This window comes from Platichthys flesus, chromosome 21 (assembly GCF_949316205.1).
Source record: "Platichthys flesus chromosome 21, fPlaFle2.1, whole genome shotgun sequence".
Taxonomy (NCBI): domain Eukaryota; kingdom Metazoa; phylum Chordata; class Actinopteri; order Pleuronectiformes; family Pleuronectidae; genus Platichthys; species Platichthys flesus.
In genome coordinates this window covers 15,397,410-15,507,683 of record NC_084965.1, presented here as the reverse complement: position 1 = coordinate 15,507,683, position 110,274 = coordinate 15,397,410, and the positions used below count along the sequence as shown (strand labels likewise).

The following is a 110,274-nucleotide window of genomic DNA, read 5'->3' as shown; positions in this document are numbered from 1 at the left end:
CTCGCTTTATCTCAAGCAATGTTAGTGTCGAACACGGGAAGAAGACACAGATAACGCAGAGAAACATCCATCCATCCATCCTAGTCCTTCACTGTGGAGGTGGTAATGGATGGCAGCACATGACCTCCCTGAAACAAATATGTGCTACTGTCTGCTGCTTGATGGGATGAATGTCAATATTTGAGCGTGGCACCGCTGCCTGCTGGGAAGCCGAGCCCAGGCATCCAACACCTTAAGTGAATTTTGGGAGCCACTCCGGGCCCCAGGAACATGAAGCCAAGGTTTGAACTGTGGGGAAACAGAACCATGCAACACACACACACACTGTTGTTACACTATCTGTTCACAGCCCCAGGAGGGCACGAGGCAACAGCACGGGTTGAGGTAGGGGGAGTTGGTCTTTCATTACAAGCCTGCTCTGGGCATGATGTTTGTGAAAACTGGCGTAAAGAGAGAAAAGGGAGAAGATAGCTCTGCAGCGTTTAGTCAAGCTGCAGCTCAGCAGGGTAATAATGTGAGCCATATTGCAACTGGAGGTGGTGAGGTGTAGACAAAATAGCCTCCCCCGGTACTGTAGCTACCATTACACCCCACTAGCCTCACACACAAACACAGTCAAAATCAATGCATGCAGGACGGCATTGAAAGAATGCTCACATGCATGCACAGCTGGTTAGCAAGTCTACTGCATCTGAAGGTATCAGTTTCCTCATTCTGAAACAAACAATAAAAACAGTGCTTCTCTGGATCCCATGAACAGCACTGGCCTAAAAAAAACAAAATGTAGTAAGAACAGATTTAGTGGTGAGGTAAGGTGAGTTGAGCCCAGAATCTGTTTTTTTTTCTACCAAATGAAAAATCTATATACATTAACAAACTAAAAAAGTGCTACATATGTCAACCACACTTTACCTTGAGAGGCAGCTGGTTACTCACAAGCGAGAATCCATCTTTCCAGACTCCAGAGGTTATTTGCTGATGGCCGGACAACAATGCTTTAAATCAATCAGCGTCCTGGCAGCTGGCAGCCACAGACATATCTTAGGTGTGACAAGAAGTGAACGTTTGCCAACAACAATGACGTCTCCTATAGAGGTTATCAGATAGGATCAGTTATATCAGAACTGGAGAGTATTAATTCATTTAAAGAAAAGCAGAGAATGGAGGTTTTTCTCATGTGAAAACATGTTTTCACTCTTCTTCACTGGCTTCGCCAACCGTAGTAGATGTTGATAGTCAGATAGTTCCTGTGATCGCTTGCCAAATATCGGCATTTGATTGAAAGGCACTTTACCAAACCGTTTCCAATGACGTCTCCCCTGACGTTCCTGTGTAACAAACCATCTGGCATGTCAACTTTACACTTGCCACACTCAGTTCTCAAAAGACACGCTACAACAAGAGAACAACTGTAGTAGGTTAAAGGGATTGTTCACCCAAAAATGAAAATTCACTCCACATCTACTCACCACTATGTCAGTTGAGGGGTTGGTGACGTGTTTGAGTCCACAAAACAGTGTTGCAGCCAAATCCAATACACTTGAAGTAAATGGTGACCGATTCTTCAAGCGTAAAAACGTTTCTGTGGTGTCATCCAAGCGCCGACATTCAAATTTGACTCGAAACAAGATAATTTACACCATGTTTTTAACCTAATTGTCCACTCTTATCCAGAGCTGCCTCCGCCCATGGATCACAGTGAACATTTAGTTTAAGTTTAAGTTGTATATTTTCCATTCATCTATCAGGCCATATTTGAGGTTCATTTATGATTGAACAATTTGTATTTTGCTCTCAAGGCCTTCCCTGACATATCACTACATAAAGACCAACTTCCTAATTTCTTGATCCGTGAGTAGCTTTGAAATCTGGAGATCAAACATCGTCTTCTCGCATGTCATAAGACCGACAGAAGTACCTGTGGGTGAACCCCACTAAATGACTCCTGCGAGCTATGTGGTTACAAAACACTTGTCACGCCTCTGTTATTCCTCATAATCTGATTGAAAGGAAATCCTGCAACAAAGTGGATAGAGGATATGCACAGGCTGAATTAAAAGAACCTAATGTACATGTGAAGTGTCTTGTGTCTGTGTGACCTGGGTACGATTTCCTTGGAGAGTGCTTTATTTGACTTTTGCTTGCTAGTGGGAGGGTGGGAGAGGTAGAGGTTGGCTTTGTGTTTTCAAATTCAATTGTCCAATATACAATCAGAGAGTCTGAGTTTCCTGGGGTTTGCAGTAATAAACCTTAACTTGGGTTACATCCAAGGCACTAAGGACTGAAAATGGTCAGGAAAGAAAACAGTGATGGGGAGCTGTAACTAGGTTGACGCCTCAAGCAACAAGACCCCACAAGACATGAGGAAAAGGCCAAAAAGCTAAACCCATGAACTCTATCCCTAAACTCTGCACGGCTCAGGTCTGACCTGGTGGAAAAAAACAGCTTCCATGGCCTCGCAGACCTCCTTGTCTCTTCAAAGACAGTGAAACGGGGAGTCTTTTAGTCTTGGTGGTTTACAACAAATTCTCTGGTACGACCCCAAAAATCCAGATCAGCTTGGCAAAGAAAAATAAGCAGTGCAATTACAACATAGAGGCCAGATTATTTATACAAAATAATGAATTTGTTTCTATACATGCCAATCATCTCACCCAAAAGGGAGTTTATTAACATGGATTTTTTTTCACCAGGAACAAAGCTCTGCAGTAGAAGCATGTGTCTATTCCATGAAAATGTTTGACGCATGTGGAAAGCTTACACCCGACCCTTGTTGATACAAAGTGATTAGTTTATTATAGAAGCCGATGGCCTGAGTACATGCGTATTTGCTTCCATGTTGTAGCGGTAGCATGAGTAAGATCCGGACTGTTGTCCTGATACACCGGATGACGACACGGTCACAGAATCGGTGTGTGGCCAGAGGTATGCCACACGGGACAGGAGCACCACGGACAAGGGGAATTATGGGTTGTGGAATGATGAATGAAATTACTCATCCCTCTATTTTGTTTCTACAAGGCAGCTGTGCCCCTGCTGCCTGCCTGTCCTGAGCCTGTTTGCTTATTTCCCCAGTAACCTGAGGCCGGGATGAAAGCAACCCCCACAGCGAGAGGAGTTTCTCTCCAAGGATGAGGCGTCCCCTTCTCCTGCTTTCTTTAGGGCCTGTGCACAGGGTGCCGTGTTTTTGAAAATAACACGTGTGGGTTACAATACAATCATTTAGGTTTAAATTAGATTGACAGAGTATCAAATATGATGAAACTCAATTACAGCCCTGTTATAGCTGAATTGACTTACATGGATCCAATGCCAGAGGTTCACACCAAACAAGTGCAGAGGTTTTCCTGTCCGTTCTTATTAAGTTACGGGAGGCCCCGTGTGATTGATGGGTACACATACAGGCGTGCTGCTTCTGAGGATGTGGGTAAGCCTCTGTGTTGACAGAACCCATGGCATTTTCCTGATGGGACTTCTTCCTTAAAATGGTTTTACTCTGACCATTCATGTAGTCACATAAGCTGAAATATTAAATATATTATTTCTATTAGGCCATATTGGTAGTTTATTTGCTCTCAAGGCCTTCCCTGACATATCAGCTCTTAAATACCTCCTCCCTAATTTCTTGATCTGTGAGTTGCTTTGAGTATCCAGAGATCAAATACTTGTTAAGACCACACAAGATTCAAGATTTGATATTGGGCGCTGTATCTGAGAAAGTAGAGGGAGTCGTCCATCGGTGGGTTAGTACTCATGTCAAGACACTGAGCTACACATTTACCCAGGTGTACCATTGGTTTCTGTGTGTGTAGGTGAAGAGCTATATTCAAAGCACAAGCGCTGTATGAGTGTGTGTGGATGAGACCTGTAGGAGCTTTGGGTGGTCAATAAGAAGGAGGTCGACTGGCTTTTCTCCTACCCAGAGGACACTGAGACCTACAGCAGGTCACACAGCTCAAAACAGATCAGGGCGCTGAAACGGGACGCTCCTGTTGCTTGATGAAATGTCAAAGGGTCTAAATGTAAACGGGTGCCACAATGTAAACACAAGGTCTCACATAATCAAAGTGTTTCCACCTGCAGTGACAGAGCCATCAGTTCTGGGCATGCCGGTCATTACCTCACGGTCCTCTGGTGCGCAGAGGGTAACCTAAGAGACCAGAGCTCGACTTTGGCTGATTCTAGAAAGGAAAGTGCAGGAGCAAAGGGGTATTTTCCTCTGCCTCAACTTTGAACGTAAACAGTCAAACAGTCCGCAGACCTACAGGTGCCTTCGAGTCTCTTTGTCGAGAACAAGGAAAGTTGTCTGAAGAAAACAAATGGACTGTTCTTGTTTATGAAATGATTTAAACCCAAAACGTTAAGGCCCTGAACTCTTGTTGCACCTGGCCGCCCTACAACGAAACAAAGCCGACCTTATGGCGAACATATTAGTTCCTCAAAACAATAGAGTTCATCTTGTGGCAAGGGATGATCTTTCCAATCATCCTCTCACTCTTCCTCACTCTTAAAAGTCACTATGGCAAAACAATTACCTGATAGCAAACCGGGAATGACCCTGACAAAGTGAGTGACGTCTTGGAACCCAACACCTTATGAAACGGTGCCCGACGTCTCGTAACATTTTTACACATGACAGCATGACTGCTCTCATGAGGGGCTCATCTGAGTGCTAATCCATACAGCCCGCCGCCACGGCAGGCGGAGGAAGAGCAGGGAGACAAGACTGTGTTAATGAGAGCCAGATCCGCTCTGTTAGCTTAGCGCCTGGCTGCATGCTCGCAGCAGACAGCAGGGCAGAAAGCAGTCCATCAAACCCTCCCTGCAGGGCTGCTCTCAGACTTCTGGGGCAACAAGGTGAGCAGGACAAGATGGTTCTGGGGGTCTGGCATGTTACTAAGTCTGGATGTGCCAAAGAAAGTAAGGCTCTCCACCTCCACAACGGCCTCACTTCCTTGAAGTCTTTTCGAGTTGCTGTGCAGCAATGAAAGCCTATGGCCCAGAAAGCACGGGTCAGCGAAGCACACCGAGCTGGTGATCTTTGACTTTTCAACATGGGGTTTGAGCTTCACATCTGGGCAGCTATTGAATTGATTATCATTGCATCTGGTGATGTTTATAATGTCCCCCAAATTGCAATGATATTGCAATCACTTTCAATCACATTTACATTGTCATCATCTGTGCTGTGGGTTTATTGATAATCAGCAAACTGTCGGTATATCTGAACATGGCAAATGTTGTACCTGCAAAACATTATCATCATTGTAGGCATGGCAGCATCCAGATATAAGTACCTATTTGCTTTACGCTAAAAAAATGCATTAATTGATGTACAAAATTCATCTGAAACTATTTTGCAAAACATTCCAATGGATCATCTTACTTGATTAAATTACATTTCCAATGTAATGTTATAAGCTTTGTTGAGTTTTCAGTGGTGAGGTATTACTATACAGGGATAAAGGAAAGGCTTCTATACACAGCACTACTTATCATGATGTGACAATGAAAGGAATGTGGAGTAACCAACTCTAGAAGTTATTCTCAAAAAATATATAAACTGTCAGCTCAGCCCCTAGGCTATCTGATGTTTTTCCAGTGAAGGCACGAGGAAACAGCAGCGCTACAGCTCAGCACACGGTTGGACCACATGAAGGCATTATTATGCTGTATGCCTCCAATGTTGTTTGACTGAGACATATTTCCAGACGGCTGCCTGGACTGTGGCAACAGATGAGGGATATGCTACAAGGGGAGTCCTCGCTCCGGCTGCCAGGCCCGACCCTTTCATAATCGCCCAGGAATTATGCACATCTCAGTTAAAGCGCTGGTAGTGTGAGTTATGGCTGTGGTGGTGTTTCCTGAGAAGTCTGCCAAAAAGATGATTTAGATAGATCACACGTCTGGGGACTGGTGGTTCCTCGGACACTGTTTAAACACAAGTCTTTATTCTGAGGACAGAGGAATGTGAAGGGCGTTGAGTGAAGAACCCATCACCTAACAGTGACATTTCCAACATGGCAACGGAGTTATTGGTTTTTCTGTTGTGAAAATGTGGACATTAAAGCAATTAATAGAAAAGAGGAATCCCTCATTGTTAGTCAAAGAACCCATTCAAGTTGTACACATCTCTGGCTTCACAGCAAAACCTAGAGTCTGCAATAGCACAAATGTTGAATTAAAAAAGACTTTTATTTTTTTTAATACACAGGGCGGTTTGTAGTGAAATTTGCATACATTCAGCTTTAGAATTCATACAGGAATTATCCCACCAAATTCCAAAAATACACAAAATTTAAAACTTTACATATTTAAACATGTTTCTGAACACAAAAAAGACAGCGATAGCAGTTTAATAGGTAAAAGCTAACTTCAGTTTTTTCCTATTTTATTGTACCATTAAATCTAAATGGTAACCCTGTATGCAAAGTTATATTTTCAGCTAAATATAAGTTAAGGTATTTGTAGCAAACAGCATTTGAAGGTCATACACTGGACAAACAAACGTAAAAAGAATGGCACACAGAATTTCCCATGCAATTAAAAACATTTAAAAAATAAGTTCCAATGTGTGATAAGACACATTCTCCATGTCTTTTTCACCATCCCTGTTGCACCATTAAACTCTCTGAACTATATTTCCCAGCCTGTATACCAGCACTCAAATACCACAAACATAATCAGAGGTCAGGGGTACAGTACATTTATAACTGCTGCTCAGATACAAACACAGAGATAGGAGTACTGTGAAATCCATTAGCAATGTGGAGCGCATGGCTCTTTCTTTGATTTTCCAACTTCTGTGGAAACACCCCCATGACTCACTGCCCTGTTTAATATTGAACACTTTTCCTTTGTCTCTGTACAGTCAAAGGAATCCATATCAAAGACTGCTGCAATGCCAGTGATATTACAGATATTATCTGTCTGAGTGAGGGGGTGCCAGTCGGTCACACTCCATTAAAGCAACTCATTACAAAAAAGCTGTGCAATTTTAAGTGGTTCCCTGGTACTCTGCACCCAGTGGAGCGCTCGCTGTTGCCAATCTATTTGATTTACGCACTCTTCAAAACAGACCGATGGTTTTGAAGTGCAAGTCAATAAAAGCAGAGAAACGTCATTCCCAACACTTGGTAACTCTATTATATTCTGAAGAAATGAGGCAGTTGTGTGGACAACAGAGACAGCTGATCCATGCTTTCAACTGAGAGTGGTGAGAAATAATACAAGATCGGTTGGCTTGATAAGTTTCACTATACGAAGCATTAAGTTCACAGAGTCTGTGCTGGGAGGGGGTTGGGATCAAGCACAGGACAGAGCAGGGGAAAGACAAACACTGGAGAAAAGTCAGGTCAGTCCTGCACTTATACAGATGTGCTTGCTAAGGCAAGATGCTCTGAGAACAAAAAGCATGCTGAGAAGAGAAAGGACCTAGGTCAAATATGTTTTTCTTCTATTCTCATAATGCTATTCCAGACATTTTATCTTTTCTCTGACAAACATTGGTTTACACGTTTGGAGCCGAATGTCCAAAGCAGAATGAGAACCTGAAAAGTATTTGTAATTTTGACCGAGGTCCTTAAACTGCACAAAATTGTAACACAAAGAATAAAACAGAGGAGGGTCAACTCACTCAATTCCGTTGAGGAAGGCTGAGCTGCATATTGCATTTTTAGCGCAGCATTGTTATTATAAAGTGTGCAAAAAGTAGTGTCTGTGTGGACACAGGTAGAGTGTGTGGACGGTCGTCCCCGAGCTCAGCGGAGCAGAGACAGTCAGACCTCCACTGCCTTCATGTCAGAGCAGGGAGCTCTACTCAGGGCAGCACACAGCAGGAAGAAGAGTTTTCTTTCAAGTGTGTGTTTATGTTATTGTTCGGAGTGTTGTATTCACACGTGTATGTCTGTACATGTGTGTTTGTGTGTGTGTGAGAGAGAGAATGTGTTTGTGTTCTTTGTGTATGTGCTGTCTAGACTAGGGAGCAGTAGCCGCCGCAGGATCCTCCTCCTGCGTCCTCATCGGTGAGCTGCACTCCTCGGCCGTGGATCTCGCTCTGCCACAGGCCGGGAGTCTGGATGACCTTCTCCACCAGCTCCTCAAATGCACACTGAACACCGTCCCTGGTCTTGGCACTTGCCTCTGGAAGCACAGAGTGTCAGGAGGAGGGGGAGAAGTGGAGTGGCAGGAGCAGACAGAGAAAAAAGTAGTGAGACAAGAAAAAATAACCAGGGCGGGAAAAAGGAGAAATGGGCGTGTGGAGAATGGAAATTGTGCAGAAGGAAAGATGAGATACAGATACAACAACTATTAATGTCTGCATCTTGATGTCATCATCTGGTGGTGGAAGGAAAATGTCTCAACAATAACTGTCACCTCCAGACACTAATTTAAGTGATATAGTCAACACAAGCTCCACAGTATGATTATATCCAGACACATAATAGTTACAACCAGAGAATAAGGACATAAATCGCATTTAGAAAGTCACACACAATATATAAACAATTGCCTTTGACAGAGGAGATTGAAATCTTTCCATTTCACCACACGTTTTTAAAAAGGACATTCTTCAGTACTTACTGGAGATAAAAGTGTCATTTCAACTCTTCTACGTAGTCCTTTACTGACAAATGTGAAAGGTGAAATGCACAGGGGAAAAAACAAGAACACATGGAAGATGATATATGAATCCTGTTTTATAAATAGAACTATTCAAGCATTCCTCAGCGAGTATCGGAGTTATTTGTAAAGCTGCTTCCCCTGTGCAGCAGTCTGCTGTAACTCATGCCCAGCAGGTCTTTGCGGAGCAGGGAATCCTCCTGACTTACCTATAAAAAGCATGGAATGTTTTCGCGCAAACTTCAGCCCTTCAGCCCGGTCTAGCTCATGGTTTTCCTAAAACAAAAGAGAGGTAATGGCTTATTTGAGGTCTGCCGGGCGAAGCTGACAGCTACTGTGGTCTCCGCAGGGCAGAGAGGAAAAGTGATTTTCACGGACAAAGAACAGGACACAATAAATTCATAATGGTCTACTTAGTGGGCATTTTTATCCCCTCTGACTGGTTCTGGTGTCCTGGTAAAGCACCAGCTGACAGAAGTATCAGCCATGGTCATTTAGTTCTGTCATTTGTCAAATGGGTGTAAGCTGATGTTTTTTTAAAGAATCTTATTTCTGTAGGAAAAATCTGAAAAATAAGGAGAAACCGGATGAAAATGCATCCATCTACAGGGCAAAAAGGGTCACAGCATGGTCTGATAAAAATAAAAACTCATAAGATATGGCCTCGGCAGTCACCAGATTTCAACCCAATCAACAGCTGTGGGAGAGTTTGGACTGACACTGCTCTCCACCATCATCAAAACACTACATTTTGGAATATCTGTGGTTCTCACTGTTCTAGTCAAGTCCATAGTAAGGCTGGGCAATAAAACTAAATCAATTAATACTGTTATACAAGTTTCATCAAGTCTAATTTATCGATATAATGCTTATGCAAGGTGTTAAGTGTGTCATTTTCATTTTCTGCCCATAAAGACGAATACAAAGAGAGAACCGTTACTCAGGAGCCAAAATCAGTCTTTGGACTATTTTGGCGATAATTACAGATGTTTTTCTTTTTCTTTATATAATGTTTAACCGCATCACCCAGCCCTCGTCCAGAGAATTGTAGAATAGATGCCTGGGAAGCTGTTGAAGCTGTTCTGATGGCACGCTGTCGTCAGACCTTACGACACTTGATTGTTTTTCTTAAATTTGTCACCCGTCTGTGTGTTTGTACGACGTCAGCAAATATCAATTGTTTTCCCTTCTCATGATACAAAAGGTGCTGAAGATGAATTCAAAAGTCTTGATGATTTGCTGATATCTAATCAAAGAACCTTGTGAGACAGAGCAGGAGCACAGACACTTGATGCTCATCTATTCACAAACCCACTCACCTTATCAATCTTGTTTCCAACAAGCATTTTCACGAGGTCGTTCCTTGTACAGTACGTCTCCAGCTCGTTGAGCCAGTTATCGAGCTTGGCAAAGGTTTCTCGTCGTGTGACATCATACACTGTGAAGGAGACATGCTCAGAGTGAAGTCATTCATATACACACGTTGTACATGACAAGTTGACCACGCTCTAGGTCAGAGAGAAAGGATTTTATTTAATCTTTAAATACTTGATACAGCAACAGAACAATACGGCAGATTGGGAATGTTATGAACATCAATGTGGTGCTGTTTATCTAATGGAATTATGTAGGTGTTTACAGGGAGAATGCATCTCATTTAAAATGTTTCTTCTTGAGTTATTAAATCTAACAGTCCGTGAATTTTAAATTATGTTTTCCTGTTATTTTAACTGAAAAGTAGAGACTTTGTTAAGTTTACTCAAGTTATTTCAACTTTTGAAAAACAAGCAAAACCTGATTGAACAAAAAAAAAAAAATACAATAATAGAGTGTTAACTAAAAACAGATGGTTAATAAAACCAAAAGGGATGGAAGTTTTTACACAGCATCACATGGGGAGCTCTCACTGTCCCAGTTCTATAGCAAGGCACCTTCCGTTTCTATATATATGTCATTAGAATAGTCAGAAAACGCAGGTTGTGGAGGAAGTCTGTTTAAGAGGTTGAACTGTAGTTCCTGTGTGTGAGTATTCATGCTGTACATGCATGTCCATATGAGGAGGGTATAAACTAACTTCCAGAGAGACATGCGGGAGGGTGTGCGTGTGTATGGGTCACAGGATGGAAAGACATCACTCTTTTTACAACCAGCAGTCCGACTCTGGAGTAAAGAGGGCGACAATCCCCCTGTACACACACACACACACACACTAAGCTTACCCAAGATGACTCCCTGGGCACCACGGTAGTAACTAGGCGTCAGGGTTCGGAAGCGCTCCTGTCCTGCAGTGTCCTGCGAAACACGACCAGGTCAGCCCAACTGGACTCAGTCACCAGAAAAATAACTGGTGGCTCAAACAGAAGGGAAACCAGGGCAGACGGACACAAACAACAAGTCGGACTCTGACTCTGAGTCCCTGGCGGAGCGTGGAGGCAGACATGGTGTTACAAAGCCGCCATCTACTGGGGAATTGAGAGAATAGTCCGACCGCAGTCATGGAGGAGCTTTAAAAAGGAACCTCTGCTCTTTAACAGACAAAAGTCACATGTGTGCAGTTATTGAAGTACGTCTGTCACTTACCCATATTGCCAACTTGGCCTTGTTGCCGTCCACAGAAATGGTCTTCACTTTAAAGTCAACACCTAGACAATGAGAGGAGAGTCGATCATTCATACCTTCGTGATTACCTCATCCTGCCTCACTACCAATATGATGACTCTTACAGGTTCGGCAAATTACTGCCAAGAATATTACAATGGCGACAGACTGTGATTATCAATGATGAATTGTCAAAACACACGCACCACACTCGCTGAACTTCTGTTAACCCCGGCTTGTTCAGATTGGCATTATTCCCATCCCATGTTCTGTATTTAAATTATGGCGTGAGTTTGTATTCATATAAACCATGAGCGGATGGTGTGGTTTAATGTCCTAGAACGAAATCAATACAGGTCTGTATGAAAAAATGAAAAAAATAAAAATCCACCACCTGTGAAATGGATCAGACAGCAATGATTCAACCCATTTACATGGAAATAACAATGCTGTCCCCTTTCCCCTCAACAAGTAAATCTCTTCGATTGCCTTTGTGCAGTGTCTGGGTGTGCAGAGCGTGCAGTGTCTGGATGACAAATGGGCCAGAGTTTTAGCATCCAGTGACAGATTTACCAGGGAAATGTACACTTGTGATGGGCTTGTTTTTACATCTGGGACGGGGGGGAGAAGTTCAGCCCAGAGCCAAAGAAGGGACACAGAGACAAGGCGAGGATACACACACACACACACACACACACACACGTCTATTCACACAGTCAATCACAACAACTTGCTCCCCCCTCAGGTCCTGCAGGGTTGCTCAGATACTGTTGCCAGATGCACGTGGAGAGGAGTTTACACTAAACATTTCCCTGAACCTGGTCCAGTAGATCTGCTGCTTATGCTAATTTACTACAAATTCAGACAGGCCATTCCCAGAGAGAGAGCATACACTCAAGCATCTGTTTGTAATACCACAATACAACAAGATGCCACTACCACTACAAGTCAAGGCCGGGCTGAACCCTGCAGGCCAAGTCATTCACAGTGGACCCAGGAAAGGCCCATTGTCGTATCTTGTAAATGCAGTGACAACCTCACAACACATCCTATCATATTCAAAACAATTAGTTCTGATGTCAGCAGATGACTTCCCCTGCAGGTGAACCCAGAGGTTAATACATTTCAATTTCAATACAAGCACCATGACAGCTGCTTGTCTGTCTGCTGCTCATCTTCAGTTTCATTAACACCAAATGAGGACTGGGTGTTATGGTGTTGATATTCTGCTATGGTGTTGACAAAACTATATCTGAAGTGAGAAAAGCAACCTCATATAAAGTGCTTTTTATGATGATGAGGAAAAAACTTGAATTAAGATGGAGTCACACTGGATTAAAAGTGATTTTTTTTTAACATGAGGAGATTCTAGTCAGTGAGGAAAGGTTTAAAAAAAAGTTTTATCTGTTTGGAAAGAGTCACAGCTGGCAAAGTAACACAGAAGCCATTCATGCTGTGACCTTGAAGAAAATGTGTTTTTACTGTTTCAAACAATTGTTAGAACAAATACAGTGCTATCAGCAACTAGTTTTTCGAAAATATTTTAATATCCAAAATTATCACAATAGGATGACAAACCTTGAGTTGTTTAATGCTTTCATGAAAATAAACCCACTATAGTAGGTAGGCCTCAAACCACTGAAAAATATAGCAGGAGTCATTTGCAGAAAATTCTATCCTAACAGGCAACATTACTGTTAAGAAACCTTCATTTTACTTTATAAATGTTCAAACTTTTGACTTTGGTTTTAAATGATTTGCAATAAACACTGTGGGTGCAACAGGGTGATATCCCACGGAACGGAGCCGAGACCCCAAAGTTTATGAATTCCCACTTTGTTATGTCGATTAGAAGTGCCCATCCTACTGTTGCGCGTTGAAATAGTCATCAACCCCCCAACTAGCTCGCAGTGAATCCAGCGGCGATCCCCTGCTCAACTTTGGCTGTGTGTTTATTGCAGTTAAAGATTGTGGCTGATGACTGCCGTGCAGATGCCACCATCAAACATTATTTTTATTATTCTCTGGTGTTACTCACCTATTGTGGCCGACTGTTCTGGATCAAACATGTCATCTGTGAATCTTAAGAGGAGACTGTTGACAGGAAGAAGGAAATAAGAGCATTAAGACTATGATTATTAATCAACAAACACAACAGCTGGATGGCATTTTTCAGTAATTCTATTCAACAAAGGGTGAGCAAAGCTTTTGGTCTGTGATCATCTTTCCATTTGCCTGGCTCACCCAACATATCCTGAAGCTCCAGACTTATCTAATTCTGTATCTCTTTCTATTGATCACTTTGTCCATCATTGGCATTACACACACAAGGTTTGGATGACATCACTGCATGATTGTAGTCAGCAGGACAGGGTTCATTTCTCAGCTATGACTAATCAAGTGCAAAGGGCTTAATCACAGCACTGACGATGGGGATAAGCTCACTCTTTTCCTTTGACCCGAACATAATTTTCGTATTTTCTCCGAATGGGTCATCTGGAAGGATGCAAGGAGTGTTTAATATTTAAGTTCCATATAGCCAAAGAGCTGTGCTTGTAGACAGGGAAGTTATATATATATATATATATATATTCTGTAGAAGTCATTTGTTCAGGTAAAATGAAACATGTGTGTATTCTTTGCCAGTGAACATCTCTTTGTTGATTCGAAGATCTCTATAGATTGCAGAGAAACTATTTAAATATATGTATGTTATTCAAAAGTCAGTTCCTCTTTACAGAGCGTTGCCTTTAGGGCCTTCAGGGCCTTGCTTAAATTGCGGGACTCTAAGTAACATGCGTATAGGGAGGTCGGGCTCTGCCTTTTTGACAAAAGCATAACTGGTTCAGAGGGATTCAAACAATGAAATTTGAACCTAATCGTAGTCTAATTTAGTTAAGCAAAATCCTATTTAATAATAAAACAAAATTTCTCTCTGCCCTTGGCTGGATTGCTGCACAAGCAGGAAGCGTACAGTACAGCTGGACAGGTCTTAGTTATAGTGTTGACATAAGCTCTGTCCCCTTCACTCCAGAGCTGTCATCACAGTAAGAAAACCAGCAGCACAAGTGAATCAATTGTAAGAGAAAACTAAAAGGAAAAAGCCAAGCACATTAATACAGAAAGAACAAACTCTGTGTTGTTTTGATTGCTACCACCACTGTTATCTAAACAGCATGATTTAGAACAAACACTTGAGATAACTTACAACCTTCTGGGCTAATGCATTGCTCATCCAAAAATAAAGATTCTCCAATTTCCCTTTTTATGTCAACCCCTTGCTGAGCATGCTACAGATCTGTGATAACAGCTTGTTATGTTGAGTCTGCACTGACAGAGGATTTTCTTTACTTTTAAGATCACTTGTTAGAAGGCTTACATCAGCTCTGAGCAGCTCATCATCTATGTAGCATGCCATGGCTCTGCAAGGCATGCTGGGTGCACTCAATACCATAGTTTGCAATGTGATGGTTGATGGCGCGGGCTGCCTATCCGGATTCTTTCATGCAGTCTGGACCACAGTCATGGAGACCAGAGGACCTGAGCGAGCTCCCTGTTGGCACACTGCGCTGAATAAACTGCCAGACTGCTGTGTAGTCTGCTCTGAATAATAAGCTGATTTGTGGTGGCTAACGACCTGTGATTAGAATTTAATCGCTAAATCAACTGTGTGGTTTAAGACAGAGGGCAAGCTTTACAATGAGCAAACCCGTGTAGAGATCTGCTGTTAATAATGATGTGAGGTATTTACATCTTGAAGATGCTTCTGCTACAAATAAAGACTAATTAAATTCAGGGAAAAGCCATTAAATGATCTATAACTAAACAATGAATCTTACCATGCATCATATCTTTGGTGGCTCATATTATGCATATCTCTGTCATGTGTCTGCGAAGATGATGTCACGCACAGGACCTGAGGTTAGCTTGTAAGCTAACACACTGTTAGCCTTATGTAAGCTTCACACTACCAAACGCTGTGACCTGTTATCTATTTAAGCAAAGAGCACAGACACAGCTCAGTGTTCTACAGAGTTTTCAAACCCTGCGGAACCCCCGGAACATCGCATTGTTTTGATCTAGCTGCTAAGCTAGCCCCATCAGCTAGCTGTCGTTACCACAGAGCCACGCCATCGTTTTTCTCGGGAGATAACTTGATGTTACCTGGACTTCCCAACGCCACTTTCTCCTATAATCAGTATCTTCAGCGTCGTCACGATGTCGTCCTCCATCGTGTGTTCACGCTGAACCGTGTCACCCTCGGTAATCTGCTACGACCCGGTTTTTAACGACGTGTCTGAGTGTGTCTTGTTTACAGGTTCTCAGCAGAGATGGTTCGTCTTCGTCAAGACGCCTCACTCCAACCATTTCCGGTGAGACCTACTGGAACTTCCTGTTGACTTTATACTTTTGTTTATTGTGATTTCATAACCATAGACTGTGCATTATAAGGACATAATAAAACAGACACTATGTAGAAAGTTATATATAAGTTTTGATATTACACATGATCGTTTAAGTCAAATGTGTGTTTTGACCTGTTACATAATACCTGGGCAGTACATATAGTGACTGGCATCGCTCTTTTTAAAATGTATAATGTAAAATAGGTTTTTCAATTATGTATTTGTGTAGTTTCCTTATTATTAGCTTACTTATTCATTACATTTTCCCTATTATTTATCTATTCACCATTTATTCCTTCACTTGAGGAAAGACACTTTTAATTTAGGTGCTTTAATTGAAAACCTAATTTGAACTGTCTTCGTTTATTTTCTATGTTTAACAATTATAAGTACTGTTCTATAACATATAAGTTATAACTGTTATCAAAAACTGTTACATAATGAGTGAATACAGAATTGTGTGACTATTATTACCTGTCTTGTTAAGGTTATATTTGAAAACAAATATTAATTAAATTCCATCAAAAAACATATGGTTTTATACAATAAATATTTGTCCTCTAGTCAGGAGAATGTATCCACAAGGGGAAAAGAGAACCATAAATCATCCCATCCTAATTTGATAGAGAAATAGTGTGTATGGGGTTTGAACTGCAGGAATAAACATTCAAATTCTGCCCCAGAACAAAACTTTACAAGCAACAAGAATTCAGTTAAAACTCTGTGGGTCAGGAGGTTTGTCCCTGAAGAGAGGGTCAGAGTTTCAGTCTTTGCCTCCTCAAGTCTCCCTGTCAAAGAAACTGAACCCAAATTGTGTCCTCCAGTCGGCCTGCATAAATGTTTTGTAATACAGACCCCTACTGTTTCTTGTTATATGTGGTCGACAACCTCCTGCGTTGACATTCCAGATCCATGCCGCTGTGTGTTTCTTAATTGAGTAGACCTTTCTGTTACTCTTTCTTTTTTAAATTATATTTCTTGATATTTCATTGTTTCTAAAGAAACGTATAACTTTGTTTTGAAAAATGCGACTTCACTTTATTCTGCGTGGTGTTGTAGAAAAGCAATAAAAATGACCCTTTGCATGACGCCGAGCCCCAGGTTGCTGTGCGAGTGTTACACAATGCACTATATGAATATGTATATCAGAGGAAAACTGACTTAAAACTGACGGTTAAGTGACGACTGACCTCAACGTTCTGTTTTTCCTTTAATCTGAGCATCTCATATCAAAGGATACAACAGAACTTTGAAGTTTGTCGTTACTTAAGCGTCAGTTTTCACTCAGTTTTCGCTCGGTTCTCTTTTGACTACTTGGCTTCTTGCACCTGAACTTGTTTCTTTGGATTTGCCTTTAAGAAAACTACGATTTATCTGATCTCGGTTCTTTCACCTGAACTCGTTTCTTGCACCGGAACTTGTTTCTTTGGATTTGACTTTGGATTAACTTCCAAGCCATCTCCTCTCGTGCTGGGAGAGAAGATTACAGAAGTATGAAAAGGCTGATATATGTTCAAAGTTCCACCAGGCATCCTCCTCACTGGGTTTACTACAACTAGAGGTGGGGACGTCAAAGGAAGTGATGGACTCCTACTACAACCAGCTGGACTTTATCGCAGAGAAAGGTAAGAGGGCACCAAGGCTCTCCCTTTTGTTGAAGCACACAGTTGACTCAAGGAAATGAGCAGGCTCCACCCCCACCAAGATTTCAATAGAAACTCATGTGGGAAATATGAGCATGTTAAAGCCCTCAAAAAGCCAATTCATTTGCTTGAATAATAATAATAATAATAATAATAATAACTACAATTTCAATAGGGCCTCCCACTGTCAGTGCTCGGGCCCCAAATACTTACTCAAAAGGGCAAGTGTTCGACACTCTGATACAAACATATTTTCTATGTATTTTATTACAGAAGTATGAAAAGGCTGATATATATTTCCAAAGTTCCACCAGGCATCCTCCTCACTGGGTTTACTACATTTTTCTTTGAAAAGGATGTGGACAGCATAGCTCAACACCCAGGCCCTGAATAAAATATTTTGTTGAAAAAAAATTTGAAGATCCACTCCTCAAAATAGCACCCAAAAAATACATATACATGTCCATTTTCAGAAGACGATAACATTTTAGCTATAAAGAAAATGGCACACAGCTTTTGTACTTTATTTTAATAAATAACTCATTAACAGCACAGAGAGAGAACGTGGTATTGAAATAAAAGGCACTTTGAAAATAATATTGTGAAGGCCTGCGGGCTGTCCCTCAGAGGCATTTGGGTGTAAATCATTTCAGAGGTGATTCATGTGACATCTGAACAAATACTCAAGATTAATGCTTTCAATTTTCAGAAACATTACTAATAAAACTGACCAACACGAATGAGTTCACCAGTTCACATGACAAGCGGACAGAATACATATTTTTGGCGTTCTAGACAAGAACACAGGAGGGGACCTGAGAGTGGCTAATTACTGCAGTTAGCAAATAAAAGAATACTTCATTCGCTAATTGCAAATTGTATCATAACTTTACAAAATCCTATGATTGTTCAACGTCGCCACAATTTTATAATTTCACCAAGTGGTAAACAATCCCTTTGTGATAGTATATCAACAATACAAATAACAATAGCTGATATTGATATTCATCTTGTGTATTTAGTCTTTCTAGACAGACAACAGAACTCATTAAGAGCGAAACAAAGCTTTAAAAATTGAATGTTTCTCATCTGCAACTTAATTTACAACAATTCGCTAATGCAGAATTTATTATGATTCAATGCAATTGTCTGATCTGTGTATATATATATATTTATATGAATCATGCCTGTTGTAGTCGTTTTTTCAAATATATATATATACATACAAACACACACCCACACATTGACATAATGTGCTGCTATGGCTGACAACTTGCATATGAAACCAAGGTCTCGTCTTGAACACACAGAAACACACAGGAAGTCAGTGCACAGAGAAAGACAACAGACAGAGACTGTACGGAGCGGAGGAATTATTGTATATATACTGTTTTGCATTGTCACTGTATTGTTAAAAAAAAGCTAAATCGTCTGCCCATACCAGTCCTGTGGCAGGAAAAACACACAACCATCATATCATCCCCCTCTGCAGCTTTGCAGCTTTAAAGTATATACACATTGTTTACTGTACACCTAAAATACAAACCAATGCAGATAAAGTGTTAGTTAAAATACAGATGCAGTGGCTGAGTGGTACAGTATAAATGATAAGGTGACAAGAAGAAGTGACATAAGTTCTGCTCTGAACACAAACAAACTGAATACTGCAGATTTAAAATACTCGACAAAAGAGTTCATTGAAAACACGACGCCATCTTCATTTCCCCTCATATTTGGGGTTGACCACAGTCGTGACGGCACTTTTGTAGATGGGATTTTCACCCTGGAAATAAACATGAAAATGATCAGTTATATCATTGTACTCAAAATATAAGATAAAATTGCTCTATTAGTTCATGGCATTTTCTGTACAGTTCACCAAACCACACAGGGAAAAACACAGGGTTATCATTAAACAAACAAATTGAGCATTTTATGTTTACTAATAATTTGGCATTAATCATTTAGATCACACTCAGCACACAGTCATGCCTTTGGGGGAAAAAACATACACCAAATACTCACCTTTACAATTCTTGCCTAATGTCTTTAAATTATATCACTTATCAGGAAGGGTTTTTGTAATTGTGGCCTTATATCTTCGAACATTGAACATGTTTTGTGCACACTCATGCAGTTTTTTCCAACTATAAAGGCAACATTACTGTTCTTATTCTCAACTTTAGACGGGTGTAAAATAAAGAGAATGATAAAAAACAACACCCTGAGACTGTTTGAAAGCAAGGTTGTGCAGACAGAAACAGTCCATGCAGGGAAATCAGGTGGAAAGGAAAAGAAATACAAACTCAAAGGGCAGCAGCTTTGCGTCCATAGCTCGGATTCTGGAACTGATTGATAGGACTCTTGTAAATGGGGTTTTCTTGCTACAGGCGAAGGATGAGGACAGAATATAAAGTTGAGCGGGGAAAAAGTACAGCACGACAGGTAAAAAGAATAAAAGGAAAAATAAAGCACAACGTTGGAATGGTAGAGGCAAGAAGATGTGAATAACAGTGGAAAATAGACGAGGGTAAAATAAATAGAATATAGCATGATCTATGGAACAGTGTAGGTCTCTCAATAGAAGATTTAAATCAATTTATCCTCATTAGTTTCATCACTTCTGGTATGCTCATCCTTACACAGGTGGTATGAATTTGACTACTTATTTGCTTTAAAATGTTTAATCTTGAAAAGAAGAAATACTTTGTTTAGTTTTGTTCAGAAATATATTTGTTCTGGATCAGGTTATTGAAATGTGGATCTTTATGAACTTTTCTGCACTTCGTAATTATTATCTTTTCCAATTGGGAGCTCATGGAAAGATTACATGACAAAAGAGCTCATGTTAAGGCCCACCCCACATTTTCTCTCCTGACTGCGGATCTGTATAATGTCCTTATTATTTTGCTGATAAAACTGGATTCTTGAGTTCTGCTGAAAGGTTTTAATAGATAAAATACAATGTGTAAATAAAACATATGACCGAGTAAACCATATATGCAGGTTATGGTATATTTTGTTTGGCATTAGTAAAATATTTGTCAAATATATCCAAAAATGAATATGAAATGGTAAGTGAGGAACCTGATTGGAACATAGCTCCTCATGAATGAGCTCTGTAATAACAATCAATTCAGATGGAGATCCTACACTTTTGCAGAAAGTTTGAAATATGACTTGTTATATAATCTCTGCTCAGTGAAAAACTGTAGATAGATATACTCAAATTTTCTTATAAGAGATAAAGAATCATTGCTTCACTTAATTAAACAAGGGTCAACTCGCCCCAAATGTCTGACATCCTATGTGATCTATATTTATTTAAATTCACTAATAACAATATTTCCACCGAGGCTAAAGATGAAGAAGGGATGGCTGCTAAGTGGGGATAGAAAGGAGTTCATGGAGGGGGAAATCCCGTATGGTTGCTTCGCCCTGTTATCTTGTCAGCCACCCCTGGTCCGTCTGATTTTTAAAAAGCAGCTTCTAATTTCTCAAAATGAAAGTGAGCCGGAGCCACAGACTGCCCTGCCCATGGTAAAGAATCCAACATGCGCAGTGATCAGAAACATCTGCATCACCATGCCCACATACACTGAGGGTCTGACACAGTTCCACCACTAGGTGGAGGCACATGACAGCACACTTGATCCTGCTGACATGACGCTTTCTGTCATATTGATTTTGGCTGGAGGATGCTACAGAGGGGAGGAGGTATGGAGGGGAGGAGCTGTGGCCACTCCTCAGAAAAAATCCAGCACCGCATAACATTCCCAAAAAAGTCCAGAGGGTGTCAGACATTTTTCCCCTTTTTATTCTGAGCGTCATTCAAAAGCAACAAATTCACTCTGTTCCCGCTGCTGAGAGACGGCACAGAATGCCAGTGAGACGCTTCATAAGCATATCAACAAGTCTGTGAATCTCATCTGCTGCTAGGAACAGCATCTGATCCTCACAAGTTAATTCCCCCGACCGCCGACTGGCTTTGCAGGTTCGGCCAAACAACACCTGCTTTCCGCATTTAAATGATTCAAACAAAGACATCAGCCAAATATCAAAAATATTTATCGGGCTCATCTTTCACCGAGGAGCTTATGGTTCCAGGCACTCACCGTATCCCATTTGGCGTTCATCTTCTCCTTCTCAAACTTGGCGAACTCTCTCCTGTCATGGATGATCATCAGCAGCTTCCAGATGAGCAGCAGGGCTAGGCCAATCAGGACAATGCCGGCGACCACGCCCGCCACGATCGGGATGATGTCAGGACCGGCGGGGCAGTCTGGACAACACGGCAGACTGTTTAGGCATTTTAAATCAACAGTGCAAAAATAACGATACCATGGCAAAAGCACATCATCACACGGCCTTCTAAGAATAAACAAATGATCTATTTTTACAACCCAAGCGCCACAACCCCTGTAATTAGCTTCCTCTGTAACAGAACCCCTCCACACCCTGGTGCAGCCCAGCCCTCTGCTTACCCAGCGAGTCGACCACATGGACCTCCTTCTCGGTGTTGTTGTTGACGGCGTAGGTGTAGTAGAACCAGCAGTCGTTGGCGTCCCTCTCCTTGCAGTGCATCACGGGGTAGGAGGCGTCGTTGGGCTGGGGCAGCTTGTCCCTGTCCTTCACTTTAATCAGGTGGAAGTAGCTGCAGTCGCGCTCGCATGTGTCCTTCTTCTCACCTGTGCCGAACGCCCGGCACTGGATACACTCTCTGGAGGGAACAGACATATTACTCCTGATGGGCACTGACTGATTTAATCTGCTGTCTCACTTGTGTCTAGTTGTGTGCAATCATCAGGATTTTATACATTAATTGTACACACCCACAATCTATACAACCACATAGGCCTTTTCAGAATGGTTTACACAGTAGAGCAGGATCTCTGTGTCTTAACCCTTTGCAACAAAAGCATGATAGTCCTTGCCAATCTCCAGGCCAAGACACTTGTACGGTTAAAATGGAAATAAAAAGACTTCCTCCAACTTTGAATGTATGGATTAGAGATTTTATGCGTCATCAGAGCAATAGGAACATTTGATAAGGACTGTGACCTTCACTTTAACACTTTTTGGCAGCCAGTTCAGGTCTAGATCAGGTATTTCAGACATCATTTTGTTTTAATACACGCCCCTTCCTTCTTTCCTCCTTTCTTTCTTTTTAAGAACTCTTTCTTTCTCTCTTTCCCTTGTGTTCTTTGCGTTTCTAAAATCACATGTCATACTCAACATTGATTCAATTCTCTGACGTGTCATTTACTAATTGCTAATAGTAAAGAAGCTATTTATGTTTTTTCTTTGTTAGTATTTTGTTAAAGTTATCAAACCATGCATCAAACTGTATACATAATCAAACATACAAGTCTAATATTAATAATTAGCATATATTGCATTTAGTATATGGTATAAAGCATAAAGTGTATCATAATACAACAACTGTAAAATGTCATTGTTAAAAGCAAAGCAGTCTCCATAATGACCCAGCAGTGATACCATCATATGGATGATGTCACCACCAGAGATGAGGGGACATACTCCACAGTCCTAGTTCTGTAAAAATACATTCTAAAGTTCAGTCAAAGCTAATATAAGGCTCCAGCTGTCCAGAATTAGCCAAACCTGGCAGACATGTGTAGCTTTTATTACTGGTATTGTGTCCTTGCATCGAACCGACTGTTCATATGACTGCAGAGAAATAATCCCTCGGGGCCAGGAGGAATCAGTGTCCAGGGAAACAGTATTTTAAAATGAAAGACATAATTTTACCAATTGGGTAAATTCAGAATTCTGCAGCTTTATATTATGTGTATTTCCCCCTCCATTTTAGCTGCCCAATGAGAGGTATCACCCCCTGGCCAGTAAAGAGAGGAGGAGCAATTTGATCTAGCCATAACTTTCCCATCATATATGTACATTGACCCCTCATCCTTCCGGACTTACTTGTGTTCAGTACAGACTCCTGGACAGGTAGGGCAGGTCTCACAAGTGGGACCCTGGAATTTGGGGTCAGTGCACTTACAGGTGCCACATTCACACGTTCCCCTGCCGTTACAGATCTGCTTGTTGCTGGCCATGCATGTGCTGTTGTCCAGAGAGCAGTCACAGGCGCTGCCCGTCCACATGGCGTCACAGACACACACTCTGCAATCACAGCGACCATGCCCTAAAGAAAAGAAATTAGCATGAAAGCTTTAATTGACTTAATTTGCTCTAATTAACTCGATAAAACATCATCATAGTTCCTTTAAACAAGCCTTTACCGCTCTATGCAAAGCGTTCTCCGTTGTACTGACACACTCACCTCCACACAGTTTGTTTCCAGAGCGATCACAGTTGAAGTTGTCGCAGTCGCAGTACTGTCCGCTGTACCTCTCCTCGGGGTTTTCTCTCGTCTTGCACTCGCACGTGCCGCACACACATTCTCCGTTGTTGCTGCAGATGTCCGTGCCGTTGTCCTTACGGCAGGTCCGGTCCATGTCCTCCGTGGCCACGTCGTTACTGCTGCATTCGCACTCTCTGCCCACTCGCCCGTCACTACACCTGAGACACAGAGACAGGTCGGCACTCGAGACGGTTCATTTAACACTGAAGCAAAACAGAGATCTAAAGACTGATTATAAGTCTATTTTTCTGTTAGATGTGTCAAGTGCAAGTTGACAGACTTACTTGCAGGCTCCACACTCGTAGGTCCCGTTGTGGCAGGTTGAACTGTTCTCAATGCCGTCCTTGTGGCATTCACATTCACAGATGAAGTTCAGGGTAATCTCCACTTCCTCCGTGAAGCCCAGGGGCTTGATCTTAATGGTCTTAGGCCTGCGATCTTCTTCTTTCGGACAGCCCTTCGAAGTCACACTAATGCTGAACATGACCTGTCAACGCAGCATTAAAGGAAAAGTTTAAACCTTTTTAAGGCTGTTGCACAGTCACCTGGAACTTATTTCATGACAAATGTAAAAACCTAATTAATTAAAAAAAGAAATTAAGCAGCCAACCGTGATTTATGATTTAACTCAAGTTTAGAAATGTTAAAGGTCAGTAAAAATGTATCCCTCGTAAATTGGACTTGAATCTCTACTTTCAATGCAATAACGTAATATGCAAAACAAGCTTGACTTAGACTGAATAGTGTTCAAAGAGAACAAACTAGTACGTACAAGCTGTGTTTAACAATCCAAGTTTGTCAATATTAGTTTACGTAGCTTTCATAACTTTCCTGTTATTACAGACTTGGTAAGACTGTAGCAGCAAAAACTGGGCATATTGAATGTTGAGTTTGTTTTATCGTACTATAGACGACTGCCAGGCCAATTATTAGCTACTCATCTGAGTGATAAAAAAATTGTCATTTTCTCACCTGATCTCCGATGGAGATATTGGAGCACTTGCGTCCATTTTCGCCCTCACTGACCACACCGTTCTTACAGCGGGAAGTGTAGGCTATTGTCACTCCCTCCGGAAGTTTGCTGTTCTCCAGAATAACCTCTGACGAGAGAGACTGCCAAAACCAAAAGATAACAAAAAGGAATGTTGTTTTTTTTCACTGGAAATTCATCAGATAGATTTGTTTTGACTGCATGCATTAAACAAAGGCTTGGCTGAGTGATATATGAAACGTGTTTTGACAAAACTTCTGACTGCTCCATCTCAGTCAAAATACTCAACACTTTAATGTGGTTCATATGGATGAATTATCATTTGACCAAAGTTTTCTTTAAGTCAACAATCTCAGTGTACTTACATTATAAGCGTCTATAATAAGGTTGATTACATTGCTGGAGTTGGCAGACAGAGTGCCCACTGCAGACTTTGGTATCAGATTTTTCAGTTCCTGAGGAGAGAAGAGAAGTTTAGAGTAAAGATGTGTTAATCTTGCTCATGTTCTTGATCTCAATTAGCAACAACAAAAGATCAAGAATACTATTCTGTTCACGTTTTTATGTAAAACACAAATACTTCGTACTGGAATCCAAAAATAAACCTTTACTTACCATTTCATTCCATATTTAGATGGAATCGAACTAATTTAATCTGCCTACATGAGATTATTATACATTAGCTCTCAAGCATTGAAGCTCCTGTGTGCACACATAATAAAACGAGCTTTGATCATGCTCAGATGGAACTGGGTTGAGCTGGCCTGAAAAACAACACTGAGGCACAAGGAAATAATCAGAGATTGAATGAGTTACTGCAGTTTAACTCACAGCAGATGTAGTGCATCAACCCAGGTGGATGTTAATACGCACTGGGCATCTTCCAAAAACCACTCGAAAGGAATTAGACAGCTTAGGAGTTTGGGATGATGAATACATTATCAGAAAGAGCCTCAAAATGGGGACTAACTTGATAAACGGGCTGGAACTCCTCAGTGACTGCAAAGATGGTCTGAATGTTGTTGTCGCTCAGTTTCTGCACCAGGTGAGCAATGGAGGGATAGTCCTGGAGGAAGATGGAGGAGAAAAGTCACATTTACAACGCAGAGTCAGAAATCTTTAAAAATCTGTCACAACAGCATTTCTCTACTCACATAGTAGTGGCTCATTGTGTAAACGCCGTTCTCCAAGTGACATTTTCCATCATTTGGCAGCACGATGCCGCCCAGTTTACCATCTCCAGCAAAGTGGAAGCCAGCGTCAGTGGAGAAGACCAGGAGACGAGTCACGTTCCTCCAGCCAATCTGCTTCTAATAAACCAGGAAGAAATTAGTTATTAGTCAAAATGTGTAATGCCTCTCTAATAACTAAGCAGGTATGTGAGCAGCTCAGAATGGGACACATGAACTTTTGATTATCGCTGAATCAAAACATCCCCTTGTAAACACAGAGGAGCCATAAAATACTTCTACTTTCACTCATCATCACATAAACACATTTATTGGTGCAGTGTGCCTCCGAGCAAGTGGCATAATTGTGGGAAAATTGCATTAAATAGTGAACTTGAGCGTAATTATTTCCACAGGATCACTGAATGGCAACAGAGCTGTTGTGTTGTTGTTGTTGTTGTTGTTGTTGTTGTTGTTGTTGTTGTGGCTTACCCCACACACAGCCACTTGCATGATGGCATCGAAGCCCCCCTCTGGTGAGTCCAGGTTTCCAGAGATGTGCTGCTTGCCCACCAGGTCGTTGAACATCTTGCCGTTGTTGGTCAGGCTCAGGACGTTCTTGTAGCTGAAGGGGCTGGTGCAGTTCTGATCACCCGTGCATGGGTTCAGCAGCTTGGCCGGGGTGGTGCTGATGTATGGCATGACTGTTTTCTCCACAAAGGAACCGAAACCTTTTGGAGGACAAGATGGATACAGGATTTTAGCACTGGCTGAAAGGTAAGTTGTTTATGAAACACTTTTTATCTTATTTTTGAAATCGTTGTAACTTCTCCATAGCAAAAAAATAAAGGTGTGAGGAGGGAAAAATAACAATGTCTGGGGACCTGGCAGAAATGTAATAAACATTGCCAATCATAAAATTTGGACGGACTGGAGTTGCATTTTGCATTTTGTAGCCTGCTCTTGCTTGTAACTTTTCCAGGATTAACAACTCTAGCTTTAACAAAATGCTTGGTTTTGGGAGCTGCAGTGTAATCTGACCCGATGAATTCATAGCAAGTCAATAAAACCTCAAATGTTTACTTCTTTGGTTTGTTTGTGCAGGTCACACCAAGGTACTTCAAACAAGCAGCCCTAAATTGTATCGCTCATAAATATCAGTCCCTTATAGATAAATGTTTTCATCAAGATCTATAAATTATTTTGCGTAAGATCCTCACCTATCTGGAAGTCAGAGGTGATCTTTGACATCTCCACCATCAAACTGGTTCCCAGGTTCTTGACGTTCTCCAGATCATCCTTCATGGAGTAGGACAGGTCCATCAAATAGTACATATCGATGGGATAATCCTCGGCCCGTTTGAACTTCAAGTCAAACGTCTGGGGCTCACCTACACGAAGTTAACATAATTTAAAAACCCTGGAGCGTCTTTCTGGTAAATATCTAATAAAAGACCAATGAGGGTAAGAGCGGCTAATAGAAAATGTGTCCTCACCGGATCGGAGGGTGAGGCTAAGTTTCTGGGGCTGAATCTGAGTGATGTCCTCCGGCTTCAGCTTATCTTCTCCCTTTCTGCGATGTGTCACCGCTTTGTTTTTCAGGATCGTCTGCACGCCATGCGGGTTCTCAATCATCGCCTCATCGCAGCCCCTTTTCAACAGAGACTGCAGCTCGTCACAGCGGGTCGACACAGTCTCTCCCTGTTTCAGGAAGCCCTGAGAACGGCAGCACAGGGACAATTAAAGGGGAAATCCATCAGTTTTATCAGAGAATTTCAGTTTATCATAAAGAGTAATACTGTGTCTGTAACAGCTGTAATAATGTCTTTTGTGGCTCTAAAGGAGCCTTTTTAACTCTGAGGTCTTGACTTACACTTGGAACAAAAGTTCATCTCAAAGTAAATAATTTCAATGAAAAGACTTGCACTTACAAACTGGTGGCACTGAGCGCAAGACATAATCATTTAGCAGACAGAGAGGGTCCATTACATAGACTGTCCATATTAATCTATGGGACATGGACTAAACTAAAAAGTAAATGTTCCCTTCATGTAAATTTCTGATGAGTTTTGGTTTTAACATCATGATTGACAGCTGAGTCTGACTCTTGATTGGTTGAGCACATGTGAAGGTGACTAAATCTGCCTGAAACATCGATGACATTGCACTGTTATATTGTTCCGTAGGCTAGTTCTGAAACAATTATCCAATTTATCAATTACTCCAACCTCGTAAAATTAATTGACGGCAATTTGACCAAATATTTACTTGATTCAGCCTCTAAAATGCGAAAAGGTTTTATTTCCCCCCTCAGTTTTATAGTTAAGGAGGGAACGAACAAAAAATTGTTGGGCTGTTAGTCAGACAATATGACGTAATCTGAAGATCTCGGTTTTAGGAAATTATAATGGTGTTTCTTTATTTTTCTCTGATACTTCAAATATGATTAGCTTATTCTAAAAAAAGAAGGTAAATTAATAATTGTAAAAGCTACATAAAGCACGATTCCACACCACTTGCTCTCTATCGCTATAATCTTAATGGCGTCAGCAATACTGTAGCAAATACAGCTGACAGCTCTGATTCACGTACTGGGTCTTTACACCAGCCACATTTGGCTCCGGCCTGGATGCAGTCCCCGCAGGATTTGGCATTGGCATTGATGCACTCGTTCCCCTCTGGATGGAAAACAAAGGGAGAGAAGGCAGAGTCAGAGCGAGGCAGTCGTACATCACAGTCCCTGCAAAGTAAGCAGGCTGTTAAACCCGGTCGTGTTTACGCATCAGATCATGTGGAACGCTGTGTGGCTCAACGGTAATAGGAGACTGAGACAGAATATTCAGTCTTTTCCATTATCCTCTACACTCCGTGATGCTGGGGTGCAGCTCTACTGCTCAGGGACATCGTTTAGCTAAAGTAGCTGCTCTCACTCTCCAGGGAAGGAGCCGTCATTATGAGTAATAGGCGAAAAGACATCATTTGACAGAACAATGATGTAACAGCAATACGCAGGTTAATACTGTGTAACAAAACGAGAACTGACAGAGGAATCTTACCTTTCTGAGCATCACTGTAACAAATGACTCCTAACAATGTTGATATCAAGAGCAGCTTCAGGTCCATCTGAAAACACACACAAAGAAGAGATCATTTTAACATGCTGTGGTATGAAAACTAAAAGAGCAGCTGTCTATGTGTCCGTGTCTGTAACAATAACCGTCAGCAGAGGGCTTGGTGGCCTGAACACTTTAAATCCAAATTTCCTGGACACTAGGGTCCTCAGGAGCAAGAGAAAGGAAAGATTGTATCCGAAAATGGCTTGGTTATAATTGGAGGTCATAAATAATCCAGCAACAGGGGCTTGGCTATTCTCAGTATGCTAATTCAATTCAGACCACTTTCACATACACACACACACACACACACACACACACACACACACACACACACACACAGATCAGTCACATCAACTTGGCCCTAGCTTAGGCTGCAGGCTCCTTTTTCCCACAATCCCTTTTATTGTAAATAGCACTGACTCCCTTGAGTCCAACCCCCTCTTATGTCCTGTATATTGATCCCAGGCCTCTGCTCAGCCATATCGATGCATCTTGTCCTGCAGCTAATGCAGCACTCATGACTTACTAAGGATGAGGGGACTGAAGGACATTACTCTGAATTCAACGACTGAATTGGGAACAGTGTAGAGCCAATGCTGACAGATCTGAGACTGTACTTTCACACAGTAGTGTATATATATATTTATAATGTTTATTATAATCAACAATCTTAAGCTAACATTTGCTATTCACCACCAAACCAAAAATACAATTCAATGGTGGATTTATTTGATCATGAACCCAACAAAGGGACAAAGGAATTTTTACCTGATGATGGCATGAGAGCAAAAGTTAGGGGATTAATTAATTAAATTGTTACAATGTTAATGGAGACAAAATGTTATCTAAAACCTAAAACACCTACAAAATGTACTACTGGGTTTTGTGTGGATAAACATTTGACTCGTTTGATAAAAGAAACTAGTCAGACAGTGAACGGTGTACAATAGAAGACATATCCACATATGATATCCACCGACTACATCAGAAGCCTCAAAATATTGGCCGTTGCCCCAAGGAGCTAATCAATCAAAATCAGACAATAACCAACCAGCTTTGAGATTGTCCTAAGGGGGACATGAATGTCAGTGGCAAGATACAAGGAAACACATCCGATAGTATATAGTGATTCAAGCCATTTTCAGACATGACCTGCGGGTAAAGTCCGGGGAATTGGGTCTGGAGTTTACCGATAGTCTGTCTTTCACACATGCACTACGCAGCGGGAGGTTCTCTGCACTGATGGGGTCACAACAGCAACAAATCCATCTTCTTATTTAGGCGAGAGGTGGAGCAACCAGGTGGAGCAGGCTTTACACTAGGAGGTCAGGCGGTGGAACTCTGTAGCCTCTAACTCTGACATTTGTGTTCACACATGGACCTCCTGAGAAAACACAGATGATCTGCTGAGTTCAGTGCATTTCTGAAAGCAGTATTATAGTTTTATCATAGACCAAAGAGGCAGAGCAACCACCCATCTTGTTCAAGTGTCACTCAAAACTACAGAACAAGTTTGGTGATCAATCTCTGGGAACCCTGAATGAACCAAATCATTTGCTGAACGATTGAGTGGATTTCCAAATATTTTCCAAGAGAAACTAAAACTTTGACCTGCAGGTGCTGATAGATAAAACCCACGACCTCAACCTCATGGTGGGGCGACGTTGGGAGATCATCAAAGTCAAGCAGGTACACTATCTGGAGTTACTGAATTTCAGCAGTGGGTTGAGTTCCAATCTATTTAATTTCATTGAATAGTTCCAGAGATAGTTGAGTTGACCAAAGGCCGACCAACCGAGTCGACATGCCTGGGAAGAGGATGAGGTTACAGCTTTATCTGCAATAAATAATCATAGCTAAAGAGCTATGTTTATATTTATACTATGTCCTACAAGTGTAAATTACCACTGCTGCCTTCATTAAGTGAGCACTGAGGTGCTTGTGGGATTCTCACCACCTCTTACTGAAAAATTGAATGAGTTGCAGCTCAGACGGCTACTACACAGTAGTTCATCTCTTAATATTATAATGTTCTACGCCACGGTATAAAGCTTCTCTGTCCATCAAGGGCTCATCTAATTATCATGTGGAATGTAGAGCCAATAACCCACCTGACCATAAGCCACAGAGTGGATCTCCACAGGAGCCTATGTCAACAACACTGGATCTCAAAGCTTCAGGTTCCAATTAGAAGCAGACAGTGATAAAGTGACAAGACCTTTTCCTTCTGTTCTTACTTGTTTAGGCTGAAGGCTGTGGCTACTCATAGTGGTCACATTAAAAGACTGCGTTCCCTTACACTGGGGTAAAGGAGGCTCTGACTTTCAGTGTGCACAGTGTTGAGTGAGGCATTCCTGAGTGTGTGTGTGTGTGTGTGTGTGTGTGTGTGTGTGGCAGTGTCTGTTTATATAGACACAGAGGGGTAGACGGCCTGTCTGCAGTCACCCCCCCCCCAGATTAGATCAGCTGGCTTGAATCTCCGCTGGTCTACATGGATGCGGTGTGTCAGTGTGTGTTCGTGGTGATTTCGAGGGAGACGGATACCTCATCTAACCTTGATCTGCCTCATCACCGCTGCCTCACTGAAGCCAAAGCAACCCTAACAATAAGTCTGTCACAAAATGTTTACATGATGACCTAAAATGAAAGAGAGATATTTTGAGTTTGATGTATTCGAAGCAGGTGTAAATATTGTGAGAGAATATGATAAAGTAGAGTCGACGTATGCGAGTGATTCAAGTGAACACAGAGCCTGAAATAAAGGAATTCAGGTTCACATTCCTCTTTTAAGAAAAACCACAGAGATATTTTCCTTTTCTCTCTTGCTGAGGTTTTCGACTTCAGCACTCTTTTTCAGTTCCAAAGAATCATTCAAATGCAAACTATGTCGATAAAAGTCCAGCGAGGTGTCGGGTTAGAAAAACAACCGTGTTGCCTTTACACCATGGAGCTTAGCAGCTGCAAAGAGGAATGAGAGGAAAAAAGGTCGACGGTGAATTATGGAGCTGAGGACAGAGAGCAGGCTGAGAGAGGTCAGGACCGGGATGTTAAATTGCCTCCAAGAGCACCTTTAAATCTCAGACTAAAGCAGTCGTAAATACAATATGGAATGGTTGACACAGACAATATAACATGTGCACTTTTTCTTCTCTAGCAGTTCAGTAGAAGAAAGAATTTGGGTTTGGCCTAAATTTCCTTTCTCAAACTATAATTGTGTATTTCTTGCCTCGAGTTGTCTTTAATTTATTTTCACATGCTGGAACTTAGTGTTTACACAATTTCGCCAGAAGCTTTATTCACTTAGAGATTCATCCAGTGATTATCGTCTTCTATTTATGGAATAATTGTTTAATTATCAGTCACTCAGTGTATAACAATGCATATCTCCCTTTACCTCTGACTTTCAGTACAACTTTGCGTCCTCTCATCTGCACATGTTTTCTGATGGATGCAGATCGGGGATGTGTCAGTGCAGGCGGCAGTGACTTGGTGGAACACTATGTAGCGTGGGAATAACATCTGCTCTTGAATGAGGGCACAACCATGGAGACAGTTGTGAACTTCAGTAGAACCATGCTAAATTCCATTTCCATTCTTGGAGAGGAGGTGGAGGTAGTACAGATACCTTGGAGTCCATCTCTACTTTAATGTTCTAAGTACATGATAGTTTCAACATTGGGGAAAAAAAGGTTGCTTCAGCAGGAGCATTATTCCAATTGTTCATACTCGGTTTCTTAATCTGATATGGGTATGTTTAGGGCGTAAAATGCATTCTATTCTATTATATTTCATGTTTCAAAACAAAAATATATTATCAGTTTAAAAGGAAGCTACTACTCCTCACATGTAGTGAGTACAAAAACATGTGCGATTTAGTAAATGACTACCTTGATCAATTTTGGGAGGAAACAATTATTCAGCAACATCTTTGCTACAATGTGCTAATGATTATAGAGAGAATGTCTGTACAATAGTGCACCTAATGTTGCTTTCTATCAGATTTGATCGGCCTTATGTTGCAAGTTAAGATTTTATGAACACTTTTATGCAGTGAATTTAGACGATGCAGATGTAAGATGTTTACAGGCAGATAAACATGGTTTGAAACAGGATTTTTTATTGTCTGATAATGAAGTGGATGGTTATCTAGCCCCTTAAAAGGCCATTCATCCTGCTTTTAAAGGCTTTTGTGATTTCTCAAGTACATCTGTAAATGTATCCGTCATGACCACAACATGCGATTTGAATTATGCTGCTATAATCCACTCCGGTTTAATGTACTGCTAAAAGTGAAATAAAACGGTCCACTAAGACTTTAAACTAAAAGAAAATATATTGAATACAGTGACTAGTGGCATTGACCATGTTTTAAGTTTTTCCATTGGAGCTTAGCTGGGAAGACGAGATCTTGCAACACTCCCTGACACCAGTCTTAAACTTCACTCCCCCATAAAAAAGCCTCAACAAACCATGGTGCGCAGAAATCAAACCCACATACCATTGAGAACAAGCAAGATAAAGCCATGCAGGCACTATCTTGTATGAATGCGTGACGGCTGGAATGAATCTACGTATTACACAAGGTGAACTTTTATACACAACCTTTTGATCAAGATAAATTCCAGGCAGTTTACTGTGAACAGCAGGACAGAGCTGTGCTGCTCATTCTCTTACAGGAAAGTAGTTTATTCAGCTCCCATGCTCTTTCTATGGCTCTCTGCCAGACACCAGCATGCATGTCCACTTGTCACACACACACACAAACAGACACACACACACACCTGAAGTGTGACTGATAGCAGCCCAGTGTTTTACGGGCTTTGCGACGCTCTATCAGTTGGCAGGAGAAAGTGATGCAGGGCAGACACTGCGTCGCGTGACTAAAACGGGCCGAGCTTCTCAGGCATTCCTGAGGGGCTGACCGCTGCCTGACCAGGATAGAAACCTGCAATACTGTTACAGCACTTTGGGGAAATGTGAGCCATCATACAAGGATGCTGTATTTATACCACCCTGATTGATTCCCACATCTTTCTTCCTCCAGCTTGTTGCTATTTAGTCAGCACCAGTTTGGAATCATTGGTTTGTCCTGTGGTAATGCTGGTAGCAGCTTTCTCTCTGAAACTGTGAAAGTGACCTGCAGTCATTGAACCTCAGACCCGCTGCTGGACTCAGTCCACAGAAGCCTAAAGCTGCTGAAGCGATGCTGCACAAAGAGCTGCTCACCTGATGATTCACAGTTTGGTGGAGAATCAGTTGTTGTTGCCATTGTCATGAACGCACTGGGATTGTGATAAAAAACGTCACTTTCATTGATGAGTCCCAGTTGAAGCTGCTACAGAGCGCTGGTCGCCTGTTTATTCAAAGTTTATTAATATTGGACGTATTGTCTGTCAAATCTTAAAAATACACACTTCTCAAATAGATTTAAATAGAGCTAGTCAATAAAACACAAAATGCAAAAAAGCCAAGATTCAGATGTTTATGAATTTGCTGTCTTTAAATGATTAATTTAATTTATAAATAATTAAGTCAATGAAAAATGACAACAGCAACAGAACAAACACAGCCAAGAACTCAGATCAGCCTGCCCCTGTTGTCGATGTGAACGATACATTTACAACTTACTGGCCAACTGCATTTGCAAGTGCTTGGGATTGACTTACTTACTTCCAAGCATGAATAATGACCGGCAGAGTCAGGAGCAAGGCAGCGAGGGGAACAGCTCAACACAGCAGAGCGTACACTGCATCCGTGGAGAACCGGGGCTACATAACAGTCACAGTGCTCTTTGTGGAAGGAAAGCCTGGACTTCCCTCCCTCAGAATGAATGTTTTCTTCAGCCGCGAAAAACGAAGGAATGGAAAAGAAGGGAAAACAGGAAAGGGTGGTGCAGAGCTCCGAGGGAAAGGAGTTAACTTGTTTCCAAAAGGAAAGGATCTTACAGACTCTCCTTGCTTCTGCTGAGTTAGCCCTCTTACTTTGTCCTAATTCTCCCCCTCCATTTGAACGGTATTTATCTGGTTGTTGTAGATTTTGTAATTTCAGCCGAATATTTATGTGTTAATTTTGAAAAAGAACAGCGTCAGTATGGTTAAAGTATCTTAAAAAATTAAAGACTTAAAAAATTAGTTCATAAATATTTCTTTAAAAGTTCCAAGATGCATTCAGTCAGTCTCTGTAGCATATCTCTGGCATCCTATACTCCCATCCTCCCTCTCTCTTTCACCCATTTCCTTTCTCTCTCTTCCCTTCCCTTGTTTCCTCCCTCCCCCCCTTAAAACCACCCACACAACTGCTCAGTTAACTCCCTCCACAGCGAGCTGAGCTGAACCAGCGGCCCGTTGACTTCACATACCCTTCAAACCGCGCAGAGAGGAGAACATGTCTGGGCTCCGAGACGTACAAGCCGCCCCACAGAACAGAAGCGGAATACCAAACAGTGTCCGTCTGTGTCTCGTTCCACTGCCGCCGCCCCCCACCTCCAACCACCACCACCACCGGCCAGAGGACCCTCTCACAAGAGACAAAGGCAATGAATCAGGCTGCCCGCTGAGACCAGGACAGACAGTCTGATCTTTAAAGTGTTCCCACTCACCTCGTCCCCTCCTTCCCAAAAGAGCCACTAGAAGATAAATAATCTTAATGAGAAACATGGCGATGTGTTTCAATACAGGCAGAGAATCCAAAGTGGTTTCCAATGTGATCTCTATACAGAGGAAAAAACTAAAAGTATTTCTAAATGGGAGGGGATGAAAGCCCGAAATGAGGAGAAATTTCCTCACAGTTTCCACATTACATGAGCAGTCCAGGAGTCAAACTATTCCTCAATAGAAGATACTTTGTCCGATAGAAAAAAAGGAGAGTGGGAGTTACTTCGAACGTGTGGAAAATTGTGATCGAGCAAAAGCAGAGCCAATGATTTTCCATCACGTCTGATTTAGTTTGAGTTTCTTTGTTGTTGGCCTCAAAGAAATAAAGTGAGAAGAAGTTCAGTGGGCAGACGAATGTTACAAAATACCCTGCACACCTTAAGCACATTCTATGGACTCATGTAATATTCCCAAGGTAGCCTTAACTGGTATTTACAATCCCTTCCAACTGAAACTGGCTATGCTGCAAACACATGTCAACAAAGGCAATTACAGGATAAGAGCAAAGAGGATTTTAATAAGTGTATTTAATAAATTGAATAAGTGAATTTAAATGATAATCGATATGTTGTTTTCACTACAGCTTTTTACAACTTGCTTGCAAAACAATGATTTGAGTCGTAGTGACCTTTAACTGCTGCTTACCGCTCTTTATGCCATATCCACAAACAAAGTGAAATCTGTAACTGGATCCGCCCCTTAATTCAATGGGTTCTTCCTTGGGTCAAGCCCCACTCCTCCACAACATCTCATGGAATAAACAAGCGAACAATCAAATGAACAAACCCAAATGAAAACATCTCCTTGGCAGATGTGACATTTTACATTTTGTTGGCAGCATGTGTTTTTCAAATGTAAATAAATACCATTTTGATTACAGAAAACCAAATGGTCTTCATGTATATAATATTTTTTACATGTTAGATTAAAAGTACAACATTTTGTTTAATTTAAATTATTTGATAACGACATTGCTGCTCCCCCCGCGACCCGACCCCGGATAAGCGGATGAAAATGAGATGAGATGAGATAACGACATTGCCTCTGTGCTGTTTACAAGCAGAATGAAAATATGTACAGAAAGGCATGTAGGCGGATTCCACCACCTTCCTCAAAAAGATGAAATGAACCAGATTTAAATTCAAAAGATCTGGGCCTGAAAACGGCTGAGGAGATAGTCACAAATCTTTGTTAATCAGGCATTTGAGAGCAGTTTCAGGGATGGTTGAGTAAATCCGAAGTGAGAGCCTCTTCAGCACTCTGTAATGGTTTATTGCAACGATTCAACAGAGGTTTGTTGCTGGTCTTGAAAAATGTGCTCTGCTATTCAAACAAAACACTTAGCCACATATGTTGGCCTGACGCCTGCCAACATTCCCCTTGTGTGACAGGGGCTAAAGATATACCGTGCTTCTGAGGCAGATACTGCTTGGAAGGACAGTCCAACTTTTCCAGTCAGTGAATCAATAACACTTGGGCAGATCTGGGTTGTATTGTGTAAACCAAAACACATTCATATTGAATTGGGTTCAAATCTCACCACATCTTGTCCTGCGGAAACAGTCAGGGCAAGACCACAACATTTGGGGGAAGGCCAAGTCCGTGTCCTTATTCACGGCTCCATCTCTGTGTTGAAAATAGCTGTGCAGTTATTTCTGACTTGTCTTCCCCCACCTGGCTTCTGCAATCACTCCAAAAGGTGGACTATCAACCCCATGGAGACACACAACTAACATCCTTGGAGACAATTCACATCTCATACAACCAACTTGTGAATCATGTTAATTAATTAATTTCCCCGTGTTCCAAAGTTCTGCTGCTGTTGTACAGTTGCATTTATTAGGTAAGAAAAAGTGACCTGACAGAAACATGGTTTGTGCCACCATCTGTAAAATAAGACATTTTCAGGGCACCATCTGTTTTACCATTTATGGAGATCCTCGAAAAGCAGATCTGGAGAGGGGCAGAGTATCTGATTTTCGTCGCCAACCACCAGGCGAAAATGAAGGCTACATTTGAGGGTCTTGTGGGGTTTGCCTGACTGTGACAGTGTGAGCCCAGGGCTCAGCCGTGTGGAGCTGGGATCTGCTATACAGAAAGCCTCCCCGAACGCCCTGTGTTTGCTGAGTCAGCTTCCTTTGCTGAAACACAGGAAGCTCAACTGGATCACGCAGGAAGCCTGCATCCCTGTGGCTGGAAACGAGCCACATCTCCCTCTTGAAGCCACGCAGATAACCGAGTTGGCACTCAACCGAGTTTGGAAGGAAATGCCGGGAGAGAGGGGAGACAGAGCGAGAGGGGACCAGACTGCCTCATTACAGAGTTGAAATGCTGCTAGCTGCCAAACAGCAGCACATTGTCTTTGAGCGTGCATGATTTCTAAACCTAAGCCAGGCCCTCACTGTAATCTAAACTCTCTCAAAAACCAAACAAGACGGCAAACGGATTCAGACAACAGCCTGAGGACCTCACTGCTAATCAACAAACAACTGCCGTGTATTAATTTCTCTGGGACAATCTACAAAGATCAGAGCAGCATCTGTGTTGCAGAGGCAGCGGGAGGAATAAATCTGATACATGACAGCAGGCTGAAGTCTCCCACAAATATTTACAGCAGTGAAATGGGATGAGTGTTAGGATGGAGAGAAAAATACAAATAATTTCTCCAGATCTGAAAAGACACAGTGAAAGTTTGTTTAAACAAATGTAAACAGCTACACTAACAGCTCTAAAAGCTGGTTTATACTCACAGATCACGTCCTTGTGAGGACAACTGATGTCATGTCCAATGATGCATGCTGTTGCACGGCATCGTTCCGGCTGGTCGGACACCTCCCGACAGATTTAACATGATGCCCTAAACACACTAGCCCATTCGCATAGAGATTCTCAGATGGCTCCTGGACAACTTTGGGTAAAGTTTACTGTCGGTGAAGATGAGACGTTGTGGAGGAAACTATGATAGAAAAACTGCAACTTTGTGTGAGAACCAGGCTGAAGCGCTGCTGAAACCAGCCGGTTCCCAAACTATTCTGTTTCCTCTTCTTCTTCTTCTTCTTTGCCATTTTCTGGTAGTGGCATTACAACAGCTTAAGAGGCTGCACCTCACCAGTTCTTCCAGCGAAATACTAACTTTCTCACAATGACAAAGCTAACAGATGTGTGCTTCGAAGATCTTTACATTTATTCACCTTTAGAATGCCCCCATTTAAAAAAAACGCTGAGGTCAAGTATTTTACCTGATGGTGGCATCTGCTGAAAAACGAAGGGATCAACTACTTATTCAAATTCATCCTGAGATGAAGACGAATGACTGCAGAACACTTCATGCCAAACCATTCAATGGTTGTTGAGATATTTATGCAAGACTACGAATTTCGACCTCGCAGTAACTCTAAACGGAAAGTCAGGACAAAGCAGCCACACAACTGTACATGAGAACAGCAGCACACGTGCAAGCTGCCCAACAGAAGCTTAAAGTCACAGCGACTACTTGGAAACTCCATTAAATCCGAGACAGTTCTGCTTTCGCTGGATAGATCTGTCAATGCCCGGTCCTTTAATTGGATTTTCACTCTGCAGTAGGCCGGCTGTTGACACCTTTACAGCGCTGCTTTTAGCTGAGGCCCTAATGCTCCAGGACTGGAACATTAATGACACTCAGATGTCTTTCATTAGGCCCCAGACTTGACACTTGAACCAGAGGGCCTCCGTTTCCGCTACCACGGGAGAGTGAAAACTCTGCAGAGCTAGACATTGAGCACTGCGTGGCTACATGTATTCCCTCCTGGGAGCACCGGAGAAATATCTGTCATGTTCAATTCTCAAGACTTTCTCAGGGGCCTGTGACTGGACATCATGTTCTATAACTATGTGAGACTGACTCTGCTAAATCCAAACGAAAGACTGTGAGGAAAAAAAATTGTACTCTGGAGAACTGTTGCTGCTAAACAGCTTCCAAACAAGATGTCCCTGATCCAACTAACTTAAATACATCAGCAGATCTGAATAGTTTGACAAACTTAAAGGGGACATATTATGAAAATTCCACTTTTGTAGTGCTTCTACACGTTAATTTGGGTATCTGGCATGTCTTCCGTCCCAAAAACTCTGGAAAAAACACAACTCCCGCGATTTGATGTGTCTGGGGGTTGATCACACTTCTAACACGTGACACACGCAAAAATAAAAAATAAAACAATTATCCCTGGGTTAAAAAGCAGCGCCACACACGTAGAAGACAGTTATGGTGACGCTGGTTTCGATGTGCTTTTAACAAAATCACGTGCTCACCGCAGCAGAATTGATATGCTACTTCCTGCCTCTGCTTGGTTGCTGTTGGGAATGCGTCTGAGTGGAGAATCTCGTTGTATCTGAGAGGCAGACTGCTGAGACAGTTCAGACCCAATTTCCTGGAGTTCCACCACAGGACATGTCTGAAAACTAGTTAGGTTACTTGTAAGATGGAGTCAGATAACTCTATTACTTTACTCATAACTCAGCAGCAAACGTTACATTACTCTGCTCTTTACTTTTATTACTCAGCTGTCTGCTTCTCAAAAGTGTCTTTAAAACAAAACCCAAAGCCGAGACATGAGACACTTTAACACAAACGCAAACCTATTAACTGACCACACACAGTTCTCCAGTCCTGACCTCAGAGCTGCTGTTACAGACCATCCGACTCCAAAACAGAGATGACCATCTTGAATGTGTAGCTGAGGATGATACTTTCCCATCAATTAACCAACAACACAAGCAAGACCATCTGGGAATTACCTGAAGATGCATCTGGCCCCTGCCCAGCACCTGCACCCTCCATCAAACTCCCAGTGGTGTAGAGTCTCATAAATGTCAAAATAATGAAAGCAACTATAATGTAATTACTGAATTTCCAATTGTAATCTCTTAAGCCCCTTTTCCAATGCTCAAAAAAACCACCAACACCTACTAACGTCTGGCTTTTGTCTGCACGCTTCTAAACTCTGACTCTGCAATGTCATGCAGGACTTTATCATGCAAATTTAAATTCCGGGCACTGACATGTAAATAGCCATCAATGTTTGTGCACTTTTATGAACGCAAAAACAGTAATTAATTTTCTTCGTATAAATCCCTGGCGAGACAGCAAGGTGAGAGAGCTGGAGACGTTCCGGACATCGAACATGACTCACAGGGCAAAACAACAGAAAGACACAAACTCCTCTACAGACACTTTTAACATCGATTTATTTTCACCTTCAAATGTCTATTCTGCCCTGATATTACACATTTGGTCTGGAAACAGACTTTGTCTCATCTGTTCAGATCAGCTGTCATCGTCCTTATCCGTGAAAAGGCCTTCCTAAGAAAACATGATGTGGATGCTTTACCACTAATCTATATCCATCCTTTATGGGGCAGCAGTATATTCTAAGACTTTTGGAGTATAGTTTTAAAAGGTCAACTTTGCTGTATTGTCCACTACATTTATACCTGGGGGTTTTTCAATGCCTACATTCATAATCCGAGTGACTTTAAAAGAAGCCCTTGGAGTATGAAGTTACTGGACTACAAGGAGTTCCTGTCTGTGAACTGGTAGCATTGTGGTAACTCACTTTACACCCCTGAGACGTCAGCAGCGAACAGACGATATTCACAAAGACAGAGAACAGTGTTTGCATTGTGCTGCCCTTATGTGTCCATGTATGTATATAGGCCACTGAAGGCAGCAGGCGCATAGGGAGTGGTCAATGCAATTTATATTTTGAAAGATAGAATTACTTCATACACCACCAGCAAAGTTTTGATGTTGGATACTTTTTCTGATTAAGTGTAAAGACCATTTATTTGGTTGGATCTTTGTTGCACATAAACATTTATCTTCTCACTGGGCTCAAACATCACACTGTCACAATAGTCAACACTGTGCCAGAACTCTGAGCTTCATAAGCGTCTGCTACTGTTTACCACCACCATGTCGAGCCCCGCTTTGTCAGCAGACCTTGGCTGAGCCGAGGTCAGCTTTAAACCACCATGCCATTCCTCCCTGGTGTTTTAGAGGCTGTTTTTAGAAGCAGGAGGAGACCCTGTGTGGGGCAGAGCGAAGAGCAAAGGCAAAAGGTTTTCGGCTAAAAGCAGCAACAGAGGTCACAAACCAAAACCCGAGAGTGTGGCCCACCCCATAATCTAGATGCATAAATGTACAAACGTTCCAAAAATGAAGTTTAGAAGAATAAAAACAACAAAGGGAGTTATTGTGTTGCACAGAGCAGTCTCAGGCCACGTCCATACTACCATGTTTTCCTTAACGCATCAACTCGCATCTGGCGTCCACAGCCCTCCCGACTTTCAGAGCTGTTAAACTGGAGAAGCTTGGAAACGCTGGTGGCCCCGTTTTAATTTGAAAGCTCCGGGGCTGCGTAGACAGACACAACCGCTGAAGGGTCTCTTCAGTCACAGAGTAGCCTTCACTGGTTCAGAGGAAAACAACCGACGTTAGCCTTGACTAACAGTGTTAAATTGATTACAAGCGTTTCTGACCCTGTTACTTTTCGCCATTGCTGCTTCTCGTTTGTAGTCTTGCCCTTTCTTCAACTACCAACCAAGTGCTTCCTGTTTACAGCAGGACGCCAGTGTACGTGAGATATCCCGTGATGAATGGGTTTTCAGACGTATTAGTCTGGACGGGGTTAAGAGCAAGAAGGATGCTGTGGTTTGTGCTTGTTGGTCGGACATGTGATTAACAACCTAACACATCACAGTAACAGCTCTTCGGGGATCAGTGTGGACCTGCACTCGAATTTGCAGTGAAAGTGTGTGTGTCATTTAGTGTGTGTGTGTGTGTGTGGGGTGGGCGTAAATAGCTATAACATGCGATTATTTGTCCTGCTTAACACCTCTGAGCCAGTGATCCCCTCCTCTGGCACAAAGCATGTGTCATGGAGGGCAACCCTTCACATACATCACTTCCTTCCCACAGGACCACGGCAGCACACAGGGCACATTCATCATTTCCGCCCCAGGGGGACACCTTCACACATAAGGTGTGTGTCGCTCACTGACAAAGCAACAAAAACACACATGACGACCACCAGAAACGTCACTTGTTTGGTAGAAAGGCCTGGGTGTGGTCCAGAGAGTGTTCGTGTGTGTGCAGTGAATCGTAAATCAGGTGAGTGCCCGGCCCCCGGTAGCAGCAGCAGCTGCTCCCTGAGTGGGGGCCCCCAGGGGTCACATCCATTTAGCTGGTGGCTGCTGGCTCCTCCACGGTCTTTCAAACCTCCTCCCCCCCTCCTCGCGCATGTCCTACATTTAACCCTCATCCTCAATTAGCCTTCCTCCCCCTTCTTCCCTTCTCACTATCATTCCACCCCCCCCCCCCCCCCCTTTGACATCCATATCTCCTCGTTCCCTCCGTCCTCGCCTCCCTTCCAGCCTCCATCTCCCTGATTAAACTGATGTCAGGGCTCTGCGGCGGCGGCTGCAGTGTGGAGTCAGCTCCGTCAGCTGGATTTATTAGGGCCGTCCTCCTCCTGCTCTCCTTCAGACTGAGTGCATACGGGGGGGGGGGGCTGTGCGGCCTCTCAGTCATGCAGCAGCACAATAAGCTGCTGTGTACTTCCTGATGTCTTTGTTGTACATCTGATCCTCACACTGACGTCCTGCTCATCACGTCCCTCCACTGCTCCTTCCGTCCCTGGGACCTCCCGAACTCACCACGTCTGTCCCTCCCTCCAACAGCGTCTCATGTGAAGTGAGCAGTTTTAAATAGATCATGTGAGATCACTTGCTGAGGCCTCTGTCATATGACAAGCCACATGAAAAGAGGAGAGCAGCCTGTTGCATGATGGATGGATGATGGAGCAGATCCCTGTGTCCACAGTGCAGATGAACTGAATAATGATACTGAAATGCAACCCCCCCCCCAATACAACCACACCCTCCACTTTCATTACCACCACTTTTGAAAACAGCAATAATACACTTATAGGACTGGGCAATAAAACAATATATATAATTATATATAGATCCATCTACTATATTTCTAATTATCCCATTATAATGTCCACAATAACGTTGTTTATCAAGTATCAAGAGGTCATGTGATTATAACTTAAATTGAATTATAATATTTAGATGGAAAAAATGAAAATGTTATTTTTTGTACCATGTGTTTCAAATTTATGTACTAAATTGAAGGCTGACCTTTCCATGAATGCAGATACTTTTTGGATTTATTAGAATATCTTTCTTGAAGTTATAGTGTTTTTGTTTATATGTAATGTGTGAGGATAATTGTGTGTATAGGGGTCTTTATGATCCTGGCGATAGGGAAAAAGGGAATGAGGTTTGAACTAAGAAAAACTTCCGGCTTCTAGGGCTGGGTAATAAAACAACATCAATGATTAGTGTCTGTTATGAAGAAGAAACCACGACCTTGACTCAGGAGAACTTTGGAATTAAAAGATCTAATATCTTGACATTTCTCATGATAATTATCAATATCAAATGAGAAGGTCCACACCAACAATCACTTTGAACAGACCAGTCTCATGTGTGGCAGCCATTTCATTCCAGTATCTATTAAATCTGTTGTGAGCAGAAACATGTTAAACACCTTCCTTAAATAGTAAAAGCAGACACCCAGTGGTCTCTCTTCATTTCAACCAGAGCTGTATACATACAGTCATCACAGTGACAGGATGTGTTGAAAGTTAAAGTATTGCTGTATGGTTATTTCTGACTATTGTAGACAACCATGAATCTCAACATTCAAATTAGAAAGTGACTAACATGATCATCCACCTTAACATCACATGAACAGTTTATATGAGGTATTGCAAACATTATTATCTGTAGCCATAGCAACAACGGAGAGAATGTTAGTTACAGGATAAAAAGAGAACAATGTGTGTAATGTTTACCTTGTCAGTGTGGTTATATCCCTGGTGTCATAGAGCAGCAGCAGCACTCTCTCGCTTTCTCTCTCTCTCTCCCTCTCTCTCTCTCTCTCTCTCTCTCTCTGCCCTGTTGGCACCGGGGCCACTTGTCTCCTCCGGGAAAAGTCACCGTAGGTTTCTCCCTCTGCTCATTCCCTCCACCTCCGCCTCACAGGAGACTGCACAGTGTTTCTCCTGCAGATCAGACCTGAGAACAGCTAGAGACGGAGCCAGATCCAGCAGCAGCAGAGAGGCTCCTGGTTCCTGCTGCTCAGCCTGAGTCCGAGAGAAACTGAGGCTCTGCTCCTCCTGCTCCTCCTGCGCCGTGGACTCAGAGTCAAGATACACAGAGTGACATACAGTGTGTCCGGGGAGGACCTTCAAAATAAAACCTGGACACGTCTAGTGGCTCAAAACATGAATACATAGATGAATGATCAGATTTCACTGAGCCATGCCGGTACTATGGAGGCCCTGAAGTGCAACTCACAACCTGAAATCACAACAACACTCATTTCAATCAGAAAAGCATCTGAAAAAAGAAAGTGAGGTCGATGATCGGACAGACGCACTGTTAAACAATTATTTTATCATTGTGCTTTCTTTTATGTTGCTGTGTTAATGATTGTAGTATACAATTCCTTCAAACGTTTTAAGATAGATACCTTATTTCAGTATGAACCTATTGGATTCCACAGCCTACTAATATACCTACTTAATCTTGACTATAGATATACACGACTATGTTAAAATGATATCATATATACGGTATAGCCTAGTTTGTTACTACATCTGACTTTACAACCCTCACCTGGCAGTCAAAGCAGCTCCTCAGTCGTCCCCTCAGTAAAGTACAATGGGCCAAGTGATGATGATGATGATGAAGATGATGATTCAGGTCGTAGAGGCACAGACTTTAAAGAAAAGTATATAAGTGGCCACTGAAATAATTTCCTGTCAGACATGCTTCAATGATCACTTTTTAGCTCCTTTTATTTTGAAGGCAGATGGTTCTGTTTTCCTGTTTGATTTTGGATTAATATCTACAATTTACTGACTTTAAGTGACCCTCCTACCGGCGTCACTGCTGAAAGACACCCCCACTCCCATCACATCACCGCCTGTTGATCCACATGCTGCCAGCATCTCTATTCACTGTAACATCAATCTGACATCATCATCATCATCATCATCATCATCATCATCATCACCATCATCACCATCATCACCATGTCCAGCTCTCTTATGTATATATTCAGTACAACATGTAATGAAACAGAATATATAAATGTATAATTGTTGACTTGACAATGAAACAAACAAATTATACGTAAATATAATTTATAAGCTGTGTTTATTCCTATCGATCATTTTCAGCTCCAACACTGACTATACTTCATTTTTTTTTAACAAGTAGGTTTGATGAGAGACTTTAACTCAGAGTTGTTTTCTTCCTTTCCTCATGGGGTTCATTACATATTTTTTTCTTTTTGATACAGTCGACTTCAGTTAAAGGGATAGTTGAAATATGAAAATCCACTCATTATCTATTCACCACTATGCCTATGGAGGGGGGGAGGTTAAACACTAGGAGTTTCAGGGGTGAACAGTGTTGCAGCCAAATCCAATAGAACCGAGGTAAATGGTGACCGATTCATCAAACGTGAAAAACGATGGAAATAAACATAAAATGCCTCCATGCTGCTCCTGTGGTGTCACACAATTGTCTGTAAACCCAAAAATTAAAATTCAACTCAAATCAAGGTCATTTACACCATGTTTTAGCCTCAAGGTCCTCTGTGATCCTCCTAATAGTTACTACTGCATTATCTCAAGTACTTGTGAGTGTCACGAGGATTTGCGAGAGGTTAAGTTACTGAGGATAACAGCAGGAGAAAGAAAGTAGGAAAGTCTAAAGAAAGTAAGTAATAACTATTCATCAACTGATATAAATGCCTTAATCACAATACCTTCATTTCATTTGTTGTTTTTTCTTAGATGCCATGAAATGAATAAGAGTCAACAAGGTTTTCTAGATCAGTTTTAGTCAAAATAATCTACCCAGCCAGTTATTTATTTGCTTTAAACTCAGTGGAAAGTAATTTCTGCCTCAGCTCTGCGGACACAGTGGAAAAATGTTATAGAAAACAAACTATCTGCTCCGGAAGATCCTTGGATCCTGTTTAGTCCCCAGAGAGTGTTTAGAGGGGAATGTGTGTCTGTGTGTCCCTGTGGTCCAGCATTGAGCTCTCTGAACAGACAACACTGAACATTTCTATACAGCTAATGTCTCTGGGACAAGGTGGGTAGGCTTTTATCATTTAGGAAGAATATGGGCAAAAGCAATGTATGTCAAATAATGAAGCAGTGAATAAAGTCAATAGCACTGGCAGCATCAAGGGAGTAAGTGGCCTCCATATTGATTCTGTTTAGGGCCTCATAAAGGAGTCATGCTGGCACTGAGGACTTATTTAATCCCAGAGAATCAACAGTCATGTCAAGCAGCAATCTTATGAATCATGCTGAAGAATGAACGGAGTGGAGACCTTCCTGCAGATCCATGAATCATATCGGCGTGAACAAATATGACCAAAAAAAGACAGAGAGAGTTTTCGCCTGGTAACAGGAAGCGGCGGTGACGAGGTTCAGTGGAAGCTCAGTGGGTCCAACAGGCAGACAAACACTGACAGAACAGACGAGGAGCTCAGACTGTCTGTGCTGCAGATGTGACCGAAATAAACCTCCTCTTGCTTAATGTCTCAAATGTTATCCAAAGAATTCTCTGGCTGGTTACAGTTAAAACCCACAAACAGCAACATCCTATCAAGCATAAAACTTGCTGATGGTTCAGGTTATATTTCAGTCTTCGAAAGGTCAAACATAGCTTATAAGTAACTCACTACAATATTCTATAACTATGATAAAACTTAACTTTATGCACAGTAGAACATTTCATTAGTGTTAAAGCTCTGTATAGGGGTAATGCATTAAGATCGACGCTTTGAGGGAAATTTAACAAAGAAATGACTTTGTATAAACACTTATATACTTGTCAGTACTTTTCTGAGTTCTGGAGCCTCCCTGTGGCCTGTTTTAGTCACTGCAAGGAACCAGGGCTAAATGCCTAAACAAACATTTCGTTTACACTTTGTTGTTATTACTGCTCATAGTTTCCAGCTTCACTAGCCAAGCAAGCTAGAACAGCAGCATTAGGATAACAACAGGACTTTTATCAGAGCAAATATTTTGATTCTGCTAGGAATAAAATATAATAAAACCAAACATGGCTCTATGTTTTCTTACGGTGCTGCGGTGTACGGTGAAAGTGGGACAGCATTTACATAACAGCACCATGTTAATCAAATGGGATTAGTTCAATGATCATTAATGATTATTTATAACTGTGTCTTTCTTACAGTGCCAGGTCAAATATCTCCAGTAAAAACTTTTTCCTTTTACAAAGATGTCTACTAATTATTCCTTTAATATATACATGTTGTATTTCTATGGATTATATAAGAGATGCCAAATAAATGACTCGTCCTCAACTGCACTGATCCACTTCACCGTGTTCCATGTTATTATAAGGATACTGTGAGATTTTCTCTACTGTGATAAGCTGGAATCAAGTTTCATGTTGTGTCTATGACACGTTTGTTTTGAGAGGTTCTGCTCCACTGAGCCACCTGGTGGTAAAGGTCGAAAAGTACAGGTGCAGTTTACTTCAGCATTCACTGCTGTTTGAGTCACATAGATATTTTTATCTGCTGCCTGTAAGTGAACCTTTATAACTTGGTTTATACGTTGTAAATAATGACTTTATCATTGTTTATAGATCAGTTATGAGTCATTAAAGGAACAAACTTGGCAGGTTGTGAAAACCACTGTAATTAAACTGGACTGTTTGAACTCGAACTTCAGAATCAATCTGTTAATAATTGAATCATATTCATGAGTTCAGATCTGATGATATGAAGTGATGATGTCCCTTTATTAATGGTTTATAGAAATGTATCATACCTGCAGATATGGTGTCTCAGTAGACATTTGTACTTTAGATACCTTTAAGTGAATTGAACTTGGAGTGGCAGTTGCCCTGCTGCCTTGAGTGAGTTGTCTGAACTTATGATCAGTGAAGTTAAAGAGCTGTTCATTGATTTAAAACTGAGATAAGTTCACTGAACCAAACAAAATCTCTCAAAAATCAAAGACATAGTATGTTGAACAAGTTCTTCTTTGTTGTTGCGCAATTTTCAGACAAACATGCATCCTCCAGTTGAATCCACTTATTGTAAGACCCTTTAAATAAAAACCGCTGGCTTAATGATATATAATGTAATGTAATGTAATCCTCAACTTTTGTTTAAAGTTCGATAGTCTCATTCTGTTTCCACTGTTCCTCATGATCCTGCTTTCATCAACTCCCCTCTATGTATATTGCATTAAAGAAAAACTTACAACAATTACCAGACCATAAGACCTTTCTCAAATAAAGCCTCTATCAAAGGGGACCTATATTAAAATGTTACAGCTAAATGAAAATGTTTGATCAAAGTATCACAAACTGAGCATCTTTGAATGTACGAATGTAATTGTTTGTGGCCGTTGATGGTTTGCAGCTCCACTGGGGAAATGATTGATGAAGCTTTGTCTGTTGTTTGCTCGACTGATGAACTCATTGAAGCGAGATTATTGATTTAAGTCTTTTTGAGAGAGATAAAAAGGATGAAGCCGTGGTTGCTGGGTTACAGCGGCTAATTGTGTGTGAAGGATACGCAGCCAAATGACTTCATAGGTCTAATTTGCTTGTTTACGATAATGGAGACTAAGCACTGTCTCTATTTATCTCACACAATTAAAGACAAACATCATCGCAAACAAGTGCTAATATTATGAGCTGCAATTATTTCAGACTATAAATAAAAGCACCCTTCGCCGCACACTGGTATTATCAGGCCTCCTGTCAGTTTAGGAGTTGGCCCAGAATCAATGGAGTGGAAGCCTGGCTAATGATAGGCCGACATGAAGACCAGCTGAGCGACGGGATGAAGCTCACTGCAGCTTCTCATTAGTGGTCAGTACCCGCCCTTCGCTCTACGCCATCATTCTACCACCAATAGGTGGAGCGTCCACACATTAGAAGCTTGCATCTGCTTTAACATGTGGGCATGAATAACCACAATTTATTGCTCTGTAATTAATAAATAATCAAATAAAGGATTAAACCTCCTTGTCATCAAGACGCAGTTTATTTGTATCTTTGGAGAGCGATGGCTGTGAGACAGAGAGCGGACACGGTGCCGCTGCAGAAATGCTTTTACACGACTGGAATGAAGAAAACAGATTCAGATTCTGCTGGTTTAACCCTTTACAGCACGACTGTGACGTCCGTCAGAGTGGAAACAAAGAGGCTTCAGATCCTAACACAACCAATGTCCTCTTCTCCTTTTAAGGCCTTGCTGTTTATTCATTTTTTCAATCCTACAACAGCAAATTACAGACGCGGTATTGAAAATAAAAGTCTTTTTTTCTTATTCTCGTAAAAAGAAGTTCTGCACAAAATTGGAACGACAGTACAAAACGAAGCGTTTATATGTAAATGAAGGGTCAGGGACGTTACTGTTGGAAAAATCTATTATGCCTTTTTCAATAATGAAAACATCTGGATATCTTTACATTTCAGAGTTACATCACATAATCTGAAACTATATATATAAAAAAGATGAAAGAAATGAACACTTTTTTTTGTTTTTTTGACTTTCTTCAGTTTTTTTTTCCTGGAAAATGAATGCTATAAACACATAAACCTCTTAAATATATTTATCAGTGCAACATCGTTTCTTTTGACTCCACACTACAGTATCCTTTTTCTCTAGCACACATGGCTACAGTCCTTCTGGAGCTGAAAGCACAGACGGACGGTGGAGCGGCTGAAACTGAGATGGGACGAGCTGAGGATGCGTTCACCACGGCAACAAGGACAACGCACACAGGATGGAGAGGACGTCACCGTCCTCAGGATCAAGTTTTTGATTGATTGATTGAGTTGCAGGTCCCTGTTGCCCGTGTGTTCCCTCAGAGGTCCCTCCCCTCCTGTGGGGGATGGTGGGACGGTCCCAGCCATCGGCAAACACAAGTCCACACTGAGGTGACGTCCGCACCTCTTAAGCTTAAAAAGACAGGAAAAAAAACAGAAACATTTCTCTTCACTACAATTCCCAACATCCCCCCATGGTTCTCTCCAGGGGCTTGGACAGGTTGAATCAGTTCTCTTGAGAGTGATGCCCACTGGTGAACTGAGCAGCTCTGAGTTGGTGTGACACCCCCTTCTCTCCCCAGTGAACAGAACAACCATCCTTTGGTAAAGCCATGGGAGGAGGATGAGGATGAGGAGGAGGAGGACAGGTGACCTGATTCAGGGGATGCCACTCGACCCTCCGCTGCACCAGCGACCCGTCCCAATGACATCAGCTCTGACATCACAATGGTATGGCTGCTACACGTGAACACATGTACAACTCTGGTTGCGGCCCGAGCGGCCGTGAAGCTACAGCTCAGCATGTGAGGGATACAAACAGGGGTTCTATCACAAGACACACTTGTCTGGCTAAAGTAATGATAGCACCATTCTTCAGTTAGTGTAGTGACCCCCTTCCCCCTGGTTTGATAGGCTCCTATCACGAGGGGGGGTCAGAAACAAAGTGCATTCAAGCTGCATCGTCCAGACAGAACTCAAACCACAGTGATGATGGGAGAGTTAGTTTTGGTCTGAGATTGAAACCAAGGGATGAGGCCTTGTTTTGGTTTGCTGGCAGATGACTAATTGACCAGCCTCTGTGCCATCGACATGAGTGTGTTTGAGGCTTAATCTGAAAGATTCTGGTGATTTATGAAGAAATTAGGGATTATCTTAAAGAGAGAAGGTGCTAAAAAGTTCAGTATGTCAGCTTTTTCTTTTGTGACCTTCTGTTTTTTTTGTTTTGTGCAGTGGTTTGGATGACAGATGCTTGAATGCACATTGAAACTGCTGCAACATCAGCATCACATGAATCTCGCTCGACCGAGCAACTAAATCTGAAAGAGAAGTAACACTGCACCTGCCACAAAACAGTGAGAGGATTGTATTTACACACGCACACACAAACCCATGAAAAAAGGGATACTGCAGCTTTTTTCCTTTTTACTTTCTTTAAAAAGGGCAATAAAATATATTAAAACTTATTTACAGTGTGTGGTTCTTTTGGGACAGAAAACGTTGACAACAAGAAGAATAAAAGAAAAATAAAGCGCAGTGATAGATTGTTATCCTGGTTTGTAGATATTTATAAGATAATGTGCCCCTGTTTCCTGTAATCATAACTTAAGCCATATACAGTAAAAAATCAACAGAGGAGAGCAACCAAAATGTACTAAAGGCACTGTTAGAACCATACATTGCCATGAATGGAACCCTCACTTTAAAGTGGTCGGGGTCAAAGAGGAAAGAGGACACGTGTCAGGGTCACCCTGTTTACCACGACATGGGGCAAATCCACCGCTTCGCCAGATATGGTTCATTTGAAGTTTTTTGATACATCTCTTTCAAAAGTTGAAAATATACAACAGCCTTCATGAACTGATGATGAAACAAACATTTCTCTCCCAGAAAACGATAAATACTTTAAACATTATTCATAAATTGGTCTCAACACCAGCATCCGATTGTAAAAATGAATGAAAATCAAAATAGAAAATTAAAATATCATCTAAATCATCTGTACATATTCTTTTCTGTATTTTATTTGTACACAGTGTCCCCTACAGGTAGGTTCTTTTTTTTTTTTAACTGCAGCTCCTGAGAAAAGCGTGGATCAGTCCAAACCTCCCCACTGGATCCTGAACCTGTCCCTCATCCAGCGAGGTGAGGGCGTTGGCAGTCCGTTGAGTGTACCTGCTCGCAGAGACACGAGAGGATACGCCTACAGCCAGTCTAGTGCACGCTCTGGGAGCTGTGCACGTCACACAGTATCATCGATGTGCTCAGTCCCATCTCAAGCCTCTGAGTATGAGCTCTGTACATTGAGTTTGTCCTTCTTTAGCTTGACGCCGTCGACGAGTTCAAAGTTATAGTTCTCCAGGGCTGATAAGTTCCTGTCCGACATGCCCCCGTGTGAGCAGGCGCAGTACAGCACCACGCCGCAGATGGCGCCCAGGAAGACCCCCAGGGCGGACATGGCGATGATAGTGATGAGGATGGGGTCGAGGGTCTTTAGCATGTTGCCTGCTCCGCTGATCTGGTTTGTCTCCACGAACACCGGGTACTCAGTGATCTCTTCGACTGCAGAGGAGACGGAGGCAGAGGAGGAGAATGAGATGTGAGAACATAAACTCCTAAGGATTCCTGAAAGAGGGGTATTGGGAAACAACTCTCATGTGTGGGGTGACTTACGGATTTCATTGAAGCCATCCTCTGGTAGCATGGCCTCAGTGGGTACGGCAGGGTCTGTTGGAAAAATAAATGATGAATAAATACGGTTCCTGAAGGTGACAAGCTGCAGTTTAAACTGTGTAGTCATATTCCTTATGAAGAACTGGGTGGATATGAAGAATAGAAGCTTCACCTTTACAGTCCGCCATACTGAGCCCATTGAGAACCGTGATGTCGTCCACAGCAATGTCTCCCCAGCTCTTTCTCTCCACCAGCCCTTCGATCACCACCTTAACAAAAAAGAAAAAAGCACTGAGTGACTTTTCGGTCTTTTCATGAACGCCACAGTGGAACGCAGGTATAATGGTACAAGCACAGCCAAGTCACAGAAAGAAGAAAAGGCCAGTTTCAGCTGTAAAATTCCTCAAGACTTCTATTTACCTGATAGGGTTTGTTGGTGCGCGGCACAAAGACGCGACCTTCTCTCCAGCGGTTGCCCTGGTGACCGCTGACCGTCCACAGCAGGATGTCCGCGGGCCCCTCGTCCGTCTGCTTGCGCTGCTTGATGTGCAGCGTGCCGATGTGCGACCCGAACATGTGGTACCAGAAGGACACGCAGAGGTCCGAGTCCGGGGAGCTGACCACGGGGCTGACGAGCCGAGCCACCTCCGTCTCCTGGGGACCCGCCGCCAACGTGTAGATGAAGTTCCCCGATCCGCCTGTGGGACAAAGAGAAACTTGTGTAAATGACATGGAAAAGCTCTGAGGCTGTAAAGAAATTTGACTCCAGCAGGTGCTGTGTCAGGAGGATTTCAGGAATTACGTGCGGGGCTCTCACCTGTGTGATCCATGTTGGGTCCAGTGTTCAGGGTGGGGGTGCCGCTGGACTGGATCTGCCACTTGGAGCCGGTGTCCTCGGATGTCCAGCTGCAGAACGACGGGTCATTGGCCCAGCCGAAGTCACAGGCAAACCACAGGAAGGCTGCAAAGACATGAAGAAGGCGGAGATCAGATTTCATCCTCAAAATGATTTAAGAATATTTCATGGTTCGACGGCAGGCTAACAGGGACCAAGTAGAAGCAGTAGAGGGCAGCAAAGATCCATGGGACCTGAGCTCAGAGTCCACAGCTGGAGGACATTAAAGCAACTACAGTCACTCAGGAGGGGCCTGGAATGGAAGACACGTTATGATATGACATGAGGAAGAACAGTCAGCGTAGACCTCCTGTTGACATTATACCATCGTCTGTAGTGAATGATCTCTTTAATGAATGTAACAGGCGATATAAAGAAAGGTATGTGGGGACATTAAGAACAGAGAAGAAAGATGGGGTCTGGACGTGGCGTCCGGTCGAGAAAGCAAATCCCGTAGCAACCCGCGGAGAGCTCAGGATTTTAATGAGCGCGGGGACTTGAGGTTTGAAGACGGCTATGGTAACAGTGCCAGGGCCCCATTCCAACAATGCAGCTCCCTGTGGACACACGCGGCGCTGAAGAAGTCTCCATGGAGGCAAGGAAATGTGTGGGAGCTCAGGCTTTCGTGCTTTTCAAATTGGATAAAGAAAGTCTTCCAAAGAGCACACGGGAGGGAGATGTTTGGGATGTTAGCCACAGCCTTTAACTACAGCAAGGGATGCCTTTAGAGATAAAATGAGTTGACTCTTCAAATGACACACTATACAAACCAATACTCTCTGTTTTAACTGGTTTCCACAGGCAACGACTCTATTTATCCATTAAACACAAAGGATGGAATTCCCACGTGGAGCCGTGATTCAGACGCCATACACTTTTTTTATCAAGAAATCCCATTCCCAATTAAAATAACTATGGCCTTTTTTTTTGTTTGTTCCATTCTTGGGAGGGTTTGACTGAGGCGACCAACCAGCTCTGGATAATATGATCAGCCACATGACTCACGTGGCTGTTTGACGAGGAGAAGGAGATACACTTTTTCTTGCCGAAAGCCAACGGTAACTACATCCTCTGAGATTAGGGTACTTGGCACGCACACCACCACTCAGATATTAACACACAAACAAACACACACACACACAGGCACACACACACAGACGTACATATGAACAGAACTGATTAGCACGCATGTTTTGAGACTCTTGAAATTAAAAGAGAAAGACAAGTGTTTATCCACAGACACTTGGTTGTGTTCATATGCTCACAATATATGCATGCGACAGACACACACACACAGACACCTGCACTTCAGCTCTCATCTATTAAAGTAGCAAACAGACCACAGAGCAGGCTGATGGAGTGACGGGGCGGGGGGGCTGGGTGGAGCCTATGGACCATTAGCCAAGGTCAGACTGGGGCTCAGCCTCTCAGCTGGCTGCTGCCTCAACACCATGCTATAGGAGACACAGCCATGTGTGTGTGTGTGTCAATGCACAGGGGCCCAGAGGACACTTAATTTCCTGTGGTCATTTTGCATTGTGCTTTCCTGTTTTGTGTGTGTGTGTGTGGTTTTGTGTGTGTGTCAGTGCCGGCCCAGTGATTAGTGATTATGCTGAGGAGGCAGCAGCAGAGCACCAGTGCTAATCATGAGCTCGCCCCGCATCACACAACCTCCCTCACCATGTCAGCGGGAGCTTCTCAGGGCCACATCATCAGCTTTAATAACAGACACACATCAGAGGAGAGAGGCCGCCTGCAGCTGGCAACCATTAACTAAAGGTGTGCTTCTGGATAAATATATGGAAATGAATTCAAAGAAACCGTGGGCAGTTTAATATTTACTCGATTTCTCAAAGTTCTGGGCGTGTGATAAGGAATAAGATAGAACAAATGTTCTGCTCACCTGGGATGATATCCACGTCAACAGTAGTGGTCTCTGGCATTATGGTAACACCTGCCACAACAAAGGAACATGGTTAGCATTGCCTGGCATCCAAAAAAGTATATTTATCTAATTACAGCCAAAGCTTAGCTTGTCAATCGTCTACCCCTAAAGCAGTAAGGTAATACTTTTCAAATACATAGACTGAAACGGTGTCATGCTCATCACTGGAGACTGCTGGTTAATAGGGAGGGCAGGCAGCAGTGAGGGCTCGGAGTCACTGGGTTAGTGGGGAATGAGGCCAAGAAGAGGAAGTGGAAAAGACGGTGCAAGAGGAAAAGAGAGCGGCGCTGATCTCGCTGCTGGTAGGCTTAGAAACAGGTGTGTGTAAGATGTGCACGTTTGTTGATGTGCACAGACAGCTCTTCTTCTTTACATGCAGCCTCTCTCGGAGGGTTCTGTGTTTCTCTCCCCTGTTGAAAGGTATTTTCTGGAAGTTATTCCTCAGTCTAGTTGAGGGTTTAGGGGAGAGGGTGCACACATTGTTAAGCCCTCTGAGGCAAATAGTGATTTGTGAATATGAAATTTAAATAAAATTGGATTGACTGATTGACTGGTGCAAGAATGATAATGGTCTCCTGTCAGATCCGTGTACATGCCAAGGTGCTCATGCGTGCATGCATGCGTGCTTGTGAATGTGCTCAGTATGGCAGCTTAGCTGTGTAAGTATCAGATCTGTCTGTAAAGGAGGGCGGTGAAGCTGGGGAAGTGGTGGCAGCGTTTAAGCAGAAGGAGAAGCAGGGAGTTAGGGGTTAGGGGTGGAGGGTGGGTAGGTGGGGGTGGTTGCAGTCTCATGAGGACGATGTCAGCACCTGTCACGTCGTAGTCATCACCTGTGCCGCTGTGGCAGCTCGCCTGGTCGTCGTCACACTCGTCTGACGGAGTCGTGCGCGGGACAATCGTGGTCGGCGGCGGCGTAGGGGCTGTGAAGGTGAAGGAGCGAGAGAGCAGATAGCATTGATTAGATTTCAGGTTAAACAAAAAACAATAACGGAGGGGCTGGAGGGGACGAGTGCTTTCTGATCTTGTTCTTACCATAAATAACACACTGAGATTTAGATGGAATAATATGTCAGAGTGTTAATTTGGATTTAGACACGTTTGTCTAAAGAATACAAGTATTCAAACACGTTCTGTAGACGAACAGGATGTCATCCTAAAAGTGTGATCAATGCCAGATACAAAGAGTTTTAGGGAGGGTTACATTACATTACATGTCATTTAGCTGACACTTTTATCCAAAGCGACTTACATTTTTAGAACACTCAGCATTTATGAGGGGCCATTTAGGGGTTCAGTATCTTACCAAGGACACTTAGACATGCAGATGGGATAGAGTGGGATTCGAACCGGCAACCTTCTTGTTGCAGAGCACCCGCTCTATCCCCTAGGCCACGCTCTTATCATGGGGTGTAAGTTCAGTCTGAAAGGCTGAGTTGGATTTAAGTTGAAAATAAAAATAAAATATCGAGGAAAAAAGAAATGTGTATAAATAGGTTCAGCAGGCTTGCCCACAGTAACACGCTGTTTTTAATGGAGGCCTGAACTATTAGCATCCCTCATTTTATCAGGTTGTGGAGATGTGGGTGTATAAATAGAGCTTGAGCTAAGGCTTGGTGCTTAAGGCTTGGGATGCTGAAACTGAATGACGCAGAAACAAGGCTCGGGATTGGCTATAGGCAGGGCCCCTAGCTGCCATAGTGGCCTATCATTATGGCTATGTTACACTTGGATGTGGCCATGGCCCTAGATGCATGCCACACTCCGCTGCCGCAAAGCCGTCCTGCGGTGCGTGTGTGTATTTGTGTGTGTTTACACTGACTGAGTAATGAACGGGCTTGCCCATTGCAGAGGGAGGAAAGAGGAAGAGGGAAGCGGTGGAATAAGGAGAAAAGCACAGATAGACAGATAGAGGCAAACTGCCAGAAAAATTTATTTTTACAGTATCTGTGTGTGTGAGAGATTGTGAGTGTGTGTCTGTATGTGTGCCAGGGGATAGTCTCGCTCACTCCCTCTGCAAGATGAAATATGGGGCAGATCAGCCCCTGTCAGAGTCAGGGTGGGGAAGGTCAGGGGTGGGGTCAGCGTTGCGTCAGGGGAGCCTCTCACAGAAATGAGGATTTAGCCCTTTTACCATGACTCCTTGCACACACACACAAACACACACACACTTGAAAGCACCTGTGTGTGTGTGTGCGTGATTGTGTACACATGCCTGTAACCACATGTTTAGCAAGGTGATTGCGGTTGCGCTCTGTGTATATGTCTGTGTGAGTATGTGTGTGTTTGGTATTAACACTGAAAACAAGCATTATCATCTAACTAAAGCTCCCTGTGGGAGTCCATGAGGCTTACGAAGGAATGGGCCTCCCTGAAATCCAATATGTAAATCCACTTAGGGCCATGGTGCGCTCTGCATCTCTGAGCTGTTTTTGTGCGCTACATCAGCTTTGAGAGAGACAGATAAAGAGCTGGGGGGAAAATAGGGGTCATTTTAAAGATAGCAAAGTATGTGCGGTCCTTTGAACGAAGAAAGACATGTACGGGTTGGGAAGAGTGCGATGGGGGCCAGGCTGCAGTAATCCTACTGGGTGAGGTGGGCTTTCATTTGATCCCATCTGGAAGTGGCGAGCTATATGGGCGGCTTTGATGTAACGCGGAGACAAGACAAGTGTCCCTTGCAGAGATAAAGAGCACGAAATGGACAGCTCAACACAGGGAGCCCTTACACACATCTTTAAATAACCTGAACTGGGGCGAAGACATGGAGCGCTAGCCACTTACAGCCGTGTCATTAAGCCCGGATGATATATGGTTCACCTGTATGTGTGTCATGACATGTGAACATACATGTTGTGTGTGAATGGATGTACTGAGTTATTTTTGGCATTACTATGACAAAAAATGTAAAAAACGTAAGCACCAATGTTGGTAATGTCACAACCAAAATTCCAGCCCCCGCCCCATCAAAGGATATGCATTATAGATAATGGATGGATGCATGTCCCTTAAAGCATATTCACCAGTTTAAAACGTTATCAGAATGGGGGGGGGGGGGGGGGGGTTTTAGTATCGATGTTTACTTTGCCAACATTGGTAGAAACATAATTTCAGCTCTACGAGAAATCAGTTCGACAGGAAGGAAATGCTTCTTGCATTTCATTTGCATAGAACATACAGCATGCAACAGATTACGGATCATATGCTAACTGGGGTTCCAGCTTACCTTCAATCTCACAGCCCAGGAGCTCGAGTCGCAAGCCCATGCCAGCAGGAGTGGCCCTCTCTGGGTATATTCTGATGAAGCGCGTCAGCAGGGACTCCACTGTCCTCAGCTCAGGAGTGTCGTAGTTACTATTCCCTTCAAATATCTGGAGGTGGAGGGAAGAAGGAAAAAGATACAGAGGAAAGTGTGAGCGAAAAAAAAGACATTAAGAGTAATTATTTTGATACCATCATTGCTGGGTGTTTGATCGATACAGCTTTCTAAATGCAGATACCCCGAAGCAGCCTTATTCCTGCCTTCTGAAAAGCTATGGTTGGATGGGTGGCATGTGCTCTGTTGTTGGAAATAGGGGAAAGAACAGCGGATGACCAGATCGCTCTCATCTTGCTCACATCTAAAGCGCAGCTTAGGCAACTCGCGCAGGGGGCCCATGGCTGAGACAGCGTGGCCCACTCCTCTGTCAAAGGCAACTTTCAGTTTCTTCAACTCCGCCTCAGATCCTCTTCGAGCGGAGGAATAAATGTGTCGAAAAGCGGAGAACGTGGGGTGTGAGAGAAGAAAGCAAAGGACGAGATAGAGGATTGATGGAAGTGGATTAATGGGTGTGATCACGTGAAGGGGGCCTGGTGTGCCTCAGATGCTGGGAACCTCTCAGGCGAGGGGAGAGAGGCGGCTAACTAGGACAGGGGGATATGGATCCCCTTGACTCTCTTCATAAATCAACAATCAGCCCATCTGGATCAGATTTATGCCCTGTCAGGGACGCTTGTAATTGGGGACAGGCGGTTGTAGCTCTTCTTGGGGTTGTGCGCATGCTTCTGTATATGTCGTATATACAGTTTCAGTGTGAAAACGGTTGGCATGCGTCCTCGGAGCAGGCAGTGTCGCCCGCAGATAAATCTTGGATCACTTCTCCATGTTGCACACTCTTTCCTCCCTCGCCCTCGTCTTTCCTTTCGTCTTTCCCCTTCCCTCTCTTCACCCCCCCCATCCTGGAGAGGTTTCACTACCCACGGAAAGGGTTGAACCGTGAGTGAGTCGCACAGAATATAAAGCAGGAGGAGAGAACTAGGAAAGGACTCTGCGAGACATGAGATGCTTATCCTAATGTGATTCAAAGCGCTGCTGAAATTGACTCAGAACGACTGCTGAATGAGTCACAACTGCCAGACGCAACGCTCCACTGGAAATTGACTACATGCATCAAAATCGGAATTGATGTTCCGATGTTTCGGAGAGCCAGTTTTTAGAAGTATGTATTCAAACCATTTGCCTACAGCCAGAAGGTAAAGCGATATCCTATCAAACCATCAATCCCAACCCATTCCCATTAAAGAACCATTGCATACACATAAAGAAGTCATTGAGGATTCTTTTGGACATCCTTCAGCATTTAACAATTGTTTTAGCACAAACGACAAGCAAAGAAGAAACCCGTACCTTTGGCTTATTCCCATTGGTGTCGAGCACCATCATCCACTCAGAGCCGTTATTGCTGTAGCCGAGACGGAACTTCTTCATGAAGACTTTGTTCTCACGGTGCTTCCCCCCCTGGATGATTAACCCCTTCACAATCTTCTCCTCCCCGAGATCCACCTGCAGCCATTCGTTGGTGAAGGGCTGGGGCTGGGGCAGCAGGGTCCACCCCGTCCGGCTCGTCAGCAGGCGAGCGTTCTCTGGCACCCAGTTCCGGTCTGTGTGGGAGGACGCTGTGATCTGGTTATCGGGGATCAAGCCTGACACCATGCCCAGCATGCCCGCGCACGGGTACTCTGAAACACAAAGGGAAAGCGAGGGTGCTTAGCATTTTGATAGAAACTCCCAAAAAACCTGCTGAGATGACAGGTACAAGCGACTACAGACTTCATCTATATCCAAGGGCTTGATGTTGAACATAAATTACCAAGTCAAGTTTGGTGAATTTGAGGTTTATGTAATGGGACAGTGAAAGTGAGGAGATCAATTTCCTAAACTCATTGTGATGTTACTGTGATCTCTCCCTCCATACTCTTTCTCCCTCTGTCTGCAGATCTCATGCATACTAATTCCTCCGCCTGAAGCACTTGTCTCCAGGCAGCCAATTAAAACCCTCCTCCCGGTTGGTGCTTCCACCTCCTGCATACTGGGAGCGCCTTTTCTTTTCATCTCCCTCATCCACCCCCTCCTCCCTCTATGGACTCACATATACTCACACACAAAAACACATTCTCTTTGTGTTTTATCTGCAGCTGCAGTCATCTACCTTCTACGCCGCAGCTGTCAGCATCTGTGCCACTGCCTTTTAACACCTTTTTGTTTTCTGTCCACTTTCTTCTCCTCCTTTTGTTCGATGTCTCTGATCTTATATATATTAACCCTCTTTAGGTTTTAGCATCTTAAGATCAATCTGGATTTGTTTCCTGAGGGAGAAGGCCATTTTTTCCTTCATTCCTCACCCTTTACTGTTCATGGACATCCCTTCATACAAAGCGGTGAACAAAATAACAACCTGGTGATACAGGTACTGTAGCTATATGCATTCTTAAACATGAGATTTGTTTTGCACTCCAGAGAAGGTGGGGGAGATATGACTAGAATATGTTTCATCCAGGACAACAACGCAACACTACAACTAAGATTTCTTTGCACCAGTGCTTGTTTAAATCAAACAAAATCAAAAACTTAAATTGAAGGATTTTAAGTGACTGCCAGACTGCTTTAAAGGTAGGGAGGAACAATAATAAAGGTTTCAGTTCTATAGCCTACACTGTTGTGTACTGTGACTGGATTACTTGTGAAAAGACATGAAGACATTCATGTAAACACTAGCAGTCTTTGAACAGTCTCATAGTTTTGGGTAGCATAACTTTACTATGAATCTTAATAAAACAATGTAAACACCTCCAGGAGTGAATTATTCCAGCATTCGTTGACTGGTTGCAATGTTTTTCTGCCTATATCCAAATTGAAAATTCTGGAGTTTACAAATGTTTGTGTGTTGTAACTACGACCAGACGTCGGACACTTGACAGCTTGTGTTAGGGCTAAAACCCCCTTCCGTCTTCTACTAACTTTTCTCGTGCACTCAATCCCAGTCCCAAGACAGTGAGTCAGGGACCTCGGGTAAGCAATAACATATTTACTATCTGGCTCCCACAGAGGAATAAATCTGGGCATTATTACATCCTCTGTGTCTCTGTGAGACAAAGTGTGCACTGTAGCACTGATGGGACCCAATTTTGTAGCTGCATCTGGGAAAAGATTTGGAGAACAAGGCTTTATTCAGACTTGTCTTTCTTGCTTGCTGGTTATCTAAAGCCGCTCGTATGCAGACCCGTGGGACCCTCTGGACCTTCATTCTTGAAAATCAGAACTCGAGGAACAAACGCTGTCAGTGCAGCCCCTCCACTGTTTTCGGGGTTTTTCTCTCTTTTTCTTCTTCTGTTTTTGGCCCAGGTCTGTTTGGGAGCGATCACAGGAGCTGGCCTCTGGCAGAGTAGAGCTAACTGCACACTGACTATCTATGAACAAGGAATAAATGAGAGAAAGGTGTGTGTGTGTGTGTGTGTGTGTGTGTGTATGTGTGTGTGTGTGTGCGTGTGTGTGTGTGTGCGCGTGTGCGTGTGCGTACGTGCTTGCATGAGTGCTGATCTGAGTTGAGGCAATGCGGTGAACTCCCTGGTTCATATGGGGTTGTTAATCAACTTCAGCTGCCATCACAGCAGCTTCCGAGATGGCACGCATGTAGTGACACACCCAGAGGAACAAACACATGTGTGTTTTTGTGGACTGCAAGCACGGATGTTGATCCATGGCTATGTGGGCCGCATTAAGGGTTTGGGTGGAGCATCAGTGGTTCATCACAGATATTTATACACCAGGGCTTATTTACAAACATCAGGGCGGTGGATCTTTATTATTAATGTGTGGCTGTTTGTATCAGCAAGGGGAATGGGACCATGGTGATTTAGGGAAAAACATCTTGCAACAGTCTGGGTTCAACTCCTCCCCCCCTCTGCAGCCTTAATTGTGGTTTTAACATTTAAAAATAATGCAACTTTGAATTGTTATATATAGAGAGCTCCCTATGTAGGCTACTACTATGGCAGCAGTTTCAAGAAAAAAGTTTGTCCTTAAAGTTCTGATATTAGAGATTCATAACCTAAGGTAGGAATGACTGAGTCAATGAGTTCAAGCAGCCTTCAGGAGCCTCTCAGTTGCTCTCCCTCCAACTGTGCTGCTACCATGCAGTGGAGCTGGCAGTGTTTTCAGAGCACCCAGGGGTGCTGACGTCAGCATGGAGGCCCTGTGGTGACTTCGATCCTGTGATGTGTTTATGATCTGCGCAGCGGTCTGGTCGTGTGCCTGAAACAAACGCCCCAGCTGCAGCCCTGCTGTGCCCGCAGTGCCCGCAATGCCCTGCGCTCCGGCATGAAAAGATACATCCACAGTATGTAATGCACAACTACACACACAAAGAGATAACACAGCAAACATGACGAATGAGCACATTTGGTTAACTATGTCTAATCCTGACCCTAAATTTTATCCAAGGCTGAACCTGAACTAACATTTGAAAAGAATACTTTCTGTGTTTTCTGTCCTCGTTTGACGTTCACAAGTATTCAGGCACGCACTAATTAGCATTCAATACACATGCTCATGGAGCCATAAAGATGCAGTCAGATGCGCTAGAACCATATGAAAGTGAGCCACACACATTCATATATGCACAAACAGACACCACACTCAATAAATAACCCCAAAAAAAGGCAAAGATGAGAAAAGCTTTGCCAAAATCAACGCACTGTGAGCAAAAGACAGACTGTGGCTAAAGATGAGGCTGAGACCAGATCAGCAGGAGGGATGGGACCACATAGAGCCCACCCAGCTCCAGCACTCCGTGCCTGCCAGCTGTTGGCTCCATTTATATTGAATGAGCTACATCTAAACATGGGGTAGCATAAATAGGTAATCCTCCCTCATGTTCCACTGCTCTATTATGCAGCAGCCTGCCTCAGCCTTGGAGGAGGACTCGCACAGAAATAGAGCATCGTCCTATAAGAAGAGAGGTGTTTGTGCAACTGGGGGTAGGATGGGACATACCAACTAAGCTGCAATGTGAGCAGAGCTGAACGGACATATATCATAAACAAAGTCAGTGGTATCGTCTGACTATTGCATTTGAAACAGTTCTGTATCTAATCAGAGTTGGTTTTCCACGGCTGCTTTATGCAAACATAGGGCTGAGATCTACGTGTGTTTGTACCTGTGTGTCTGCATGTGGATCAGCAGGAATCGCAGCAACACCAACCTGATATCTTACATCCGTACACCTCGAAGCGCAGCGCGATGCCTGTTTCCCAGGTAACTGGACGGATCCGTATGAAGCGTGTCAGCGTGGGTTTAGGCAGCATTGTCTTGGCAACGTCTTTTGGGTTGGTGTTGCCTTGGAAAACCTGTGATAGAGGCGGAGAAAAAGAAAGTTGTTGACAGAACATGTTGAGTTGAGATGCAGGCTGGAAATTTGTGTGAGACCTTGGCACAAAATAAAGAACCGCAAAACAGATTCACATTCATGTTCAAGTGTTGAGATTTATAACTGGAGCGAGTGATTGGCCTTAATCTTTGTTTAGACAACGTACTTACACAGGAACGAGAAGTGAAAATCTAAATAATACTTTAAAAGGGATCATTTTACTTTACTGGTGCAAGACTGTGTAAGAAAACCCTTCCTATAACAGACAAATATCCCATTAAGCCGTCTGAAGGTTGGTCTCGCTGACTGATGAATAGCTTCCCTGTCACTCCTGACATTTCCGGCACTTCCTCTTGCACCACATGCAGCAGCACAAACACGCCACGTTGTGTGACTGTGAAACCAGAGGCTCTTAAATGTAACATTGACGAGACCAGATTGGCTCAAGATGCCCTCTCTGTGTCCCCACGGTTCCAGTTCTGGCGGACATTTTACTGCAAGCGTCTTGTTTAAAGGTCAGAGATGCCGCTGTTCTCCCCTGGGGTCAGTTGACAGTTTACTAGTACCATACGAAGAGGCTGGCCACCCAGCTAAGCAACTCCCCGCAGTCCATCACGGTTCATTCTGGGTAATTGAATAACACCGGTGACCATCTGACCTCCTGACCTTGCTATGGGCAAGAGAGGAATCCAGCTGAGAGTAGCACAATGGAGAGAAAGATAAAAAGATAGAGGTTCAGCTAATCTAGGATGAACAAAAAAGAACAACAGGGCTGACCCTTTGGTCTTTACAACTAGTTTAAAGTTGTAACCTTGAGCAATACTTGTAGAGCATGTTACGCTGGGTCTCTTCTCCCCTCACTAACTGTAAAGTGGCTTTTTCTCAGAGCTGCGCTAAGACGCCAAACTGCAAGCTCAGCATGTAGCAAATGGTGCCCCTACGCACAAAAGCACTTTAGAGTCCGGAAAACACTGGCGGGGCTTACCATGGCACCCGTAAGCCACCACTTTACAGAAGCAACTTGTGTACTTTGGAGGGACCATAAAAGAATCGGGCCTTGGGTATGTGTACACTGCAGCACAAAGACGCTTGTTTGGAGGTTCGGTTGCTTTTTTTTGTTCCATATGCGGCCTGGCACTCAAAAAACACCTTGTGGTATTTACATGTCACACAACCTGAGGACTGTCAGACACACACACACACATTGCCTCCCTGACCCCCACGGACACCCACAGTGGATTGTGTGTTTACCTCCAGATGGACAAAACCCCGTCTGTTTGACAGGCTGATCAGCAATCGATGGTTATAGCCTGTCGCTCTCCAGTCAAGCATGCCGTCCCTCCCGTCCTTTCTCCCCTTTCCCCTCCTGGACCCACCTCTACCAGCTGCTCAAACATGACAGACTCTCCTGTTTCTCTCTCTCCCACTCCCCTTTAACCCTTGTTTGTCAAGTCTTTTGTTAACCTTGAGTCTTTTACAAGTCGACGGAAGCCTGACATAAAACGGTGGCTACATTCTTTACACAATCCTCCCTGCGCCTACTGCAGAGCCGTATGAGCGCCGCAGTCTTTGCTGTAAATACTATTTACTTACACAGATGGTGTGTATATTACCATACCGAGCAAAGCATATAATTGCATGTTGGGAGACAGAGACAAGTACATAATGCTGAGTATTTTCCCTTTTGTTGCGTTCAAAGGCAACTTGGAGCAGACCGCAATTCAATTCAGCTGGCTGGTACATTGGGTTGGGGTATTCTAAGTGCAGTACACGTGTAGCTTTGTTTAATGACATAGTTACTGCTCAGGTATAAACAAAAATAAAGTATTTTTTATCATCTAGGCTGCTCTGATTGTCTTCCATAGAGCTGAAAGCTGCAGACTGTACCCAACCACATGTGTCCATTATCTCGCTTTTTTCACAAAGGGTCGGCCACCTACCTTTTGTTTGGAGCCTTCCTTCAAAGTGATCCAGTCTTCTCCGTTAGAGCTGACGTCCACCTTGTACGACTTGACAAAGTAAACCCTCTGGGTCTCCTGGGAAATGGCGCCCTCGGTACCGATGGCCGAGACAAACCGCAAGAACCCAAGATCCACCTATGGAGGGTAAAAGAAAAGATACATAAGCTGAGCAAACACTGCCAAAATGACCTTGCATATAATCTATTGTGAGACAAATTCCACAGTAGATGTAAGGAAGTCAAGATTTCCCTTCAGCGCGACATATTGGAGCATATACAGCTGAAATAAAATGCTCCTTTCCTGCTCAGATACATGAATAATTTTTGGAGAAGAGGCTTTCAGTGCAGTTTGTATTAATAATGCACTGACAAGCTGGAGAGGTATAAATATAACCCCTCACTATTAGAATCACCTCTGGCCATAGTCTGCTACCTGGAATTTAATAAACAGCTATGAAATGATAGTCACATTAATGAAAGAGACACAGGATGACAATCTAATTTCCTGTGATGGGAGACAAGAGCTTATTGGATACAAGTGAATGTTGAATAAAACGGTTTCTATAATCACATTATCAAAATCGGCCAGGAGGAAAGAGAGATACACATTGAATATCAAATGTTGTGATTTTTAAACATGCAGGGCTTTATAAAGTAATCATGAAGTGCATAGCATTAAAGGGGGCTTTTTTATTTTCACAAGGAGGCAGCCGCAGGCGGTGGGGTCAGAGAGGCACGTGAATGAGAGTCGGTCCTGTCGTGGCATGTATATACTTTAATGTGTGTGTTTGTTAAACATTTAGAGACGATGCTGACCATAGAAATGTATTGATTTGCAATAGACCTGTTGGAGCAGCAAAGTGTCTTACAGCCATCATGCTTTGTTCATGTCCATCATTGCTAAAGAAAACACAAACACTCCGTCTGCATATCACTTTTCTTTGCTGTCTACGGCTTGTCTGACCCCATTGCGACTTTCAGGGCGTGGCTCGGAGCATGGAGGAGCGGTCAGTTAATGATTGGAACAGACTAGCCACCAACAACAACAAATCGTCTTCCTCCTGACCTCTGTGGAGGCTACTTAACCCCCCAATACCATCCATTCATCCATAACTGAGGGGAAAAAGAGGGTGTGATGTGAAACTTAAAGCCCGTCAAAGAATGCTAACTCCTCAGCATATGAAGCAGTGTGCTTAATTTTAACAAGCGTTAACACTGCCTCTGACAGGCTGAGCTGACATTAATGAGGTTTAATGGTGTTGCATGCAGGCTCCGCTAAAACGGCGAATCACGAAAGCCGTGGTGTCGGTGGAGCAGGTTTCCAAGATCACGATGAGAGACAAGGCCTTTGATGTTGACGTGAGATGGGCTCAGGCCGTGATGGATGGCGACCAGAGTCTTGAGTAGATTACTGAATCGACTCAGGGGGATACCATCGGTATGTGCATCTGAAAGGGTGTGTAACGACAGCGACAACAGTGAAATCCTTCATGCGGGTGCGAGCAGACAGAGCCAGTAGCGTGCACATATTTGACAAAATCTAAGCCAGGTTGATCTGCCTCCAGTACAGCTCTGGCATGTTAAAACCATACAGTCGGCGGCGCTAGCTTCGTCTGCCAACCTCATATACAGCACTTTACCACACGTAATGACTCGGAGCAAAGAGCAGGGAAGGAACATCTGCATGCCACAGAGCGCTGGTCATTCTTGCTCCTCAAATCCACTTCCAGAAGTAAAAAGAGATCAACAGATGGTAGCAATAAATGAGGTTCCCCCATGCTTTTCTCTCACTGTCTCTTGGCTTCTCGAAGGATGTGGATGGATGGAGACTCACAAAGACTGTCTCATATAAAGACAGAATACTTTTGTTCCTGACTACAGGCTCAATGGGCTTACCAGTAAGTCCCAGATTTCTTTTGGGTCCACAAATAGAGACAAAATCAAATCCCGTCAGCTTCAGATGGTTCGCATTTAATAACACACGAGTTGAATTCCTCTCTGTTGGGTAAATATCTGTACAGTTTGTGCCCGCACTGGAAGGGGAAAGCACAGCGGATGGCAGTGAGACCTCTGCTTGCTTATAGTAGCGCAGAAGTCTTTAACATCTGCAATCAAAGAGCCAGTGTTACCAATTTCCAATCTGGACCAATGGTGATGGGGCTTACTAAAACGGCTCACCTAAGAAAGATTTGGCCTTGGGATGTTTTTCTGAAAGGATCTCATTAGATGTAATGGAGAGGAGGAACCTCTGGGGATGAAATGAGTGGCTGGACTAATTGGGAACACTCATGGGTGCTCAGACCAAAACAATCTCAGGACATGAGCGCACTGAAATATGGCTGATTTGAAGAGGGTTAGCGTAATGTCAGACTTTAATCAATATTTTGAGCCAAAAGGATTTCATCTGAAGAGTGGTAACTTTCTTTTTAGACTTCTTTTTTAGATGCCCTTATACACATCACTTTGTAGTCAGGAGCTTTAAGGTCCTGCAAATCAAAGAGATGCTGAAGGAAAACTGAATTATCAGAATTTTTGAAAATCTTTTAAACAAGTCCAAAAGTGGCATCAGGTTCATCTGTGACATGAGGACTAAGGCCTTCAGAGTGCGAGGGATAGATGGACGGAAGAGGGTTGGGTGGTAAAGCTGGCCGTTGACATTGATTCATTGGAAGATATGTGATGGACAGAACAGTGGGGTCTCAAGTGAAGGAGTGTACAGACGAGATCCATTTCACAGACAAGGGCTGCTAACAGGGCATGTGTAACGGGCGAAACATGATTTATTAATGGCTGCTTGTTAGAGGCAGAGGAACGAGGCAGAGGCTGCGCTAACAGACTGAGGTAACGCGGGTCAGGGAGAGAAGATGTGCTGCCAGGATGCTTGGATGTAAAGCGCAGTCCATCCCACACCGCAGAGACCGCAGTGAAAACAAACAGGACCAGATAATGATTACTGGCGGGACTACTTTTTATCCTGCAGCCATGAACAGCACAACATGACCTATATACATACACCAATAACCAACAATTAGAAATTGCACACAGTGTGCAGCGGGTCTTGGGTAAATAAATGCCGCTCAGATGATAAACTATCAAGCCCTGAAAGGCTGAATCGTGCCTAATGGGTGATGTAATCACTGCACTGAAGGTTAGATTTATGACTCCTAATCTAGCATCTGCAGGGACATGTTGCATTTCCAGACTTTGCTGATCCAACATAATAAATCCACATTCACTATATTGTTATTCTCTACAAGCGTGTTTGGACTCAATCCCACTTATAGACAGAGGAAATTATACGTTTTGGGCATACTGGTGCATGGTAACTCATATCTAGAGGGACACAAACAAACCCTTGGCGTAGACCTTCCAGACAGGGTAAGGAATCATAGAGCAGTGGCATGCTGATATGTGGGCACGACTTCAACGTCTTTTTGTCTCCTGCTCCAGCTCAGTCCAAAATATGTTTAACTCTGTGTCAGTGTGTGTGTGCGTTTTTGGTGTTCTCTGCGTTCCTGTTGTGAGGCAAACTGATGACTCAAAGTCTCTTGCCTCACACCAGCCACTGTACATTGCTCCAGTCGTTTTCTCAGACTAATGAAACCAGAAAAGCAGCAAAAGAATTAGACGAGCTCAGGCTTGTAATGTCAGGTGTGCTTGCAATTATCAGCTAACTGAAATCCACGTCAGGCATTCGACTGAGCCATCAGCATATGTGTTAATATGGGGTAACATTATGAAGAGAGACAGAGAGTGGATGTCTTTTAATGTGTTTGTGCACATTTAAAAAAAATGCTTATTCCTCAGCACAAGTGGCATTTGTGGGAGGGATCATGACGCCACCCTGGAGCTTAGTGTATTGTCTCTCTGCTGTATGACTCAGATGTGCAGCAAAGGCCAAATTATATGTATTTGAGGTTAAAGCATAGTCATTGTTAGGTGGGTGTAGAGAGGAGACATGTGGCTGTGGGGGGGATAGCAAAGGCTCAAGGGCTCTATCTCTCACTGCCTGATTGCCTTATAATTGAGTTTCCAAGAAGTTGTATGCAGCAGCGAATCGTTCTCAGAGTGAAAGAAATTTACCAAATACTTTTTTTCCCCATCCAATTCTCTGCTTCTAACTGAGGCGAGAGAGAGAGAGAGAGAGAGAGATAGAGCAATGAGAGAGAGAGTGATAGAGAGAGAGAGAGAGAGAGAGAGAGAGAGAGAGAGAGAGAGAGAGAGAGAGAGAGAGAGAGAGAGAGAGAGAGAGAGATAGAGAGAGAGATGTGTGTGGGCTGCTGAGTGAATAACCAAGGCCTCTGGGGAATGAATGTATTCGTTTTCCCTCACCAAAAACAACAGCGAGAGAAATGCTGAGGGTGAGAAAGGATTGAGCGCTCCTCTGTGTTCTAAAGTCAAAGAGCAGCTGTTTGTAGACTGACAGGGCCATCACATAGTTGCGTAAAAACCTGCATCCACCTGTTGTTTAACAAATAAAATCTGATTAAAATGTAATTTGTATGGTAATAAAGGGAAGCACATTTCTTTCTTAGCTGACATTTGCCGTGTCAGGACATGAACTCCAGAGAATCTCCGCAGAATTGGGTCCGGACATTCTCCGGAGTTTACCTTTTACACACGAAGAATGTGTTCACAACAGCACAGAGATCTCCGGAGCATTCTGGTAAAGGGTTACGCAGCATGCAGAAGCAGGACATAATGTACCAATTGGGGCTCATTTGAAGTTTTTCTAAGGGGTTGGCCAGAGGAAATCTGGAGCCGCTCATTTAGACCTTTGAATTCTCACGTACATCCCCTCATAAGAATGCCAGGAGATTGTCTAGAATTCAGTGCGTGCCAGAAGGCAGCTATAAACACAGCTACTTTACAATGCAGTTCGAGAGACATTCAGAGCTCACTCCACTACCTCGTTGTTGGTAGTTTGAGCGTTTTAGGAATAGCTCCATTACCTGAGATTGTAATTAATTCTCCTTTCATAAAACTTCTATTACTCTGATGCTGCAGGACCTATGAGCTCCACTCCGACCCTCCATTTATCACCATATTCACCTGACGCAATTACACTTTATTTTTAGCCCCTCGACACCTCTTTGGTGGCATTAAATTATGCATGTCTTCCTATGCGCTGATCATCTCTTTTCCTGACAAAGAGGGACATATATGTAGGGTGAAAGATATAATCAAATAAAAGGTCCGGTTTGCCATGAGTGAAGTGCTCCCCCGGTTGGGTAAGTACTGTTGCATGATTAATCGTTTAAGTCCCAGCTTTTAAAGGAAGGGTTCCTAACAGTGCGGTTACAGTTCCCTTCTGTGTGAATCACCTTAAAGACTCTTAACTCAGCTAAGATGGGATCAGTCCCATCCTTACCCCACACACATGACTAACACCCGGAGTAATGATTATGAAACCATGACACGGGGATCAGGAGGGAAACGAGGGCGACCTGTAGGTATGTCACGTCTGGAAGCTGCACGATGACCCCATCCCTGGATATAAAGCTAAAGAGCTCCATTTACTGATGTTGAGCGACTCCCAGGCTTTCAGGCATTTTCCCTGTCTCCAGCGCAGACACTGAAAATGACACTGATTACGCCTGAGCTGAGTTTGTGTCTAGGGGTACTTATGCAGCACAGTTTCATTTCATTACATCATGCCATCCCTCATGTTTCGATTTCTAGTCCCACTTTTGGGCTACTCCACTCAACTGTGGATCTCTATCCTCACATTGATTTTCCAATTGAGAGCGAGGCCTGTGAGCAGCGAGGCACAGACAGCATCCATTGTTTCCAGTTGTGCGGCACGGTGATGATCTCACCGGCAGCCGTATGCCAGCCTCCGCACCTCACTTCTTGCACTTCATCAACTGAGAAGCGGCTGTTAATTCCTGGTCCATATCATAATTACTCATCAACTCGGCGGGAACCCCTGGACTCGGGACAGAAAGCGAAGACAGAGACAATGGCAGTAGTGGGGGAATTTCTGTAGCGCTTTGACCTGGGGTAATTGAAAGCACATTTGGATGAGAAGGGAAAACAGGATATAGAAGCCTGTGCCGTTTTATAATCCAAACTTCACCTCGCCACTTGCGGCTGCAGAAAAGGGAAACGCTGCAGTTGCCAAACTGGTGATTTTGTCGAGGAAGTGTACAATTAGTGGTTGTTTGTTTGGTCAGGCGGTGGAAGTCAACCTGTTATCTTTGCTAAGTGACCCGGGTTTCACAGTGTTGTTTACCTTACAGATTCAGAGGAAATATGGTTAAAGTGGGACATGCCCCCAGCCCCAACCCTCCGTCCCTAATGTTGTAAACTCCTTGTTATAAGTTTCTCCGCAAATGGTTGACCTTTAGGCAAGATTGCAAGAGTAAAGGAGCTCACTGTGTCTACTCATGATTAAACACTCTTTGTAATAGGGACTGACGAATACTGATGAAGTTGTCGGGGACAATTCATCATGGCAAGAAGATTGGAGATAATGGCAGGAGCCATTGCAACTATATCATAGAAATGGAGAGCACAAATGAAGTGAAGCCTATTAGGATCAAAAACTATAACCTAGTCCTGGTGTATGAGATATATGAACCGTACCATGATGTGATGCACAATAAAGAGGCTTTCAGGTATTGACAGTCTGGTTCTCTCCAGGACAGTGTAAATTATTCATGTTTTGTATATGTGCAATCAATGGAAGCTTCCTGACTGAGATCCAGTCTTGCTTTTATTGCTTCATCGGTGCTGCTTTGGCTCACGGCGGCCATTAGATCCTTCCACTGACATATTTGACAAAGCCGTTCTACACTGTGTCAGCTTCTCAGCAATTTGCCCTGTCACGGTCCAAGAGGAACTGTAAGTTCTCGGGCTGTGACCTGCGAGTGTGAAATCATAAACCTTCCTCTTAGAGACAAACATATTGTGCAGACTAAGGTTCTTCCTCAGCAATATTATGCGTTGCTCAGGTATCCTTTTGGAACCAGCCTGAGTTCATAAAGCAAGGATCAGTCCATAAACTGGGTAGTCTGCGAGGGGGCTGTACCCTCATTTATTTTCGCTATAACCCCACTGTTCATCCTCTTATGCTTCAAAGAAAGCCATGGCTCATGCAGTCAGATAATATGCACAAATCTCCCTTCGCCTTGATGTCGAGCTGTAAACCCGAATTTTCAAGAGGAGTGAGGAAAACAAGGGCAAAAAAGAGGAGTGAAAATGAGCAGATCTGAAAGGACCAAGGGAAAAAATGAAATCCTTTTCTGAGGGATTACTGCCTCTTTTTATTACTCCCTCCTCAACCCCCTCAAAGGACATCTGTCTATCTCAGTGTTCACCAAAGGGCCGATTAATGACCTGACTAACCCAGCACTCATTGCTGAGCCACACCACACCAATCTAATTACCCAGAGAAGAGTGCACACACTCTGGTATCTTGCCCTCCTCCTCTGCATGCATCAGAATAAGGCAGCATTAAAATGGATGGCAAATCTGGATTATGCTCAGCACAAGAGAGAAGAAAAAGCAGAGTGAAGGAAAATGCCCAGGATTCAAAAGGCCACCTGTCATGAATAATAAAACTGTGGGCCTCATACTGCAGACGGGGAATGATAATGAAATACATAATGAATTGATTACTATGCATGTAACAGCAGACTGAGATGATTTGTACGTGCCGTAAGGGGGCCAGAGCTTGTTGCACCATGGACAAGCATGATGAAAGAGGAATGAAGAATTCACCTCTTTTAATACCACTTGTGATAATTGGGCATCTCAGAGTGCTCTGCGCAAGTGCATCACACTCCTTGGAAATCATAAATTATGTGACGAACACAGACTCGGCTCTTTTTCTGAGTTTGAATTCAAAAAGAGTCCAGTTCAGTATTTTCAACTGATTAGTATTGAGGGATCAGCACGCCCATTATTGCACAACCCCTTTAAAATCCAAATGTCACTACCAAATCGAATCCTCAATATGATCAATACTACAGCAGGGAGAGTCCTGAGTGGCCACAAATCATTGTGATGGCTTGTAATTGCCACTGACAAAAGGACGAGTGGAGACAAGTATGAACATGGACTTTGCTTTTAGAGAGACAAATGCTTTTATGTAAGTGTACGAGACAACTACTGGAAAAGTGTTTAGGGAGGCCATGAATCCTGATCCACTTAGACACATGCTGGGTTCCTCTACAGGACAATAAGGACCCAGCCAGACCTTCTTACTCACCCACAAAGTCAAGAACGCACACAAGCACGGGAGAATGCATGTGAACCCACACACACACGCTCACACACTGATTAAATTAGTCCAAAGGAGCAATGGGGGCCCCAAGGACAATATTTTCGTTGCTATAATAAAAGGAAAAGCTTGCTTATGGCCCTCCCCAAGAAAATATTTGGCTTTGGGTCAGCTCTATTATTCATCCCTTGAGGAATATGCAGGGGCCAAAACTTTTCAACGATGGAGCAAAAACTGTGGAACAACAGTAGAAGAAGAAAAACAGTCTGGGCATTTACAAGGCCTGGAGGCTTTCTGCTAATAAATCAAACATTGTGCAAACCACGAGTAGAGCTATGGTGGTTGTGTCACTAGAGGTGGCGGTGCTGGTGGGGGGGGGGGGGGTGCACTGTTGGTGGACTTGGAATATGGGACTTATCCCCATCTGAGGAAGAACTAAATCCTTAATCTTCCCAAAGTTTCCCTGGAGGGTGATGATGAGATAAGCCGAAAGAAAGACGGAAAAGTATGACACTGCTGATGTGTGTGTGCATGCTTGTGTGTGGCTAGGCAGGACGCCTGGACTAAATCCCAGCCTCCCTGGAGGTGGACTCCGTTATCAAGGAAAGGGAAAGTTGTCAGGTATGACGGGAAGACAGAGGAGAGACACACAGAGACAGGCAGACAATGACAGAGAGAGTGGACACTGGCAATTTCTGTGAGGCGTGAACTCTGACCACCCAGAGGTCCATCAGTGTGGGTGACATTCATCATCCACATTGTTGGGTTCTCGTCAAAGAGACAACAGCTCCGGAGACTGAAGGACAAACAGTTTGTGACTCACCTCCAAAAACATACTGCAGGCAACTGCCACAGTGGACTGTTCAAATACTTTCTACCTTTCCTCAAAAGTAGTTGATTTAGCGTGCAAAAAAGAAAATCTATAATAAATCAATCCTGCAAAGTCAGGTTGTACCTGTATCCACTCTTTGTTTGAGTCTTCAGCCGGTGTCCATGCATTTTCATAGTAGTGGAGTCTGGAGCGCTCTGGGGACCAGCTGGGGTTGTACTGGGATGAAGCCATGATTTGGTCTGATGTTATCTCCCCCGATTCCATTCCCAGAGGGTCGCTGCAGTCAAAGTCTGAAGGGTGAGAGAGGATGGAGGCAGATAGAAGGTGGAAGAAAAGGATAAAAAGGGAGTGAGCAAAAGATGTTTAGACGAGTTGTAAGGCGCTGAAAGCACCAGAGTGTACCCAGCATGTGCTTTCAGTGTCCTCCTGATTCAGAGCTCGTCTCTGGGGAGGATGACACCACACGACAGGCACTCAGCGCTGCTGGCCAGAAAAGAACAGCGTATCAGCAATGCCTCAGTAACTCCTTCCTGTTTCTCTCCCTCTACTTTTTAATGGTAGAAGGATGGAAGTGTTCCACATTAAGATGTAAAAGTGTCTTCATAAAACATTCAGTGTGAGCTAAGTTTACGCCGGTATTAGGCGTTAAAGTGACTTTCACTGTGCTTATTTCTTCCACTGACTGGACCTATTTGCCTCACCTCCCTGTGGGAAATTTATCTTTTTATCTACATGGTGACTACCTTCCCCCTACTTGCTCTCTTGGGGGAGTTTAAGTGAGCTGTGTATCTGTATTTTGGGGCCATATTTTACACCCAATGGTCCAACCAGCATAGGCAGTGGATCCCCTTGTTTGTGTTGACATGGGTAAGCCATGTTGAGGCATCCCGGGCTCCGTGGCTAAAGTGAGAGCTGGGTCAGGTTGGGGTCAGCCTCTCCCCTGCAGGTCAGACATGCTGACACCAACACGGACGGAGCGGCAGCAACGGACTGAACGAACGACATGACCTTTTGATCTGGGAAGGATTTGTATAATGTCACCTAAACAACACAGTGGTATGTGACAGCACATTTAGGCATTGACGTGGACAATTCTTCTTCCTATTGTTTATTTACTTATTTTTCACCTGGTGATGAAGCTGGATATAAAGCACATTAACAGTGTTTAAAAAAAATGCAATAAAACATAACAGGGATTACGTAATCAGATTGTAAACATAAGAAACTATAATCAACTCAGATTATATTTTAATGAATTAATTTCGACTGTTTAAAATATGGCAATTTGAAGTAATCTGGAATTATTTGGGCAAGTAATCTGATCACACACACACACACACACACACACACAGTATGAGGAGCAGTGAGGAACTGCTATGTGGCTGTTGCCTATGAGCGAACACAGATGGTCTCCCCATCTGCCACACTGCAAACACACCTCAGTCACTGGGTCAGTGTGTGTGTCTGTGCTAGACAGTGTCAGTGTGCGGTTGCATATGTATGTGCTCATGCACAAGTCTTTGTGTGAGGCTTTAGAAAATTGTCTCACACCTCTCCACCCGCTTCGCTGGCTCCTTCTTTCAGGAGACTGCTCGCTCTCATCTTAACGTTTGTATGCAAAAACCCACATTCTCTAGATCACTGGGTCACGATCAACAAAAATAAAATCAGGCATTTGTTTACGGCAAAGGACGATATCTGATCATGTGGATTACTGGCCAAAGGGGGATTGTTAGGGGAGAATATGAGGTGAAAGTGAGGGTGAGGAGGGTGCATGAAGGGAATGACAGCAAGAGGAGCAGGATAAGGGCAAAAGACCAGGCTTCCTTTCATCACCTTATCATCTCTCAACACTAGCTTTCAACCAGAGTACACCCTTCCACTTGCCACGCAGAGGCGTGTATTATGCATAAGGGGATTATGAATGATTTAAGTGGTGCAAGTCTGGGAAACGAAAGTTTGGAGTTTTTTTTAATCTCATCTTGGATACCTCTCAGCTGGTGATGTAAGAGCAAGCAATTCTAGTTAATTAAGGTATTTACTGATCATGGGTCAGATATTTCACCATGCCACTTAATGCTGAATGTGAAAACTTGATTTGCGTAATCTGATTTTATGATGTGTGATTAACGCAACTCAGCTCAGGGGAAACTAAGGAGAAAATGACATCAGCACTCATCGCCGCTCTCATTAGTGTGAGACAGGGTTGTGTGTGTGTGTGTGTGTGTGTACTCTGCGCCCATCTTCCCTTTGGGCAAAACAAAATCCTCTTGATGATGATTAGTAGATTTGCTGAATGTCATCCATCTCTATTGCTATTCAAAGACTGACATTGTGTGTGTGTGTGTGTGTGTGTGTGTGTGTGTGTGTGTGTGTGTGCCCGGGACGGTCTGTCCTATAGACAGATTTATGACTCCTTCCAGTCCTCGTCTTCCTTAATGAAATGTTTAGTCGGAGCGTTTTGCAAAATGGGGTTGGAGGTCAAACTCTGTGACGACGGCGTAGCATGTAAAAAGAAACCCTGGGGTTGTGTGTCGGTGTGTGTCCAGAGCGGTTACTGGTGGGGAGGCTGCCTTTTGAAGCCTGTCTGGAACCACAGTGTGTACACGTAGCTTCTTGTAAACCCCGGGAGGCAGTTTACAAGTCTTCTCAAATGTAACACATTTCTCAAATGAAGCAGGAAGAGGTGTTCATTTAATAACTCCTAAGCCTTGTCTAAAACAACTCGGTGGAAATTTGTCACAATAGGACCTTGAGTAGCTTCGGTAGCAGTCAACATCTGTTTCTTACTTTTAGTAATATTCCTCTGGTGGTTACTTTATTGCCCCCTAATTGTTATTCAACTACACAGCTTTAATTCACTATCCTCACAACCCAAATCGTCTTCCATTGAACAGATCTCCCTGGATTCTGATTTAATTTGGATTTCTACCTCAATTATATAGATTTTTTTTCTGACTGCATTCCTTGGCTCGCTCTCCCTCTCTGACAATCCCATCAGTCTGATTTGCGGTGGTTTTTATGCCGGCTCACCCTCTGGAACGGTCCTTTCAATGACGGTGAAGTTGGCAGAGAAGCCCTCCTTAGCGATGGCACTGTCAGTGTTGATTGTTAGCGCCAGGATGCCTGTGTAGGAGATGATCCTGCCAGGAGTGTTCTGCCCACAGTACCTCCCGACGTATGGGCCGACTGGGGGGAGAGAAGAGAGAAAAGCACAAATGTCGTTACTCTGTTAGACTCGACTTAGGTTAATATTTGTTTGCTTGCCACGGCCTTGTCACACATGGGTTTTTACTAGCAGCTCCCCCCTGTAGAGGTGCGAAAACTAGTGTCTCAATGAGGCATGGCACCGGCTGCATTTTTTTTACTTGACCCCGTAACGATGCGTGAGAAGAGACTCCCAACATTCCATGGATGCTTGCTGGTCAAACACAAAAAGAGGAAAGCGGAAGAGGGACCTGGTGTGTGGACAGGTCACGGTCTCTGTCTATTTGGTGGCTGTAAATACTTCAGACATCCCGTCCTTCCTCTATCCAAACTCTTTTTTTTTTTTTCATTTCCGTACAGACTTTAGCCAGACACAGCCATGGCTGAGTGAGTTTTGTGAAAGAGACAAAACACGTAAAGGCTGGACAGTTAGACTACAGGGCCATTTGAAGAGCAATAAAAAGCACGAGAGGGACATGTTCCACTGAGCAGACTGAGAAGGATGGAAAAACAGGAGGAATGGGGAAAAAAAGGGGTTGAAGGTGAGAGACAGGGGAGGCAGAGGGGTGGGGAAGCATCGGGAAAGAGCGATGTGGTAACAAGGGAGAGCAAGAGAGCACAATGACCTTGCGCTATGCCTCTGATGTGCGCTGCGATCCGTGCACATTTCTTAGCGTGTGCTCCTTGTTGGTGTGCAGGGAGCTGCGGCTTATCTGTGATTAGTAATGCTGTGATCAGCGGCCAGTGACAGTCCTGCCTCCCTGCGGCCTCATGTCATCCAAAACATGCTTCTTCCAGCCCAGCTCCTCCGGGAACGGCCTCGGAGAGGTACAGGGTAGAGACTCGATGGCTCAGATTAATCTTAATAACCCAGGTGTTTGTGAGAATCCATGTGTGCCTTTAAGCCTGCCAAGAACTGGGGGGAACAAGAAAAAACACTATCTCTTGGATTAACTGCATGACTCCCCAGAAGTATGAAATGTTTAAGACCCTTGCTATGAACTCCTGTTTGTCTTTCTGGTCCTCGGGGAAGAGGGATGAGGGTGTGTAGGTTCTTCATCCACACAGCCTGACCAGCAGGGTGTGTTTTGAGTGGTAGTGGTACAGGGAGGTGTGATTCCCCCCTGGTGCTTTGCGGAGGTCTGCCTTTGCCCGGACATCTCCTGGCTCCGCACACCCTGACAAATAACATGGCTCCAGCCTTCAGTGATAATGTACTATCGATCCAGCAGGCACCACAGGAACCGCCTGGCAAAAGCCAACACACTTATTTTCCACCCGTGGCTTATTTTGACACAAGGCTGACTGTCACAACACATGAAGGGTGCGATGCCACTTCAGTCCAAAGCGTTGGTGTCCCGTTTCTGCCCTGCACAGACTCAGTGTGGGGCAAAAAGAGATTCTGGTCGACTGATTCTGGTACTTTCGTGTCGCAGTTTCACCGGAATCAACTGAGAAATCGTAGATTCCGGTGAAGTAGCACAGGAAATGTTTCTCTCCCCATCCCCAAAGGTGCTTTTTTTGTAAAAATATGTATTTAAAGGTGATAATAATGTGAGATATTCTCTGCTCTACAAGCATTAATCAACACTAATCTTGAAAATTCAACATGTCCCACCTCCTGGGAAGATCATACAAATGAGTCATGGAGCAAAGGTTCATCTGCTGCACACCTACAGAGAAGACAGAACTTTGAGGAAACTCGCTTGAAAAGGCGACTAGATTTACACTTCAACCCATCACTCGGAGCATTGATACGCACCAGGTTGAACGCCACTCGATAAAATCCTTTCAATTTTCAGCCAGCGACGGATGAGAGAAGCTTTCATCTCGTCTGCACCCAGCGTTGGAATAGCCAGAAGAAAAGCCGAAAACTTCAAGAGGTGATTTTTCTCGCTGAGTTCAAAGCCTCATCCTGGGCTATCGGAGCATTTCTTTGAACATTGCTCCCCCGCTCCTCTCTCTCTCACCTGCTGATCTTTAGATGGATTTGAGAAATACTACATTTTATTGTGCGTCAGAATTTTTTGTTGCTTTGCCCTGTGACCGGGAGATGCTGGTTCTTATCAGGGCCAAACTGGCTCAGTTCAAATTCGATAAGACTTTTTTTTCTCCTCTCCGTAGTGGGAAACACAAGGACATTTCCAGAGGAAATTCCTTTTAGAGTAATTTCCTGCAAGATCGGCCTGTGAATCAGGACGCGGAGTGGCAACAACTTAAATATCACAGCTTACATTAGACCCCGAATTCCCAAACGTACTGACACGAACAAATCCTCCGACACAATGCAGCCTTTGAAAGAGAAAAGGAAGGGCGGGAGGCCCTTGTAATCAGGAAGTGTCTGGCACCGAGCAATGACGAAGCATTACGCTCATGACGACAGACTCTTGGAGCTCTGCCGAGCCTGGCATAGGCAGTGAGCCCACTGGCCCGGGTAATGCCATCATATAGTGTAAAGCTGTTCATTCCTTCTGGAGAGATGAACTGCTCCACAGTGCAGGACACACGATTTCGAAGCAGCAGGACTATGCAGCTTTTTACATCTTTCCTGTTCCACTATTGAAACAATCACTCTTCTGTGTCTAAATTGGTGAAGTGAAGTTTGTTAATAAGTCATACCAGACCAAGTGAGGCTGTGTGGCAGCAAATGCCCCAAGTGTATCAAGTCAACAAGGGATAGGTTCTGCTGATTTAAAAAATGTTTTTATTAGGAAAATCATCTAATTTCCTCTTTCAGTAAGATTAGTGCAGTGCCTGTTCTAAACATGTCTGTATGGAAAGGATTGTTTACTTGGTCTGTGGTAATGCTGGTTGCAGCTTTCTTTCTGAAACTATAACAGTGATCTGCCGTAATTTAGCCGCGGCAAGTAAAGACTGTCTAGTGGAAGATGCTGCCGCACAAAGAGCTGTTCATGTGTTTAATTAAAGCTCAGTAAAGCTCAACTCAGTACGGAGAACCGGGAACAGGAGAATCAGGTGTTCTTGCCATTGGTGGGAAGTGCTGTTATAATCTTCAGAGCGCTAATCACCTCTTTATTAAAATGTCATTAATATTCAACATATTGCATGTCCACATCGCACCAAATTACACTCTGCACTTCCCTGGGCAGAGTGAAGCAGATGATACGAATGGTTCTTGAGATATGCAAGCCACATACAGACAGACTGAGATGGTAGATAGAAGATAAATACACATTCATGGTTTAAATTACAAGTAAAACTATTTACTGGCACTGTTCACTCACCTCCGGGGAAGCCGTCCCAAATCTCCAGTCTGTCATAGCGGCAGAACACACCAGTAGGGGGCGTCGGGTCCGGCTCCAGCTCAAAGCTCTCGAACTCCAAGATGATCTCGGACATCTTTGGGGCGAAGATCATGAAAGTGCAGTCCAGGTTGTTGGGGTACTTCTCCGGGAAACCGGGGGATTTTATGACGCCGCTGTTGGAGGTGTAGTTCCTGGAGCATTCGGGACCTGCAGGAAGGATGAAGGGAAGAGATGAGAGAGCGGTGGAGATGATTCTGTTGTACAACTGTTGGTTAAGGGATCTGCTTTGGGTGACTTTGTGTGGTGGTTACTAAGGAGCGCTGCCTCCCATCTGGTCTTTTGAGTGGAGGACAGTTTACGGTCCACAGAAGGACCACCTTGATGGCTTCATCTTTTAACAAGAGTCAACATCTGTGTCTCAACTCCTCTCACTGTGGTTTTGAGCATTTTCCCCCTCCCTTTTCACAAACATTAGACTGTTTCCTCACTGTTTCTGTATGTGTGTGTGTATGTGTGTGTCAAATCTGCTACTCCTGGAACATCTGGAACATGAGTGTAAACATTAGTGAAAGGCCTCAATCACCAGGAGCAGGGAACAATAAGTAAACAGTTTGATTTACGGTGGAAAAACTTTTCTCTCTCTCCCTCTCTCTCCCTCTCCCTCTCTCTCTCTCTCTCTCTCTCTCTCTCTCTCTCTCTCTCTCTCTCTCACACACACACACACACACACACATTCATCAGGACCAGTCTGTGAAACATATGCGTGGTGCTCAGGCGAAATTACAGTGTCAGTGATGGAAGGCAAGGGCAATGACTTTGCATACATCAACACACACACACGCACACTTAAACACACAATTTCACACAAGGGAAAGTCAAAATATTTATTCACAGCTCCCCAGGGAGCTGCCTTTTAGCTGATGAGGAGCATTAACACATTTCCACCGTTAGCCACTTGTCAGAGCATCATGAGCGCAAGATTATGATTTGAGAATGAGTGACACATGAGGGGGGAAAAAAACTGATGCTAGCAGCTGCAGGGAATGACACATAGGACGTGTTCACTATGCAGACTCAAACACTGGTCCAGAGTGGTAGCAAGCCAGGCTCTACACAAACACACATACATACAATGACAGGAAGGGGGAAAAAACAAAACAGGAAGGCAATTATTTGGAGCCATTAGTGGCAGAAATGTGCCCAGCATAATGTCATAATGTCATTTTTATGCTACTCTGACAGCCGGCATTATGGGTGCAGATGGTGCCGATCAAGACTAAAATTGCAGGGAGTTATCGCTAGATAGAGCTGCTACACTACAGTCATTGCTGCATAAATGAATGTGGCAAACTGCTTTTTTCCACTGTCAAATATCTCGCTGGGCCCCTAATTCAAGACCATCAGGCCCACTTCAGCCTGTCCACCAGTGGAGTGAGTGAAAGGAGCGAAAGCCATTTGATTTTCTTTCTTCCCAAGTTGAAAGCCACAGCAAGCGGCATTTTTGACTCTAAAGAGAGTTGACATTTAGTGCAGTGGCTAAAGTGGTGGCTTTTTAGAACAGTGGGCACCATTAATTTCACAGATTCCCCACGTATTTATCCCTGGAAAATAAAGAGGCTCTGCTCAGAGGGAGAAAGCGTGAGAGAGAGCGTTCCCTGGGATTAGCGGGTGGACGGACGCTGCCGTTCTGCACTTCATCCTCGCCATTTTTGGGAGAAATGTCAGCCAGCTTTAGGGGGGAAAACAACTACAGATGCAAGAAGCTTCTTTGAAAAAGGCGCCCATGGTTCCTAAGTGCTCGAGACAGCCACGGTATCCAAAATGCAATTTAGTTCAGAGTGTTGAATTTCCTGTGGCTTTGGGCTACCAACTCCGCTCCCGTCCATTTCATCAGCCCCCACCTTGACCCTTATCTCAGCGCAGCAGCTGACCAGAACAGATTTGGTCTTGAGAAACCGTTCCACTGTGAAAACCTATGAAAATTCAAGCACAAGACTGGCCCGTATACTAATATTTTGTAGTTGGCAAGTATAGGATAGTGCTTAAAGTATGCACAACTTAATTCAAAGTTAACTTTACATATCCAACCATTACTGGTACGCCTCTGAATGCTTACGACAGGGGCCGAGCCAAGGACACTCTCACCATTGTCAAATTTCGTGTGTCTCTATTAATACACCACCACCCCGAGAAAAACGAAAGAGCGAAGACATCAGTATAAAATAGAGTGGCAAGAGAAGACAGAGCGCTCTGGTCATTCCCACCGGCAAGATAATCATCCGACAGATCTCTTTTATCTGGCGTCTCAACACGGGAGGGCTTTCGTCCCCGGCTCCCCTCGCTACAACCCGGATGCTTTGTGCTGATGTCAGTGTGAGAGGCATTCAGTGATAGCGGTCACGCTTTTCAGTGGTGGCGTCTTGTGTGCTTGCATCTTTGTTGGGACAAATATATCCCGGTTGTCAGCCAAATACCTACTCCTCGCCCCTCACTCACTCTCTGTCGCTGTTCTGGCGGATTCATCACCTCGACAGCGAGACAGGGTTTCAAATGGAAAAGGGTTCTGTTACGATGACAGGTTTGACTTCACACACACGAATACCAGCATGTGCCCACTGGTCCATGCACTGCCTTTAAACAAACAGAAGAATTTACGACGGGAGAGAAAAAGAAGTAACCTTGAATGCACAGCATTTACCGTCAACCTCCAAGCAGGCGCTCTAACGTTTACTGCCGGCCGTAATGGATTCTTTTAACTTGCATTTATGTCGAGCCCTTCTGCTCAGGAAGGGGGGGGGGGGGAATAAACAAATGTCAGTCCCTCCCGCTCTCTGACTGATTGGAGTTTGTTTAACAGGACAAGTTGTAGCCGGTAAAATGGTATTTAATGGAGATCTGATTTCAGTCTTTCCAAGTGTTCGAGATTTATTATGCATTTTAAATAAATATGGTTTTGGCGTTGAGGGGAAACGGCGCCTTTCAACTGTTTGTCTTCTAGATGACTTGTCCTCTATGTCTCTATTAAGCTGTTGCTGTAAGTGCTGAGAGCAGAGGCCGAACGTTCATCATTAGAATAACACAGCGCCACGGAACAGGCGTTGAATGTGACGGCCTCTCGCTATTTTCATTTTTAAAACGTTCCCTCTTGCACTGCTTTTCCACATATTCTCTCTATTTTTTCATCTATTCATCCCTCCCTCTCTCCACAGTCGGGGGTTATTAGGGGCCGGAGCCATAGGGACTGAAGGTGTTGTTATTGGACTCCTAAGTAAATCACTACTGTTTATATTCCATGTTGCTCTCTGGCTGATCATTAGCCCATTTCACCCCCCTCTGCCCCCTGGCATTCACCCCCTGTTACCACACCCCCTCTCCTCCGCCCTGTACTCATGCCACGCTAACGGGGGTGATTAATCGCCGGTGGAGAATTAACTCTTTCAACACTAAATCAAACATTAACCTGAAGCCTGTGGGGTGTCGGCCATTCAAACAGATGGGAAGGTCGGTTGACGTTTATCCCCTCACACACCCTGAGGCTTCTGACATGGTATTTAGGGCATTGACTGCGCCGGGAACGTCACCCAGCCCCCCCACCCAATCAAATGAGGGATGACACTGTGCTGTTGGGATTCTGTGGCAGGGGAAGGGGTAGAGGAGGGGGCTGCAGTCTCCCTCCGGCTCCCCTTAAAGATATTTGTTGTCTTGGGTTTCCATGAGGGCTGCGTGTGTGATGACAGTACTTCTCCATGCCAGATGTGACCTATGCCATCAGGGCGTGCCGTCCATGAAAGCAGAATGTACCCTCTATTAGGCCCCACCAAACACACACGCATAAATATACACACACACGCACCTTGACAGTGTTTTCACAGGTGTGTGCTCACAGTAAATGTGCCCGCATCACGATGACATAATAAACAGCGCTCCTGTATGAGAGCTTTGTTTTTTAGTGCAAGGAGACACATGATAGCTCTGTCCCCAACAGTCATTGTGCTGAGTAGTAGTGAGGAGACGAAGATGAGCCTCATAGTGTGGAAGTGGGAGGAAGGGGATCTCCCAGTGGCACTATCTCTGCCTCGTCGCCCACTTCAATGGGCCCTCAGCCAGCCTTGATGTGGCTCTGAGCTCACTGCAGGGCTGTAAAAGAAAACATGTGCTGTGTATGCATGAGTATACTGGAGAGGATGGCGGTGTCCAGAAACATTTCAAGTGAAATCCTGTCAGATGATAAGACAAATAGAATTACCATGAATTTAATTTGACGCAGCCATAATGCTGGTTGTCGTTATTTCTACAAAGACGGTAGTGTTTTCAACCCATGTCCATTTGTTCATTGGTTGGTTTGTTGTGGCTTCATATGGGGACTGTCGGCCCTTGATGGAGAGTGCCATTCTAGTTTTGTTTAGAGTTTTTAATTGAACATTTTTGTATTAATTGTAGGTGGTATGCCAAAAAGAAACAGAAACATGGCTTAAAATATCCCTCGCTCTCCGACACATCCCTTTTCCCCATCTCTTCCACCTCTCCCATCATCTCCCTCCTTCCCATCTCTTGCCAGACTTCAGCCAATGGAGCGAGGCTGCCAATTTGCAGGCTATAAAATAAATAGCCCATGCTAATTAAGATGGTTGGATGGGATTGAGGAGTGGAGTGGGGTAGAGACTGATGTGGAAGTGGCCATAGAGAGCCGCAAAACAACCTGTTCTCTCCCAATTAGACACTTTGCAGGCCACCGCTGATGAAAGCCAGGGCTACGGAGGCCAACATGTTGAAGTGTATGTGTGTTTTAAAGTGTGTTTACATAGTTTACAGCTTTACAGCTTGCAAACATTGGCGTGTGATCCCCGATTTGAGTCCTTACATATGTTTGCTTTGTGCATATATCCATCTTCCACATGAACTTTGCTTGTCTCAAACCCAGGATGTATGGGTACTAGCAGTGCCTGAGGTTGATCTCCAGGCCTATTATCACAGTGCTAACCCATACTGCATCTTTTCTTGTTTTTTTGTTGCTTTGCCTTTCATTTGAATGCATGAGCTCACGCCTCCCGTTCCTCCATCCGTTATCAGGCCATCTGTGTGCCATCATTAACGAAACATGTGTTAGCCAACACAGTGTTTTCCCCGACTAATACACTGCTTGTTGATAAGCTGTGCTAATAAACTAGTTTTGTATCTCTCTTTTTGCCTGGTACTCGCTCTCTATGCCTTATTCAAACAGAGCTGCTAGTTGATCACTAAGACCAGCTCTTTTCATCGCAGCAGTTAGAACAGAGTGAATTTAAATCATAATGAATGTCTGGATCAACTAAGGAAGCAAAAGTGGGAAGAAAACTTTGTTCCGGGGTTCAATCTCCTTCAGCCCCAAATTCCCATTTGATTCAATCAGCAAAAAAAAGTTTTTTATAGGTTTAAATCTCTCGTCCTGACTTTCTATCTTCTATCCACACTTACGGTCATATGGTCCTGATGTGTATTTCCTCATATCTACACATCCGACAACTGTGTTTTTTTTTTTATTGCTACTGGGCCCTTGCATGCCTCATTTATAAACAGCTTTGACTAATGGATGAGAAAGGGAAATACCAAGCTAAAAATTAGGGAAGAATGTGGTAGATTAAACCGGACTATCAAGGGGAACGAAGAAGCGTTGATGAGTTTGTGTACGTCAGGGGTGGAGTGTCGCTTTGATCTCGTAAATGGACCCACACTCCACCAGCTGCCCTGCCGCGGTGGAGACACACACTAGCCCAGAAACACATACACACGGCAAGGCAGACGCATGCAAGCCGAGATTAAAAGGAAGGGGGGACCTTGCAGAGTCATTCATCTTGTCTCCGAGGTCACGGGGGCCGTCTTACGGAGCGCTGCCGAGGTTAATTAATGAAAGTGGAGTCTGTGGCACCTGTCTGCCTGCTAGTCACTCTCCAGATATGTGTTGTCCTCCTCCCGCTTCGTTTAGTCCAAACAAAGCAGGCAGCCAACCAACAGGGTACTCCCGCGTGTTATGCTGTGTTCTGATAAGATAGACTTCCCCTGAGGAAATGTGTACTTAATTATACACGATTCCCGACTAGAAGAACCCAGAGATCTTACTTTTAGGATTAACATGAAGGAAGGAACCTCAGGCTACATACATACATTCTTCTCCATTTTGGCGGCTATACATTTTGATATGTTTTCTCAACGTGACTGAATTCCATAGCAGCACTCAGAAACAAGTGTATTGGTGAGTCCACTGATCTCACTTTCTCCAGAACCAGCTGGTCATTAGTTATGGTGACAGGTTCATTTCCTTGCAGCGTTAGTCATAACCTGCTATCTGACGATAAACCAACACTCCACACAACATTAGTTGGATCACAGCTTAGTGAATTATGTCCTTGCTTATTGTGCAATAATTCACACAAAATACAAACTGCCGCAATTATGGAACATATGTGACTATGATTCATTGGTTTCGGAATAGAACATATTGTGTGCCATATTGCGAGCGCATCATTTGATGCTCTGGTGCCTTGACTAAATCACAAACAAACCATAAAAACCCATTATCAGAACTTCATATTGTATCCTGCTCTGTTGGTATGATGCATTCACCTAAAGTCAAATCATACTTATATTCAAGAGAATGTAATATTTTGACCAACACAGGTCTCTTTCGGGCTCTGTACTGTGTAACATAGGATTCTTCAAGTATAAATAATGAAAGCTACTTTCTGTCCCATGATGTTATGATGCTGTATGTAGTGCACTGTATATGTATCAGATAGCTGGGATTAAGTGAAACTTCATTTTTATCAATCCACCCACCTGTCTTGAAGATCTCATATCGGATGGAGAAACCTGCTCCATGGGTCTCGTAGTCCGACACAAACTTGATGAAGAGCTGGTTTCCAGAGGAGACGACCGGAGATGGGGCAATCTTCCCGCAGTACTTTCCCACCAGCTGACCGCTCTCGTCCACGCCATCCCGCACCTCGATGTAATCATATCTGAACAAGAGGAAGAGAGGCAACGTCAGTCCCAGTGTGCTCTCCACAGCATGTTCTCTTTGTTTTCATGTCCTCTAGAAAAGTTACATTAGTTGGGAATGAGAACATGACTCGTATGTTGTGTATATTGTGCAGGTATGTCACTCACACACACACACATGCATTCATATTTGCAGGAGCACTCACACACACACACAGACACAGCAACACAACAAATTGTACAGGTAATGTAGTGGAAATAAAACACTGTGTACTAATGAGGTCTCAGGTTAAAACTGGGAGAACAGGTGGGCGGCTTTGATTTCATCGACTTGACACACACATACACACACACACACAGGTTGTGTACTCCCGACAGTGCTCAGGTCAGGTTTATGTAACAGCTTTAACTACTGAACTTCAGCTGAACAGTTGTCTATGTGTTACTTAACCTCAGGACAACTCTGACAGTGTGTCTGTGACTTTCTTGAAGAGACTATGAGAGAATCGAGAGTGATTATATTTTGGCCTTTGGCTTAGGATGGTGGGGTATAGACAGAGCAGGTGGTAAAGCTATTTAAACACACACCCACACAGAAACATCACATTCAAATGGAATGTCAGACCTACGGCTATTGAAGGGAGCAGCCGCCTAATTGACTTGTCGCAGAGTTTGGGAGCAGAGGAGGAAAACAGCTCTGAAAAGAGAGTGGGAACGGGAACTGACGCACACACTCAAGCACACGCACACAGAATGTAGAGTGCCAACCAGGATGGCAGAGGAGAAATGAGAGTGACTATCAGCGAGGGTGGTCCAAACAGCCTCGAGTTATCTCTGTTTATGTTTTCAGGCGGTTATTAAGAGGGAACATAAAGTGCAGGACTTGGTTGTACTCCAGCGCCTGCACGTGTGTGTGTGTGTTTGCACGATGATTTAGATGACTTTTCCGTGCTGTGTTTTGTCTGGGAGTGACGAGGCGAGCGCCCCTCTCATAGCAGATTCTGGTTCAGGTTTCCATGGATCCTAATTGCTCATAGCGTCTGTTCACGCCAAGTTTTCAGCTATGCACGCCACCTATCCAACATTTTCCTGCCCAAACCCCGATGACCTGCTGCCGCGCACTCCATCTTCACCAGAAACCAGTTGAAGAAAAAAATAATATGCAATCCACACATAGTACTACATTAATACATTTGAATTTATGTTAGGTATAATGTGCAACAGGTGAGCAGGCACATTTAGTCGTACAAATGCGCCTTCTGTTTTCTCAGAAAATATGTGCCCTATGGGCAAAGGGGCCTATTTTCACAGTTTTACTTAATTCCTAAATTACTGTCAAAACATTGCGCCTCCTTAACGATTCTGAACTCACTTATTTCACAGGATTTTGCACAAAAAAGGCGATTTACACTTTGAATGATGGCTCAGGGTGGGTGAGGTCCCTGAGGTGGGCCTCGACATGTCTCCGCATGCACCAATTTTGACTTTTTTCGTATGAAAATGGTTTCCTTCACCTGCTTCAAATTCACTGAACAGAAACTAAATTGCCAGAGGGGATTAGGGGAGGTGGGGAATTATTTTGGCCTTTGGTGGGAGTCAGCAAAACCGGGGGAAAGACCGAGTGTAACTAAATGTGGAGTTGGACATAAGAGACAAATGTTGCAAAGAAGAGCGGGTGGATGGATGACTTCCCTCGTCTTTCTGAACAGTGATCTGAGGTGATATGAAGCTGTCAACATGCAACATGAGTCTCCTCTTATTCGTTGTCTCTTTAAATTCCAGCGCCTCAGGTTGAAGGATTGGTTCTGTATGTGGCAGGAGAACTGCAGTCTGTAAATCCAATCCAACAACTGCCTGTGTGCCCTGATATATTCAGCTCCAGTCCGCTCATACAGCCATTCAAGCTGCATTACAACTTTCATCAAAAACTGGCAAAATATAGCTCCCACCACTTCAGATCAAACTGCTTAAAATCCTTTAGGAGCCCAGTCCTTTCATTTATGTTGCTTGCTCTGTGAAATCCCCTGCTTGAGTTATTTGGCTTTTTCCTTGTTGCTCTTTGCTTGGATTTCAGAAGCAGAGCCTTCACAAGTACCACTTTGTTTCAGCTACTTTATCAGCTGCAGCTCTGTAAAAAATGTACTAGTTTCACATGGTGTTTACAATGTTATCCTCCTCCACGGCTTCAGGGCTTAACGGCCAGGGAGTTTCTCATTATTTAGTTTAACGGCCTCCCCTGAAGCAGGGATCCTGTTTCTGCTCTAATGTTGTCATTGTCGAGTTAAGTCACCAGTTAAGTCTTTTACAGTCAAAATTGAATTAAAGGTATTTTTACATGTCTTATGTCACAGTCTGCAATAAATGGGCCAGTATTTATCTAAACAGATTCTAAAAAGATGTAGCAGTAAGTTTTCTTCCCCAAATTGTTTCTTTTGCTGAAATAAATTCCCTCTACTCTTCCTCTCCCTCGTCTACTCTTCCTCCCCTCTCCTCCTTTCCCTCTACTACTCTGCTTCTCCTCTCCCTCTCCTACTCTTCCTCTCCTCCGCCTCTCCTCTCCTTCTCTCGGTTCACAGCTCACAACAGAGAGCATCAATCTTTCTGTGGGTCTGCTCTGCTCTATCAGCAGACTTATAATTCACCTCAGAGCCTCGGTCTCTGCAGCTATCTGACTCCTCCCCTGCAACTGCCAAAAGCTGAGCATTGCCAGACGCCTTAAAAAATTGATGCCTAGATGCATCGCTAAGATGAAGAGGAGAGAAGAGCAAGCTGCAGTACAGCTGAAGGAGCTGAGCAAGTGTTTGTGTGTGTGTAATTATGTTGTCTCTCTGCACATATGCATGATATATGTGCAAACGAGTGTTCGAACAGCTCATAAACATATGTGTGCATGTGGACAGAAGCCAATCAGCTCATGCTTTCATTTAGCCTGTCCTCACAGAGTCTCTGTTCACCATCCAAACGAGAGAAATAATCCCATTGTTGCCTCTGTCAACTCGTCGCACCTCCAGAAAATCTGTTCATTGCATTTTCACCCTGGTGCGTTATCAGCACGCACGGTCCTCGTAAAGGCGGCGCCTTGGGAGACAGGATGCAGATGGAAGAGAGAATTTGCCCTGGAGGGGGGGGGGTCCTCGCCGCGCTCTAAGACAGACGACACGTCTAAAACATCTCTATTTGTGACTAAATGACTGGTGTGTTGGCCAGAACTCCAGTGGTTCTGCACCAGTAGGTCCAAACACTTTATCCAGGCCCTTATCATCTGGAAGACATTATGGGAAACACTTGGCGGGGCAGTGTGACGCCTATGAAAGGCTCTCCTGTTGCCAGTTGTGTTAAATGCAGCTCTAATCCTTTTCTCTAAACACCTGTGGGGACTTGCATCTAGGGTTGGGAGTCTTTGGGGAAAAATGGAGGACAGTTAACAATCTCCAAAAGAAGAACAAGAACACGGCCTATTTGTAAGCCTTCGGGTTTTTGCCTCTTATCTATGTCCTCCTGTCCTGTCAAGTTAAACTTAGATTCTCAGGGGCATGTGTGGTGATTTTTTTTTTTTTTATGCTGCCGTTGTTGTTCTTATTCCTCATGACAATAGAATCCAGTTAAGCCAGGCACCTATTTATCTGTCTAGTCTGCTTTGGGTGTGGGTGGGCCTGTCAGCACACCACAACCCACACGCACAGATGATTACACACATACAGTGAGCCACCTAACACAGTGCTAATAGTCAAAACGGTTTGCCAATCCAGTGGGGAAATTAAGAGGGAAAAAAAAGAGAGAGGGGTTGGGGGTGATGCAGGGCGGGGGGGGGCGGCGGCGAATGTAATTCTCTACGACCTTCGCTTCACCGATTCAAATGTATTAGCTTGCCGTCTTTCTTCAGGCACAGAGAGAAAGCAATCCGCCAGTGTCAAACGAGAACATTAGCCCTCATTGCGAAGCCAAAGAGAAGGCGACAAACCACTGGCCTAACAATATAACAATTATATTGCCTGAAGCTTTCCCATGGAAATAATCTTTCCTCCCTCTATAAATGTCCGCTTGATATGGTTCTACAAAGAGAAATACAATCTGAGGCAATGGAATAACGCTAAGACAGACTGTATAAGCCTCAAACAGTTGGTTAGATTTCTTAATCAGACCATTTATAAGCTCAAGCATTCTGTGGAAAGCCCCAGAACCAGAGCTCTTTTTGTGTCATAACTCTCTTGCAGCTCTGAGCTGCGTGTAGAACAAATGCCTCACGCATTTTGCTGGCATTCTGTTTTTCATGTGGCTGCCACGGTATAATATTGCTGTTGCATGAAAACATGTCACCTGCAACATGTCAAAACATCTCTAAGTAACACAGGTGGAAAGGCCTGAACAACATGCTTGGGACGGCTCTGGGAGGCCCATGGAGGCTTAGCAGGATAAAAGGACCTTGTTGTCAGCTGTCAGAAAACTCCAGCCGGAGACTTCAGGTGCTAATGAGTTCCCGCTAACAAACTGTCATTGGGGCTCCAGGAAAATATCATTAATGCTTGTACAATGGGGCCCGAGACAAGCTGATCTGCGACTTACTTTTTCCAAGCCTGGAGGGGACATATCACTGGAATAAAATGGTCTCTCTTTCTCCGCTTTCTCTCCCATACTGGCCCCTCCCCTTCTTGCATGTGACATTCATTAACCCGGACTAGAATAACAAGTTCCCTCTTCCTCCCCAGAGCCAGGCCAGTTGTAATGACCCAAACGTCAGCTTGCCTGGACAGACGAGGAAGAGCTAAATAAACGGGGTAGTAAAACCAGGTCCACGCTAAAAACATTAGCCCCAGTGGTAACCCTTGTTAAGTTTTTTTATTGAAGGGAGAGACCTCATCATTAAACCAGCTTGACCATAAGGCATTACAAATTTGGGAGCTTTTTTAAGCTATCAGTCTCTGCACTGATCTCTACTTCTGAATCCGCAAAAAAGAAGGCCGCAGAACGTGCCAACCCACCGAGCAGGATAAACCACCGACCAATCAGAGCTGATGGGTTCAGAAGTGGTTCCTTGTCTGTGAGGGGAGAGGTTCATGATTGCTTTGCTCACCGCCTCCCTGCCACATGGATGGATTGAAGTTAAAAAAGATGGATGAAAAGATGTAGATTACCCGCCCAGACGGCCCAGCTGCACCCGGCCAACGTGCCTCTTTGGGTGTCACCCCCACACGGCGAGAGTCAGATCTGTCATATTTTTAGATATCGCGGCTGGTTCTGATTTTGTGGCGGCCTTGGCCACACGTTTGTGGAGCAGTGTCGCTTTCCCAAACAGCAATTATCATTAGCATTGATGGATTTAACATGCCTCTATCCATTAGCTTTCCTAATTACACTGTCGAGAGGTCTGCTGTCGCCAACAATCAAATTAATGAATTTGGCTATTTAGGCTCAATTATTGCATCCCTCTCCCTCTGCAACATGCACCATACTCATTTATTCAGAAATATAAGGACAGATAGACAGAGGGAGGCTTCTACCCTACGGGGGGATTTTCTGCAAGTCGTGACAAATAGGTCACTATAATGGGATTATAGAAGTGAGAGTAAAAGATAAAAGTAGGGATAAAAAAAGCTCATGTGTCTTATTTGGCCTAACACAGCTGACTTGAAGATATTCAAAGGTCTCATTATTTATTTTAAGTGGTTGACTGGGTTGAAACTAGACTGTTTGTTGTGATGCTTCCAAAATGTGTGATTCCTGCTCCCAGAGAACTACCTTGACTGCATTTTTCACAAAGGTATTATTGCTGGAGTGGGATAAATCCTATTAACCCCCAGAAGACAAGAACAATAAATGGTTATCAAGCTGCACAGGGTATTTCTAAATTAGATTGTTTTTAAGAAATGTTCAAAACACAGAATGTTAGTTTCTTTATAAAATACCTCTAAATATAATATTATAAGACCTCAGCATGTATTTATGTGTTAATATCCCATCTATGAATGCAGTAGAAAGTTGGAAGCTGCCATTTTGATTCTATTATTATTGCTATATTTTCTTTTGGATTTTTTTAATAGATAAAAAAATACTTCACTGCTGATGTGAACAGTTCAACAGACTGTATGAAAGCTGTTTATAATAGCTACAATGGTAAGCAGGGTTGGGATATCCCACGTAGCCACACATTTCTCTCCTATCACACATCTTCTTATCATGAATACAGCGAGAATAAGTACAATAAGTTTGAAAACTGCCCTTGGCAAAACAGAAATACACATTTATTTTTTTTTCTCTGCTCAGTGAGCTTCAGAAATGAAATTGCGTAGCATACAGCAGCGCTCCATATGTATCTAATTTAGTGTGCAGATATGAATATTCAGGCTCCGAATGTAGGATTTTTCAAATTAAACCACAAATCCTTGGGCTAAATTTCTAGAAATACTTCTTAGAAGTTAAGCCACAGTGACGAAACGGCCTTATTATATGTAATTTTTAGTGAAAGCCGTTATGCAATATGTCAGTGCTACACCCAGTCCTAAAAAGCTTTAACATATTAAAACACCAGAGCCAGAAACTCTGTGATTCAATTTACAAAAGGCCAAAAAAGAAAAGCAGGAAATTGCTATGGGAGTCTGAAAAATACAAAGAAAGAAAGCCACGCAGTAAGATAGAAAGGGATGAAAAGGCGTGTTTTCTGAAAGAGGAAAGAGACAAAGAGAGGGAGGGAAAGAGAAACACTCCAGCCCATTTCTGGGGCCATTACAGGAGGGAATGGCTCCCATTTGTCCCACCTTGACATTTGAGAGGATCTTAGATTACACAGGAGAGGAGGGCAGGCAGAGGTGAGAGAAGAGAGACTCCTCCGCAGGGGTCCGCGGCACGGCTCAAATGATGCTTCGTCGTCACAACAATCAGGGGTCAAGGGTAAAAATATCAGGGCACTGGGAGAAAGGGGACAATGCGGTATATCGGGCCTGATACTGTCTTTTAAACAAACTGTCCCCTCCCCGCTCTCGTCACCTACTCCCTCTCAGAGGCTCCTGTGAGACTCAGTTGCAGGAATACATGCACGGCCTGCACAGAGGGTGCACAAGGCAGCCTCTACCAGCCTGACTGTATAATGAAGACTCAAAGCACCCACAGCCTACATCGCAGTTCACAATATATACTGTACGTTTGAGAACTTCTCATAATATTACACCCTCGCCCAGGAGAGGCCGTCGTGATATTATTTGGCACAGCCCCCATGTGAATCACCTCTGAGAAACAAACCATATGCATATTCTGAGGGCACAAATCGTCATGAGGGAACCAGTGTGAACCAGCGAGCACTACCTGGAGAAAGCAATGCAAGACATTTTTATTTAAGTGCTATTATCAACACAGTTGGGACCAAATTAGTTGCCTTGAGAATATAAATCCATTCTGCCTGTAGCAAATCAAACACAGGTACATTCATTCATTCTCATTACAAACTAAATGAAAGTCGGTGAAACAAATAAGACCCTGTTTGAAGCTCAGTTAATCATCACATGAGCTGTTTCCTTAATGTCTGCACAATGGGGTCCTTAAATTCTCCTGAGTTTGCCTTTCGAATATGAGCAACACAGCAGGAGATTCTCTGGTCAGTCAATGCACCCACTGACTGCGCAGGGAATCTTGAAATTATCTGGAGTTACCTTTCAGAAAAGAACTTAGTCATGACGCTGATCGTCCAAGAACCATATCACATTTTATTTTGAGAGAAGCATAAAAATGAAGGTTATTTCAGGTGAGCACAGGATATCCTGTTCATGACTGCATGTGTAGGATGCACATGATTATGATTCAGCGCGCTGGAACCATGTGACAAGAGGGAACATGAGGAAACATGTGCATGACCATAAACAACCTTGAGCCAGTGACCCAATGAGCCTGGCATGGGACTTAGATTAGCCGAGTGAATGCTACGTGACTTCACATTATGTGGGCTGACGAGAAAAAAACAACAACGACAAAGTGCACAACCCGGCACATACACACAGCCCATATGTGTGTGCGTGTGCGGGAGGAGCAGGGCACGTTCAAAGAAAGCAGGAGCAGAGGAGGAGAGGAGAGGAGAGGAGGAAGGGAAGGGAGAAGCAGAGTTGAGCCAGGGGTCAGTTGGAGGTAAAGCTTTGGGTGCCATTCAAAACACTCTTTCCTCTCCACAATGGGCAGGAAGTAAGTAAGACTGACTGCTGAGGGAGATAGACAAAATAAGAAAGAGTGTGAAGGCATGCGAGTTGATGGAAGCGGTGAAGGAATAAAAACTAAATACATAAATGGTGCAAATAGCTGATAGAGGTGGTTGGCAAACATTTGTCAACACTGCAAGGTCCAGTGGTGTGATGCATATGCTCCCCGTAAGATTCTTTGACATGGCTCCGCAAAGGAAAGAAGGCTCGAGGGCGATAGTGGTAATAACTGCACTGGGAATTATTCAATTAAACAACCCATCTGGCCCCACCATGCGCCCCCTCCTCTTTCTTCTCTTTGTCATCCCTGCAGCCTGTGGAGGAGGCTGGGGTTGAGGGGTGAGAGAGCAGTCTGGGCTGAGTGCTCGATGACCCGGTCATCTGGCTGGACATGCAGCCACTTGGCTGGGAGCAGGGGAGAGGGAATGGGCCCTGAGAAAACCCTTATCGAGGACTGGGATTGTCCCCCTCGGTGTGTACAACATGCACAAACATCCAGCAGCAAACACATGTGACCTTAAACCACACAATAACTTCGAGACAAGACAAGCTTTTCCTGGTTCTTAACAGGAAGAGGAAAGGGGATGGTGTTAAAAATACAGTTTTTTACAATGGACACATATTTTCATGTTGTTGCCAGATTTTCTTCCAATGCGGATCAGCCGTTGGTTGCAATATCTACCGTTTAAAACCACATCCTACATTTGACTCTGATGGCTGCATTGTTCCCATTTCGAACAAAGAACTCAGATTTTCCAATGATGCAGCACTTTGAAAGCCAAACATTCCGCGCTGTGAGGGCCACATGCCAAGCAGTGCATCTCCTCTGTGGTGTCGGGCAGAGGGACGGAATGCTTGGCATTACTGGGCTGATCTAAGTGCTGATGGCCAGCCAGCCCTGGCCAGCATATGGAGAGCAAGGTGACTCTCCCAACTTCAGGCCCCGCGATCAAAGTTTCCTGTCAACTTGGGAGGAAGTCAGTCTTAGTAGTATCATTGCCTTCTGCTTCCTGGTGAGATTGTGTAAGTAAGTATGCGGAGCCTTCTTGTCACTTGTTCCAAGCAGGGGTCATTCTTGAAGAGGCCGGTCGGGCACAGAGCCAGACATGAAGGCTTCTAATAACTATTTCAGGATTACCCTGCTGTGATAATGCCACAAATGGTTGCCTTGGGGCTAAATTTACACTCCTTTTTTACAATTACTGTCATCGAACAAAAGAATTAGAGCCGTGAGAAAAAAAAAAAGGAGTGGTGGCTGTGGTGTAAAAGAAAGACAAAAAACTAGTGTAGCCAATCTAGTGAGGAGAGATCAAGCGAAAGACAAACAAAGCGAGGGATTGTGAGTGCTCTGACTCAATCAGAGAGCGGTGGGGTACCGCCCCATCAATCACTGTCTGCTTGCCACCCCGACCGAATCAGGCCGAATTGAGTGGTGGCGAAACACCAGCAGGCCACGAAAGCCTGCTGAGCGCAAACACAGTAACCGAAAATGACCCCAGGGATCTGGCGCAGAGACAGGAGAGTCCATGGCTTTACTTCCTACCTACCTACCCTCTTACCCATTGCAAACAAACTTTACTTCACCCTGAGGCCCTTCAGGGACTGGCTTGATTGTTTGAGTAAGGAACGCTGTGGCTGTTGTGGCCCCCTCCTGCCGGTCACCCCTCGTGAATCTGTGAGCACCGGGGTGTTGGGGGGGAAAAAACAGGCTGCGTAGGAGCACAGCCCCATCAATCAAAATCATGAGCCCCATTCAAGGTTAGACCACTGAAGGAAACATGTCTGACAAGCCTGGACACAATGTATAAAAGCATCCAGAACTCCTTCATCAATTCAACCAAGAAGAACTCTCATTTCTCCTGTGGACGAGTGAGACATAGGAGATATAGGAGATAGTGTTTGAAAGTAATCCACGACCTGCAACTTCTCTGTAACCTACATATCATGAATTCTAATTATTCTTAATCCACTCACCCTCTCTATCACTTCTTGTGTTTACCCATGCAGACTCATAAACTGAGAAATCAGCAATTGATGGAGAGGAAAAAACAAGGCGAGAGAGGAAAACCTGTTGCTAATTATATTATATGAGGCAGAGAGAGGGGGGGAGATGGTGCTTATTGCCAACTGTCCTTTGGAAACAGAAACACGTAATTGAATTGCAGCCCCAGTGTTTAATGCTTTTTCATCGGCGCAGGAAGGGAAACGAGTATGAATTTTCTCGCAGTCAATAAATGCGTGTCCAGATAGAGAGCTGAGATTACCCAATGTTGTCCTCTAATCACCAGCCTCTCCATACGGCTTCTTTTCTAGCAATCTGTTTTGGATAAAAAAGTAAAAGAGCATACGCCTGACATCTCTTAGATGTGTGGGCCGCGACTCCATTCCACAAGAAACTTCCATATAGGGAGACTTGTGTCGGTTTGGGCTTGGAAAGAAAAAGAAGTCGTCGTAGAAAAAGAAAAATCACCAGCCGTTTGCCAGAAACAGCTTAGTGACACTCAATCCCTGGCAAACACAAGCTGTTCACTCTCCTCCATCGAGATGAAAGACAAAACAGACAGACACATGAGACTGTATGATGCTTTTGTGCTGCTTCAGATATGTGACTGAGTATCCAGCAGGTTATTTATGAGCACGGGCCTGGTCTTGTCTCCGTCTCTCTTCCTCTCCCTCCCTTCCTCACTCGCTCCTTTTTTTCCTTCTCCTCCACTGTGAAGTGGACCTCCCTCCCGCTGTGAGGTAGAGTGGCTCGCCTCCCGGTTGTGGTCAGGTTGTGCATGAATCAAAGTGGTGACAGAGCAGTGGGGAGGATGGCAGATGCCACAGCCAGAAAGCTTTTCAATCAGGCTGCCCTTCCAAGCCACAGCCAAGGTGAAACACTTCACTGGCAGATGAAGAAGGAGAAAAAAAAGACCCTCAACCAACGGTCACTTGCACACACACACACACACACACACGTACTGCATGCATGCAAGCACACATGTGCACAGACCTACTTTAATCCTGCTCATTAGCCAGGGAGTAACCCTTTATGTTTCAAAGAGACAAAGGAGAAGAGAGAGAGAGTAATGACAGTGAAGGTCAACGGCTTTCTGATGCAACATCTCTGTCTGCTGTCCTGTCTTTTCTGCCCTCTGGTTAATTAACAAGGTCAAAGCGTTACATTTATCAGCTCTGCAGCTCTCATACGCTTTGAATGGCTCGCCTGCATCATAAACGGTCATGTTTGCAGATAGGAAATAGAATAGAAATATTGCATACAGAAATTTAAGCGGAGAAGTAATTTTGTAAGTTTTACCGTGCTGACAAAACAAGGGTTTGGAGTAATTGCTGTGGAGTTCAAACAAGATAAATTCAAAGTGGGTTGCTCTTTGAGACGCTTTTGACGAGCAATTTCTTTTTCAAGCGCAATGTAATTTCAGGTGTAATTTGATTTCCATTGTTGTGAGCTGTGGGAGTCTATAGCTGTGGGAAATGCAAGGTGCATAATTTCAGCCGCTTTTGTCAAAGCTGGTCGTTAAAAGAAGTGGTGTCGCCGTAGGCTCTCTTTGTTTTGCTGTGCCTATTCCGCGGCGAGGCTTTCAACTCCCCCTGCGTGTATGTGCTCTGACACACACTTTGAAGAGAGGCACACATCAACAACAGAAATAAATGTCTGCTAACAGGCCATGAGTATCTCCAACAATCCGTGTCACTCTGAGGCCTCGTCCCCTCGGCCCCTGCAGGTCACAGCACTTCCCCTCTTTAAAAGCCTCCAGCCTTGTTACAAAAAAAAGGTTCTCTTTGCGTTCCTGCCGTATTTATTTTCCTCCATGACAACGGCTGATAAATGGTCACACGGCCCACTTCTCCTTATTTGCCCATGGTTGCCTTGCAGAGGAGCGTGAGAGAGCAGTGAGTGGGGAGAAACCGCTGTTTTCAGATGCAGGGAGGAGTCACAGCTCCTTACCCCTCCAGCTGTGAAGCTCCACTGCGCTTTATCTGGGCACTGCTGCTATTCAGGTGGAAGGGGGAACTGAGGAATTAAGGAAAGTGACCAAGAGGATCCTTTCCCTAAAGCCTCCTCTGTCTACTCTCACTTAGGGAACAGGTGGCCCTCTTTGTTCTGCACTATGAACATATGAGAGGAGCTGGTGGGATGCCACATGAGAAAGAAAGAGCCAACTATAGATCTAGAGCAGGGTTAATACTCTGCACCCCCTCCCTTCCCAAGCTCCTGTTAGTCATCTCTGGAGTCCGGGCCTGGTCAGGAATGCCAGGGCAGGCAGGATGTCTATTGTAGAGGGTGCACAGCAGAGAATGTTTGCCTTCCACAGGGGCTGCTCAGCAGGAGAGCGGGGTGGAAGGGACAGAGAAAGGAGACAATAAAAAAAAGAAGAGAAATGTGCTTTTCGAGCAGACTTTTGATGCATGACCAGGCAGGAGACTCTTGCTGACTTTCTACACAATCTCCCCCACAAAAGGGTGTTTGAGAAGACATTCCTCAAATATCTCCACTGCTTAGTACCACTCTGCCATACATCTCTGAAACCCCCCCACCGCCCACTGCACGGACTATCACAGTGGAATTTCTGCGAGGTCCAAAAAATACCATCCAGACAGAAAAGAAGGACACACTATCTCACTGTGTTTTTAACCCCTCGCGTCTGCTCCTCCGAAACAACACAATGCCGCCTTGACTGACTCGCTGGCTTCCAGAGGCTTTGCCAGAGAAGTGCGGGAACTGGTTTTTGGTCTGGTCAGCATATCCGATGCCATCTATGATTCATGATGTTGTCAGGAGTACATCATATGGAAAGCCGGTTCACCTCTTCATGTCAGCAGGAGTGAAGGAGGGTGGGGAAAACAGCCTGCAGCTCAGGATGAAACACTCTCAAGGTCTTTCTCTAGGTTTAAGTGAGCTCAAAAGTCTAGAAGCTCTAAGTTTATCAGACTATAAGAAAATATGTGTGTGATATATTGCCCTTCAGTCTGCCCCATGTGAAATCTGTCTGTCACTTGTTCACACTCAAATCCACTGAAACCCCAATTTTTCCTTCAGTTGACAAGAGCAGCCACAGCCAGATGAGCCTGACCGACCGGATCAGATGGTGGAGAGGAAGAGAATGAGTTCATGGGGTGTGAGCGGAGCGAAAGCAGATCTATTTACCTGAGTTTTTCACCTCAGCTCAGATGCTCATCCCACGGATTTTCAGAGCTAATTGACTCCAAATATTTGCTTTGATGCCGGCTACGCTTTTGTCTCATTGGCTATGAGAAAGTGGAGAGGGTGGCCCCTGAAACTCTGCTCTGTGAAAGTCTACAGCGGCGCGTGAAAGGTAAACACGTTCTGCATTCAGAATCACAGGGCTCACTTAGTGTCCTTATCTCTGTGATGAAGTGTTTTCCTCCTCCAGCTCTCAGGATACAGGCCTCTGCACTCCCCCAAACAAACCTGTCCAGGGCCGTGCACACGTGCAACAACACGGCCGCGGCCAGACTCCACTCAGAAAAGGTTGTTTTTCTTCTAGGAGCACCACTTTGAGTGCTTCTTGTTTGGTTTGCTGATAACAGCCATGTTGGGGGACATGTGGGACATGTGTGTTCCATTTGCCCACTAATTAGATTGCAAGGCAGTGCACTGAAGCATGCATTGTCGCACCCCCACCCCTCCTGCGCCTCCACCCACTCTGCCAGTCCATCAGATAAGGAAGCCATTCTGGATCTCATCAATTTCCATTATGTAAGGGAAGATTTGGTGAGTGGAGCTGCGACAGGGAGTCTGATGGCTGCAAAACAAATCATACCCTACTGTCTGCAGATGTATAAGTGACTATTCTCTTGCTTATAATCGAGTTACCAGGGACATGCCTTGTCAGCGGTTATCACAATAACCTATCCCCTCATGTTACACGTCCCATAATTTGAAATTAGGGAAGAAAACAAAGTCAAATAGAGAAGGCGTACAAGGTGGAATGTATTGTGACGTGAGACTGAAGTTCCATAAAAAACACTCTATTAAAACATTAAAAATGAAAAGGCTCGCCCGTGTTAAAAATAGGAAAAAGCTGTAGGTCAGGATGACCCCGTTTTCCGGTGCAATCTCTTGAGTGGCCCGCATGAATCAGAACCTTACTTAAGTTTCACAGCCCGGGCCGTTTGTTGGCTCCTCGAGGCAGCAAGGTCCTTTTGGACGTACTATTGTTATTACAGAGGCTGCTCCCAATGTAATTAATATGCAAATAGGAAATATGCAAATAGAAGAAGAAAAAAACAATGAGTGAGAAGGAGTGATACAAACACATATGCAAACACATGGACTACACAAACTTCATCTGCTAACAAATGTATGAACTGGCAATACACAACACGGCTGCTAAATGAAAGAGCAGAGCTAATTGTAAAAGATACATGATTGGATCGCAAAAACTCAAAGCCCGCCCTCCTTTCAGCCTGGAAAAAAGCTGCCTTCCTACAGCCTGCGGGGCTAAATTCTTTTTACTGTGTGTGTTTAGACACAGGAAATTCATTCCCGACTAATTTGATTAGCTCAAGCATTGTTACTGCAACCCCCCCTTCCTCCTGTCCCTTCCTCGCTCTCCATTTCTGAATCAGTATCTCGGACAGTTTAAGGGTCCCTCTGGTGCTGAAATCGGACCCAAAAGAAGCATGAAGGCGCAGCCTTCCTCGAAAAGACAGCGGCATTCAATCTGCCATAAATCTCTGACAGCAGTGAGGGAAGGTTAAAGTGGGAATGAAATCTGGGATTTAAAAAGGGAAAATAACCAAACCCTGCAAACCAATCCAGGAACCATTCAAGGAGCACAAAAGAAGCGCAAGGTCCAGGTTTTGGGTGGAACGGGGATTCAGTAACAAGATCCAGCTAAGCCCTGTACTCTCCCGAGCCCTGCAGCGTAAACAAACAGCTGAGACAGAGCGGGGCAGAGGCACCGACACACGCACCAAAAAACCACACACAATCACAGACACACAGACAGGCAATCAGAGGGAGGCGGTCTGCCCAGGCAAGGCTCACCTCGGGGCACCCACACTGACACAGGCTCATCACATTACTGTCTGTCTCCGGTTTCATCTGCTTAAACCATCTATCTGACAGCAGGATAGCTGCTTAGCCTTTCGCTAGGTGACAGTTTGTGGCTACAAGTCAAATACGGATCGGTAGTAACTAATACATCTAACTTATAGGGGCTAATTTGTCCTCCATTTGAGTTAATATCGAAGTAAAAGCAAATCCAAGAGAGGGCAGATAATTGTCCTTCTTTCCAACTCTGACATTAACAGAATGAGTGCTGATTTAAAAAGAGATTTGTTCTTTAATGTCTCCAATTCTTGGAATGTCTCACTTGTTTGGAGAATAATGGGATTTTAAGAGGGAAAATGAGAGTGAATGCTTTATTAAGATGGCCATTCTTTTTTCTGTGCAGCATAAAGAATAGCGACAGTTAATGGCCTCTGGTGGTTTTCTTAGCCACACGCTCTCTCTCCCCGATGCCTTCTGCATAAGCACTGCACTTCAAATCAATATTATGCCCCAATGACTTCACTCTACCAGGAGGAAAAGCGAGGACATTCCAAAACCAAATGGTAGGGGTGAGACATTCCTGGCGCCCTAAGTGGTGCCAGAGCCGGATCACATTAACACACTTTCGAAGAGGCTGTGAACACTAGATGGCGCAGTTTCATGTGCAATAGGCATGTGGGAAAGGGAGGCACGAGAGTCACACACGCGCGTAAATGCAATAAACCTCACATGTACATGAGACAAACTCACATGTAAACAACCCAGCACACGGAAAGAAATCTTATGTTATTGCGTGTTTTGGATTATTCTCGTGTTGTGGTTCCCAAAATAAAGTAAGAGTTTAATGATGTGTACTTTTAAACAATGGATTTTAGATGGTTGTTCAACTGCTAATACTGGTCGATTGTTTATCCAATTGTTGAGAAATAAAATAAAGTAAGATTAACTATGTTTATAAGAGGCTTCACTCTATCCCTCATTAAACCAACTTCAAAATGAGACTGAGGACCCAGGGATTGAATGAATGAATTAGTTTTTGGGTCCAAAAACCACATCTGCTTTGCATATTCAAGAAGTGGTGCTGCTCTTACTTGCACTCCCGGTCCTCCAGATCGAAATGCGGATTGAAGTTGATGAGGATCCGCTGGTGAGGGCCAGGCGCTGATATCACCCACACGCACCTCTGAGAGGGGGGATAAGACATGGGGTATCCGGGCGACGTGAGGTAGTTGGCGTTTGAGATTCGGATGTTGCCGCCACATTTATCTGCAGAGTGGAGTGGGGGGGAATAAAAATAAACTTTTTAAAAACAGAAGGAGTAGAAAACAAGACTTTCACCACAACAATACAAACGGAAAACTTGTTCAGCTTAGTGCCAAACGCAAACACACAAACACCCATATCCAACTATCTAAGAATGTCTCAAAAAATATCCCAGTGTCGATTCACTTTGTTATTCTCTATTGTCATTATAATATTTAAAATATAAATGTTACAATTCACTAACAATAATTTTAATAGAAACAGAATATAAGACTGAGCCCATGAAGTAGACACCGGTTTTATTGAGGGACTTACACACAGTAATACAACGGGAAGCTTTTATTATTGTTTAGAAATCGCTGTAAATTAAAAAACTTCAAGGGAACTTTAGTTCTGCTGAAGCCAACAGTCACCAAGTCCTAGGGGCTATTGCTTTAAATCTCTTTAAACAGCGCATGTCATCATCAAACGGGATAATCCTTTGTTTTCCAGAGGCCCGCTGCTGCCGCTGCTCGCATACATCTTCATTTGCGCCTCTATTCATCATTTCATTATAAAAGTCTCCAGCATCTGCTGCTCCAGCCTGACCTGCTCTGACGGAATTAACCGACTGACAAGGAGGGACAGCGCGAGGTTGAAACCAAATTGATGCTGCGAGATTGCAGAACTTGGGGAAGTTCAGAAATTGGCCTGACTCTCTGAACACTGAGTTTGGAAACTACCGCTTGTCACTACTGCTGAACGAAAACCGATTCTTAATTCTAAAGAAAACTTTCTAAAAGGTCTCACAAATTATCAGAAATGAATATTGAGTAAATAAAAGTAAACTCATTCAAGGTTTATGCGACATAATAGGAGATTATCAAAGCCTTTTCTATAAACTCCACCCCAGCCTATTCCAAGAAAATAAAATGGAATATTTTAAATATTCAATAAAGAGTCAAACAATGACAAATATAAAAAACCCTGTTAAAAGAGAGAGACATAGCAATCTCTAAAAACGCGTTAAGCAAGACGTCTACAGAACTAACAGAGACTAAGATTTGTTTCCCCGTGTTGGCAGACTGGGCAGGTGAGCGACTTGCGGGTTTGCCAGGAGATCAGTGGGGATCAGGCCGAGCTTATCTTTTAAAAAAATATTGGGATTAGTAGCCTTGCAGTGTACATAAAAGATTTACTTAAATACATATCAGATGTCACACTTACCGTTTTTGAAAGCCTTGACCACCAAGAGGATTCCCGTGAACAGGATCAAGACTAATCCACAATGCATCCTTGTTTTTAATCACCCCAAAAATAAAATTACGCATGCAAAAAAACTTTTAAAATTAAACTCCTCCAAAAGCGTCTCTCTTTTTTTTTTTGTTGGTAAGTATTCTTCTTCTTGTTCTCCTCTTAACTCTTCAGAGAAAAGCAGAAAGTGTGTCTTTTTAGCGCAGACGGGAGTGATCTGAGTGCGGGCTCAGGTCGCTGGCATCCTGTCATTCAGCTCCGGTTTCCTCTCGCCTGTGCCGGCTGCGCTCCCCTTTCCAGTGCCGGCCGTGCCATATCCTCTCCAAAGAAGCCAAAGCGCACGAAGAAACGATAGAGAAATGACACCGCTCCTGATTTGTGTCCTTAGTCCGTCAAACGATGGCCGGGCTGGGGGTAATCCTTGGCTGCGGAGTTGGAGGAAACAGATGCAGAGCAGGTTAGGATTGCTTGCCGCTGCCGTGCGTAACGGACATTCCCCGAATCTGGTTTTAACCGATATAAACACGAGTGTAAAGGCGCGGAGACACCGCTTCCCCAACACTGAGACCACTCCACCTCTGTAGAATCAGAGTGGTGGGGCTGGAGGAGGTGTGTATATGACTTGATAACAAACAGCTATAACCTATAGTGGGTAGAAGCCGCGCGTCTTTATATGAACGCGGAGCTGCACACTGAGTCACAGAGCGCCAGCAGTCCGTTAAGTGACATGACTCTCTCTCTCTCTCTCTCTTTTACTCACTCACTCTCTCTTCCCCTCCCTCCCTCCCTCCCTCCCTCCCTCCTCCCTCTATCTTCCCTTACAAAAAGGAGCTGCACATAAATGGCAGATGTAGTAACACAACATGACTCCCTCTAGGAACATTTCTCCCCAAATACTGAGGATTTTTGGGATGTTTGGAGAAAATGCGAAGCGATAAAGCATATCTAGTTTTAGGAATTGCAAGGGTGGATTATGACTAATACTGTAGGGGTATTTCCTCTAGATGCCCTCCTCCGCTTCTATCTGGGACTCATCTTTATATGTGAAAAACTGAGGTAGTGCCTATAAAAATAAGTTCCTGCGCCTCCTAATCCATCGGTTCCCCACACGAATGATTCCCCAGCTTAGATAGAAACATATCCATAGGCTGTGTATTTTTAGCACAATTGGTTTTCTCAGGATCTAAACAATAGAAAAAGAACAATAATTTAAACAGTTCTTTATTGCTCCGGGTCGTTTCAATGTATGCGCCAGTAGCTTCCCCAGATGCGCCGACGGTTAAACCCCCGCTCCACAGCAGTGACAACATTAAAAGTGGCACTTTGTAATTTAGGGAAAATCAATTAAAGCGTAAATTAAAGGAGCGTGGGGGTCTTTGACTTCAGGCTGCCCTTAAGGTCATGGATGCACAAAAAGAAACATAACCCCGAGAGGAGCCGGCTTGTGTTCAGAAACCTCCATCAGCACACGCAGCCCTGTACAGCAACACTGCTGCACAAACAGTGTACAACGGTGATATGTTCTGAAGAAACTTACTTTTAATAGCATATATACGCTGTATTTTTCACATTTTAGAAATAAAATATAAGGAAGCTGGAAACAATAGTAGGATCATATCAGGTAGATGTGTAAAACTGTATGCTACATGATAAAATGATGAAAATAAATGTATTCTAAGATAGACTTATTTTCCATTTTACGCATAAGTAAAAAAAAAAAAAAAAAGAGCTGCATTCACCTGCGCCTTGAGGACTCGCAAACCCGCAGGCATCCAGCCCTCCTCTCTCCACTTCCAACATGCGTGGAGCAGAATGTACAATCTGACAGGCTTCCTCCGATTCTGCTGGACAAATGTCACCACAATCGTCCCTTCAAAACCAAGTCCAAGTTATTCCTCAAACACCCCCTTAAAAAAAAGCCGTGGAACCACCACGGCGCCCGGTTCCAACCCGGTCCTGCGGCTCCCTACAGCGCAAAGACGCACAGCCGCAGCCCGGAGACTCGCGCTCTCCTCTCGGCGTGCAGACCACTCTCCTCCCCGCCGATCTCTCGGGCTCTCCTTGTTTCGCTGGTTCCTATTCAGCGCAGCCACAATAAGTGACACCCCGGTCAGTGTTGACCAAGTAGACGGTCCCAAACAAAATGCCAAGGGGAAGCAAATAAGAACAGATTAAAAAAAGGGAAAAGTCGTCTCAGATCTGTAGTAAGTTTCCCCCCCGAGTCCGTGTCTCCGCGCGCCACGGCTCTCGGCTCCTCCGCTGATGCACGAGAAGAGGGGTTGAGTCCCCGCCAGCACCACACGCCCCTTTACGAGGGATGAGTACGAGGGCGCGCGTGGTTGTGTGCGTGCGTGTGTGTGTGTGTGTGTGTGCTGGTAGGGGGTGTCTCCGCAGTCAAGATGCAGACCCCCCCCCCCCCCCAGCTGCCCCCACCGGTCTGTCTGCTGGACGAGTCAGAAAGTCACACAGACATAAAAATGCGCTATAAGCCGATGACGTGTCTGCATCTGCCCTGTGAGTGAATCCGTCTTTTTGCCCTGAGTCACTCGCTCACTCTTTCTTATCTGCCCTTATGTGGAAGTGTAGACATCCAATGGGACACAGACATCCAGCAGACCTGTAACCACATACACTATAAGATAGGATGATTAAAGTGATCGCGATAAAACACAATAAGTGCTTGAAGTTCTGCTGAGCATCACTTCAAGTCACAGCAATATCATAAGGATACTGTAGAGGGCCTATATGGGCTGATGCACTGGTTTCTGGGAGCCTTTAAGGGCCCACAGGACTCACTGAGTGCACAGGGCTGTTTCCATGAACAAAGAAGCTGCTCTCTCTCTCTCTCTCTCTCTCTCTCTCTCTCTCTCTCTCTCTCTCTCTCTCTCTCTCTCTCTCTCCCACTCTCTCTCTGTGTGTGTGTCACCCATCTCAGCCTGCACTAAAAATACACACAGACGCATGAATGAGAGCATGTCTTTCTGTACACGATCTGGGATTCATTGACGTTATAGATGTCAGTGAGTGGATCCACACAAGTAAGTAAACTATGGAAACAATTATTCAAATAAATTCCCTGTTTCAAGCGTATTATTTGTGAAAAGCACAGATAAGAATAAAAAACAACCTTTGGAGGACAAATTGACTCTTGGGGTGACACCATGGACAATATGGATATAAAAGGGGGACACAGAAGGATTCCAGAGGTCTAAAAAAGAGGAGGAACTATGTCAGGAGTCTCCAAAGTTTCAAAGATGAATGACCCCCTCAAATAGTGCATTCATTTGAAACCCCTTATTTCAGAGAAGGCCCAGAGAGATCTCTGATAGAAGTCATTATGAAAGTGGATGTTTTCCGAGTTCACATTAGAGACAGCGAAACTTCCAGTGAAAACACCCATTCATATTTTTTTCCCCATTGTGCAACTCTCCTGTGAGAGGAACTGAAACAGGATTCGGCTTCATTTAGCTGAAACTTCCCCAATCCTGTTTCTCTAACCTCTGTCACTAGGCCTTGAGGATTCAGCCTATAGCACACGGGCTGGGTGACTTATCTGCTGCTGGAGCACAATCGACTGCAATCACTGGAGGTTTCCAGCTGCAGGTCTCTGTGGTTAGGAGCCTTCTGCCCTGTAGGGGGCATCAGAGCTGGTGA

General features: G+C 43.9%; 3 protein-coding genes across 6 annotated transcripts; all 3 read right to left on the bottom strand.

Moving 5' to 3' along the window:
- Window positions 1-6,176: 6,176 nt before the first annotated feature.
- Window positions 6,177-15,579, bottom strand: rab18a (RAB18A, member RAS oncogene family). 2 transcript variants are annotated; one of them, XM_062379588.1, is made up of 7 exons: window positions 15,385-15,579; window positions 13,259-13,314; window positions 11,203-11,264; window positions 10,842-10,914; window positions 9,942-10,060; window positions 8,832-8,898; window positions 6,177-8,142 (listed from the first exon to the last, which is right to left on the bottom strand). In XM_062379588.1, exons 1-7 carry the CDS (start codon window positions 15,450-15,452, stop codon window positions 7,973-7,975), a joined length of 615 nt encoding a protein of 204 aa, XP_062235572.1. In that variant the 5' UTR covers window positions 15,453-15,579; the 3' UTR covers window positions 6,177-7,972. The 2 variants fall into 2 exon arrangements, with proteins under 2 accessions (XP_062235572.1, XP_062235573.1); XM_062379589.1 differs by lacking the exon at window positions 15,385-15,579 and adding an exon at window positions 15,060-15,330.
- A 2,198-nt stretch (window positions 15,580-17,777) lies between these two features.
- itgb1a (integrin, beta 1a) lies at window positions 17,778-44,782 on the bottom strand. Of its 2 annotated transcripts, XM_062379586.1 has the most exons (17): window positions 44,493-44,782; window positions 28,874-28,940; window positions 28,410-28,495; window positions 27,314-27,533; window positions 27,038-27,208; window positions 26,310-26,548; window positions 25,803-25,958; window positions 25,619-25,714; window positions 25,014-25,103; window positions 24,630-24,770; window positions 23,942-24,144; window positions 23,577-23,815; window positions 23,216-23,438; window positions 21,754-21,989; window positions 21,385-21,551; window positions 19,576-19,653; window positions 17,778-19,052 (listed from the first exon to the last, which is right to left on the bottom strand). In XM_062379586.1, the coding sequence occupies exons 2-16, from the start codon at window positions 28,938-28,940 to the stop codon at window positions 19,576-19,578; spliced, it is 2,412 nt and encodes an 803-aa protein (XP_062235570.1). In that variant the 5' UTR covers window positions 44,493-44,782; the 3' UTR covers window positions 17,778-19,052. The 2 variants fall into 2 exon arrangements, with proteins under 2 accessions (XP_062235570.1, XP_062235571.1); XM_062379587.1 differs by lacking the exon at window positions 19,576-19,653.
- A 6,878-nt stretch (window positions 44,783-51,660) lies between these two features.
- Window positions 51,661-108,884, bottom strand: nrp1a (neuropilin 1a). 2 transcript variants are annotated; one of them, XM_062379428.1, is made up of 18 exons: window positions 108,360-108,884; window positions 106,594-107,045; window positions 105,216-105,390; window positions 88,762-88,943; window positions 81,928-82,155; window positions 78,509-78,664; window positions 75,599-75,765; window positions 66,397-66,552; window positions 64,292-64,436; window positions 60,439-60,770; window positions 58,999-59,143; window positions 56,585-56,695; window positions 55,734-55,784; window positions 53,753-53,896; window positions 53,356-53,633; window positions 53,108-53,204; window positions 52,936-52,989; window positions 51,661-52,824 (listed from the first exon to the last, which is right to left on the bottom strand). In XM_062379428.1, the coding sequence occupies exons 2-18, from the start codon at window positions 106,658-106,660 to the stop codon at window positions 52,538-52,540; spliced, it is 2,775 nt and encodes a 924-aa protein (XP_062235412.1). In that variant the 5' UTR covers window positions 106,661-107,045; window positions 108,360-108,884; the 3' UTR covers window positions 51,661-52,537. The 2 variants fall into 2 exon arrangements, with proteins under 2 accessions (XP_062235412.1, XP_062235413.1); XM_062379429.1 differs by lacking the exon at window positions 108,360-108,884 and having other exon boundaries at window positions 56,606-56,695; window positions 106,594-107,313.
- Between the last annotated feature and the right edge of the window lie 1,390 nt (window positions 108,885-110,274).

Coding starts and splice junctions, on each gene's coding strand:
- rab18a (XM_062379588.1), bottom strand. CDS start 15,452: ATGGAGGACGACATCGTGACGACGCTGAAGATACTGATTATAGGAGAA. Junction 13,315..15,384: donor AGTGGCGTTGGGAAGTCCAG/GTAACATCAAGT, acceptor TCCTGTCAACAG/TCTCCTCTTAAGATTCACAG. Junction 8,899..9,941: donor TTGGAAACAAGATTGATAAG/GTGAGTGGGTTT, acceptor CTTTTGTTTTAG/GAAAACCATGAGCTAGACCG.
- itgb1a (XM_062379586.1), bottom strand. CDS start 28,940: ATGGACCTGAAGCTGCTCTTGATATCAACATTGTTAGGAGTCATTTGT. Junction 27,209..27,313: donor TAGCCTCACCCTCCGATCCG/GTGAGGACACAT, acceptor AACTTCGTGTAG/GTGAGCCCCAGACGTTTGAC. Junction 24,145..24,629: donor ATATCTCCATCGGAGATCAG/GTGAGAAAATGA, acceptor CTGCGTTGACAG/GTCATGTTCAGCATTAGTGT.
- nrp1a (XM_062379428.1), bottom strand. CDS start 106,660: ATGCATTGTGGATTAGTCTTGATCCTGTTCACGGGAATCCTCTTGGTG. Junction 88,944..105,215: donor CTGGAGGACCGGGAGTGCAA/GTAAGAGCAGCA, acceptor CCTCTTGTTCAG/ATATGATTACATCGAGGTGC. Junction 55,785..56,584: donor TGATGACTACGACGTGACAG/GTGCTGACATCG, acceptor TTGTTGTGGCAG/GTGTTACCATAATGCCAGAG.